Source organism: Thunnus albacares, chromosome 6 (genome assembly GCF_914725855.1).
Source record: "Thunnus albacares chromosome 6, fThuAlb1.1, whole genome shotgun sequence".
NCBI lineage: Eukaryota > Metazoa > Chordata > Actinopteri > Scombriformes > Scombridae > Thunnus > Thunnus albacares.
In genome coordinates this window covers 1,959,948-2,104,126 of record NC_058111.1, presented here as the reverse complement: position 1 = coordinate 2,104,126, position 144,179 = coordinate 1,959,948, and the positions used below count along the sequence as shown (strand labels likewise).

At 39.4% G+C, this 144,179-nt stretch overlaps 5 protein-coding genes across 8 annotated transcripts; 1 reads left to right on the top strand and 4 right to left on the bottom strand.

Annotated features, from left to right (window-relative positions):
• Window positions 1-5,430: 5,430 nt before the first annotated feature.
• On the bottom strand, window positions 5,431-6,833 carry LOC122984176. The gene is made up of 2 exons (XM_044354505.1): window positions 6,794-6,833; window positions 5,431-6,634 (listed from the first exon to the last, which is right to left on the bottom strand). Exons 1-2 carry the CDS (start codon window positions 6,831-6,833, stop codon window positions 5,769-5,771), a joined length of 906 nt encoding a protein of 301 aa, XP_044210440.1. The 3' UTR covers window positions 5,431-5,768.
• Window positions 6,834-9,571: 2,738 nt separating this feature from the next.
• LOC122983709 (interleukin-1 receptor accessory protein-like) lies at window positions 9,572-45,574 on the bottom strand. The gene is made up of 12 exons (XM_044353723.1): window positions 44,824-45,574; window positions 39,488-39,570; window positions 31,255-31,450; window positions 29,180-29,263; window positions 24,663-24,885; window positions 23,417-23,585; window positions 23,261-23,332; window positions 22,314-22,440; window positions 19,071-19,219; window positions 15,301-15,444; window positions 13,844-13,987; window positions 9,572-11,743 (listed from the first exon to the last, which is right to left on the bottom strand). Coding segments are annotated over exons 1-12 (1,839 nt in total). The 5' UTR covers window positions 44,826-45,574; the 3' UTR covers window positions 9,572-11,297.
• A 16,329-nt stretch (window positions 45,575-61,903) lies between these two features.
• Window positions 61,904-113,347, bottom strand: LOC122984388 (fibroblast growth factor 12-like). 4 transcript variants are annotated; one of them, XM_044354794.1, is made up of 5 exons: window positions 112,770-113,347; window positions 74,969-75,079; window positions 72,844-72,947; window positions 67,189-67,387; window positions 61,904-63,308 (listed from the first exon to the last, which is right to left on the bottom strand). In XM_044354794.1, exons 1-5 carry the CDS (start codon window positions 112,798-112,800, stop codon window positions 63,157-63,159), a joined length of 597 nt encoding a protein of 198 aa, XP_044210729.1. In that variant the 5' UTR covers window positions 112,801-113,347; the 3' UTR covers window positions 61,904-63,156. The 4 variants fall into 4 exon arrangements, with proteins under 4 accessions (XP_044210729.1, XP_044210728.1, XP_044210727.1 ...); XM_044354793.1 differs by lacking the exon at window positions 112,770-113,347 and adding an exon at window positions 97,162-98,506; XM_044354792.1 differs by lacking the exon at window positions 112,770-113,347 and adding an exon at window positions 78,261-81,611.
• A 6,182-nt stretch (window positions 113,348-119,529) lies between these two features.
• Window positions 119,530-130,600, bottom strand: LOC122983964 (protein MB21D2). Its single transcript, XM_044354179.1, has 2 exons — window positions 129,657-130,600; window positions 119,530-124,116 (listed from the first exon to the last, which is right to left on the bottom strand). Exons 1-2 carry the CDS (start codon window positions 129,922-129,924, stop codon window positions 122,852-122,854), a joined length of 1,533 nt encoding a protein of 510 aa, XP_044210114.1. The 5' UTR covers window positions 129,925-130,600; the 3' UTR covers window positions 119,530-122,851.
• A 2,423-nt stretch (window positions 130,601-133,023) lies between these two features.
• LOC122984508 (presenilins-associated rhomboid-like protein, mitochondrial) lies at window positions 133,024-143,908 on the top strand. The gene is made up of 10 exons (XM_044354999.1): window positions 133,024-133,367; window positions 134,860-135,064; window positions 135,153-135,293; window positions 136,601-136,649; window positions 137,255-137,350; window positions 139,593-139,742; window positions 139,825-139,895; window positions 140,354-140,455; window positions 140,989-141,086; window positions 142,552-143,908. The coding sequence occupies exons 1-10, from the start codon at window positions 133,039-133,041 to the stop codon at window positions 142,679-142,681; spliced, it is 1,371 nt and encodes a 456-aa protein (XP_044210934.1). The 5' UTR covers window positions 133,024-133,038; the 3' UTR covers window positions 142,682-143,908.
• The last annotated feature ends 271 nt before the right edge of the window (window positions 143,909-144,179 follow it).

Below are 144,179 nucleotides of genomic sequence, written 5' to 3'. Positions count from 1 at the left end.
TAAAGACATTAAACTACCTGTAAAACAACATCTAACAGCCTTTAATGCCACACAGTATCTTGTATAATTTGTGTCTGTTTAATGAGCAGCTGCAGAGAATAAATCATTACAGAAACAGTTTTATATCAGTTTGATTTCTGGATGATAACAACAGACATACTGACATAACTCATTTTAAATGAGAGAGGCATGAAATAGGAAGCAGAGTGACGATGAGGAGGAGAGGAAGGTCAGGAGTGTGTCGGATTTGTGTCAGATTACAGCTCAGCTTCAGGACTGAAACCTCATCCAGCAGAGAGGAAACGCTTTGGTTTCTATGGTTTGTGTTGGAGGGAAAATAACTACGAGATTAACAGGACCGTCACAGACATGTTGGCCCAATGAATAAGTGAATACATGAATTCACACTACATGTCTGTTGGGTCGTCTCATTGATCAGCAGGCTGCTGCAGTAACAATCAGAACAAATCCTGCAGTTTTTAACTAGATCTAAAGAGGAGGGGAGAGATATCCAGATATGGTTGCGTAGACTATTAACCATGTAATGTTTATTTATTTGTTTCAGTTTCCTGTCAAAGTAACTCAGATGCAGTTGTTGGGCATTACAACATGCTTTAATCAAGAGTCGATACCATGAGCCAAATTTAAGAACTAAGATATAAAATTTTAAAAAGAAATAGACAAAAATGCATAAAGGCCACTAATGTAGTCAGAGGTCAAAGGGCAGGTGCTTGAGGGGTCTGTCTGTGCTTGAACAGGTTCATTCAGACCTGCAGACACATCATCACATCACCAGCAGAGTCTTTTCTCTCTTTTTTCTCTCTGGTCTCTAAGTATATTTATTATTATTATTACTTGAACTAAATGCTAACATCTACATGCTAATATGCTGGTGTTTACCGTGCTAACATTTGCTAATTAGCACTAAACACAAAGTACAGCTGGAGACTGGCGGGAATGTCATTAGTTTTTCAGGAGTTTGGGACAAACTGAAATTTTGACCACATGATGTAACACAAATGTCTGAAGCTAATTTCATAACAAACAATCTGATAGTTGTTGAGATATTTGAGTTAAGTGGTGGACAGAGACCTGCTGCTCGTCTTCATGCTGCCTGCATAACTAAAACTAATTAATCACCATTAATGATATTTTACATACTAACATAAAACTTAATCAAATTGTTGAGATGGAACATGATAAGGAAAGAGGAGCAGGACGGATGTCAGGCAGTGAAACAAGCGTTGTGTGAACTCTGTCTCTGCATGGCTCTGCTGTCAGACTCGGAGGTTAAACTGCTGTCAGTTGACATAATCTCTCCCTCAATGAAACCAAACGATCACACACAAAGCTGCACTTTTCAGGGATTAGCAGCAGGATTAAGGAAGAAGAAAACCGGCTAAGAGTTTCTTAGCGACACATTATAAAGAGTTTTAAATGGACAGAAAAGGACGGTACAGACAGGATCTGACCACGTTCCAGAGTTTATTCCTCTGGTTTTACAGTGCAGGTAATTCCTTCATTTACAGAGATTAGTTTCATTTTCTGTAGATATCTAAGAGACTTTTGAGTCGACTAAAATCAGACTCACACATGACTGAAACAATATAAAACTCATTATTCATCACTACAAACTGTGCACTCCATGCCTGTCTAGGATTTTCCAGATCCACCACTAGTTCTTAGATACAAACAGGCTTTTATTTTTTAATGTTTAACTGAAACCATCATCTGTCTGTCATCTCAACCAGCAGCTGACTGACTTGACTGACATGATGCTGTTATTAGTCTTTGGAGCCGTTTCTAAACAAACTAACATGACCAAACTCTTCATGATGAAGGAACATGTGACCCACTGCAGCGATGTGACTCACTGACGTGTTTTTAATAAGATATATCAGGCTGTAGATACACACACAATACGTATACTGTAGATCAGTTCATTGTTGGTTTGGATCCAAACATGTTTCAAGATTCAACTCTCAAACAATGTATGCTGAGAGTCTGAATATTCATCCATCCATCCATCCAGTCATCCATCCATCCATAAATCCATCCATCCATCCATCCATCCATCCATCCATCCATCCAGTCATCCATCCATCCATCCATCCATCCATCCATCCATAAATCCAGTCATCCATAAATCCAGTCATCCATAAATCCATCCAGTCATCCATCCATCCAGTCATCCATCCATCCATAAATCCAGTCATCCATCCATCCATCCATCCATCCATCTATCCATCCATCCATCCATCCATCCATCCATCCATCCATCCATCCACTCTTCCTCTATAGGGTCTTGGTGGAGTCAATCTCAGCTGACGTTGGTTGAGAGGCGGGTCAACCGTGGACTGGTCTCCAGTCAGTCACAGTTCAGTCTGATTATCTAAACTCAAGTAAAATCAATGAACTTGTGTATTCACATTAAATTAATGGCAAAAGATTAATTGATTCCATTAAATTCCTGTATGATGTTTCACATGTATGAACAAATGAAATGATGCGATGCAACAGGTGCAGAAGATCAGCTGAACGTTACAACTAAACATCCAACAACAACGATCCACAAACCATAGAAACAACACGCTAACATGTCTGCATGTGACAGGAGAAGACAAAATGTTCACTCTCAGAGTAAAAAAACTCAAACGGGTCCTCAGAGAGTCAGAAGAAGAGCAGACAAACACACACACTCAGAGTTGAGCAGGTTGAGTGGTCAAACAGTGACACCTGGTGAGTCATTTGAACATGAATCTTCACTGTCAGGAGAGAAATCTGTTGCTTTGTCTGTTTAGTGTCTGTTTTACTGTTTTGGGTGAGAAGAAATGACATTTATTGTGGATAATTTTGATCAATCAAACATTTTCTGATCCCATCATCTAACAGAGCTGCGGTCAAAACCTGTTTACGTCACATAAAATATACACAAAGTTAATAAACAGAACCAGAAATGTGACAGACTGAACATTTGTTCAGTGTTACAGGGTGTTAAATAAAAGTTCTGCTCTTGTTCTCACAGTTAAACAACTCAGCAGCAGCTGTCAATCAGCTCATTGACCTCAGCTGTGTTTGTGCAGAAATACGCTGCAAAAACAGCCAAAACTAGTTATTTTTTCCCTTGAAATCCTGCAGCAGTATGAGATGATTCCTCTTCTTCATGCTGCAGTTTCTGTTACTGAAGAATTTTCTAGAAGTTCAAACTTAAATTGTAGGAAATCCAGTTTTATGTTAAGTAAAGTTTCATCCTGATTCTCCCAAAATAACGAATGAAGAAAAAGACAACCAGAAATACAAAATACAGAACATTCATTTCATACCAGAGTGGATCATTTTATATTTTACATCTGTCCAGATGAACCAACTCGGTCTATTTCACCCTCACTTTGTCATCTTCTGAATCCTTTTTCAAGGCAAAGTTTTTTCCAAACACGACAACGCTGATAGAAAACATCAGGAAGTTCAAGAACAATATGAGAGAGAATCACAGCACTTCTTTAAATACAAATCTTTATTTATCAAAAAACTGAGGCCTAACATCATCCAGCAGATCCATCTCAGCACAGAACACACAGCATGCAAGTGTTTATTTTCCAATAAAGTTAATTAAAACTCTAATTTGATCAAATAAAATTGTGTTTTTCTCATCTGCTCAGCTTTTGTTAAAATGTTACAGTCATTTTTGAGGATTCAGTCTGAAGCAGCTTTAGGTCACTTGTACAGTAACTGGTTTAAAATCATCAGAGATGATGAGATGTAAGGTTGAGAAATGACTTATTCACTGCAAGATGGACAAAATGGAGAATATATTTGTTGGAATAAAGAATGTAGTTGGTGGTTTATCCCTCTCATATGCCTTAAAATCTAATTTACCTTCTGTTTGCTTTTCCAATATGAAGAGTTTGGGCTCGTTAGTTTGTTTAGAAACGGCTCCAAAGACTAATAACAGCATCATGTTTTCAGTCTCCAGAGAGTAGTTCTGTGTACGGCAGACGCCACCGAGCATGTGCAGGAACACGGTTCTGTTTACAGCAAAGTTGTACTGAAGTTTTTTACAATGTACAGTGTAGTGTAAAGTCAAGAGGTTGTGATATGAAGCACAACAAGTTAGTGAAGAACCGTGTTCCTGCACATGCTCAGTAGCGTCTGCCTTACACAGAACTACTCTCCAGAGACTGAAAACATGATGCTGTTATTAGTCTTTGGAGACCAAACTCTTCATGATGAAGGAACATGTGACCCAGTGCAGCGGAATGGCTCATTGACGTGTTTTTAATAAGATATATCAGGCTTTAATATACACACACAATACTTGTTAGTAGATCAGTTCATTGTTGATTTGGATCCAAACATGAGATTTGTTGACAAGAAGAAAAATATAGAAAATTTCCAGACATATCCTTTAATCTTCAGAGAGAAACACTACAGGATCAGACCTGATTAAACTGGATTTCATTTGTTCCAGGTCTGACTCAAGTCCTGGTTTTAGGAACCAACTGGACCTGTAAAGACCTCAATGACTGAACAGCTGGAGCTTCTGCCGTGTAAAAAATATTATAATATAAATGAATGTGACTCGTTAAAGAAGAGATTTTGTGTTAGAAAACACAACAGATTTATGAGTCAGATATATAAAATGAAGCATTTTCCAGTTATTTTACAATTAGAGGTGAATTATTTTCAATTAAAAAGCATCTTCTTGTCAGTGTTTCATTCTGTTTTTACTTGTGATATTTTCTCACCTGCTAATGAAGGAGCCAAATGCTGCGTTCAGGTGTTGTGGATAAAGATGGAAAAAGGAGGTGCTGAATTCAGACACATTCTGGTGAGATTGAGTCTGTCCAACACTTTGATCCAGAGACATTTTAACAAGTACTGACCATGAAAACAGACATTCACGGTATTCCTGCTCCTCAGGGGATGAACCCCAATATGGTTAACATTTCCTCTTGTACACAGGAAAATATTTTAATAATAAATCTAATGTTTATCAGTTTGTTTTTTTCCAAAATGTTACTTACTGTGGCTGCAATGAACACTGCTGCCTCTAGGGGACGATAGAAGGACATACAGCATGTTGTTTGTTTAGTTTTTATGGATTTACTTGTAATGATCAAACGTTATATTTTATCTTAGAAAAACAACATCCATCAAGTGACAGCGCCCTCTAGTGGCCACAGAAATTATGACTCTTTTCTGTCTGGAGCAACAGAGGAAGTAGTGTGACGTTATTCTGTACTGTTTGCGTCCTGTTTTGTAAAAGTGAAAACTGGTATTTTTGTAGTCATCCTGCTGATCAGATTATAAAACATTTAAAGGTACAGTATGTAGAATTTAGTGGCATCTAGCAGAACAGACTTTGCAGATGTGGAATATAATATTCATAAGTATGTTTTAATTAGTGTTTAATCACCTGAAAATAAGAATCGTTGTTTTCGTTACCTAAGAATGAGCCCTTTATATCTACAGAGGGAGCTGGTCGTCTTCCATGGAAGGCGGCCATGTTTCTACAGTAGCCCAGAACAGACAAACCAGTTTGTCAGTTTGTTGCAATCTGCAACTTCACCACTAGATGCCACTAAATCCTACACACTGGTCCTTTAACTGTGTCGTCCTCAAGGCCAGTTACAAAACAATCATTTTGTCATTTAATTCGGAGGACTTGTTCTAATTTCAAAATCAGTCAAGAAGTAAAAAGTTTGTTTCAAATGCTGAGTTTGGTTTTGGGGGGGGGGGGGGGGGTTAGTGTCAGGGGAGCGTCCCCATCACCTGGAACCAATCATCTGCTGTTGTTTGTGTTTTCCTCCGTCCAGCTGACAGGTAGGGAGGGCGGAGTCACAGTCCACATCAGGAGCCAGGTCAGGTACAGGGGCGGGGTCAGGAGTACAGTGAGCATCATGGGTGGAGTCAGGAATCGGGGCAGGGTCTGTTTCCGGGACAGGGTCAGACCTGATCTCAGTCCTGTCAGGTGACACCTGCTGTATCTCTACTGTAAGCTCCACCCCCGTGTCCTCCACCTGACTGACAAAGTCAGCGCCCCCTGAGCAGCTGTGCTGTGGCTCCTTGTCTCTGCCATTTGACCCCGCCTCCCTGCATGCCCCCTCCCTCTTCACCTTACCCCTCCCTCTGGGTGGGGCATGTCTGTCTCTGCGGCTCTGGTTGGCTGATGCCCGCCTGTTTCTACGGCACTGATTGGCTCCTGCTCTGTCTCTCTGCTTCTGGCTGTGGATGGTTTGCGCCCTCTGCAGCGCCAGCATGGCGAGGTCAGACTGAGACGACGTGCTGTCTATCAGCCTCCTGCCGAGAGCCAGCGGCCGCAGCGGCAACGCCAGCCTCAGCCGCAGCCAGAAGCGTGACCGCCGCGACTCGGATCGACTCCCTCGCCACGTCACTGTGGTGGCGGCGGCCTGCCGGAGCTGAGCCACCTCCACACAGGGAAGTTTACTGACTGAGCGGTAAGTGACAGCGACAATGGAGGCATGGTGGCCGTGTTGGACGTACAGACCCAGGCGACACTCCAGCAGGCTGAAGCTCTTTTCTGCCAGGAAGTTGGGGCTGAGGACGAAGAGTAGGCGGCGGCTTCGCTGCATCGAGTGCACGATGGCCTCCGACAGATCTGACAACACAACAACTTTACATCAGTACAAGAAGAAGACAGCTGAGATGGTGTTTGAATGCAGATTGTGTTCACTGTGTTAACTGTCTGAAAAAATGTATGAAAAAAGTGTTTGGTTTGGTAAATGTACATCTGGTTAACTTCCTCACTTTAAACAAAGCAGCACACAGTCACTTCCCTGAAGTTTTCCGTAGGAAGCCTCCTGACTTTTCATCTAGTGCCACTAACAGGTCAAAACATGCTGCTGTTAGAATACTAAATGTATGCATGTTAATGTTGTTTGAAGGGAGGGCTAACTCTGATGACGGCCATAAGCCGAAACACATTGGTTATTCTTATTAAAGTTATTCTTTATACTACAGATGCCCTTTTAGTATGTTCCTGTTAGCATGAAGCTCAAATCAGAGCTGATCAAGCCTAAATTCAGCTGATGTTGATAAAGAACACCTGGCTTGGCCCTAAACACCTTAGAAACGCATTATCTAATGATAAAGCTACTCTGGATGGCATTACCCTGGCCTCCAGCACCACCGTAAGGAATCTGGGAGTTATCTTTGATCAGGATATGTCCTTTAACTCCCACATAAATCAAATTTCAAGGACTGCCCTTTTTCACTTACGTAATATCGCAAAAAATCAGGCACATCCAGTCTCAAAAAGGTGCAGAAAAACTAGGTCACGCATTTGTTACTTCTAGGCTGGATTATTGCAATTCCTTATTATCAGGCTGCTCTAACAAGTCTCTAAAGACTCTCCAGCTGGTCCAGAATGCAGCTGCACGTGTTCTTACTAAAACTAGAAAAAGAGACCACATTTCTCCCATTTTAGCTTCACTACATTGGCTTCCTGTAAAATCTAGAATAGAATTTAAAATCCTTCTCCTAACTTACAAAGCCCTTAATGGTCAGACACCATCATATCTTGAAGAGCTCATAATACCGTATTATCCCACTAGAACACTGCGCTCCCAGTATGCAGGCTTACTGGTGGTCCCTACAGTCTTTAAAAGTAGAATGGGAGGCAGAGCCTTCAGCTATCAGGCTCCTCTTCTATGGAACCATCTACCGGATTCAGTCCGGGCTGCAGACACCCTCTCTATGTTTAAGAGTAGGCTTAAAACTTTCCTTTTTGATAAAGCTTATAGTTAGGGCCGACCAGGCTCGCCTTGGATCAGCCCTTAGTTATGCTGCTATAGGCCTAGACTGCTGGGGGACTTCCCATGATGCATTGAGCTCCTCTCTCCTCCTCCTCCTCTCCATCTGTATGTATTCATGTAACATCAATGCATGTCACTAACTTTGCTTCTTCCCCGGAGTTTTTTGTGCTTTCTCATCTCACAGGAAACTCTGGGTTGCAGGCCGAGCCTTCGCGGTCCTTCACAGTCCTGTTGGCATCCTTCCCAGGCTGTTGCTACTGCTGTTGCTGCTGTTATGATTGTTGTTATTCTGTCCCCCTCCCCCTTTCCCTCTTTCTTTCTCTCTCTCAACCCAACCGGTCAAAGCAGATGGCCGCCCACCAAGAGCCGGGTTCTGCTTGAGGTTTCTACCCGTTAAAGGGGAGTTTTTCCTTACCGCTGCCGCCAAGTGCCTGTGATTTAGCACTATATAAATAAAAATTGATTGATTTTAATTATGTACCAGTGCTGCTAGTGTGGCTATAAACTGTTAGCATTGCTATAATTCCTGCCTCCCACTCAGCTGCTGGTTTCATTTCATTGAAAAATAAACAAAACCAACATGCACAAACTCAAAACCTGCTGCAGACTGATAATTCAGCATTGTGTCAAGTTAATTCATGAAGAATGTTTTGGTAAACTTTATTAATGCTAATAAGTGCAGATTGATTTAAACTCTGCACTGTTTATGTAAAAATGAAATTTAAATGTTAATGCACATAAGTATATAATAGACATAAGTGTTGTACAAGTGTAGAATCTGTGATTTCACATTTAACTACTGGAGCCAAAATAATAATTGCAAGAATTATATTTGTTACTATGTGTGAATTATGATCCTAACTACATACTGTATATGTGTGTATTTAAGGAAGTGAAAGACATGAAATGAAGCACGTTGAAATGAATAATGATGGCAACATAATACCAGATGAAAAATTCATTTATTAAAAAAAAAAAGAAATATTGTAGACTGCTAAAATAGGAAATTTAGAGCATGACAAAGTGCAGGATTGATGTGCATTCTCCCATAACAATTCTGTTTTTTAAAGTGTTAAAAATGAATAGCACAGTACATTCTTAAAAGAAAGTAACTATAGTAGATTTACTGTTGATATAGTGAATGTAGAAAAATAAAAATAGCGACAAAAACATCAACAAAACACAGAAAGTGCACAGTAAGAGTAACATTTGAAGGTAAAGGTTAGGTAGGATTTACTTTGTTTATACATTTTCTGTGACTAATATTTAAAACATTGCAGTACATGGATCCCTCCTGTCTGTGTTTCCTATAACATTTTATAGCTGTGTTGCTATAAAACGAATCTATTGCATGTGATCTTGCGCATCTATTTCTACGCAGATGACACTCAACTCTATTTCAGTGTTTTTACCACAGCAGTGTTTAAGTGTATCAAAATGCAAAACCCCCCCCGACTTATTGCTAGAGATACAAATACAGTTTTCACCCCAGGAATCTAGGATTTTACTTCAATTTTGTACTGTTTTTCCTGATTTTCTTTCATTTTTATAATATTTAACTTCATTACAAATAAGAAGTCAATACATGTTAGCCACTCTAGTGGTGCAGCTTTAGGGATGGAAATGTTGTTCAGTCCACCACTTTGGTCCAAATTGAAATATCTCAACAACTACTGAGAAGATTGTAATGAACCTTTGTACAGATATTCATGGGGCTCAGAGGATTACACCTGCTGACTTTAGTGATCTTCTGATTTTTCCTCTAGCACCACCATGAGATCAAATGTACAATGTTCCCAAAAACTTTAGTTAATCATAGGATACCTGTGAAACTAATGACTCCTTTCAGCCTCAGCTGTCCAAACACTGCGTGCTAACATGCTAATGCTAGCATGCTAAACATTAAATATTCACATGCTAATGTTAGCATTAAGCTCAAAGCACAGGTTGACATAAAGGCTGTCCTAAAATGCTGGTTTTATTGCAACAAGTGCAGTTTATATCACTTTTTCTATTGTGTCTCCTGGCACATTTTTGATATGTTTTGCCTTGATTGACGAGTGTCTCGTCGTATCAGCTGCTGTGATTGATTGCTTCTGCTCTTTTTGCACAAGCAGTAAGATGTAAAACAAAATCCCAGGCCTCAAAATGCACACATGCAGTAGTAGTTCATTTCATGTAAAATACTGCATCCATACGATGATCTGTGATCTGGAAAGACACTCTGGCTTCATACAATATACAGTGATAATGAACAGATAGTGTGAGATGAAAAGTGAGGTATGATAATGAGAGAACTAATACTGAAGCCAGGAAACAAAAAGGTATTAATCTGAGAAGTATCGCGCATTTTTTTACTGTTTTACTTGTTCTGTTGCTCTTTGGATGCTGTTGACTGAGTGTTTTGTCTCTCTTCTGTATTCTTTTTAAATAACTTTTCCTCTCCAGGATGACTTCAGGACAGAAATATCCACCAACTCTTTGGTTTCTCAGCACCTGCTGTACGATACTTTCTGATCATATTCTTGCTCTCCTCATTTTAGCTCTTCAACTGGTAAGACTAATGATAGTTAAATCAACAGGATGATGCTGTGGCTGCAATGAACACTGCGGCCTATAGGGGGCAGTAGGAGTTAGCTAATATTAGCTCTCTTGCTAGCAAGTGCTAAATAATTAGCAACAAAGATTGAACTGAAATGGCTTTGAACCACCCAAATATAATTTGCTCATGACAGTTGATTAGTTACTGCAAATAGAGCTGCAACAATTGGTTGATTAATCGAAAATTAATTGGTAACTTTTTTAAAACTGATTAATCTTTTTCAAGCAAAAATGCCAAACGTTCTTTGGTTCCTGATTGTCAAATGTGATGATTTGCTGTTTTTCTTTGTCATATATGACAGAAAATTGAATACTGAAACAGCCACAGTGAAAACATAATCATGAGCCCTGAGAAACTGTGAATGATATGTCTTTTACTATTTTTAACATTTAATTGACGAGAGAGAATAAGAACTGGCAAATTAATCGATGGTGAAAATTGTTAGTTGCAGCTGTAATTACCCAGTTTACATCTTGATGATGACTGTTTGTGTCACCAGAACGTATTATTACATACTGATGTATTCAAGAAGTTTAGCTAAATTTGTTAAATGAAAAGAAAAGTTTTGAGTTTTGGAGAAATGTTGAAAATTCATAAGGCACTAAAAAGTGTAACTGAACCTCAAGGCCTGTACTGAAACTGGTTTTAAATGTGTGATGTTCTACTGAGCCTGAGGTACAAATTGAACGGAGAAGAACTGCAGAGCCAGAACTCTCATTTAGAGCACGAAAACATCTTGTAGAATAAAGATGAAAATGCGACTTCCTGTTCAAGCTGTCCCACAGATCTGTTGACTGTTGCACCTCCAGGTCTCAGTCATAATGACGTAATACTGTTTATCATGTCTCTAACATGTCTGTGCTGGTTTTGTTGACGCATCAAAGTTCAGATCATGTGACTGTTGCAGACCTCCGTCACATCTACGCTGCAGAGCTGAAGACTTTATGCGGCTCTTTGACCATGTTGGTGATGAGGCCTGTCTGGGAGTTGGTGCTGTTCTGACTGTGCAGCCTCATCAAGGCCACTTCCTTACTGTTGTCCTCCTCCCCGCTGCTAACCGTCCTCACAGGTAACTCCACCCTCAGCCTCTTCCAGAAGCGGGACGTCAGCTCCCTGGACTTTTCTCCCTTCCATCGGACCAGCGCCAGGGCCACCCGGGTCCTCCTCAGCTCCCTGACCCAGCCCTGCCACCGGATTGGCTTGTACTGGACCAGGATCACCCGCAGGTGTCCGCCCAGCGCCATGCCGTCAATACCGGCCTTCAGCTCCAGCAGAGCCTGGGAGCCCTGGGAGGCGTAGCCTGGGCTAACGACCACCAGGAGGCGCCGGCTACGAGCCACGAAACTCAGAGTCTCGTCTGTGATGGCTGCAGGGAGAGAGGGAGGGTTAACGATGGGTTAATGGAGGGTTAATGGCGGGAGGATGGAGGGATGAAGTGTGTTCCTGTCTGTGTGTGTTGTTTGGTTCATCCATTCAACTTAGCAGTAGTAGCAGAAGTACTAACAGGAGTACTACAAGTATTACTTATAGCAATACGAGCAGTAACGGTTACAGCAGCAGCAGCAGCAGGAGGAGGAGGAGGAGGAAAAGTATCAGAAATATTGTTGAAGTAGTGGCAGTAAAAGTCGTAGTAGTTGTAATAGCAGTCAAAGTAGCATTAGGAGGAGTCGTAACAAGAATACTAGGAGTACTACTAGTAGCTTAGGAGTACTACTAGTAGCTTTAGTAGTAGCAGCAGTAGGAGGACGAAAACTACAAGAAGGAGAGATAGAGGGTGCAACAATAGTACCAGTAGCTGAAGTAGTGGTAGTAGTAGTAGTAGTAGTAAGAGGAACAGTAGTAGTAGAAGAAGGAAGAGGATGATGAGGAGTACAACAGTAGTACGAAGAATACTAGCACTATTATTTAGTAGAGCAGTAGTAGGAAGAAAAGTTGTAGGAGGAGGACAAATACTACAAAGGGTAGAAGTAGTAGTTGCAAGTGTAATAGTAGAAATAGCAAGAATATTGGCAGTAGTACTAGTTGCTGAAGTAATGGCAGTAAAAGTAGTAATTGTAACAGTAGTAGAAGTAGCATTAGATGGAGTAGCAACAGTAGTAGTAGAAGTAACAGGAGTACTAGCAGTACTATTAGGAGCTCATGTAGTAGTAGAGTAAGAAGAGGAGTAGGAAGAGTAGTAGAGGCAGCAGTGTAGGTGTAGCAGTATCAGTAGTAGTAGTAGTAGTAGTAGTAGTAGTTATTATAGTAGTAGGAGGAGAAGTACTGTGGCAACAGTAGTAGTAGAAGGAGCAACAATACTAGCAGAAATACTAGTAGCTTAAGTAGTGCTAGGAAGAGTAGTAGTACTAACACGTCTAGTAGCAACTGTACTAGCAGAAGTAGTATTAATACCAGAAATACTAGCAGTAGTTCTAGTAGCTGAAGTAGCAGCAGGTGTAGTTAAAGTTGTAGTACTCTTATCTTTTACTATTTGTACCAGTGTACTGTAGAGGTACTATAGTTATCTGTAGTAGTATATTGTACTACAGTGGTTTACTTTACTGTACTGTCAGAATGTGTAGTGTACCAGTGTATGTGTGTGTACTGCAGTACTACATGTGTGTATTCCCTCCCTGTGTGTACTGCAGTACTACATGTGTGTATTCCCTCCCTGTGTGTACTGCAGTACTACATGTGTGTATTCCCTCCCCGTGTGTACTGCAGTACTACATGTGTGTATTCCCTCCCTGTGTATACTGCAGTACTACATGTGTGTATTCCCTCCCCGTGTGTACTGCAGTACTACGTGTGTGTACTCACTCCCTCCTGGCAGACTGTCAGAGTGTGTACTGTGGTACGTGTGTGTACTGCAATACTACGTGTGTACTGTAGTATGTTTGTGTACTGCAGTACTACATGTGTGTACTGTAGTATATGTGTGTACTGCAGTACTATGTGTGTACTGTAGTATATGTTTGTGTACTGCAGTACTGCATGTGTGTACTGTAGTATATGTGTGTACTGCAGTACTATGTGTGTACTGTAGTATGTTTGTGTACTGCAGTACTGCATGTGTGTACTGTAGTATATGTGTGTACTGCAGTACTACGTGTGTACTGTAGTATATGTTTGTGTACTGCAGTACTACGTGTGTACTGTAGTATATATGTGTGTACTGCAGTACTACATGTGTGTACTGTAGTATATGTCTGTGTACTGCAGTACTACCTGTTTGTACTGTAGTATATGCGTGTACTGCAGTACTACATGTGTGTACTGTAACATATATGTGTGTACTGCAGTACTATATGTGTGTACTGCAGTACTGCATGTGTGTACTGCAGTACTACATGTGTGTAATGTAGTATATGTTTGTGTACTGCAGTACTACATGTGTGTACTGTAGTATATGTTTGTGTACTGCAGTACTACATGTGTGTACTGTAGTATATATGTGTGTACTGCAGTACTACATGTGTGTACTCACTCCCTCCCGGCAGACTGTCTCTGTCAAAGATACACACTGAGTATCCGAGCTCGTTCTCCAGAACTCTGCGGAGCGTCGTCAGAACAAATTGTTCCTCTTCACCGTTCCTCGCATACGAGATGTACACATCATACTCCTTATCATCTGCACACACACACACACACACACACACACATATACACACACACACACACACACACACACACACACAGTATTGATTAGAACAGATAAGAGCAGATTCCATGGTAACACATACGTAAATGTTTCTGAACAGGAAATTAAGTCGTGACTTAAGCGTCAACATGTTCGTTTGAGAGATAAGACGTAAAGTCACAGGAAACATTTTTAATGAGCAAAAAACTCCCTGATCTAATCATCATGAGTGGAAACATTTCAGTCAGCATTAAACATGTTCATATAAGGACTATACTGCTGGTTTTTCATGTTTTAGACACACATATCTGATAAACTTCACATGCTTGCTGATCAGTTTTTAATAATTTTGATCATAATATAATTATTATCATTTAGATTTAGATTGATATCCTTCCTTCCAGGCAGCAGCTGGTTTCTCTTCATTTCTGTGGAAATCAACTCACACAGAGATAATCATCACAGTCGATGTTTAGTCAACTTCACTTTGTCATCACTTACATAAATAAAGACATTTAAAACATTTGGACTCCGTATATGAATCTCCTGAAAATGAGTCGAGTACTTTTCTACTTTTGCTTTGTTTTTCTCTCTTTTTTTTGGATTATTTTGTTCTGTATGTTTAACGCAGGAAACACATAATGAGATTTTTAGTCCCTCTCTGTAACTGTACATCGCTCTCAAGTTAAATTTCACTGAGAAAGACGTCACAGTAACGCAGGTGAAGACTCTCTTACGTCTGCTTCACTGGAACTCACAGCTGTTGTCAGACGACACTTCCTGCAGATGTTTCACATTAGTAGTAAACGAGCACATCACACACATTTTAGTGTCTTTACACTGGATCCTGTCTCTTTTAGAACTGATTTAATGTGCATTTCTCCCTCAAAAGATACACAGAAGTAGTAGTAGATGAAGTACATTTATTTTCATAAGTATTATTATTATTATTATTTTATGTTTTTGTAAAGCACCAAGAGTTTGGACAAAGAAGTCTGGACCAAACTGTGAAACAGCCAAATCAAAGACTTCACTTTTTAATCTTTCCTTAAAGTTGTTGCTTTGCTTATTGTGTTGAGACATTTTGTCTGTTTAAATGTTTTTATTGCAATTTTGCGTGAAACACTTTGAGCTGCATACAGCTACTATAAAAATAAACTTTCTTATTATTATTAAAAACCTTACAGCAGCTCAAAGAGTATAAATCCTGACTTTCCTGGTAGCCTTTTAATAATTATGACACTATATTGGATTGATCATGACTGTTTTTGGAGGGTAAATGGAAGATGAACCTGTTTGCATACCTGTGTGTCGCTCGTCAGTGCCGAACCAGGAGCGATAGAGCAGCAGCAGCTCCAACCAGAAGACGTGATAAACCACGAAGAGAAGCAGCATGAGGACCAGAGTCACACCGAGACCACAACCCAGCTCCACCGACGGCAGCGACACTGACAACAACAACGAAACACAACATCATCCAGCTGTTTTAAAGGCGGTCTGACATTTATACGTGTTCTCATCCACAAGAAGCAGAGAAGAAGATGGAAAACTGACTCAGTTCTGAATTGCTTCCTGCAGAGATTTCACATTAAAAGCCTTCCAGCAGTTCAAACCGTCTTTTCGTGACAGGGTTTTAATGTGAAACAGGAAGTGTACAATCTGAACACACAGACATGCAACACATCTTGTTAGATGTGATCTTTGTTTCCCCCTTCTGGCAGTGAGAGTAATTACAAAAACACTGGTGACACATGCGTACGTCATAGCAGCCCACTCCGTCGCTACTGCTGCCGCTATAAAACGGTGGATAAATTGTTTTAAACGTCCCTCAACCTCTGTGAAATGACTCGTTTCAATATCAGGATTTGATCCATTCGGTCCGATAACATTTAGAAAGTCTAGCAGAGCCGCACGATTAAATTATTTTATCCCCATTCAAGTTAGCAGAAAGCTAACCAGAAGTTAGCCGCCGTTAGCTAGCGGAAGTCTCTAGTGAGCATGCATCAAATTTACATCTTAATGTTTTTCTCTTTTAATGTTTGAATTCATTATTTAAAGCACGTTGAATTGCTCTTGAGTATGAAATGAAAAGCAAATAACTTACCTTGCCTGTGGCTGTAATTACCTCCAAGTCACTTAAATAAAAAATAAAATGCTTCTCATCACTGCAGATGTTTCCTTCTAATCATCAGTTTTCTTCAGCTTAGCTCTTCATTGGACTGTTTTCTTAATCCCGACACATTCTGAACATTCACCCCCGCATGGAAAACACGTTATTTAGTGGTATTGATAAAGAGATGCATGTCTGTCAGTGATATGGTGGCGTAAATATGTTCTAGTGCATGGGGCAAAATGACTGTATTTGTATTTATTTATTTTATTCATTATGTTAGAACGTGTTGCAGGCTGTGGTTGGAGGACGGAGCAGGTTGTCAGATTTGTGCCTCTTGTAGATCAATACTTTTGCACATCTGTCGCAACTAACAAAGTCCAGTTTGTTTCCATCTTCTTCAGTAACAACTGGGGAATTTGTCCAAATGTCAGACTTGCCTTGCTTTGCTTTTGTGTTGTAATGAGTTAATCTACTTTTATTCATTAATTACCTCGTAATAACCAGGGAGCCACCTCCTAAAAGGAAATCTTTAATGTCTTTGTCAGTTGATCAGTCTCATAACTGTAAGTTCTTTTGAAAACAGTGACCTCCATCTGCTCAAAGAAACCATGACGACGACTTCTTAAGATAAATGACATTTATTAATAGCTAAACGTCTTCAGGATACACTCATAAGAAAGCAATTAAAAATTTAAACAATTTGAAATAGTGGCTGAAAGTGTGTGACTCGAGGCTAACGTATAGCAACGGGGAATGCTACGGAAAGCTAACGTACTTCTCTAAAGAAATTATCTTCTTATTTTAACATTATTCAACATCGACCCTTGATCACAAAAATCCATTTTCTGCCTACTGGATTGAAGATTTATAGCTGCAGAGATGTCGGCCGGTCTGGTGTTGTGTTGGTTGAGCTGGAGTTCGCTGCAGTGTCGAGTCACCACGCTGTGGATGAGTCTTGTTTTAGACTGAGCCGTTAAAGAGTTTTTGTTGACGGCTGAGCTACCAGGCGACGGCGTGAAGAAGTGAGTCTCCGGGTTTAAGCGCCTGGCGGAGGGTTGTTTGTCCGTGTGACCGCCTCGCTTTGACAGCGGACAACCAGGGTCCAGTTGGGGGCCGCGCTGCCATCAGTAAGCTGGTATCTGGTTGAAGTGTCGCTGGCTTCTTCAGAGCAACGTGCCATTTTGAGTTTGAGGATTCAGGCTTTTTCTGGCTTCTTGTGATCTTAGTTTAACGCTGAACAAAGTTCAATCTGACTACACTCAATGTTCATTCAGGATCGGGTAAGATTTCATGTGGCGTAACTTCAAAAGTAAAATACTGTGCATGAAAACAAATACAACAAAAACAAACTGAACTTGTGTTAATAAAAAATTAAAATATGCATATACTTGGTCTGTCTGACGTGGCTATCTGGCCGAGCTGACTTCACAACACTTACTCTCATCTCCCGCATGAGAAAACAATGCAGTGAACTTTTCTTTGCTTTTAGCTAGAATGAGAATTCAAATTAGCCTGATGTGGTTTGAAAGTTACTGTGTTAAGCTAACTAGCAGACTTGGCTACATCATCCAAATCTGTATTAATCACTGAGTGGATAAGTAGCTCAAAAGTGTAGCATAGCAATGCTAATGCTAACCGTTTCATGTAAGTGAATGAAAGATACTAAAACACTTAGCTTCGTAGTCTGGGAGGTATAGTTCAATAAAAACAGATATGTGTGGTCTACTCTAGTCTGCTAGTTAGCCGATTAGTCAAGATAACTAGTAGACCACTGGGGTAATTGATAATAAGCTCAAAGGTTTTGAATAGAAAAGCTAAAGCTAACCGTTTCATGTAAGTGAATGGAAGATGCTAAAACGATTAGCATCATACTCCAGGAGGTATAGTTCAATAAAAACACAGATTTGGGTGGTTCAACCTGTTTTGCTAGTTAGTGGATTAGTCAAGCTTTCTAACCAAGTAGGGTCCATTTGATAGATTTGGTATTTTATTTAATATCAGCAAAACGTTTTAGTGAATGAATAGAAAATAAAACGGAACTTGAGCTGAAAGTGAGCTGTCAATAAAAAATTAAAATATGCATATACTTGGTCTGTCTGTGCTGGATGGGATATGTATAGCCTGATTCTACTGAGTCTCTCCCAGGTGGCCCTGATTGGATGATTGAGGGGAGGGCCTATGAAGAGGGTTGGTCTCTCTCTTTTCCAGCAGCAGTTTGGTTCTTGTGTTAGTTCTGTTATGTTTTAGTTTTGCCTTTGTTAGTTTCTTGGTTTGGTTGGTGAGTCCGGTAGTCCTCTTTTCGTGGCTTTATTTCTGTCAGGTTTAGTTGTTATGTGGATTTAGGGTTAGAGGGGAGAGCTCAGATCCTACAGCCCTTTGTGGGCTGGTCTGGGTGTCTCCTCTTCTTTTTGGACGGCTCACTGGCTTTTGTTGTTTGATTGTTGTTTTTCATTACTAAAGTTGCTTAATCATTGTGAAATCCTGACTCTTAATTATGTTGTGGGCGAGGGTCGTAACATGGTCGAAAAAGGAAAGAAAAGAGACGTCTGAATAGGAGGAATGTCTTGTTTGTACTTGTTTGGACAAGAAACGCAGAGTTTTGGGTTCTTTTACACATTTTGTGCCAAAACTTTGATAAATACTTATTTTCTTTGTTTGGGACTCTAAAGATGCGGCTGATACTCTGACCTGCAATTTGGAAACTAGCGCCCTAGTTTTTAAGTTTATGCACATAATCACACTTCAGAGTCACTATCTCTGAATACTCTGAATATTGCAAACTATTCAGAAAAACAGTTCAGCTTCCTATCAACATTGTCAGTGGCAGTATACTGTCAAACCATTCACCTGGAAGTTTTCTTTAAGGACTTTCTGGTGTGCAAAACGGAGTGGATGTTAAAATGAGTTTGACGTTGCGGTACAGAGATTAATAAACAGATTTATCGAGTTATTGTCTCTCACCCTCCTCCTGCAGCTTAGCTGCACGAGTGTCGAAGCCTCTGGCGTTCCTCACGGAGCAATTGTACTCTCTGTTCAAATCTTCAGACTGGAAGTCCTTGATCACCAGCTCGCTCACCTCAATCCGGTCCCCATAGTCATAACTCACATGCCTGCAACCAGATACACAAACAACCATTTATTAAAAAGGTCAAACATAGACCGACTGAATAAATCCTGTATGTTTGACCCTGAATTTCCCCTGCAGAGACGTGCTGAGCTCTGTTTGATTTAAAGATGTTGTGGTGTATTTTCATTAAATGTCATTGGTGTGCTTAAAGACAATATTAAGCTATGCAGATTGATTTTATAAGTTTATAAGCAATAAGGGCTAGTGTGATACAATTTGTATTGGTGTAGTTATAATCTCATGAACCATATTTAATCACACTGTACGTATAGAGGCACGGTAGAAGAATCATAATCATACACTGGAGAAATTTGAGTGTGTTTGTATTACATGTCACTTTGCTTGGGTCTGCTAAAGTCTTCACCTTTCAAAAAATACTCTCTGGAGGAGATCAAGAAATAAGGGTGTAAAATGACTAGAAAACAACTTGGCAATAATGGTGTAAAATGATTCCCAATACTTATATATAAAAATTGGATATAATCAGGTAGAATTGAATATGCCAGTACATATCCTCAAACACCTCAAAACCTGTTTTGAAGAGTTTTGACCAACAACGAGTGACGGAGATAAAAGTAACATAATAATTGGTCAAAAATCAGGGAGGGTGGATGATAAGGTGTGACCTAAGCCGACCCAAGGGCATAAAAACAATGCCCCAAAGAAAAAACCTTCGGAGCAATTTGGTTCTTTGTAAAAGTGCTACTTGCTCCCCTTTTTTGCCGGCAATAAAAGAACACTTTGCTGCTTGGACCTCTGACTCCCTTTTTATTTTCAAGAGAGAGTTTTTTGCTCTGGTACCTTTTTCTGCTACAATTTGATACAAAAATGTATCCTGCCTGACAATCATACAGTTCACTGAGATGTTTGGGATTCAGTCATTTGCTCGAAGGCACTTCAGCAGCAGAAAGTTAAAGTCAAAAAGTCAGAGGTTCAATTTATTCATCCATTAAAACATGGAAATGACAGGAAATAAATACCCACAAAATGAAAACAAGTCAGAGGAAAACATTCATCTGCCAAGAAACAGATCTCATTTCTAACAGTTTTCTGTTTGTCTGATGTTTCCTCTGAAGACAAACAGTATTAACACTATTGATCAGAGCCTTGTTTTCCTATAACAGTCAATTAAAAGTTCAGAGTGTTTCTTCGAACTGAAGAGCGAGTGCGTGCAAGCTATTCACCTGTCTGTAAAAATACATCACAGAGTGTAAATGTTGTGAACAACACAAAATAAAATGTTTTATACTTATATATTATTATATATATTTCAGTATGAAAACAAAGCTTCATGTGCAGTAAACAGTGTACAATCTATAATTCACGTTCCTGGGTGGAAGCCAGTTTAAGAAAGTAAACTTTGATTGATCCGCTGCAGATTCACAATAAAATGAACCAATGAAGCCTCGTATAAGTTTCATGAACGTGCATCATTCTGTCATCATTGCTGTGTTAAACCTGCTGTATGTGAGCATGAGACAAACAACAAAAACACACCATAAAAGTTTTCATCATCACACATTTTACATCAAACATCACTTCATAAAGAACGAAGCTGTTAAATAAAGTAGAGACTTAAAAATGAACAAAAACAATGAAAACTTCAATAAAACGTGTAGTTCTTGGTTCCTCCTGCTAATGTGTTTAGTCACTCGTTCATCTACATCATTTCCTCATGGAGCCTCTTTCAGTTCTGATGCTTTTGGGAAACATCTCTTAAAGCTCCTGGAAAGGCAAATCCATAATGTGCATATAGTAAACACCTAAAAAGTATGAGAACAGCCTTTGACATAGTTTATGTAATTCTTTAGAAAGTTTCTCTCCCTTCTCTTGTTACTGGGTTACAGTTAGGCGGGGCTAAACTAGGGAATTTATTACGTAATAAATACCTGCCCAATCATATTTAAGAGAAAGATGATTGACGTGGCTATCTGGCCGAGCTGACTTCACAACACTTACTCTCATCTCCCGCATGAGAAAACAATGCAGTGCACTTTTCTTTGCTTTTAGCTAGAATGAGAATTCAAATTAGCCTGATGTGGTTTGAAAGTTACTGTGTTAAGCTAACTAGCAGACTTGGGTACATCATCCAAATCTGTATTAATCACTGAGTGGATAAGTAGCTCAAAAGTGTAGCATAGCAATGCTAATGCTAACCGTTTCATGTAAGTGAATGAAAGATGCTAAAACACTTAGCTTCGTAGTCTGGGAGGTGCAGTTCAATAAAAACAGATATGTGTGGTCTACTCTAGTCTGCTAGTTAGCCGATTAGTCAAGATAACTAGTAGACCACTGGGGTAATTGATAATAAGCTCAAAAGTTTTGAATAGAAAAGCTAAAGCTAACCGTTTGATGTAAGTGAATGGAAGATGCTAAAACGATTAGCATCATACTCCAGGAGGTATAGTTCAATAAAAACACAGATTTGGCTGGTTTAACCTGTTTTGCTAGTTAGTGGATTAGTCAAGCTTTCTAACCAAGTAGGGTCCATTTGATAGATTTGGTATTTTATTTTATATCAGCAAAACATTTTAGTGAATGAATAGAAAATAAAACGGAACTTGAGCTGAAAGTGAGCTGTCAATCAAACGTGATCTGGACACGCCCACACAGTCCTGAGAAATGGTTTGAGCAGCCAAATGAGCTGTTTTTGAACTCAGTTTTCTAATAGTTGTGAATGTTTATTTTCATTCAGATTCTTGTGGATGCTTAATGAGACACTCAACTTTGATATCATATATGCATTTTTATGATTTCAAGCCACATTTCCAAAGGCTTTAAGATTAAGAGGGTTTGTAAAAATGGATTTTATGATCATCTTGGCCTTAAGATGTTTTTGGGAAATGCAAAGCGCTCCGGGCTCCGGGTGCCATTCAGCTCATACTTGCAGCCTTGTAGTCAGTCAGGTGGAGGTGGGATCACGATCCACCGCAAACGAACCGAGACCACTTCCTCTTAAAGAGACACGATGCTGAAACTTTCTGTCCATACTGTCAGATTAACTTGTATCTTCTGTATCTAAACTACATCACCGTAATGTTTCAAACTGGAAACAAACAAACATGTTTTCTTTTCACCTGCTGGTATTGGAGAATCGACTGTCACCCAGTTGATCCACCGTCTTCCCATCGACCGTCCACCAGATGTCCCACGGTGAGACCAGGTGGGGGAACATCCCTCGGCACACCAGACGCGCCTCCATGTCTGAGGGAGAAAATAATAATAAAATCATGTGAGGTTTTTTTTGTCCTGCTCTTCTCCTGGTACAGAAACGATACGTTTAACAGCTATTTTTTTATCTTCCTTAAAAAAAAAAGTGTTCATATTTAAGTCTTAAATCAAGTTTATTGAACTTGTCTCCGTTAAAAATAAGAATAAACGCATCAAACAGTGAACGGGAGTGAAACATTAATCAGACTGGATGCAGGCTGGCGGCTGTAATCCTGCTGTTCACTGACTCTCCAGTAGCATCATACAGCTTGTATGTGCATATATGTATCAGCGTCCGTTCACGCTGTCAACAGCTTGTTCTGTTTTATGGGACGAGCTCCTGCGGACGCCGCCGCTCATTCTGTTCGCACGATTAACTTTCTGAATGTTGAATCTGGTCCGAGCCGCTCACAGGAAAAAACAAGTTTCAAACAAACAGAAGTTGTTGTTGGTGGAGGAGAAGCTGCATCTCCATCACAGCAGCTTCCTGTCCACAGACAGACAGACAGGCAGACAGACAGACAGGCAGACAGACAGGCAGACAGACAGGCAGACAGACAGGCAGACAGACAGACAGGCAGACAGACAGACAGACAGGCAGACAGACAGACAGACAGGCAGGCAGACAGACAGGCAGACAAGCAGGCAGACAGACAGGCAGACAGACAGGCAGACAGACAGGCAGACAGGCAGGCAGACAGGCAGGCAGACAGGCAGACAGGCAGACAGACAGGCAGGCAGACAGACAGGCAGACAGACAGGCAGACAGGCAGACAGCGTCCTCTAACACAGCACACAGTCAGTGAAGACTCACTCTGTTTGACAGTGTAGATCTGGTCTCTAGTCGGGTTGAGGATGCTCGGCTGTTTGGGTAGAGATGATGGCTCTGACAGAATGAAACAGTGATATTATTAAACTGGATATAACAGTAATATTATTGTTGGTGTTGTCAGTGACGTTGTTGTCTCACGGACGGCGGTGACGTTGATGCTCCTGGTGAAGTTGAGTGTTTGGCCTCTTCGCTGGTAGCTGACTGTGCAGAAGTATAAACCCTGGTAAGAAACGTACATGATATGAACGTGCAGCTTGTCTCCTTTCTGCTGCCGATCGCTGCCCCAGAACGGCGCCTTATTACAGTGCTGAAACACAAACACACATCACACATTACACACACACAGAGGTTTCTCATCAAAGCTTTATTATCATGTGACAGTAAACTGAATATCTTTGGGTTTTAGGCTGCTGATTGGACAAAACAAGCTATTTGAAGACATCTCCTTGGACCCTTTTCATTTTATTCTGATATTTTACAAACCAAACAATTATCAAATTTAAGGGACAGGTGTCTTAAAACAACAGTCAGGTGCCTTGATAGAAACAGAAAGATGTTTTCCTCACTGTAATCATTCACAGAACAAACTGATCAGTGAACTGTTTACTGCTTTAGAACCAGTTTAGTCTATTTATTCAGTTTGACATATGTATTAGAGGATTACAGGATACTGATACGCTTATTAAAATGAAGTGAATCCTACATGAAGGACGGCAGCAAAAGCTGCTTTCACCACAATTCATTCATGAGCCAAGTAAGGTTTAGTTAGACCAAGAACCCGTTGATACTTTGAACGCACATCTATACTGATTCTCACACATCAGCATCTACTGTGAAGCTTCCTGCTGGTTTTCATTTATATTTAGAAGGACAGTAGTTTTATTTCTTTTGTTGTTGGATTATAAACGCCATGAGGAATTTGTTTGTTTGAAGTACAGGGTTAGGGTTATGGTTAGGGTTATGGGTTAGGGTCTGAACGACTTCCTGGTATTCTGCAAATGAACAAACTAAAACTAAACTAAGACACTAAAAACTCCACAAATGTTAAGAACATTTTGACTCTCTTCCTGTTAGAATCTTTACATGTTTCTGATCTGTTTTAAGTGTTAATAGCTGCGAAAGAACCAAAAAATCCTGTAAGATATCTACTTGATTTGACTCATTTGGACGCTGAAGTTTCATATTAGCTTCAGATAAACTTTTAAATACATTTTGTCCTCCATCACTTCCATTGTAAGGTCATTATGAAGGGATCTTCTAATGGTCAGTATGAAGAGGAGGAATGATTACAGCAAGAAAAACAGGTTTCACTGTTCGTTGTAATTTAATCAAAAAAAGAAAAAATAGTAACTGACAATTAATTGATACTGAAAGTAAACGTTACCTTTTCTGTAAAATGGTACCAGGTGACATTTGGCTTGCTTTCGGGCATCTTGGCGGCTTCCTGCAGGTCTGGACAGTCAAGTATCCCCCCTTCCTGTATCGGGATGTTCATCTGACTGGCTGCCACTGCGGCAACAGGTGGCTTACAGTTGGCGCCCTGCAACACCTCGTCAGGCCGAAGCACCTTCAGACGCATGGCGATCTTACTGCAGGATGACTTGTTACTGCGAGACAAAGAGAGACCAGCGAAAACAGTGAAAACTGCAGCAAAGCACTCTGGGACTTGTAGTCAACTTCTCTCTAGAGTATCATGGACACAGTTTGTAATGTTTATGGATGATTCAACCAGAAGAACAGAATAACAGAAAGATCACAATGAAGAGAAAAAGCCTTCAAAAGAAACTCTCCTACAGCGTGTTGGAAAACAGGAGGAAACAGCACATTATGAAAGAGAGCAGAGGAAATTTTAAAAAAAATGAGATAAAAAGAAGAATCTAGGTCAACAAACCACAGACCAACAACAAGAACCCATTCGATGCCTTGTTGGGCTTTTATCTCTGAAATGTCCCAGTTTGTAAGATGGTATATAAAGTGTTTTGCTAAGTTTACCGTAAGTTAGAAATTTAAAAGATGTGCTCATTTCCTGTGTTAAAACAATGAAAAGTTTAGACACAGTTTGGTCCATATTGTGCTTGAAGGTATGAAGAGATTTGAGAAATGTGTGTAAGCAACTGTGAAAACTAAAGATTTTGAGGTCAGAGAACGTTTAAAACTTTATTCACCGAGAACACGAATACAAGGAATCTGTATCGGTGTCAGAACAGCAAAATGAAGACATAAGACGCAAAATAAGATCGAGAGAGATAAAGAAAGAGCTTAACTAAAGGTAGACAACAGGCCCTGATCATGTGACGCTGTTGTTTGTGTGTATGTGTTGTTGAGAGAGGAACCAGGAAGTGACATCTGACCACACAGGAACATCAAACTAGATCACACTGAAGCAGGCGGTTCAGATCCAGCTGCAGCATCGCTGTGGTCAGCAGTGTCGGTGGTACTAACCTCTATAAACAGACAACTGCATATGAATACACAATCTGTGAGCACGAGACGAGGTTTTGAGACCGGAAGCGTTCTGGTTTCCATTTCCGTTCAGCGTTTTTCTACATGAACATGCTTTGGTCGCATGGTGGTCGTAGACATCGTCTCTCAACTCCGACTTCATTCTCACATCTCAAGTTGCTAATCAGATTGTAAACGATGACCGGCGCACAGAAGAGGAAGTCTCGGCCCGGATATCCGTTATTGGAGGTTGCCCGCAGAGGCTAAACCATCGTCAGACGCTAGCTGATGGGTTGCAGTGGTAGTTAACAGTACTGCTGTACTGACGGTAAGCTGAAGTACATATGTACCAATATCCAGTTTTCATGCTACAATCATTGTGGCCAAAAATATCACAGTAAACAGTTTTATCATGATAAAAAATCAAACTTTCCTGAAATACTATGATACTGTAAAATTACTTAATAAACCATGATCACCTTGGATCAAACCGAACAGTGAATTGTATGTTGCAAAACCCTGAAAATTAACTGACTAAAACTAAACTAAAAACGCTAAAAACAGCACAAACAGAAGCAGGTTTAAAGTTTTAATACAGTTTCACCTTCTTTCTTGTAGAATCTCAAACTGTAACTGATCAGCTGGACTCATTTAACCGTAAACTAGCTGCAGTTCAGTAGGAGGACGAGGTGACGCTCCTGTAGCAACAGTAGACAGACTGGTCAGACTGGTTCTCTGGTCCTGCTGTGTCTCTGTTTGACTCATAGAAAGGTTTCTTCTAGTGGTTTATCAAACTGCTAATACAGACAAACGAGCTGCTCTGTGTTCTTCTGTCTACTGTGTAGTAAACTGTGTAGCAGCCAGTAACACCAGTCTCTGTTTTATATCGCTGTAAAGTGATTATTTTGGAGTTTAATCGGATGAAACAAGACGTCAGCTTGGACTTTTGTTGATTCTACTCTTTTATACGTTTTTCTCTACTTTCTGACTTTCGGGAGAAAATGATCAATCAGCTGAGAGAACAACCGGCAGATTAATTGATAGTGAAAATCATTAGCTGGCGTTGAAGTGGGACTTTGCTGATACAACTCAGACTGTCGGTGAAACTGTTGTGAAACCAGTTGTTCTCATCGACAACTCAAAAGAAAAGTGAAAACACGCTTGTGCACATGCAGCCAGATCAACAGCGGTTAAGATTAATACAACTAATTTGATAAAAACACTGTGTCTGCATATTTCAGTCTTCAGTTATGAGTCTACAGAGCAGTGATGAGACTGAACCTGCAGACCTGCAGACCTTCACTCAGGAAATGAACTGATCTTGTTTGCGGAGAGTCAAATGCAGGTTTGGAGCGTCGCCAGCTGACTGCTCATATCTGAACTCCCAAATCTCCATTTGTCTAATCCTCAGAGCAGCAGCAGCAGATCTTTAAGACGCTCTCAGAGACACTTTAGCTGATTAATTGTCAAGCAGCCAAGACGGAGGATCGAACCTGAGAGCAGCAACTGATTTTATCTGAAGAATCTTCACGTCTGATCTCTGAGCTGCAGGATGGACTGTGAGTGTGATCAATGAGTGTGATCGGTGTAAACTTTAACATCAGGATCCTCTTTTTTTTAAAGCACTTCTTTATCACAAGTGAACAAGAATCTGTCTGATTCTCTTGGACGACACTGCTGATCCTGGTCTCCTCTGATGGGAAACTCTGGAGTTTAAAAGTCTAAACTTGTCTAAAATTACTTTGTTTTGTCTACATTAGACACCTAAAACTATAATTTTTCATAGATTAATGAACACTTACACATAGAAACTGTTGTAGTTTGCTTATTTGAAAACCTACTTTGACACACACTGTTGAATTTATAATGTTACAGCAGTTAACTGAGCCTTCATAGTTTGAATTCTTGCTTGTTTTAGGGCTGCTGTTAGGGGAAAAAAGAGGAGATTCTGAGAATAAAGTTAAAATATTTTAAGAAAAAGGTTGTAATTTCAAGAGTAAAGTCAAGAGTGAACCTTCCTCATTCAGACCGACACACTGAACCAGTTTGGGTCAGACGGTTCGAAGGCTTCCCAGTGAGAAACCAGCAGCTGTGAGCTTTTCTCTCAGCATCACATGGAAATACTCAAGTAAAGTACAAGTACCTCAATACGGTACTCAAGTACAGTGCTTGAGTAAACGTACTCAGTTACTTTCCACCACTGTGGATCAAACATTCCCAAATTGGTAAATAAGGAGGAACTGGAGGTGACGGAGCCTGTATACTGGTCAGAGGAAAGTGACATCACACAAACATGTCTTTTGCACATAGACTGTATAAAAATATGGACGTAGTTACCGTGACGTCACCCGTTGGTTTCTGAAGAGCGGTTTTGAGGCTCAAAGCGAGCCGCTCTGGCCGTCGCCATCTTGGCAGTGCGTGACGCTGCCTAACTCCCAGCCAATCAAAAATGGGCAAAGAGGCGGGCCGAACGGCTGAAACAAGCCACCTAGCGGCTGGCGGACCTGTCACTCAAAGCAGCCATGTCCTTCATTATGCAGAACTTTACGACTTAATAAAACCGTGTAGTAGATATTGTAGGAACTTTATTCTCATAATATAATGACTTTTTTTCTGAAAAAATATTTCAACTTTATTATCAAAATCTTTGATTTTTTTAATACTCATAGTTGTCATATCTGCTAGATTAATATAAATCTACAATCTGTTTTGTCATCATGTCACAAACAAACCTACACTGGTGCGTTAACCAGAATGGTTTAGTTATGGAGCCTTAAAAGGAAAGGTTCACTCTTCCAAGTCTGAAAACAATGAGTCAGATGAAAGACAACACACACACACCACCTGTTTGTCTCTTGTGTTGCAGGGAATAAATTCCCCCCCAGATCCGATTCCAAAGAAAGAAGTAAATTCCTGCACAGACATATCACCTCCCCACCGATTTAATAAAAAGAGTTTCAGTCAGAAGGACATGACTCACTGCTCAAAGCTTTAGTAGTATTGTATGTTTGACGGTTCAGGGAATCTTGAATGAACAAGCTGCTCTATGTGATCATAGGCAAACCTCCAACACAGCTGTGGACTATCATGCAATTATGTGTTTAAGTCCTGTGGTGAGGGTTATGGGGTGATATATATGTGTGTGTGCGTAATTGACTGATGTGTCACTTCTCTACAGATTAACCAAGTGGTTTTCTTCCAAAGTTCCTGTTTTTAAGTGAAATTTCCCCCTTTGTGTTAATATCTGACCACTGAAGAGAAGCAAGGAGAGAAGGGATCTATTGATGCTCAGTATGAAGAGGATGAACACAACACATGAACAAAACATGACATTAAATATTAATGCAACTAGTTAAATATGAACATAATTCACAGGAGGTGAATTTCCAGTGAATAAAAGTTGATAAAACAGTCGATGTAGAAGACTGTCTGGGACTGTCTGTGAGCCCTGCGTCTTACCGTAGCATACAGATGTACTGTCCGGTGTCGGCGGCGGTGGCCGGCTGCAGCCACAGTCTGTCTCTGTCTTTGCTGATCCGCGAGCTGCAGAGAGGATCACCAACATAAATCAGATACGATTCAATTACAACGACATTAGAACAAACTCTAATGATGCTAATCGAGCCGCTCGTCTCCAAAACCTAATACATCCAGTCTGGAGGGGAAATCGTTAGCGTGCACTTCATCAGTCTGATGACCCCCCAAACCCCGCCTCCACCCCCCCCCCCCCCCCGTCCCCTGTCAATCATTAGAGGTTCAACATTAACATCTCCTCGTCTACAGCTGAGTATAAATCACTAAATTATCCAGTAAGATGGAAAACATCTGTCCCACAATGCACCACTCTCACAGCACTAAGAGTCTACAGTCATATAAATCATAAATATCCCCCTTATTTATCATTTATAACCAATATATACAGTTAATAAATGGTTTATTACACTAGATAATGTAGTTATAAGCAGATATAAGTGTTTATTAATGTTCAGTATTTGTCATGACGACATATTTTATATTATTACAGCAGCAAACACAGGCGTTATTGATTAATACATTAACACATAAACACATATCTGCTGACAGCTACATTTTCATGAGTTATAAACTATTTATTAACTCTTTATATTCTGATAATTCAAAATAAAAACGGAGACTTAAAGTAAAGTGTAACCACAAATATATTACAATATTTTCAGCATCTTTAATCTTTTATCACTCGTGGTTTTAGTTTCGTTTTCTTTTCTTTTACCTTCTTCCTGTGGGCATCATTATATTTTCTTTTAACGCTTTAATTTAAATATGTATTGATTATTCATGTGTGTTTTTGTTGTGTTTTGTTTATAAATGTGTAGACAATGTTCTTAAAAAGTGCTACATAAATAAAGGTATTATTTATTATTTAATAAATCAAACCAAAAGCTAAATGTAAATTCAGCATGCTAACATGCTAACAATGCTAACATTGCCTGATATCACTCAGTACTCCCTGTTCAATAATTTACTCAATAGTGAGAAGTAATAATTCTCACTAATCATCAATATTTTGTGTTGTCACTGTCAGCTGTAGAACTTTAATCAGTGGAAATAATTTACACGCTCAGATTCAGTAACTATTCATACATGATGGAGGTTAAATATGGTGAACTATAGACTAGAGGTCTACATGGGTCCACTTGGATCTGAGGAACCGAGACCTGGCCCGGGACCTGAGTCGGACATGTCCGACAGCTGAGTGGTCACAATCGCCGAGTGTTTGGAGATGAGAGCAGAACATAAAATGTGAAGTAAAGAGAAAATTCTCTGTGTTCTTTGTTTTCATGAGGAACAAGTTAAAGGAAAAAAGAGAAGAAGGAGGTGAAACCAGCTGACAGATCAACTGTTTAATCCTGTTATATTCAAATAGTCGACAAATATGAGAAAAAAGTTCTGACATGCTGTTAAGTGAACTTTGGATATTTTAAATTGGATTCACAGATATGAAATTTATTTAATTTATATATATATATATATATATATGTACATGTTCAACATCTTAGTGTAGTGTATCAGCATGCTAACACTTGCTAATTAGCACTAAACACAAAGTACAGCTGAGGCTGATGGGAATCTTATTCATTTTGCAGTTATTGCTCATAAACCAAAGTACTGGACCTGATGATGGTGCTGCATGAAAAGTCAGAATATCACCAAAGTTATTACGATTCATTCTGAGAGGAACATGAATTTCATGGCAATCTATCAAACTTTTATGAGATATTTCAATCTGGACAAAGAGGTTGTTGGACTCGGCTAATAAAAACTGTGAACTCACATCTTCATACAGAATTAATCTTCTAACAGTCATTGAACAGTTTTACTGCAAAAGTGGTTTTATGATCCTTTAAAAAGCAAAATGAGAAGAGCAGCAGTTTGAAGTTAGTCAGTAAGAAGGTCATAAAGGTATCTGAGTATGTGGACAGCTGAACGTTAGTGAAACACGTTCATTAATCTGCTGCAGGGATTAGTGAGGTCACACATCAGCTGTACAGGACTACCTGGATGTGATTGGCTGCTCCAGGTCATGGCCGTCGGGGAGGCGGTACCAGAAGAGGTTGTGTCCGGCGCTCTGGGTGGAGGAGTAGTTGTAGACGGAGGGATGAGAGAACAGAGGACAGGAGAGCCAACCGGCCTCCCCATCCAGGATGGAGACCGCCCCCTCACTGGACTCCCCCCAGTCATAACACATGGGCTCTGAGACGGAGAGACGTTAAAGGAAAAGTTCAACAACAGAGCCGCCATCTGTCCGAACCTCGAGACAAGTCCACTTTATGCTAATCACAACCAGAAGCAGTATAAATGTTACTTTAACGTATTCTAGCTTTGAGGATAAAACGTCTAATATTACAATAGTTTTGGTTTGGTTTTATTTTTTCATAAATAAACCTAAACATGACACATTTTTCCACATGTTCACCTGGAAAACTAACAAACAACCCAATGAAGTGTCTCAAAAAACTTCAGGTTGTAAATGCAGGGAATGAGCTTCCAGAGGATGTGGGGGGATAAATTCTGGTCGACAAAATTATAAATTGTTATTTTAAATAAGTATATAGTTGCATTGTTTTGTTTGTACCAGAAAACTGTTTGTTTTTTCAATGAATTTCAATAAATACTGTAAATAAAAACACACAAACATGGACATGCAGAAACACAAAACAAACAAACAAAACTGTAAACAGCACATAAAATAAAGTTTTTTACATAAAATTGAAGCAAGAAACAGGATAAAAACACTAAAAGTTTTCGTGTTATTCTCTGTAACTGAAACACAGCTTCACAATCTTTCTGGACTTTTTTTAGAAGCAGTATAAATGTGTTATTTTTATCTATTCTAAAAATGGTGTATTTGAATATTTCTGCATGCTGGGGTCCCTGAACAGTCTTGGAATTGCATAAATTGGGTGTGACTGGAAAGCTGAGACTCTTGTGGATTCAATAAGCCAAATTATATTCATCTGTGATGATGTTAGTCCTCGAAGGGGCCATTTTCTTGTGTGTGTGTGTGTGTGTGTGTGTGCGCATGTCTTTCTATCTTCGAGGGAACCAATTTCAGTTGAAAACCAGGATTGTGAGGACGTTTTTAGCCTCATCACAACTTAAAAGGGCAGTTTGAGGGTTAAGACTTGGCTTTATGGTTAAAGTTAGATTTGGGTTTAGGTTCAGTTTAGGGTAAGGGGCTGGAAATGCATGATGTCAATGAGTGTCCTCACAAGGATATAAAGACAAACGTGTGTTTGGGTGGGTGCGCGCATGTCTTTCTATCTTCGAGGGAACCAATTTCAGTTGAAAACCAGCGTTGTGAGGACGTTTCCGTGTTGCGAGGACGTTTCCGTGTTGTGAGGACGTTTCCGTGTTGCGAGGACGTTTCCGTGTTGCGAGGACGTTTCCGTGTTGTGAGGACGTTTCCGTGTTGTGAGGACGTTTCCGTGTTACGAGGACGTTTCCGTGTTGTGAGGACTTGGCTTTCAGGTTTAAGTTAGATTTGGGTTTAGGTTCAGTTTAGGGTAAGGGGCTGGAAATGCATGATGTCAATGAGTGTCCTCACAAGGATATAAAGACAAACGTGTGTGTGTGCGTGTGTGTGTGTGTGTCTCGAGGTGACTGGGGTCCATATAAGGTCTTACACTGGGACTGATGATAACTAACTGACACCAAACACAAACAGTTCTGATTCAGTATCAACAGACATCCATTAAATACACATTAAAGGATCTGGATCAGGATCAGGATCATCCTGATCTGGACCTCTTTCATTTCTTGGACACAATAAATTATATTTTGGTATTTGGTATACTTGGAGAAACTAAGAACTAGTGGTTGCTGTTTATATATTCTGAATGTTAAGAAATTCTTTCATATCTTCATAATTATAAAATGACAGAGTGAAGTGAAAGAGCAGCAGAGGGACATTTTGGCCCTCAGGTTGTTGATCTGAGTCTTGTCTCAGAGTGATGTTGTTGGTCTCTTTTATTTTCAGAGAGGAGCTGAATATAAGAGCGGAAGAAGAAGAGGGGGGTAGGTGGTATTTATAGGACTGCTGAAAGTAGCGTGGTTGAGGTGTTGTTGACATATATCGTATCTGAGTGATAGAGAATAACATTGATGGTTAAACAGTTAAATACTATGTTAACTGAAAATTCTCTCTCTCTCTCTCTCTCTCTCTCTCTCTCTCTCTCAGTGGACGTCATCTTTAACTGAACGACATTATGACACTTTCATCTCGTTAAAGGGTGACAGCACAGAGGGCAGCTGCTGCATTAAAACACTTGAGACTCATCTGAGCTGCGCACGAAACACTTTTACATCAGTGAGAGACGGACGACTCAGTTTCATCTGAGGTTAAAATAGATCTTAATTATTCAATCTGGTATACAAAACCGGACATATTTGACATAAAAAAATAAGAAAAGAGGGTTTAAAATAGAATAAGATGTAAACTGGCTGCTGATGTTTTTGGACTGAAGCCACAGACTTTGACTCTGACCTTGACACTGAACATATCCCAGCACTCAGAGATATTTTTATCAGGCTGGGAAAACTTCTGACACAGAATTTAGGGGAACACTGATATCTGATTGAACTCTTCTGTGACTTGTGTTTGATAATGATGAATATAGATTTTGAATTATTTTTAACATATTCTGCACATCTCCAGCTCTATATTTATATTCTGGGGCTCTACTGGAATATCTTTGCATGATTTCCAGTTAAAAACTCCTTATTGATCTTCTACTGGTCCTTTATGCAGCCCCTCAGTTCAGCCTCTGTCTGAAACAGGCCGTTTTAGCTCCTGTCTCTTTAAGGCCCCGCCTCCTGATGAGCCCACTCTGTTCTGATTGGTCAGCTTTCAGGAAGCTTCCTCCGACTCCGGAGGCTACGTAAACAAACTATAGTAGCAGGATTTCACTTCTTTTTCTCCTTCTTTACTCCAAATGTCAACTTCTTAAATCCATCCGTCCATGTTGGAGCTGAATCACATCTGTAGAGCGCTTCCTTTGATCTCTAACATTAGACTTTTAGTTTAGATCTTCCCCTTATTTAAGAGTTAGTGACAGCGAGCTTCAGGCTGCTGACAGCCGGTCGACCTCCATGTACAGCCGGGCTGCGGCACACAGTCATGGGGACAAGCCGGAGGATGACGGCCACTTAGAACCAGAACAAGAGCAACCCGCCTGCCGTCCAGAGAGAGACTCACAGAGAGCAGGAGAGTTTCTGTTGAAAACAAGCAGCTGCTCGCTAACAGCTACGTGTTTACAGCGGAGAGCGGGAGGGAGGACAGAGGTCACGCTCCGCTACACGGTGGTGGTTCACACATTTGTAAGCTGAGGCCACAAATGGGAACAATATCATCCTGATGATTGTGGAATTGGATCAGAAAATACAATATGGGTTGTTTTGGACAATGACAAACCACATAATTGGTTTAGTTTGGAGGATTTGTTAGTTAGTCCCAGAGAGCATTGCTGTTCAAAAACTAAAATAAAATCCAAAAAACTGGATAAACACACTGGATAAACTCAAAAATGTTTACAGCAGCTGTGGTTTTGTGTTTGTTGATTTTACATCTCTGGATGGAGTCTTCTGCACAGCAATGGCTCATGGGTATTGTGGTATTTAGAGCCATTTCACATGCAAACTGATGTTGAAACATTTCTCAACTGCAAACCCTCATATAAGAGAAGCTCCGACCGACGTGTTTGAGTTTTTTGCTGGAAAATAAGACTGAAACGACTAATTGATCGTCAAAATTAGTGAGGACTTATCTTCTGCTAATTGTTTTTATTGACAAAAGGTTTAAGTACTGAGTCAAGTATTCAGTCTTCAGCCAATCAATCAATCGAAGTGCACACACACACACACACACACACACACACACACACACACACACACACACACACACACACACACACACAGTCCTTCAGGTCTTCAGAAGCCTCGTTTATAATGGATGAGTTAATTATATGGAGGATAAAAGACGATGACTGTTCAATACATGATAATAACAGTGATGACTAATGAGTCTCAACACCACAGACTCTCTAATACACTTAAATTAGACCTCAGACCATCAGCTCATCAGACTGGTGATTTAGTAGAAGTGTCTAATAGTGATCAGAGAACCACTGGAACCATCTAAAAGACCACCAACACCATGTCCACCATAACAAGAACTAACTCTTTACACTCTTTGAACCCCTTTAAAGAAGCCCGACACCCCCTGAAACCTCTAGGACACCAGACAACCTCACTATAAAGATCCCTAAAGCACAAAAACAACCCCTTTTAAGAACTGGAACTCCCAGTAGGACCACTGGCATCCCTTCAGGCACCAACAAAACCCCTTTGTTTTCCTCCACAACCCCCTAATCAGTTCAGTTCAATCCAGTTTCATAATCATAAAAGAAAGACAACTCAAAACTCCGCTCTGGGTTTTCACCGCAGATCCCCACAAAACAAAACAAAACAAGGACGCTAACAAAGCACCACAGTACATAAAATAAAGCCAGCAGAAACTGGTTGGATTGGTGGTGGTTGGACCATCGTGTGTAACTATACATCTTTAAATGTTACAGTTACGGCTGAAAATGACAACAGAGAAAAACGAGTTTGCCAAGTTCTCTTCAAATCAACCACCAGTCATCTACCCGGAAGTGATTGTTGCTGTTTAGCACGACGTCACGGTCTTCAGTTCTGAAGAATGATGGAGTAATATTTTTATGATTGAGTACGTATTAAATGTCTAGTTGACCAATCACATTGCTTGGTGGAAACTACCTGTTGTATAATTTAGGCTTGTGACAGTGTAACTTGTGTAATTTCTCTCTCTCTCTCTCTCTCTCTCTCTCTGAGTCACTCACTCTCACTCTCTCTTCCTCTGTATATGTGAACGAGACCTGCTAGAAGCCACTTTGTCGTTAAACGTGTTTCGTGGAGCCATGAATGGACCCATAACATGTTAAAAAAAAAAAATAACACATCAGTAACCAGAGTAAGTACTGTAGTTTTCCTGGAATGGAGCCTATCTATTGAAGTAGTTGGTGACCTGCCAGTTTTTTACATATAAAAACTCCACTGCCTACAGTGTATGTCACTGAATTACTCATATCCTCACACAGGAACTTGTGGGTAGGTCTCGTGTCACACTATTCCACCAACCTCGACTGTAGAACAACCTGTCCGATGAACTCAGACTGATGGAATCACTATCTTCTTCTAAATAACACATTTCTAACAAAAAGGCTTTTGATTCATCTCTTTTAAATGTTATTAAATTTAGTTTTTATTAATATTATTATTACTTTGCTTCTCAAAATGTATTTTTACCTCATACTGTACCTTCAATTTTGGATTTTTTTTCATTTTGTCCTTAGAAAGCACTTTGTAATCCCTGCGTTAATCATTTCTATATAAATAAACATTATTACTATTATTATTATTATTATTATTATTATTATTATTATTATAACTATAAAGTGAAAGTTGTGGAATTCACTGGTTTCTTTGTAGCAGCAGCTGCAGAATAACTGGACTCTGCTGATAAAACAACGGCCAGTTTTGGGTCGGGAGCCTCAGTTTGAGACCCCAGAGTGCAGGATAGTTTCAGTCCTGCAGGTTCTCGGGATCCTGAACGCTGGATTAATGGGGGCTCTCTACACCTCATGTACAGTGTGTGTGTGTGTGTGTGTGTGTGTGTGTGTGTGTGTGTGTGTGTGTGTGCGCGCCTGCGTGCGTGTGTGTGTGTGTGTGTGTGTTGGTAATTGACCTGTCAGGTTTTCCCTGCTGAAGTATTAGTCTTTCTATTAAAATCCTCTCCAGCATCCATCCACCTCCTTCTCCTCCTCGCTCACTTTCCGTCCATCCATCTACACTAATACCTTCAACCTCATCCCTCCCTCCTCTCTACCTCCACTACACACACACACACACACACACACACACACACACACACACACTATCCATCCATCTGTGACATGCTGCTGTAAGTCTTGTGTGCAGGTCTTGGTTTTAATCTCGGCTGCTCCGCGTACAGTCTGCTGTATTTCACCGTGTTGTGCTTGTAAGTACTGAAACTAACCCTGATAATAAATAAATCATCTCTACCTGCACGACTCACAGTCATAGAAGAAGAAGAAGATTTTATTCCCTAATATTTCTGTTTTGTTTTAGTTGATACTATTCTGTAAACATTAATCTCATATGTTTTGTATGTATCATGCTAATGTGAAGCATTTTGTAACGTGTTTTGTAACGTGTTATAATTATAAATATATCTTTACTTACTAACTAAAACTACGACCTGAACCTCAGTCTGTCAAACATTCTCTGCTTTTCTCTCTTTGTAAACTGAATATTTTTGGGTTTTTCAGACTGTTTGGACTCAATATTTAACATAATAAACAATTTGTTGATTAATGAAGAAAACGTCTGTTAGTTGCAGCCTCACAGAGATGTAAGAACAAGAATTATTATTATTGACAAAGAAAAAGGGAACAAACCCAATAGAATATAAAAGATCCAATTTATACACATACAGCTAATATTATAAATATCATCATGTGTGTCCTTGAGGTCTAACAAACGTGCTGAATGAACAGCATGAATGTCTTCAAATCTCCTAAATTATATTTAAATATTATTCATTGTTTAACAGTTGGTGGAAAAGAAAAGACACACGTAGCAACTTTCCAGATTCGTTAATCAACAACATTTCCTCGTTATCTTGATAGTAATGCAGCATGTAATGAAATCCAGCTGACGTTATGTTTCAGTCGTATTTAAACGTCATTTCTAGACACAGAGATTCTTCTTCTCTGCATTTGTTGGTTTTTTGATGTGCTGCTCCTGAAACATCATCTTTTTTTATTCCTCACGTTCTTCTTTCCAATCAAAACCTGGCGCCTACATTACCCACAATGCACCTGGAGATTGTGGTATGTTATGCTAGTAGCGGCTAATGTAGCCTGGAGCTGCTAGCCTCTAGCAGAGCATCTTTCTAACTTCACGCCCACAGATTTCTTTTTTTAAAAACTTTTCCTGCTTGACGTCTTCAGCCCCAACAGACGCTGACTCTAGTGACATCATTATCGTCATCATTATCATCATCATCATTATCATCATCATTATCATCATCATCATCATCAGTAGTTTTAAATAACTTTTTACACAAAGAACATCTGGAAACACTCACTGAGGTGGAAAAAACCAGCAGAGTTCATCTTAACTGTTACGCAACATTTTTCTGCAGAAAACCACGAGTTGAACGGAGGCCGTCAGCGGGCGATGAAAACATTTCCCTCTTAAATTTAACCTCACCTGCTCCCACAGTAGCTCATTGAGAGAAAATCTACTTCATGAAGACGTGAAGGTTCAATAAACATGATCTACATGTCATAACGAGCGCATTCTGTCCTGTAATCGACTCTTTGGATGCAGGATCGTGTCAGTTTGTCTCAGTTTGACTGCAAAACAAAGATTTGCATTTTTTTAAATTTGCAAAACTTTTCTCAGAACCCAGAAAAGCTATTTTAATGTGCATGATGTCATTTTACTGTAAGGTTTATGGAACGTTACACATGTTTGTATAAATTGAAGCAGTTTGCTGATGTCATCAGTTTCCCCCCCGAATAATTAATTCAAGTTTCATCTCATTTCATTCACTCAAATCCCATCAAGTCCATCTCTCTCTCTCCCTCCTCCACCATCCATCCTCCTGCACAGTGACCCCCCCCCCCTCCACTGCCCGCCCCCCTCCTCCTGCCCTCCAACACTCAGACAGTGTTACAAATGACCCTCTTCTCTCTGGAAGCATCCGTTCCTCCTCCCGCGGGGGCGAGCGTCTCTGTTTTTAATTAACCCCACTTCTGCAGAGTTGCAACATATGAACAAGAAAGATTCGGAGGGAAAATAGAGCTGAGAGGTTTTTACAACGTGGAGCACATTAAATAAAAAAGCTGCAGGATCATATTTTACAGTTTTCATTCTCTTTCTACCTGAGAAATGAATCCTTTTCACTGAAGGATCTTTGCAACTCTGACGACGTTTTACACAGATTTTCTTCTCTGATTATATTTTTGTGCATTTCTACAGTTCTGATAATTCATTGTGGACGTTTAACTTTTTTAAAAACAATCCAAAAACACAGCGAACATGTTTAACGTGACCTGAAAACACTGTCAAATGTTTCAGCGCTGGTGGGAAATATAAACTGGACTTTGTGGCGTCACCTACCTGACGGGTCACTGGACTGACTGACAGCCGGCGTTGCCGTGGCGACCACGACAAGGAGGAAGAAGGTGGAGATGAAGGACGCCCTGCGGAGAGAGAGAGAGAGAGAGAGAGAGAGACTGTTAATGTGCCGTTCATTCATCTTTTATCACATCAGAACAAGAAAATCTGACCACTTCCTGTCAGATCGGCTGTGGTATTATTATTATTATTATTATTATTATTATTATTATTATTATTATTATTACATGCTCCATGTTTTCCTTTTCTTCTTCTTCTCTGTTCATTGTAACTCTGCCTTTCTCTCTTTTTGTCATTTGCTTTGAATAAACTTTATTGGAAATGTATCTTTACAAAACTGTCAATAGTTTCTGCACAGATGAAGGTTTCAGTGTAAATCTGACGTGTGTGTGTTGAATAAATGCATTAAATGAGAAAGTGAAGCTCATCTCCTGGTAGAAGGTCTCTCTCTCTCTCTCTCTCTCCTGTCTGTGTGTATCAAGGTCTCTCGCCCCCTCCCTGCAGCAGCAGCAGCAGCAGCAGTTAAATCAGAGGAGGCGGGATTAATCGGCTCGTTACGGGAGACGAGACGAGATGGATGGATGATAACGACCTTCACCTCTAATGAATTCACTTCATTTATCTGCTCAACATCGACTCAGATGTGAAAGTCAGAGAGGAGACGTTTTATTTTCTGTGTGAGAAGAAGTGACAGTTTAAACTGTTGTTGATTGAACTCACATTTGAAAAGATAAACTTTTATAAACAGTTTAAAATGTTTCACAGGCTGAAACTAACTACTAACTGTTGTTTGCATTCTTTTCTGCATTAATCATTTTGTCTATAAAATGTTTAAAAAAAAGTTGTTTATGCAATTAAACTTTCTCAAGTTTTTAAGTGCTTTCATTGTGTGTGATGAAAGTGATGAAACAGTAGAAACATTGTGAAATGCAGAACAAACTAACAGACTTATATCCACTACTGCCCCAGTGCATGCTGGGAGGCTTCCCAGTAGGTACTGAACTCAACTAAACCAGGATAAAACTGAGGACTTTAGTAAAACCACAGTAAAGACTGCAGGTTACGTCTGATTTAACATTTGATAAATAAATAAACTGCTGTCAGCATCTTCTTCAAACTAAAATCCTTTCTGTCTGTTCAGGATTCGGAGACGAGAGAAGATGTTTTTATCGACTGTTGACGCCTCACTGGCGCCGAGCAGAGAGAGCCGATCCCTCCCGTACTGGTTTCTCTTCACTGGTTAGCAGATAATAAAAAGCACTGGGCGTACTGGCTCCAGTTTATCTTTCTGAACTCCTCCTCAGATCTGCTGACTAATCACTGCTTGTTCATCTGGAGGTGTGGAACAGTTTGCTGCTCTTTATTTCAGCCTTTAATAATCATCCTGATGATCAAACTTGTTTTTTTTCCTCTCTGTTAATGATTTGTTCTCTTTGTAATGCAGTTGTGTTTTATGGGATGTGTATCTGTCTGCAGTGAATCTCTCAGACTACTGGACACATCAGCCTGATATGTTTTCTGCACGTTTATGACACTGAAGGATTGTGGGTATTGAGCATAGTTTCATTGATTCTTGCAAATCTGACACCAACAAGGCGGGAAACTCCTGCACGTTTACAGTGATGTCTAATAATGTTCAGCCAACGTTTGCACTGGTGCAGACAGCAGGACGGTCTGAGGCGCCTACGAGCCTCTTCTGCTGTTGCAGCATCTCTCACTAGCATAAACAGAAACAGCTGGATGAGCCCCAACTGAAGCTAAACATCTACTGGCTCTCTGTCAAATGATGAAGGACGTACTTATGCATGTCATCTTTCTCTTAAGAGAAGATCTGGACTCTTTCACAACCAGTCCAACCAGCGGTTAAAGTTACCAAAGAGGCCCTGAGAGGAACAATAGACCACGCTGACCCTGCAGAGGAGGAGGAGGAGCTCTTCAGCTCTCGTCATGGTAACGAGTTTAAAGGCGACTCAAAAACCTCTGATGACATGAAGAGCAGGTATGAAGGATCCTCGATACATGAGACACGACGGATATTCACTCATTGTTCACTATTTTGGAACTGAGAAAAGTCATCGCGGCAAAACAGTCCTGAGAGTTTCTCTCTCTAGAGAAACTAGAAAACCTGCAAACACACTTCTCATGTGCTGTGAGTGCAGAGGAGGCTCGCGCAGAGTTTGTGATGCTGAAGCGAGTCGTTAAGATCACTATGATCACACTAATTACAAGTGTGTCAAAAACAGGATCAGTAATATAAACCTCATCGATCTGATGCTCATTTCAGAGCAGTTTGATGTTAACAGAGCTGAGATGAAGCAGAGGAGACAGTGTAGAACAGAGGATGAAGACTCAGTTGGAGGAAAGCGACAAACTGCAGTCTGAGGTGAGAACAGGACGAGTTAAGACCTGCAGTTTAGCTCTCAAGCAGTAAGTTAATACCGTACCTGATATGTTATGTATGATAAGAGATGAAAACACTGACTTGACTTTTGTTCTGAAATATCAAAACAGTTTCAGCTGTTAGTCTCACAGTGTCTCCACAGAGAGAGAGACGGAGGCCGAGGTGAGGGAGTGAGGGGACGATGAAAAGGTGGAAGAGGAAGATGAAGAGAGAGGCAGCAGCAGACAGACGGAGAGACGATGTGTCACAGTGGATGATCAGGCTAGAGCTAGTGGATCCCTGGAGGGACATACAGGAGCACAGCTGCCTCAATAACACCATGCATCACACACACACACACACACACACACACACACACACACACACACACACTAGTCTGATCTTATCTAAGCGTGTGTTTTATCTTAAGTGTAGTTGATCAGTCATTCTCAGTTACTCTGCGGTTTCCTCTCTTCTGAGGAACATCTGCTGTGGTCATCGACACTCTTAAGTGTATAAATAAACATTATTTTCACTTGTAGCGCTGACACGTCCTAATAAAGGCAACGCCGGTGTGTGAAGACGTCTTCACCGTGTTTGTTCAGTCGGAGACAAAAAGTTGACGATGGTGAGATGAAATGTGGTGTCAAAACGGCGTCACAGCAGCTCTCACTACCACCGACGACAGATTGAGACAAAACTCTCACAATGTGTCCGAACCAACCAATCAGAACACGACATGAAGTGATGCAGGACACACTGGCCGGTGTGACGTTTCACAAGCGACAAGTTACACACATAAAAACTAAAACGACGGAGATGAAACGAAAAAGAAGTCAGTGTGACTTCAGAGACGTTGATCTGACAGTCTGACAGGTTTTATTACAACATGACCTGTAATAAACTTACAGAGAGTGAAGTTATTTCAATTACTGAAAAGTCACGACAGCACGACTGTTTCCATCTATTAGAGGTAAACGCCGACTGAAGTCCGGTCGCTAAGCAACTCCTGAAATCCTCCGAGAGAAACAAGAGACACGTCTGATTGATGAGTTTAGAAGGTTTCTGCTGTTTTTTCTGGAAAAGAGACGAACAGGAAGTTGAACTTTCATTCAGCTGCTGAACCAACAAGCAACAGACTGTAAACCAGAATCAATGAGCTGCTGAGCTGCAGGAGAAACCTGACAGACGGATCAATAACAGCAGGAGGACTCATCTGGATTCACATCTGGAGTCAGTTCATCACAGCTGCAATGATTGATCGATCGATCGATCGGCGACAGGAAATTAATCCGCAACTGTTTTCTTTTTCAAGCAAAAACATCTTCTGGTTTCCAGATTCTCAGATGTGACACTAAATGAACTCTGAGAAGCATTTCATAGACGATTAATTGATAATAAAATGATTAGTTGTTAAGATACGATCACCTTTATTGATCCCGAGGGGAGAAACTCAGGTGTTACAGAAAACAGACTAACATCTACATCAGGACAGAAACTAAAATAGAACAGAGAATAATAAAAATAACAATAAGAATTAAACAACATCATGAGCACAAACACGAGCAGAACAAACAACGACAACATCAAACTTAATGATCTGTTGAACAGAAACTGATCGATCTAAACGACCCAAACCCACGAAGAACCAGAAACAGTTAGAAACGTGCTGCAGTCTGATCAGACGTCCTGAAGTTTAAGACTTTAATAGTTTTAGTTTCTGTGTTTTATCAAACTGAGACACAGATCGTATTATTACATCATAGCAGGACTGTTATTATTGTTGTTATTAATCATTCGTTGATTGATCAGTGTATAAAATGATCAACAGTCACAAACACAAACATGTTGAGTTCAGGTGTTAATTGTCTCTAATATGATGGATTTCATGTGTTTTACATCATTATTATTATTATTATTACTGTTGTTATAAGTTGTGTGTATGTTGGTTTTGTCAACTTGGGTGAACAAATAAACAAACAAATAAATAAATAAATAAACTTTTTAGTTAAATGTTCTTCATGTCTGCTGATTCCTCCTGATGTAAAAACAAACAAACAAAACTTTGTTTGTTTTAGTAGAATTTGGAAGAAAGTTCTTCGTTTGACATTTAATGATTTATGTAAGAAGTTATTTTTGTGTCATAAGTTTTAATGAAACGTTGACGTTTGATGACTATGATGATGACGATGATGATGAAGGTGGAGTGCAGTGTGTCAGCTGTGTTCCTGCTGATCACTGCAGAGTCTCCAGATCTGATCTGTTTCAGGATAATCTGATTATGAGAGCGGATCGATGAGAGACTCTGCAGGCGGAAACTCTCCTCACTCACTTTTACAAAAGTCAAATTCTCTTCATCATCTGAAAACTTTTTTTTTTTTTTTTTTTTACAAATTACAAGATATTTTAAAATCTTTACGGTCTTATAGTTAATGTGACATATAAATAATCAAGCGAGCATCGAAATATGAACTTTTAAGAGACTCTTTCGCTGCATTTCTGTCCATCGCGCTGAATTAGAGATGAAGAGAATAACAAACATTGTAATTCTGTGGATTAATCGCAGGTTGTTGAGCTGCATGTTCACCGAACTGAACCTCACATTCAGCTGACTAAACACAACTTGTATTTGTGTTCTTACCGTTTATGTGACACTAACAATAATCGAGCGAACAATAAATTGCAAGATTTTTAAATGAAATTCCGGCCGCAGGACTCTGACCGGAGGCTGACCGGTGAACCGGGTCCAGTGCGGAGGAAACACGTTGTAGGTTTACGGTTAACCCGCTGATTCTCTCAGTCAAGGTGACTTTTAGTGAATGAACCGATAAATATAAGATATAAAAGTTAATCTGACTACAGCAGCAGCAGAGACAGTACCAGAGTACAAAGAGAAAAGCATGAAAACAAAGAATAAAACAGCCGGAGCTTCACTTACATTGACAGCCGGTCGGGACGCTCTGCTGCTCGGTGTCTGTCCGGTCTGGATGCGAGTCCCTCTCGGTGGAGCAGGACGGGCGGGGGTGGAGCCGTGTTTGTTTTTACTGTGTGTGTGTGTGTGCGTGTGTGTGTGTGTCTGTGCTGACTCACACACACACACACTCACCCTCCCGTTACCACCGCAGCAGCAGCAGCAGCAGCGGGACCCTGGTGATTAACGGCCCCGTGTCAGGGCTCGACCGCGGCTGTTAATCTCCGGGAGTTACGGCGGCGCACCGGGGGAAGCTGCGCGAGGAGCCCGCGGAGTAACTAACGAGACCTGATTGACGTCACGTGCTAATCAACTAATTAATTGATCGAACTGGTGCATTTATACGCTACAGAAAACCAAAACAGAGACGAAGAAGAGACGGTCAGACAGCTGCTGACAGCTGGACTGAAGTTCAGACAGTGAGGAAGACGCAGAGACGTGTCACGGTTTAAAACTGCGTCAAATGCGCAAAAAGCGATGAAAGGATAAGATAAAACGTGTTAGTGTGTGTGTGTGTGTGTGTGTGTGTGTGTGTGTGTATGGGTGTGTGTATGTGTGTTTGTTTGTGTGTGTGTGTGTGTGTGTGTGTGTATGTATGGGTGTGTGTGTATGTAGGAAGTAAGTTGAGCGTATTCCGGTTGACGCTCCTCCTCCTCCTCGTCCTCCTCACTGACTCCGTTGCGACATCGATCAGTGTGATTTCCCAACAGCACGAGGCCTCCCAATAGTCTGATCACTAGGATAACAACAGGTCACACACACACACACACACACACACACACAGATCGATCAGTTTTTGTTTTACTCTGAAATGAAAGAAAATCATCTTCTGTCTCTGTAACCTGCTGCAGCTTTGAAGTACTTTTACTTTATTTGAGTATTTTATGTTACTTTATATTTCTACTCCACGTGTACTTTTTACTCCACAAGTCAAAGTGTACTTGTTTAAATCCCAAGATAATAAAGAAATAAAAAAAATAGATAAATAATGCAATAATATATTTTCAAACCGCAAATTAATCAATGACTATTTTGATAATCGAGTAATCGTTTCGGTCATTTAAATATTTAATGTTTCCACATCCTCAAATGTAAGAATTTGCGTTTTTGCTTTTCCATCACAGTAAAATGAAAAAAAAAATGTTTATAATATACTAAACCACTTGTATTAAATGATTCAATACTTTAGTTTTTATCATAAATATATTATTTAAATAATAAATAAATATGTTTCTGTCTGATCTCTTATTAAAACATCCTCTTTCTTTTTGTCTTTCCTCACATATATTATACAGTATATCGGTGTGTATCTGTATGTAAATGTACTATTATTATGTATCTGTATGTATTTTTGTTATTGTTAACCAACTTATGGATGTTTGAGATATAAGATGTTTTGTCATCTGCTTTTCCAGCAGCTTCTTCCATCACATCTTGTTTGTTCTGTTAAACTAATGTTGTGTCTTATTTCATATAAACACACTTGAAAAGTCTTCTAGTGTTTAGTTTTATCTTCCTGAAGTTTGTTGACCTTAAACAAGATCATAACAAGCAAACATCTCAAGATTATTATAAAAAAAACAAACAAACAAACAAACAAACAAACACACACATCAGTCAGCTGTTTCAGCCTGATGGAGATAAATGATCTAAAGTTGTAATCTGATCACAAATTACAGGATTATTTACTCACAGATGTGTTCAATTACATTTACAGCTGTTGCTCCTCTCACCCCATCCTTAATAAAATGTCTCCCCCTTGTGACGTCATTGTGTAATTACAGGTGAAGGACACATCAGATTCACCTGCTGGCTGATGTCATGTACTGCACCTGTTTCTATTTTCAGTCCTATTCAGTCTGTCTATATATATATATATATATATATATATATATATATATATATATATATATATGTCTATATTTATCATGACAGAAGTTAAACACCTTTTATACACACTATATGGCCAAAAATATGTGGACACAGCTGACTTCATCAAACAGCTGAGCTGCGTTCAGGTCAACTTCTTCTCTCAAAGTCTCAACGTTCACAGTTCGTCAGCTGCAGGAAACGTTGAGTCTGCCAACAGGTTCATTTCAAAATAAAACAGGATATTATATTAATCTATTATTTGACCAGTGACCTTTCTGACCCCTCAAACCAGTGTTCACAGTAAAAGTCTTCCTATTATGTCCAACGCTGCTGCATCTCTTGTGTTTGCAAGATGACTCCACTGTCTCCTGATCCTGAGAGGGTTATCTCTGCAGACCAGAGCTCCCAGTGGGCTTCATAAGTCCAAGATGTCTGTGGTAGTTCTAAGCAGTGGTGGAAGAAGTATTCAAATCCTTTACAGCAGTAAAAGTACCACTACAGCAATGTTAAAATACTCCATTACAGGTAGAAGTCTTGCATGAAAAATCCTACTACAGTAAAAGTACATAAGTATTATGAGCTTGATGTAGTTAAAGTATTGCAGTAATAGTACATATGTGTCTGCAGATAACTGATACCTCTGCCAGTGTGGATGAGGAACCAGCAGACGGTTGTCTTCCTTGTTTAGGGAACCAGAGTTCAGCCTGGCGTCTATAATCACCAGCTGGCGTTGAACTGCTCTAAACGGGCCTGTTTAGTCAGGAATGCCTGACAGCCGGGTCACAACCAAGTGTATCAGTGCAAATAGGTGATGGTCTTCTAACAGGTCACCACTGGAGGGCACTCACCGGGTTTTATAGGGCGGCTTTGATGCACTGACTCTAACAGTTTAGCCAATTAAACACCTATAATAAACCTTTCAACCTGATTCTGTGCTGAAGTTATATCTCTATCACATGTGCAGCAGGTTGATCTCCAATCATCAAATCTAAACCTTTACAGTTCTGTTCATACATAAACATTGTTAGTTTATCCTTAGCAAAAATTCATTATAAATTTGTAATGTAAATACATTTAAATCTCATGTCAGCCATATCGCAGGAGGGGCGTCTTCTTACCTGGAGATACTAGAAGACCTCAGAGATGAGCGTGTATAAAAATACAAACTGGTTTTCAAAACTGAGTATGAATGCAAAAGTTAAAGATGCAAAAAGACAAACTGGAAAAAGTGACGACCCAAAAAGGAAGGAAGCTCAAAGAGAGTCTGTCCGTCTCTCTTTGCTTTTCTTTTTATATCAACACATCTTCACCCATATATGGTCTTCCACCAGGACATCCACCAGCTACGTGCTGATGTTATATGACTTTGCACAAAACAGTGACATTTCTTTCAATGTCACTTACGACACATTGTGGGGAACTTCTTCTTTTTTACGTTTGAGGTTAAACTTTAAGGATGTCTAAACTGCAGCTTCTCCTTTGGTGTCAGGTTCTCTACCGGTCGTCAGTGTCCGAGGTGACTGTTTGTTTTTGTTTGTGTTTGTTTAATCATGCGTTGCTTTTGTTTAACGATCTGTGATGTTGTAAAGGGTTAAAAAAAAATCTATATTATTTTGTCAGCCCGTAGCTGCTAGCTTAGCTCAATTAGCTAGCCACTTGCTCGTTACCCGTTACAACATCACAGATCGTTAAACAAAAGTAATCTACGTGCACCAGTTCAAACATAACGTTCTTGCTGTTACTGAGACAGACGTTATGTGTAAACGTAGCTGTGCTTCTCTTGTTTACTGACATGGATGTTGCCAATAGAGACGCAGGTCCCGCCCACAAAGTTCAGATCAACAGCAAACAAAAACTTCTGGATTCACAAACAAACGTTTTTTTTGCATTTTGATCACAAATTTATTTTACTTGCAATAATTTTTTGATTGCAAACTTATTCTGTTTGATTGCATAATAAAGACACAAAAGTAGCTCCGTACAGGTGATGCTGCTGTCGGAGCTGTTCTCCTCCAGCCGTTGAGCATCCTGTGTGATATAACTCTAAAAGGTTTGACGTTACTCCGCCACTGGATCATTTTGTTGTGTATTTCTCTTCCAGTCAGTCACTTGTAGTTTAAACAGATCTTCTTGTTTCTCTCAGCAGGATGAAAAACTCAAACCGCCGTCTAATGAGATGGAGCTTCTTTCTTCCTCATGTTCGTCCCTCACACTGAATCTTTGTACATCACGAGTAAAGATGCAACACTAGGGATGTGCAGAGAGTCCAGTATCTGTATTTGTATCTGTATTTGTTGAGGCAGCAAAATTATTTGTATTTGTATTTGAATAAAAGTAGAAAGATGCTTAAAAATCCTGTTTTTGTTTTTATTATGCTTTTGATTTTAGAAAATAAATTAAAGTGTTACAAGAAGTGTTCATGAATAAACTACCTTATGAAGGAGGTCCCCACACCGGGTTTCAAACCGGAGTCTCCCAGATCATAGACGACCTGCAGACAGACCTCTACCTATTTATACACCCATAACACAGAGACAGCACAGTCTGTAACGTGTAGGGAAGAACTTCAAAGGTGATTCTTGCTTTGCACTTTTCATTTATTGCCTAATTTTTTACATCCTAACTTTGTGGAAAGGAGAAGAGGAACAACAGGTTATGGAGAGTCTGTGTCAGTAGTTCAGCTTTATCTCTGGGGAACACCCCCAACTCTGATGTCCAAATATGGAAATGTGCGTCATGTAGCAGGTGGATGTGACTCCCCTCGTTGAGACCTGCTGATAGACGTCACAGCGGAGCAGAGGAGAGACGCTGAGATAGTGATGTAACCGACCTGCACGCTGGTATTTGACATGGTTTTTTCTTCCTGAAAACAAATAATTTAAAAATATTTGTATGAAACAAATATTGGTAAAAAAAAACACTATTTGTGCTTTGCGGAATAACGTATTTGTATTCGGGTACACCCCTAGTGTAAGGATGCAACACTTAGTTGATTGACAGATTATTAATGACCAACTATTTTGATCACTTTGACTCATTTTTTAAAGAAAAAAAAGTCAAAATTCTCTGATTCCAGCTTCTTAAATCTGATTATTTTCTGGTTTCTTTAGTCTCTGTGACAGTAAATTGAACATCTTTGTGTTGTGGACAAAACAAGACATTTGAGGACGTCATCTTGGACTTTAGAAACACTGATCGACAATTTTCACCCTTTATGGACATTTTATGGACCAAACAACTAATCAATAAACAGAAAAATAATCAACTGCTGCTGATTGTTTTCTCTTTCTTTCTTAGAGTGAAAGTTTTTATTGTGTATGTTAAATGTTGTGCACATGCTGCAAACCAGTTTCCCTCTGCAATAAAGTATGAAAATATGACATCAGTTAAAGATAGATAGATAGATAGATAGATAGATAGATAGACAGATAGATAGATAGATAGATAGATAGATAGATAGAGTGTGATGTAGCTCCGTGTTGTTCGGCAGCAGCAGAGTTGTGTTTTTGTGTCTTCTCATAAAAACTGGATGAGGCCGCGCAGCTCTTAAGACATCAGAACATTAGACGGACTCGTCTGTTGAGTGGAAACCAGCTGCTGAGTGTATTTATACTCCGGCAGAGTGGAGAGACGCTCTGCAAGCTTTTAGTCCGTCACTGTGTTTCAGGAATAACAGCCAGCTTTTAAACTATACACACACACACACACACACTTCAGACCACAAACTCTTAACTTCTTCTGTCAGTGAGTTTAACACGAGATCATGATGAGCATCGTCTAAAATATTTAACATATCAGTGTTTCATACGTATCCGGGCCTGAGTAGTAGAGGGTATTTTTAAAGTTCACATCTGAAATTCATACTGACAGTAAACTAAAAATAGAGGACAACAACTTTCATTCTTTTCTGCTTTGTTGTTGCACACAGGGAAGTGAAGACGGGGTGACCTGTAGTGCAACTCCACCAACATGAAAACACATCAACACAACTCTTCTCCAGTCCGGCTCTCTGCTTCATCCACCAAACGTTTTCTCGCCTTTGTCAGTGTGGCGAGTAAAAAAATGCGCTAAAGAACTAAAGACAGTGATTCAGCCTCATAATCTGAGCCTTTAAACATCTTGACTTACTTAACTGGATGAAACAATTAAAAAATCAGCAAAGTCATTCATAATTCCCACTTCTAGAGGGGTGAGTGAATGCATCTTTAAAGGTGCAGTGTGTAGAATTCAGTGACGTCTAGCGAAACGAACTATAGTATAATATTCATAAGTGTGTTTTAATTAGTGTATAATGACCTGAAAATAAGAACCGTTGTGTTTTCGTTACTCTAGAATGATGATTATATCTAAGTCTGCCATATTGCACCGCCATGTTTCTACAGTAGCCCAGAGCGGACAAAGCTAACACTGGCTAACCCAATTTATGTTTTAGCTCTAAAGAAAAGATAGCCCTGTTGAACATCACTTTGTCGCTTTCATTACATATTTTACCTGTTTCAGGTTTATAGTGCCTTATTTCCTGTTTTGATGAAAAGGGCTTTTATTTTGAAGGCAGCATTCTGGTACTCACCCAGTTCCTGCTGCACGCAACAGTGAAGATAAACAGTAAGATGAAAGAACTAAGAGGGAAAAATGCAACGTTTTAGCACCCCCCCCCCGATGAGGCACAAGGTTAGTATTTGGTGTAATATTAAGTTAGCTTTAGCTTAATGCGAGCTAATGTTAAGCTATGGTAAGGTGGCTAATATATTGTTTTGTGACATTGGTTTTGGGATTGTCATTAAACCTAAAATCATCAGTTCAAGTGTCAGACCATATTTCGGATGGGGTATGCTACACATTGTTTTCACGTTTTTTGCCGCCACCGTAGGTTCTCCTACATCAGAGGTCACTAACTGGCGGACGGCGGTCCGGGTCCGAACCCAGAAGCTGTCCCATAAGGACCCGAACCTACAGCCAAGACAGAAGGTTATGATTTAAAACCTGACGGGGCGCTTCTATTTTAACTGGAGCAGCTTTTGTAGTCTTTACGGTAGCGGTTTAGTGGATGAGATTCTTTGTGTGTTTTGAAAGTTTCTCTGAACTCACCTCAAATCTCAGTTTAACACCTGGACGTACCTGCAGGATTTGTGACATCACAGCTAGTTTGGAGCCAATCGTGGTCCAGTATGGAACTTATCGTTCATAGATTCTGGATATTTACATGACGGAGAAGCAGGAGATGATGCTTTCAGGATTTTAACTTGTTAACTGAAGTTTTTCTGTGGACAAAACATATAATAAGCAGTATTTTTTATATATTTTACAACATGTCTGGAGGGGGATCTTTAAGTTTCTGTGAGCTCACAGTAATGAGTAATGATGTTGGCAGCTGCAGAGTCAGAGGAAAGGTTTTAGAGCAGAGTCACAAGTCACAGAACTTCCATCATATCAGAGGTGCAGTGAGGCTGCGTTACATGATGCGATTTATGTACAAAAACTGCACTGAACTCTTTAAATGAGCAGCGTTTCTGTATTAAGGAGAGACGTGACTCCCTTGTTGTGTAACTGAGACCTTAAACTTGAGAAAAGGTGTGACGCCAGTGACGCTGCTCTAAGTCGTCATTACATTTATTCTGTTGGAGGTTTGACATCACGACTTCAGCTGCTTCACGTCTTCTTCCTGTTTTTGGGCGTGTTTGGTGGCGTTTTATGTTCTCACTCTTCATTACTGACAGTTTCACTGCAAAATCAAGCATCAAGGAAAATGAACACGCATTTCTCAGTCTGCTCATCCTTTAAATGCATGTTTTTCACTGTCAACCTTTCTTTTTTTTTGTATTGGATAGTTTTGAAAAAGACATTTTACTTTTTCAACCGGAGCTCCAACATCTGACAACAACCTTAATACCTGTGGCGGCTGAATGATGTCAGGTGAGCTGACGGGTCACTCAAAAGGGTCAGATTGTGGGTAAATTTAGCTCCTGGTACGAGTTAAATTGTTACACAATCCAGATTAGTGTCTTTGTTTTGTTTTTATTCATTGTCTTTTTATTTATTATATATATTTCTATTTATATTTAGAGAGATTTAAGTAGGAAAATCAACCTGAAAGCCGTCAGACTGGATAGTTTAAAGCACACTGAGCTGCCTTTATCACATCATGACTGTTTCGTGCTTTGTTGGTCTTTCAATAAGCTTTTAAACCAGGAAATAAAATCTTGTATGTCACAGCCAAACGCAGCTGATTAATTTTTAATTGCAAAGTAAGTAAAGTTACGTTAGTGATTTGGTCTGAACACTCAGCTTTTTAAAGATTCAGCAGTGAAGTTTCTGACAGAAAAATAAAAAAACCTTCCAGGCAGAAAAAAAGCAGGAATCAAAACAAACACGACAGACACAAAATCTTTTATATTGTTCTTTTTTTTAATTTTTCAATAATCATTTTCATCCTGCTGCGTATTTGCGATGATTTTTTTTTTTTTTTCTAATATATGATGCGTTTATATGAAGGTGTCTCAGAAAAAGGTGCAAACATCAGCAAACACAAAGAAAGATTTCAGGCTTCAAAGACAAAGACGTTTCAACATGGCGACAGTTCGTCGTCCTCCTGCCGACCAAACCGCCAGAGGGCTTCTGTCGCTTGGTTATGACATCATCGTTTTGCGCCGGTGGACGTCGGCAGTGCCGCGACGTTCCCTCATGCGACAGCGACAGCGCTCCCTACAGGCCGAGTCTCTTAGGTTTTGGATAAAGTTACGATAAAGAGTTCAGCTGGTCAACACGGAGGCGTCAAGAGGAGACTCACGAGTTTTTATGATTCTAATGGAAAATATTTGGAAATACTGTCAGGACGTTATTGAGTATTTACAGAAACTTATCAGGATTTGTGAGAAATATTTGAAGCCTTTTGACGCCTTTAAGTCAACCAGCTGTTCCCTTTAAAAATCACAGACATTAACTGGAGAGTGTCCTTTCTACGTTTTCTACTTCTGAGTTTATATACTGATGCTGCCTTCAGGCGACACTGGATTTACCGTAAATACAAGTAACACACACAAAAGAAAAAAAAAACACATTCAGGAGTTTTAGTTTGTGCTGTAATTTATATTTTCAATCTTTCCAATCAGGATGTTTTATCCTACAGGATGTGAACGCAGCTTCAGGTGAGCTGGATTGTGATGTTCTACGGGGTCAAATAAGGGTCAATAAGATTTCAAGCTTGAAGTGGTGTTACTGCAACCTTGTGGAAAAACTCTGCATGACAAGTTTGTGTGGAAAAGATGTGTAGTTCTCGATAAAAAAAAATGAGAATGTTAAACATTTGTGCTCAAAATATATGAAGAGTGAGGTTTCACAAAGACAAACAGAGAAATTAGGTGCTTTTGTGTACAGAAAGAATTCTCAAATTTTTCCTACAACAATAAATCTTTTCTACACTTTTACATATTTACAGAGGCTCATATAAAAACACTGGATGTGTGGCGTGTGGTGTCACGCCAAAGTGTGTAATACACCCGACGGCCCACCGTGTCAGTGTCATGTTTTACCTCGACTAGGCCTGAAAAGTTCACACATGTACGTTGGGAGCGTTTTCTAATCTGGTGCCTCTAATCAGCTGGACGACATCACTGTTAAACAATAATGATGTTTGATGATGTGACGACGCCGTAGTTCAGGTCTGGTTCGGTTTAGGCACAAAAAACACTTGGTGAGGTTTTGGGAAAGATCATAGTTTGGGTTAAAATGATCACTTGAAACATGCCACCTTCGCCGTCATGACAACAGTGACCTCCACAACAATCGTAGTTATGGTTTTTAAATAACTGTCCCAACTCGCGGTTGGAAACGGAAAGGGAACAGCGGTCTCCTGCAGTTACGTCCACTTTTTTGTCCATCCAACCAGTCTCCTCTGAAGATGGAAATTTGTCGCCTTATATTGACGTCATCTGACCTGCGTCACTTCTACGGGTCATAATTACTACGGCCACTAGATGGAGTTGTTGGCATTGTGTATAAATGCATTTTCAGGCCTGGGCGAGTGAAAACGTGACACTGACACGGTGGATCGGCGGCTGCATTAAGCTGCATTCACAGGCGGTGCGGCGAAAACGCCAGTCGTCCCATTCATTTGAACGGGGGGGGTAGCGCGGCTTGGCTGCAGCTGTTTTAGCCGCTGTGGTGCTGCACCGGACTGTAGCCAGTCAAGCGAGTTAGAGAGTGAATGAAGAGAGGGAGCGCTGGTAGCGAGAAAGCCTGTGAATCAGATCAATAAAACGTTATTTTCTGATTGTTTCACAGCAGTTACATTGTAGAGCACAAATAAACACGCTCACACCCCCCCAGCACACCTCCGCTCGACCCTGCTGCTGAGCGCCGCACCGCCTGATTTGGTGTGAATGCAGCCTTACACGGTTTGGCGTGATACTGGTTGTCCTTTCACAAGTTCAAAATCTGATATTTGAGCCCATATATTGCTAATATATATATTTATGTTTTTGACAAAAAAGGATTTAAATTTATCACATCATGTAAATATTGCTTTATTTATTAATGTGTGCTAGCAGGTTTGTGATTGACAGTCATCTGAGATTCATTTTTAAAATTTGATTTTCAAAATACTTTTTTTTTTTTACAAAGCTTAAATTTTTAACTCCACATGTTTTAATAGTTTATTTCATAAAATTGTTCAATTAAAGTCGTGCTTTCTGATTTGATTATTCTGCTCATTGTTTAAAACTCAACACAGTTTACAGTTGAGTTTCTTCATTTTATTGTATTTAATTTATTGCTTATTTTATTCTTACTGTCTGTAGGGATTCACGAAAAAAATCTATTTTCAAACATAGCTGCAGGGATAAAACAAAAGAAAAAAGATGCATTAAAATACAAAAAATAGAAATAAAAGTGAATAAATGGTTAAAGTCGCAGGATGCCTAAACTTCATGAGCCTGAGAAATAGTTGCAATAAGAGGATGACAACTTTCTTTTATAAATCACAAATTACTTTATGATCACAGACAAATTCACTGGGAAGGAATTTGAGGATTTAAAGTCCAAAACTGGGACTTTATTTTTTATTTTTTTGGCACTAACAGTTCCAACATATGAAGCATTTCTGTTTTTGCAGTGATTTGTAGATACTGATAAAACAGCTCTAGAAGTAGATGTGATAGAAAGGACTCTCGTGTTACAACATTCCTGTCGAGTGTTTTGGTTGTGTTGAAGGTAACAGAAACATAAACAGAAGAGCATTCGCTCTTCGTCACAAACATTCAACGTCCATTTGGACCAGAAGAAGAAAACAGTAAAACAGTGTTTCTGTTCTGTCTCTACAATCCTCGTGATACGACCCAAAAACCTCAACTGGAAGACTTTCTCCGAGGCAGTACGGTGTGGATTGTGATTGGTTTGTTCATTTCCCTCCATCAGTCCATCCATCCATCAGTCCACATTTAACCAAAACTATTAAATCTAAAAAAAAAATGTGTTAAAAATACCTGGGCCGTGTCAGCCAATAATCTCTATGACCCCGTCCCCTCTCACCTCGTCATTTCCTCACTTCTAACTGAGCGTTAAATGGCAGCATGTGCAGAGAGCATGCATCATAATTCAGCTGTCAGGAGAAATAATGATCTTTATTTTTTCTTCACATGCAAATATTTTTTTTTACGTTCTGCGTCTGTGTGATGTCACCGAACAAAAAAAAAACCCCACAAGCTTCCTGTGTCAGCTGACAGAGGCTGACGGGAGGTGACCGAGTTTCCCTCCAAAAATCCTCTTTTCATTAATTTAATCTCTTCTGCTGTCAAAACACCAAACTCATCATCTGTCTGCAGTTTCTGCTCATTTTTGCTCATTAAAACATCTGGACGTTAATTAGCAACTAAAACCTGTTTTTATCTCTAATGAACGGTGAGAATCCAGCAATGAAAAGTTCATTCTTGACCTTGGAAATAACGTTTGACAAAATTATCTTAATCTTGAGCTGAGTTCCTGCCAAAAAGCTATAATGTCGAATTACTATATATTTTATATTTTATTTTAATTTGTGCACAATTTTGCTTCTGATTGGTTTACAGGTTCAACGAGTGAGATCGTTTGAAAACTCAGAAACATTCATAAGAATGTCAAAAATACAGCGAGGAAACCAAAACATTCTGCACACTCGGACACTTGTACTGTATTTATTTTACTACTGTAAGTTATTTGTGGTGTCAGACCTTCATCATGTAAAATTCATGAATATACTGGAAGTTTTTTTTATGTATAAAATTCATAAGTTTTACTTGACAAAGATCTGAGGACCAAACGTTGCCAATAAAGTGAGTAAAAGTGATCGACAGTGTGCAGGATTTTTTGGTTCTTTCACAGTTAGAGTTTATGATATAACTCACTTTCTCAAGTGTTAAAAAAATTGTAGACTGAAAGAAACTTTGTCACACTTTTTACGTGTCAAAAATGCTAAAATCACATTATAGCTGCATAAAAGTTCTGCTTTTGCTCAGACTACAGACTGATGAGATATTCACTGTGAAAACTAACAGCATCGAGGAACCTTCAGAGATTTGAAAAACTTGCAGAGATTGAAAAGTAAAAATTGTGGCACCAATGACTCTCCGTACATCCCTGCTTCTCTTGCACAACATGAGCTCTATTAACAGTTTTAAACACATTATTTTCTCCTGTTGAGAGAAATGAAGGCAGTGATAGAACTAGTAGACGAGGACAGAAGGGTTATTACCATTTTGAAGTATAAAATGTGTCTGATGAAACACAGGAAGTGGGGAATGTGTAAAAAAAATGGTATTTTTTTGGGAAATTTCGGTCAGTAACGTCTGAGAGGAATAAAGGGTTTTGAGTAAGACAAGAAGAAGATTACTAAAGTTTGGACCGGGCAGTGATGTTCGTCTAAACGAGGCAGGGCAGTGTTCAACATGTCACCGAATCCTCCCATCAGCCCCACATCCAAACACGCTGCTGAACAGGAGCATTGTGGGTAAATGACACCAAAGAGACCAGGAGCTGTGACGAGGAGAGGACAGTGATGTCACACTTTTAAACTAGTGAGTCAATCTAAAAGTATTGATTCTCCTACATGTACGAAGGTTGAAGTTGCACGTTGGCGCCCCCATAAAGCAGCTTAAGACTTCATTACCCACAAATCCTGCGCAGTGACACAAGATTGTAATAATTCTGTCTCTGAAAACAAGAAATAAACTGACTTGTTTCGTAGTTGCAGAATATTTACATTTATTTACAAACAGTGTTGTTGTTAATAAGCAGCGTCGGGCAGTAACGCAATACTTTTATAATATGTTACAGTGATATTATTAACGTTAGCTACAGGTAAACCTACATTCAGGAGTCACCTGACGCTGGTTTAGTTCAGCTGTAGTCGGGACTTCTGCAGTGCTGCGTGCATCACTGACGCTACGCTAACGTTAGCTGTTGGATGGTCAGTAAATCCTTCTGAATTGTTTCCTGTCCGCTTGTTAAACTACAAGCGTCTCATTTTCTGTTTCTACATGTGACTGTGGAGGATTCTGACGGAGCTGACAGCTGAGTAAGGGGCCGTTCAGATGTTGTGTGATGTTGCTTTCATCCTTTTTATCCGGCTGCAACCAAAACTGGACTCTTTTTGTTTTTTAGCGGCAGTTGGCAACCAGCATTGGCTGACCTCCTCAAACAGATGTTCTTGGACAGAAAGGGTGGAGCAAATCCTGTGGAGCTGATTGGTTAATTCTTGTCACATGAACCTGCAGTGTGTTTGCTCCTCGTCCGAAAAAACAGGTGCGTAGTATCGCCGGCTTCACTTTTGAATTTACGTGCGCAAAAGATGCAACATCTGGACGACCGCTAACGAAAGTAAAGTAACGAGTTTACTTTTGCTGCTGAATAACGAGTTTAATATTTTTAAGTAAGTTGCTCGACGCTGTTTAATAAGCTTTCATAAACTTCCTGCAGCTGCTTCGTCTCATGTTAGAAGGAGAAAATGATCACGGAAAAATCTGACGCCTGTTTCACCGAATCTGCAACAAGCTGCAATTTGCAACAAGCGTTCTGACGTTTCCTGATGTTTTACGCCTGTAAATGTGTTCAAGAAATCTGTAAACATCTACTATTGTCTCAGTAATTGATCTAAATGTGTTATTATTATTAGTTGATTATGATTCCCTTTTTGTTTATTCATTCACACATTTTAAACTGTTATTGTATAATTTTGATACACAAGCTGCTTGGTTGGTCTTTAAGGTATGAGAATAACATTTGCGAAGCCTCTATTAGATTTTTTTTACTCACTGATGTTCAACAAAACAACATTTTCTGTTGTGTTGATTTCCTGTTTTCATCATGACATCACCGTCCTCTCTGGCTGCAGTTTAGAGGCTGAGAACGTCCGGATTCCCAGGTTTCTTTAATGCAACACGATTAGGTAAGTCTGGAGCCTTCAAACAGCACGTCTACAGTTATATATATGCAACATTCAACCTGTCTGTCATCACCACAGCAACAGGAGATACATGTTGTTGTTTTGTCTTATTAATACATTATACAGATATGATGGTTAAAAGAGTTAAATATCTGTTTTTGGCATGACGGCTGATAATCAATAATCAAATACTACAATCAAAGATCATTCTCATCATTCTCATAACAGCCCAAGCAGGGAAAAAAAACATATTATTGGATTTATATTGAGATTAAAATCAATAACTGATAATCAGCTGTAGTGTTCAGTCAAACCATTAAATCCCCCAAATAGTCAATAATCAGTCGTTAATAAAAACGAACCAATCATGAAGCTGGAGAGACTGCTGTAATACTGATTGGGGTCGCCAGCTGATGACATCATCATTAAACCCCGCCTCTTTCACATGATTGGCCCGTGAACTGGAGGGCGTGTCGTTTTCCAACATTATTAAGTATGTTTTTTTTAAACACGCTGTTAACATGTTGTTCTAAAAGATCAATGTTCATGTTCAAAAGTGACACCCCCCCCCCCCCCCCCCCCCCTCCCCCTTTTTTTTTTTAAAAAAAAAGTGCACCAATCAGAACGCAGTGTGCCCGACCACATTATAAGACAAAAAGAAAACATACAATCGTGTTTGGATAAAAGGACAAATCGTGTGAATGTTATGCTCTAGAAAACATGCGGTGCCATTTTTCAACACATTTATATGTTCTGTCGTCTCAGATCAGACACCAGATCATATCTTAAAGAGGTTTTAACGTGAGCATGCCGGCAGGTAACAAGAGTCGACTCATCCGCTCAGTCCTGTTCAGACCGGATCAGAGTTACACAACAGAGCTGTTAGTGTCTCAATAAATCATTTAAATCCCCCCAAAAACGGCCGCGGCGGGGGCGTCACAACGCTTTTGGGAAAAATACATCATGCAATATTTCAGCCTGCAACTCCTCAGCAAAAACTTGTTCATCTGATCAGACCCTGAACGCAGCACGAAGGCAGAGACAGGAGGACGGTTCTTCGTTCTGTTTCATATCGAGCGTTTTTTTAAATCCTGCAGCTTCACATCTTCACCGATCAGTTTATAAACCCTCCGTCAGGTTCACTTCATCTCTATGAAAACTGACTTGAACAGTCTTTGTTTAGTCTACTTGATTATTTTTGTTAATTATGATGCAGTAACTACGGTAATTCATCCTCATCCTCATCATAACGTCCATGTATCTCATGGTCATCATTCTGGGGCTTGTTATTTCTGGGACTATGATTTTACTTATTTATTATGTATCTATTTATTCATTTATTGACATGTCTGTGAGTACCTGTGTACTGACTGTCTCTGGCACACATCTGTCTGTTATTTGTTTGTTTGTTTGTTGTTTTCTTATGCATGGTCCGTGTACACTGCCAGACTGAACTGCTCTTTCAGGATAAATAAAGTTGTCTGAATCTGAATCGTTTGTCTTCTCTGCTGCATCACTGCATGAAGACAACAACTGACACATTTGTTTTACAGATTGTGATGGATTCATGTGTACAGTTTTCACTTTTTTTTTTTTTAGATATTTGATCACCATTACCTCCCAGAGCTTCTGTACTTTCTTCTTCTGTCAGTAACACATTTGATCTTTTATTAGCAACTTCTTTTCTTTTATTAGATGCATCAAAACTACTTTAAATCTGAGTGTCAAAGTTAATTCTTGACCTTAGAGATAATATTTGACAGAGTCATCTTTCTCATGAGCTTTTAAGTCAAACTACTATAATCTTATATTTTATTTTGTGCACATTTTGCTTCTGATTGGTTTACAGGTTCAACGACTGATTCTTTACATGTCAGAAACACTGAAGAAACCAAACAGTTCTGCAGAGTCAGATGCTGTTTTTATCCCCCTTTAAATCTGAGCGTGAAAGTTCATCCCTCACCTTGGAAACAGTGTTTGAAGTTTCCCACCTGAAACTCTACATCTGATGTGTGTCAAGTGATGAGTCTAAAGTTACGTAACACAGCTGCTGTGTTTACTCCCCGCGCAGCTGCTTCAATCCAGATGAGAGAAGCTCTGAGCTGATAAAAATATCAGTTATCATGTGCTCACAGAAACAAGATTTATAAGCAGCAGTGCTTATTAAGTGCTTTGCAGATATTTTATGCCCTTTTTTTTTTTTGCCCTGGGTTTTGCCTCTCAGGCTCTCAGGCTGCCAGAACTGTCTGAGAAGACGACGTGCAGACACCAGCTGAAGCCTTTTAGACTCTGATGAAGACACAGTAGTGTTTCAGCGTTGACCAGTGTGCTCTGGTCTTTTCTCATCTGAAACCTGCAGACGCTGCTCAGGGCTGAAAAAGTCTTTGTATGTTATTCGGGTTAAAAAAAAAAACACGTCAGCTGTGTCTCAAATCACATACTTCTGTTAGTACACTGTGTACACTATGTAATTACTGGCATGAATTTTGACAGGCTAGTGTCGTCTCAAATCAAACACGGCCGTTGTGCACTTACCGGAAACAACGATCGCAAATTAGCATTAGCTAGAGTTAGCATTCGCATTATCGTTCGCGCTACCAAATCATTACAGACTGCTAATGGCTTATATCCGACAACAGTATAGTGGTGCTTAGTGCTAAAAAACACATGTATAACTTACATTTGTGTAATGTGGTGATGTTCACCGTAGTTACAACGTACCCGGCCGCCATTTCCTGTTTGAAAAGTGGTCCCTCCCCTTCCGCTACGTAGCCAAGATGGCGACCATTGAGGGCGAGAAGTGTCCATAGTTCCACACTCAACTTTTTGCCCGTTTTGAGTGCATCATCCGGGTTCTCACAGTGCATTTTCCCCATACTTCTCAGTGTGAACGCACTTATGCACTCAAAATGTTAAGTGTAAGTACAGAAGTGAAGCGATTTGAGACGCAGCACTGGACTCTTCTGTTGGATTAACCTCGCCTTTCTGCAGCAGTGTTTAAGTTTCTGCAGGTTAATTTTCATATAAATGAAGTGAAACCAAGGAAGTCAATCTAACATCTGAGCATTTAGACGACGATCAGCAGAGATGTGAAGCTCATGTGATTTGTAGTAAACAGACAGAAACATAAAAACACCACAATGCTCCTGTGGCGACCTCACAGAGTGTCAGTAATCCGCAATAATCTGAGTTTTTCTACAAACCGTCCGGCTGTCAGACTGTTGAGATCACAAACATAAAGCAGATTACCTGACGGACCTCCTCCGGGGGGGGGGGAACAGTCCGGTTCAGACAGAGCAGGAAGTCTTTCACATTTCATTCCCCTCTGAACCTTTTATCGGCAGTGTCCGCAAACAAAACCCGCAGGAAGTCCCCAGCCCGAGAACAAAAACAAAGAAAAACAAGGACATGTGGCAGCTGAACAGAAAACTCTTCTCTCTGATTGGACAGAACAATACGAAGAAGAAGAAGAAGAAGAAGAAGAAGCGCGGCGTGTCGAAAGTGCGAAAGTTTTTGCATTCGTTAAGAAATGAAAGGAAGTGAAGTTTCTACATGGCTTAAAGCTTCGGAGTTCTCAGCGCTCGCTCGACTCGGAAAACATTTTGTCATCTTTGTGACAGTAATGATGATGATGATGATGATTACGATGTGGCGATGAAGAGTAGATGTGCTAGCCTCCCGGCGCCGTTTCAGCAGGGCTTTTTGCATAAAATGTAAATCATCATCGTCAACGTCCTGAATTTTTTTTCATTTTCAAATAAGCCCCTCTCCCCTCGCCCTCCCCCGATAGATTTAAAATATTTCATCACGAGCAAGAACATTTTTTCCCCTTTTTTTTTTTTTTTTTTTTTAGCTTCTTTTTTTCTTTGTTTTCGTTGTTGTCGCCGTCGTCGTCATGGCGGTTGTTGTCGTTGGTGTGGTTGTAGTTGCTGTTGTTGCTGAACAGAGGGAGTGTTAAAACGGGAGTTCGCCTCCTGCTCCTCCTCCTGTGTGTGGGGGGGGGGGGTCGCTGCAGGCTATGACCCATCCTGCTCTGTGGAGTCCTCCGGCTGCTGCTCCGCTCGCTCCAGACTCCTCGCTCGCTCCTCGCTGTTCATCGTCGGGCTCCGCGAGGACTTCAGCAGCTTCTCCTCGAGCTCGTGCAGCGACGGCTCCTTATACATACAGACTGCAGGGGGGGAGAGCAGGGGGGGGGGGGGGGAGGGGGGGGGATAGACAGGGGGAGGGAAACGGTCTCGTTAAAAGAATCATAAAACAAACAGCATGAGGATCATCACAGATATCCATCAAATAAACACAAGTATTAACCAACTCAAACCATCAAGTAGAAACTTTACTAGTCTGGTAAAATGCTGGATATTTGTAGCAGAAACTGTATGTTGATGTATCAGTATGGAAAGATGCTTCATTAAAACTATACACAGTATGCATTTACAGGTATGAAATGCATTAATATGTGTTTATAAGTATGTAATATTACATTTATAGGTATTTACATGTATGTTATATGCAAATATGTATGTAGAGGTAGGTGTCAAATATAGATATGTATTTACAAGTATATAATACATAAATACGTACATGTATGTGCAGGTATGCTGGGGTCCAAAGTCTGAGACCACTTTCAAATAGTATATAAATATGTATTTACAGGTATGTAATATATAAATATGTATTTACAGTTATGTAATTTATAAATATGTATTTACAGGTATGTAATATATAAATATGTATTTACAGTTATGTAATTTATAAATATGTATTTACAGGTATGTAATATATAAATATGTATTTACAGTTATGTAATTTATAAATATGTATTTACAGGTATGTAATATATAAATATGTATTTACAGTTATGTAATATATAAATATGTATTTACAGTTATGTAATTTATAAATATGTATTTACAGGTATGTAATATATAAATATGTATTTACAGGTATGTAATTTATAAATATACATTTACAGTTATGTAATTTAGAAATATGTATTTACAGGTATGTAATATATAAATATGTATTTACAGGTATGTAATATATAAATATGTATTTACAGTTATGTAATTTATAAATATGTATTTACAGGTATGTAATATATAAATATGTATTTACAGGTATGTAATTTATAAATATGTATTTACAGGTATGTAATATATAAATATGTATTTACAGGTATGTAATATATAAATATGTATTTACAGGTATGTAATTTATAAATATACATTTACAGTTATGTAATTTATAAATATGTATTTACAGGTATGTAATATATAAATATGTATTTACAGGTATGTAATTTATAAATATACATTTACAGTTATGTAATTTATAAATATGTATTTACAGGTATGTAATATATAAATATGTATTTACAGGTATCTAATATATAAATATGTATTTACAGTTATGTAATTTATAAATATGTATTTACAGGTATGTAATATATAAATATGTATTTACAGTTATGTAATTTATAAATATGTATTTACAGGTATGTAATATATAAATATGTATTTACAGGTATGTAATATATAAATATGTATTTACAGGTATGTAATATATAAATATGTATTTACAGGTATGTAATTTATAAATATACATTTACAGTTATGTAATTTATAAATATGTATTTACAGGTATGTAATATATAAATATGTATTTACAGGTATGTAATTTATAAATATACATTTACAGTTATGTAATTTATAAATATGTATTTACAGGTATGTAATATATAAATATGTATTTACAGTTATGTAATTTATAAATATGTATTTACAGGTATGTAATTTATAAATATGCATTTACAGGTATGTAATATATAAATATGTATTTACAGTTATGTAATTTATAAATATGTATTTACAGGTATGTAATTTATAAATATGTATTTACAGGTATGTAATATATAAATATGTATTTACAGGTATGTAATTTATAAATATGCATTTACAGGTATGTTATATATAAATATGTATTTACAGGTATGTAATTTATAAATATGCATTTACAGGTATGTTATATATAAATATGTATTTACAGGTATGTAATATATAAATATGTATTTACAGGTATGTAATATATAAATATGCATTTACAGGTATGTTATATATAAATATGTATTTACAGGTATGTAATATATAAATATGTATTTACAGGTATGTAATATATAAATATGCATTTACAGGTATGTTATATATAAATATGTATTTACAGGTATGTAATATATAAATATGTATTTACAGGTATGTAATTTATAAATATGTATTTACAGGTATGTTATATATAAATGTATATGAAGGTATTTAATATACTGTATGTAATACACAGGAAGAAGAAGGAAGGGAGGGAGGGAGGTGACAGGGAGGGAGAACATATGGAACAGGTGAGGATGGGGGTCGGGGGGGTCGGGGCAGGAAGGAGGAGTGAGGTGTGAAGGAGAAGGACGAGGGATGAGGGACAGGGAGGAAGAGGAGAAGATGGACTGAGGGAAAGGAGGAGAGGAAGGTGACAGTTGACAGTTGATATTTTTAAATGGTGATGGGGGAGGAGGGGGGAGGAAGGGGGGGTTGAGGGGGGAGACAGAGCAGCTGAAAGCAGAGAAGGAGCTTCATGTTTCCTGTTAAACCTCCATCTGTGATATTAGAGCTTCAGTTTGTCCTCAGACTCAGAGGAAGCTCCTGCAGGACGACCTCTGCTCCCTGCTGATTGGTTCCCCTCTGAGCTCCGAACCCTTCAGACTCTTTGAAAACATCTGATTCACATGCAGGACGTTAAACTGGTCACCCTGCTGTAAGGCTGCTGGTCAACAAACTGCCCCTTTAACTGCTGACTTCACAGTTGACACTCTGACAAAATGTCAAAATAAGACAAATCTAATCTCAGATTGTTTCTTTAGCTCTCTGATCTGAAACTATCAAGATCAAAGGTAAGATTGATGAGCCTCTCTATTCTACAAGCTACATATTTTATCCCTTTTAAATGGAATTTGTTAAATTAAATGACTGAAAGCCTTTTAAATTTCCTGGCCTTAGAGAAGCAAATGCACTCTCATATATTCTGAGACATATAGAGATATTTGCATGACTTGGAAACTAAATTATTAAAGAAATTCTGAGCTCTTTCAGATACTAATAATCATGAGTTTCCAAAAGTTGCACAAATTTTAAACCAAATTTCCAGGAAATCAGTTTGTTTCCATCCGCTGCTGTCGTGTGAATATTAGCAGATAAACAGCTGGTGGCGCTAATTCTCCAGTCGGTGCCGTTAAACCGTTGCAGAAGAAGAGGACGCAATGAGATGACGTCATTAAAAGAGCAAAAGCTCAAACGATGGAAAACATGGTGGAAGTATGACATTTCTGTTAGTTACACTCTCCTCCTCATCGCTCCACACAGATCTAATTTCTAGCGGTTCCACTCAAGTTTTTATGTGCAAAGTTAAAATATTCATCAAAAAGACGGATAGAAACACTGTTTTTATTGTGTTCAGCTGACTGAACTCAGAGCTCAACAGAAACTTCCTTCTAGCAAGCACATTTCCATCCATCTATTTTTATGCACATTTTCCATTTACGCATTCAAAAACCTGAGTGACAACACAGGAAATAAAAATTAAAAGTATCTTAAGCGAGTGTTTCCTCTCGGCTGAGGTGTAAATGTTGTGTCATCTTGTCGTGTGTCTTCTTCTGCAACGGTTTAAAGCTTTAATTCACATTTTGTTTTGCAGATTTTCTGGAAATTAAGATAAAATTTGTGCTACGTTTGGATGGAAACCTATCTTCAGACACACTCCCACATACGCCTCCTGTGCACTGGTTTATAACTCAGCTCTACTGCTGTACATGTGAATTATGCACAAATTCACTCTGCTTTCTGTCTGAACACTCCTTCAGAGTTGTTGGAAGGTGAATCTTTTTTCTCTTTAGATGAAGTTGGGTTAGTAGTTTCCCCCCTGGACATCCTGGACGTCTCTCTGCACTGGAGATGAAACTGATATCCATCTGAAACATCTGACTCTGACAGAAACTGGTGTTGGTGTTTCACCTTCGATGGGTCTGGGGACAAAGTGTGAGCAGGGTTTGGTTTTCTTCACTCGGTTTCCCTTCATGACGACTCCGTCCTTGTTGAGGCCCAGGAACCAGGCTCGGCCCGACTCGTGCTGCCGGTACAGCGTGGACGAGTAGATGACGTAGTAGTTCTCAAACACCGACTCCTTAAACTTACACTCTGCTGTGAAGACATCCTGACACACACACACACACACACACACAGAAAGAAAACACGTCTCAATTAACTTTTTTTTTTTTTTAAATATTATTTTTGTGGGATTTAATGCCTCTATTATAGGGACGGTGGAGAGATGACAGGAAGTGAAGGAAGAGAGTGATGACATGCATCAAAGGTCTGCAGCCAGATTCGAAACCCGCAGACGTTGCAGTTATATGACATGCATGTCAACCGGTACAGCTACCAGGACGCACCAGCATTAACATTTCAAATGCTCGCCTTTTAGTAGAAGTTAAAAACATTGTCTTCAACCAAAAGACACGGGGGGGGGGGGGGGGGGCTGGGGGGGTGTATCAGAGTCCAAAAGCACAAGGAGAGGTTCATACATACAAATCAATCCTTTACATTTCATTTAACTTGTCCAATACAAGCACAAAGGAAACATGCTCTGCCTTCTTCAGTGTGTTACAGTTTATATATCTAATATATCTGATCGATGTGGGGGGTTAAACTTCTCTTTGTCACATCACTAGACGTGTTTTCAGGTGACTGTGCTGATGATATTAATGAGCTGATGTCTCATGTACCTACATGTGTTTCTTTGCTACTTGAGGTACTTGTACTTACTGTGTTTACATTTTATTCTACTTCCACTGCAACACATTTCAGGGGAGAATATTGTACTGTTTACTCCACAAAATGTGTTTCACAGCATTTTTTATATTTGTAATGAATTTATGATGATCTGTTTTAACTTATTTCTGTTGTTCAGTGTAAAATAGATTAATTAAATGTCCTTTGATTCATTGTTGTAAAACAATAAAACATAAAAACTGGGTGAATACTTTTTACACTCACTATATATCTGTATATAGATATAATAAATAATACACTTAATGGAGCCATTTTGCATGATGACTACTTTTAATTTTGATACTTTAAGTACATTTTGCGACTGTACTTTTACTGATTACTAAGATTCTGAATGCAAACATCTTAATACGTCTTTTCATCTTTTCATTTCTATGCAGATGATACACAATTATATCTTCCTGTCGATATTAGTATTTGGTTTTCTGAAGGTTTGCTTTGACTAACCTTCAGGACAACTGTCACCACCACCTTAGCGAGGGAAAGATAATTACACTGATTGCCTTTGAGGAGAAAAAGTTCACAGTCCCACTTCTATTCATCACAGAGCATTCAGACATATTTGGAACCATTTTTGGAGTTTTTAATTATAGAACCGTCTTTTAAGACTACAGAGTGTTTGAAACATTAAGTTTTCTGCTGTGAATCTGAAACATCCCAACTAGGATGCAGCTGGATAAAGTGGTGAATATATAGTATAATACTTCTTCCACCACTGGTTGATACTTTCACACCAACAAAACAAGAATCTGGACGACGATATGCTGTGAAAATGCCCTTTAAAGATCAGATGCGCTGCAGATTTTATTTTATCACACATTTTTCGGCCATATTTAGTTTAACACAGGTGTCAGAAACGTAGTAACAACAAGCTGAAGGTACAATCAGTCATGTTTGACTAACTGGGGACAAACTGGGCTGAAACTGGGATCCATGTTGTTAAGTCTGGACTGTTATAGCCAAACAAAATCCAAATTTAGCACTTTGTAGTTCCCTCCAGATATAACAGGTGTGTGTGTGTGTGTGTGTGTGTGTGTGTGTGTGTGTGTGTGCCCTCTGGATATAACAGGTGGTCAAGGAGGAGAATGGACCAATCAGAGCAGAACAAACACACACAATGCAGAAAGCTGTTCTAATATTAAACACTCACATACAGTTTCTACTGCATCTACACTGTTCAGCACCTTTGTGTTGTATTTTCAAAGTTTTGTTATGAAAGGTGTTTATTTTCACGTCTCTGTTCTTAACTTTAAAATTTCCTTTAAAGGCTTTCTGTTCTTTTCATTTGTATTTTAATGTTTTGGTGCAGTTTTTTTAAAAAACGTTTTTAGTGCATTATATAAAAGCATCAAATCATGATCATATCAAAACTAATGAAAAATATATAAATAAACTCGCCTTGCCTGCTGATATGTTGATTTAAAAAAAAATCGGTTTAATCTATAAAATAGTGATAAATATCCTTCCTATTATCCAAGAATCCAAGTCTCATCTTCAAATGTCTTGTTTTGTCTGATCAACAGTCCAAAACCCAAAAAATATTCATTGATAATATTTTAAAAACTTGATAAATCACTAAATACTCAAATCTAAAGTGTTGGCAATGCTAATGATTGACGAATCGATCGATCAACTAATTGTTTAATCGTGTGGTGATGCAGTGACTGCTTTGAAAACTCAACATGTGAAATTAAAAAAGTTAGCTGCTGACAAAAAACCTTTTTTTTAATGCAAGAAAACATACAGTCTATGTTTCATTAAGTTCACTAAACATAAACTCGTTTTCTTTCCTTAATCAACATTTATTTGTTCTGCTAATTAAAAACAGACCTACAGAAAACGTATTTTAAATTATTTTGCTGAATCAGAAAGTGACAAAACATTCTTGATATATTTTGGTAATTGGAGCATCAAGCAGTGTGATCATACTGTATGTGGAGGGTTTGTAATTCAACAGATATTAGTTCTGCAGACAGGATCAGCTAAACATGAGAACTACTGATGACGACAAAAAGCAGGAAAGGAGGAGGAAGAGGGAAAAGGGGGGTGTGGGGGGGTTGAGGAAACAGAGGGAATACATGATGAAAACAGTTTCTTCTACCCAGCAGGCACTCCGCATCACATATCAAGACATGTGATCATTCAAATAAACAGTGTTTAGATGTCAGGGCCTCCCAGCACACAGCACAACTTCACTTTCAACTGTCTCTGTGAGGAAAACATGCTGTAACATTTTTACTTTACTGCGCAGAGGAAGAGAAGAAGAAAATGTTACACGCTTTATGTTTATCTTTACTTAAGGCTCCAAAGTGCAGTGATACAACCTAAGAAAGTGATCATATAAGAGCAACGTAAGACAACCCAGATTATTTTTCCTACAGCTGCTTTAGTAAACAGACTTTTTGAAGATAAACCCATTTGGACGCTCGTCCTGTTGAGAAAGTTTCCCTGAGATACTATTAATCCAAGCAGAAGAGGGTCTTCATCCTCCCGTTAAAGCAGAAGGTAAATCCCACATTAGTGTATCACACTCTCACTGTCTGCCGTCACTGATCATTGTGTCTGTCTGAGCTCCTCATCCTCAGTGACAGCAGCGATTCTTCCTCTGCTGTTTGACAGCTGGTTCAGTCCTCGCTGTGTTTCTGCAGTTTCACTCCTCATCAATTTAAAAACGCATCACACGAGCCTTCAGAAACTCCTGCAGGTTAAACTGAGCTAACAAACACTTTTAGTGCTGATCGACTCTTAACAGACTCACTATAAACACACTGGAAGAAACTTGCTAGCCTAGCAACATTAATGCTACAAACAACGCAGTAAGAACACTGTACTCTCTCCATCCAAAAACAACATCTGATGTTCAGTGACTCCACTTTTACAAATGTAATTTCCAGAATAAATCATGGTCTTATATTTGGGCTGATATTGTAACAGCTTGTTGAAAGAGTGGTGGTGTTTTCCAGAGTAAATCTAACGATCAAATGTGGAAAATGAGGAGTATTGCTCTGTAACTTCTATACCTACAGTGTGCTGCAGTTTGTGTCATTAATATAATTCCAGATAAGCCTGCGTAACATGAAAGGATCTTAAATAATCCTATAAAAATAATGATGAGATATACTATTAGCAGGATGGTTGTTTGTGGTTTTGACACATAAATCAACATATCATCTGCATATAAAGATATTTTGTTATTAAAATTTTATAGGTTTATAGGTTTATCGGTTCATTAAAATCAACTTGCCTTTAAAATAGACTTAAACCGGCAACAAGGGCTGCCAGGACTAATGCCAAGTCCATGTTCATATCATGCAGACCATAAATACGAGCTTCTAGTTGTAATTAAACAGTCTGAGATCCGACTAACCGACAAATCTTTAACAGCTATGATTTCTTACATATAGTGACAAGAACAACAAAAGTGTAAAACAGTAAGTGCCAAAAATTCTACAAAAGTTACATGTAAATAAAATCAAGTATTTGTAGTATTTATATCTTTGTTGAAATGACACTGTGGTTGCATTTTACTGCCTTTAAACAGACTTCAACATCTTACAGAGAAAATCTGCCTGAGGAGGCTTCCTGCAGTGAAAACATGTCTACTTTATATCTCTAACATCTCTATCGTCTCTCTCTTCCTCCATCACGCCATCTCGTTTCTTATGCTGTGCACCAGCAACTGAAGAATAGCATTTTAAAGTTTTATAGAAGGAGCAGACATGAATAATGGATGCTGAATGAACTCACTGAGGCGAAGCAGCAATACAACAGCGAGTAGCTGCACTCTGTCTGCACTGCAGACTGATCAGGTCTGTCCTGTTCTTATTAATATTATTAACTATTGTGTTACTATTATTGTGTCTCAATATGAGTCAAAACCAAAACGCAGGACCTTCCTCAAATGTGAGGAACTTGATCTGTCAGATAATGTGACATTTTGACAGAAATATCTTGAAATAAGAGTAACTCTATCTTGTGGTCAGGATATTTTCTGTTAATCTGTTTAACAGTTTCCATGCCTAAGTGTCCTTTAGCAACAGTAACGATTCCTGTGAGCTCCAGATTCAGACAAAATGAAAACAAACTTTTCCTTTAGAGCTCAAGCTGCAGCCTCAAGATCAGTTTAGGTTGTTTGTCCTCAGGTCCGATTTTTCTACAGAACAGCAAATGTTGTTCAGCAGACAATTTTACTTTCTCAACATCACCTGAACGCAGCACAGTAACTGCAAAGTGACAATAAATAGTCTGATAATTGTCAAAATCAATACCTGATCATCTGATCCCTTCAAATCTGCAAAAAAAGTAGCAGAGTGTTTGGAAAAAAATGATAAATTATTATTTTTTTAAAAAAGTAGTGGACTTCAGCTGCTTCGCAGTAAAATCCCTCCAACTCAAAGCCAAGCAATGAGTCATCCGTGTGAAAGAGACACACATGCTAGTGTCTGAGACAGAGATAAATGTTGATTTTTTACAGTATTCTGGGTTCCTTTTTATCATCAAGTTAGCAGGTAAATACTGGATGCATATCGCATATACAGCATGCAAATATTCTTATCTGGTGTTGAATAAAGTTGAAAAATACTTCACATTTAATACGAAAGAGATTATCCAGGGATTTTCAGGGGTCTGGACTTGCAGCCTGTACACTGAGGCACACAGTTAAATCTTATTTTTATCCCATGTTATATCTCCATCACAATATCCTAATGTGTCATATATTATTTATTAAGCTGAATCAACTCGCTCACAAATGTTTAATGCAAACTCAGAAACATTAAAAAAAAAAGCTGTCCGGACAGATGGTTGAATGGATGTTCTTACTGATGTGTAGAGGAATCCCTCAGCGTTCATGGCCACATAGAGTCCAGCCTTCACTCCCTGGATGGCCACAACCCTCAAACCTACTGGGATCAGGTTAAACAGAGCTGGAGAGAGAGGGGGGGCGAGAGACACAGAGAGACAAAGAGAAAGAAAGAGAGAGAGAGAGAGAGAGTTGATTACTGAAGAGGTAGAGACAGGTCAAATGTTCCTCTGAAGGTGTTTTTCTACAAATTAATTGAACAAAAAGGCATATTTGTTAAGCAGCAGCCTGTACTCAGACATGTTCTGTACCTGCTCACTCAACAACATGTGACACTGCGTTACTGTACAGTGTCGTAGGTTTTTTTTTACTTAACGGTGGTTAAAATAATGTAGCAGCTGGATGTGACGCTTCCAGCTGATAAAACCAGAGAAAAAGACACTGAATAACAGAGAGATTGTGGGGGGGGAGTGGAGAGAGAGAGGGGGGGGGGTGAAGTGATGAGAGGTGATTTAATCCTCGGGGACAGAGAGCTGCAGTGTGGGTGAGGATGAGGAGGAGGAGGTGGAGGAGGAAGAGGCCTGTGGCGATGGCTGCTGTTAATCCTCCTTTATTTAACTCAGAGACAGAGATGATCTGAGAGAGAGAGAGAGAGAGAGAGAGAGAGAGAGGGAAATTCAAAACATCTCCTCCTCCTCCTCCTCTCTTGTCCTCTTTTTTGCTTCTCTTTTCCAAACCAAAGGATTTAAAGGAAGCAGCAGGATCTGTAATCCTGAGCTCATCCAGCTGGTCCACAAGAGAAGGGACAGAAAAACACACATCTACAGCCGGGAGTCGAACCTCAGGACTAAACGGTGCTGGTCTTCACTTAAAGGACGGATTCACAAACATCCAGGTGTCCATAGTAACAGTGAAAGAGGTTTTAATCATTCCTCCTGTTCATACTGGATATTAAAAGATCCTTCAAACGTGCTTTCAATGGAAGTGATGGAGGCCAAAATGCATTTAAAAGTCTCTGTGAAGCTTCTATTCAGCTGGTAAGTATAGTAACAAAAAGAGGAACTTTGGCACTAAAAAGACTGTAACGTTGAAAGATATCTACTTGATTTGACTCATTTGGACGCTGAAGCTTCATATTAGCTTCAGATCAACTTTTAAATACATTTTTTTTGTACAGAAGGAGGACTGTGGATTTTGTCCTCCATCATTTACATTGTAAGGTCATTATGACGGGATCTTCTAATGGTCAGTATGAACAGGAGGAATGATTACAGCAAGAAAAACAGGTTTAAGACACACTTGAAAAACTGTGAACTCGTCCTTTAATGTCAGCAGTTCAGAGTAAAAGATGGATGACACTGTTTCCAAATTGTACAAATCACCAAAGTGTTTAGGGATTGTGTCCTCGCTCTGTTTCAGCCGTCCGTCCACACTAAAAAGAGTTTTTCCACAACGGTCCCAAGAGTGTAAATCTAGAAATCAAAAGTGAAACCTTTGCAGAATGATATCTAAGTTAAGCTCAGCGTGGCAGCGAAGTTAAGAACGACTTTATGTCTCCTTTAAGTTTCTCTGACATCATTTAAATGTAGTAAAACTGTGGTGAGACGACGTTGTAATTACAGAATAATAATTTTACCAGCAGCGCAGCATGATGATGGTTTCTGGTTAACAGAGTTTATGAGCTGAAATGAAAACACTATTTCATACTCGTTCCGCTGTCTGATAACGGAAACAGAAAAATAAATAAATGAGAACGACTACATCATGAATTCAGCTGCGTTAAAACACATTAATGATGAGAAAGACTGAACACTACTGTCGTTAACCTGTGTTTATGTTAATTTAGTCACATGTGACATTTGCAATAATTAAAAATGTTTTGGTTCAGGTGTCGGCTGTCAGGCAGTTTTGTTGTTTGCCTGTTGAAAAGACTGAAAACGTGATGAACATGATGAAGGAACATGTCACCCAGATGTGTTTTTAGATCAGAAAACTATAGAAAATCACCAGAATGATCCTTTAAGAAGGTTCATGAAATGGACTTTGTGACGCCGTCAGATGCTTTTTTGGGGAAACAGGTGAGTTTTGGTGGGCGGAGCTTGAGAACAGGTGGGAGTTAAAACCTGCAGCAGGCAAGAGACTCACTGTTGTCGCTGTTCTCGTCCTTGTTTCCACTGATGGTTCCATCAGGCTGCATCTGCAGGAAGAAACCCTGCTCGCTGAAGAGACGCGTGACGATGCCCTTCAGCTGCGGCTCTGAAAACACAACAGCACACAAACACACCACGCTCAGAGAGAGAGACACTCGCAGAGACAGAGTTTGGACAATTTCCTCTGCAGGTAGTTTGGGATCAGTGTGTTACTGAGTGCTACATCTGCACCCATCTGTCCACTCTAAACACTCTCACCACATGTATAATTCAAGTGCAGGATGATATTTGATGTTACAGCGGCTACATATGCTGCTGCGCTGTCTGCGGACACTTTACCTCTTCACGTCTCTCTCTCTCTTCTGTTTCACTGCTCTTCTCTGTTCTTACGTCAGTTCAGCTCCTCTTTCATATGACAGAAAACTTTCTGCTCCTGTTTTTTTTGACGGGTTTTTAATATTTTCGCTCGACTAAAATGTTTTGTATCGCATCTCTTTTATCGTCTCTTCTAAACATATCTTATTTTATCTCCTCTCATTGACTCATCTTGTCTCTGGTTTTATCTCATGTCGTATCACCTCATCTCACTTCATCGTCTGTCATTTCTTTGTTTCCTCGTGGAGGCGATTCACGTCCTCTGAACTGCAGCCGCTCCTGCAAAATGAAACCACTGAGTCCTTCACAGAGCAAATTGTATTGCATGCTTAATTAATAAGGCTGTTGTTCAGTTTGTTGCCTAATAAAACATCACACACACACACACACACATTCACACACACACACGTCGGCCACACAGCGAACGTCCCTTGAGCAAGAAGAAGCCTGCGTGATGGATTCAGCTGAGGATGTAAATGAAAGCTGAGGAGACGAGGTGATGCTCCAGATGACAATGTGGGCCAGAAGGACTCATCACTGGCAGAAATAGACCAAAATACGGTGAAGCTAATGTGGAGCAGGCTGCTGTGCTACTTAACGTTCAGACAGACAGACAGAAGAGTCTCAACCACAACAACAAGAGACACGTTTACAACTGAATCAAAACCGTCACATCGTTTTTTTTTTTCCTCTCTCTTCACCTGTTCATCATCCACGCTCAGGAGGAAGCTGCTCCTTTAAAAGGAAAAGAAAGGAGCTAACAGTTTCCCTCTGCTCCCAGTCTTTGTGCTAAGCTACGCTAACCTGTCTCTCTACTGGACACACAGAACCCGACTCTGCAAATGAAGAGATGTCAGCATCCTGTCTCTTAGCAACAGTAACCAAGATCATCATCGTTTCCAAACCAAGTCATTTTTCCTTAAAACCTTAAAACTGACAGAATATCATGACAGACATCTTGTCTCTCCTCAAACACCTTCGACCGAGACAAACCTTTCTTTGCTGCACTTATCGATGAACAAAAAGATAAAAAATGCAAGAAAATAAAACACTTAAAATCATGAATAACTGCTGTGCATCACTGCTCTTCCCTGCAGTCGCTCTGTGGATGAACTAAACACTAGTTTGCAGAGAACAAACCATCTATCAGATACAACATATGGTTTTTACACATCTAATATTTTGGCATTTAATACTTTAAATTGATGACTGCAGTAAATAAATAACCAGAGAATCGTTTTCTGGACACGTTTGGGCAGATTTGCACATTTATTTCATATTTCATGGAGCTTTTCTTGTGTCTTATGAGCTAAAAGTCATATTGAAAACATTATTGACCAATAATCAGGGTGAAAACTAGTTTTTTTCTTGTTGCTATGATAGTAAATGATTTTTAAATTACTTTAAATGTCCTTTGATTCACACATAATAAAAATAACAGAACAACAGAAGCAGTTAAAAACTCCTAATTTCACGTATTTGTCGTGAGAACCACAGCTGTATGAAACAATCCATAGTTCTGGTTGATGAGCAACTTGTTTTTTTTTGGTTAAACCTATTAAATACCAGAATACTGATGAAGAAACTCTTTTAAATATCATGAATCATCATGACTTCATGTTTGAGAGCGATGATGTTCACCGTGACTCACTGGACAAACATCTGTGAGTTCATCACTAATCCAGAGGAATTTCTCCTGCACTAAACTATATTTAAAAGTGTTTTTATGAGGAGCTGTGAGTTTTAACACATCGATGAGTCTGATGAGGAGGAAAGAAACACCTCATCACATGCTGCTTCCTGAAGCAGAGACGTGAGGAAAATGACACATCCTGTAAAAACCAACTCTCTGGTTTAAAACACAAAATCTGTCTTTTTCTGGAAGCTTTTACACCACTCACTCACTGTTTGGTTATAAATATTTAATACACTTGCTAACATTGAATTTATAAATGAAAAATATAAATGTTACAGAAGAAATATGTGCTGAACTCATAAAAAAAAAAAAAACAACTTTTTGCAGCATCACACTGAGAATTCGGAGGATTAATTTGTTGTTCGTAAGAAATGTGATCAAAAAACATCAAAGGACGACAAAGTGCTGATGTGGAACTAATCTCAGCCGGTGACTCAGCGATTACTTCAGCAGCTGCGGAGATCTCGAGCCGCCTCTGTTCTTCTCTTCTTACAAACCTGAGCAAGTTTTTGGAAGAAGAAGTTTAAGAGTTTCTGGACTGTAAAAACTCTGAAGGAGCTGATCAAGCAGAAGCGTCGTATATAATAGCTCCTTTAACAAGCTGTTTGTTGTATTGCCAAGAAAAACATGAAGCTTGGTCCCAAGCAGCAGGGAGGCGGCTAATGAGACTCGCAGCTCATAAATGTATAAATGCTGAAACGCGTCCAGCGGTCCGACTCTCCGCGTCTCACTTCAGGTCTCCTTAATACACGTCCTCTTTATTCTCTTATATGCCTGCTGACATCATCAATAACCAAACTCATCTCATGTTTTTTAATAACGGCGTTAAATATTTAAACTCATGGATGAAAATAAAACAGATGTTTAAGATACTGTGAGAACAAAAACTGGCTGCAGTTTCAGCTTCTGCAGATACGAAACAAACTGATGATCCTGAAGCTGCTGGTTGGAAGATTTTGGTGAATTAAACGTTAGGAAATAATGTGGAGAGTTTATATGAATACAGCAGCTCAAATATACCAACAAGAGCAGCAAAAACATTAAAGATCCAACCGTCACTGTGTTTTAGGTGTGTAATCAACACCTTCTCATCTCAGGTCATCAAATAAAGACGCCCGAGGTACCAAAGATGCCAGACTGTCACCTGAAGAACACTTAACGAGGTCACATCAATAATCACCTGTCAGGACTCGTTTGTCAACCGTCTGGAACTCACCTGGTTTCCGTCTGACGGGTCTTTTCTTGCCGCTACAGAAGCGAACTTTGCTGAAGACGCTGAAGATGTGTCTCTCACACAGAGACCGCGGGTCTTTGCTGGGACTCGAGCGCCTCTTGTTGGTGGCGACCTTGTCGCTGTTGGACTCGCGGGCTTGCCGCTTCTGTCGGATCAGGGAGCTGGCGATGGCCGCCGCCATCTCCCCCGAGAGGTGGCCGGAGCCACCGAGGACAAAATATCTGCTCCGACTCCGAGTCTTGACAGTGAGGATGAAGCTTCTTAGTCCGAAACGGACGTCATGTCTGATTGGTGGAATCCACCGAGAGTCTAAAAATGTGTTTTTTTTGATCAAGGTGTTCTTGTTTATTGTTGCTCCATGATATCAAACCACTTCAAAACACTTCAGATCCACTTTGAGAAGCAGCTGCTTGATGTTTGCTTCCAGAATCCTTCAACTAAATGTTTAAGAAGTTAAATTACATCCAACATGTTCGTCTGGTTTCATCACAGACGTCCTCTAGAACTGATGATGATGATGATGAGACATTCTTCTTCTCACAGCTTTAAATGAACAACAACGTGTATATTCAACATGTCAGTAAACATTTACATCCTGCAGGTCTCCTTCCCTCCACAAGGAGGCGACGTCGCTGCCGTCATGACGACTAATCTCAAGAAACTTCGTCTCCGTAAAACATCTTCAGCCGACAAACAATAAACGTGAAAAGTGATGTTTCTACGTCATGCTGGTTTCATGATGATCATCAGTGAAGTTTAACGACGACTGTGTGACGACGGTCGAAAGCTCGGACGAACAAACGCGTAAGTCGACCTTAAGTTGAGATCGTTCACACCTCGCTGAAGCTCTGAGATACACACCCAGCCAGCGAAACATTTATTTATGAATGAAGATGGATCTGTTTTGTTTGACGATCCGAACAGCAGCGATCTTCCATTTTAAAGACGACAAAACGATGCATGCTGGGTAATTCATCCGTTGGTTTTCAGGCTTTTTCAGACCCTCCGACGGCTGCAGGAGCTGCTGCGAGTCGCTGGAGTTTAATGCACCAACGATTCATCCACAGCTGCCAGAACCAACGTCTGGATGTTTTCTTCTCGCTCACGACTGCATCTTCAACATCGCTCCGTCAACAACTTTCAGACGTCTTTTTTTATAAAGTCTTCAGAGAATCATCATCATCATCATCAGCAGCAGCAGCAGCAGCAGCAGAGAAAGACAGAAATCACAGACAGAGCTGAAGGAAGAGGAAGACGACGGCGATCCAACAAACCAAGTTCAAAATAATCCCAAAGTGTCGGCGAGAGAGAGAGAGAATCCTGCAGATTACACATCGCCCTCATCCTCGACTCTCTGCTGCTCTATTTTACTTTCCTCCTCCTCCTCTTCTTCCTCCTCGTCCTCCTCACAGAGCTGAGAGCTGCTGAATGTGATGAGAGGCTGAGAGAGAGAGAGAGAGAGCAGCGCTCAGCCAGAGAGAGAGAGAGAGGGAGAGAGAGAGAGAGAGAGAGAGGGAGAGAGGGAGTGATGGAGAGACGGGAGGTGGAGGTGTGGAAGAAGCTCCTAAAAATATTCCGCCTGATGTTTCATGTTGCTCCCACATCAGACCTTCACTTCATCGTCCTCGTCCACAAAAAAACACAATGGATCCGGTTCACGCTGATTAAAAATATCCGTTCAGCTTTAAAAGAGTCGTCATCTCGCTCCGCTAACGTCCTCAGACTCATGATGACAGGTTGTTTTAACAACAACAACAAAAAAAAAAGGGTGAAAATTGATGCAGCAGAAACAGAGATATCGTCTTTTTTTTTTTTTATTCCACACGTTCTTCTTTCTTGGTGCCTACATTACCCATAATGCAACTCGGCGGCCGCTGCACAGTTCACTCAGAGATTCAGGTGTATCTTTATGACCACAGGATGTGACTGCAGCTGTTTCTAAGGCTCAAAAATACTCAATTTACTTCAATAAGACGAGAAGAAGCAGCAAATTCTCTCGTTTAAGAAGCTTAAACCGTTAAATATTTGACATTTTTGCTTGAAAATGATGAATCAATTATCAGAATAGTTGAGGATTAATGTTGTTGATCGACTGACAATCGTCGCAGCTGTTTCAGAGCTTCTGTTCTTCATAACATAGAGATTTATTTCAAATTCATCATTACAGCATTTTGAACAAAACTCGTTTAGATGCTTCGTAGCTGCACTTAAATATGACGACTTTGTGTCCAAGGATACAAATTACAAACACGAATCATCATTTCTCATTTCACTTATAAAGTTTGTCGTTGTTTGTAGTTGTTAGTCTGTAAACTGGAGGAATTTGGTGCGTTCAAAGACACTTCTAACATCTTCATTCTGTGAAACAGTTGATCCCAAAGTTAATGTGAGTTCATATAATCAAGCTCTTACAGTTACAGTGTTTTCATGCTCAGCTGTGATGGCGTCGTGGTAACAGGACGCTCATTTATTGATCCTGTTTAAAAACACTTTGGAGGAAGAAGAAGAAGTTGGATTCTTAGGTGCAATCTCCTCTCATGTTTCCGTATAACAACTGTGTTAAAGCTCTGCTGCACAGACACTGAGGACGACGCCTGCAGCGTTACATAAAACCATCTTCATGCCTGCTGCATCTTTAACGCTGCAGCGGAGCCTCATGAACATCTCATCACATCTGCCCGGAGTGATGCAGCCTGCAGGTATCAACACTGAAGCACATTCTGAAGCATCACATTAGAAAAAGGTTGATGGAAACAACGACTTTTTGTTTTTACACTTGCTTGAACTGGTTTGTGCCTTTTTCTAAAAAGAGTAAATGTGCTGAACGGGAGATGAAACATCTTTGCTGAATAAGTTCTGACGTAGCAAACATTTAACTGACTGATCAGCTGTTTCTGCTGTCGGATGTTCTCATAATGCACAAAAACATGGCTGCTGGTAGCAACAACAGGTACGTAACTCGGCCAATAGAAACAACTTCCTGGAGACTTCTCTTCATTGTTCTCTCGTAGAGGCCGAGGCGAACTTCTTCTTCTTCTCCTGGTTTATTACAGTCATGTGTAACGTAGTCTTCTGATGAAACGACGCTTTGTTTGGTCCAGTTTATTCGCTCCAAACCAGTTTGATGGAAATGCACCTTGTTAGTATGACTTTTATCTGACCCTATGTATGTCACTGATTTTGGATGTTGGACATGGGACCTAAATATCCCATAATTTGCATGTCACCTTAAGTAACATGGTATAGCCCTTCGGGGGGACCTTAGAAATACAAACAATGGATCCATGGTCAAGTTTGGAACTGTTCCAGATGTGGTTTGTTGTGACACATAATATGTTGTGAGGCAGCTGTCAATTACATGATGGATGGCTCCCAACTGACCTAGTGCCCATGGAAAACCTATGTTATTCATGTGATAAGATACAGATGTGTAACCCCATATAAGCTATGCACCGACAGTGGTACGGTGCCCAGACCATCTTTGTAAATGGAATGGACCCGATGGCCATCGTCTAATAAACGTCTACAAAATAAGAACTTCGTCAGCTCTTCCTTTGAACGACATCATCACACATCCTTCCTTTCACACCTAACTTGCATTTTCTTTTTTTCTCCTTTTTTTGCAACATTTCAAAATTTTGCTTAAAATTCTCTCGACATTAGACGTGAAACACGTCTGCTGTCTGTTCTCTCTGCTGCTGCTTCACTGTGAACAAAATCTGATCCACAGCTGGAGACACGACTGAGGACAAACTCGACTGCAGTTATAACAGTTAAACTGTCTAAACATGAATATAACGATTCTCCTCATGATCAATTCATCTGCTGATTATTTTAATTATTCATTTGGTTCACGGCAGAAAAGACGTTTAAAAACAGTTCAAGACATTTTTAAATGTTTTGTTTCGTCCAACCGAAGATGATTTGATCTGTAAACGCACTCAGAAGGTGATCAGATCAATCAGACTCACATTGTGACATATTTGATAAGCTCCGCCCACCTCATTTGCATAATGAGATCTGATCACGATGTGGGAACAACTGAGGAAACAAGAACTTATTTTAACAGCAGGTGTAAAATGCAACGACCCACCGATCAGATGTCATCATCCAGATACACATCACATGCAGATGCAAAGACGAGTATTTGATCAATTAATAAATTTGTTTGTTTGTTCTATAACGTGTCAGTTCAAAGTGATTTCTTCAACCTGTCAGAACAACAATCAGAAACCGACAGATGTTGAGTTTACTGATATCAAACAGACACAGACTGAATCTCGTCTGACTAAGACGATCAGAAACTAAAACTCTGGACGTGTTTGGTGTGTTTTGAGGTCGTCAGGGTTTGTGTGACTGACTGTGACAGTAAATGTAAATCTGACATGAACGTCAGCTGGATCGAAGGTTGAATCACATCCAAGAGATCAATGGATCCATAAAAATAATGCAGTTTTCTTTCAGTCTTCTCTGATCAAATGTGGTCACTCAAATCTCTCTTCATCACTCTGCATGAGGATGATGATGAGGATGATGATGATGAATCCAAGTTTGTTGTGTGTGACTCATGGTTTCTCCTGCTGATAATTGGATTGTGTAACGAGCTCTTCACAGCTAATTGGTCGTCCACTCGTAGAGGCTCGTCTGCTTCTCAGAGGTGAAAACTCTGCAAACCTGACAGTTTGAAATCCTTTAAAACCAAAGTAAAGATGTTTAACTGAATGAATTAAGACTTTAAAAAACGTAACGCTGCCACATCTTCATCGTTTTAAAAAGTCTACATTTAATTAATATGAGAAATCAGTTAAATATTGTCATCGTGGAAGGTGAACGGATGCATTTATATATCACTTTTATTCAAAGTGCTGCTCATTCACACAGCTGGTCTGACGTCAGTGTTGCTAAAAGACTCTTTGACATGTGACAACCTGCGATTAGAATTAATTAATTAATTAATATGAATTACATTGAATGAACATTCCTGGTAAAACTGAGATTTGACGCCATAAATAAAGTCTGACTTTAAACAGATTTCTGGATAATTATTTATACTCGTTAAGTTTATTAACCGACAACGACATTCTCCTCCTGTTTTGACGTAGAAAAAGAATAAACCAGTCAAAGCAAATGCTTCGACTGGTTTGTCCTTTTGTTTGTCATTTTTAATGTGAGTTATTCTACAGGAGCTTCTTTATGAATCTGACCTGAGCTCATTAAAGCTGCAGTTACAGGTGAGTTAGTTTATGTTGTTTGGATCCGTGTTGGTCGGATCAAGACACCGGTTGAACTCCGTCTTCTTAATACTTGGACCACAATCACACAAGACAGTGGGATTCAGAGCTGCAACACTTAATTGATCAATCAATTAAGAGTGAGTTAGTGAGTTCAGCTTTACTGGAAAGTTCAGGCAAACAAAAGGCATCAGGTGAAAACATCTGGCAAACAGCAGCTTAAGATTGAACTCTGATTGCAGAGATTCCACTGAAATGGATCAATTTTACCTCAAAATGTTTGTGTTTTAAATCCTGGAGTGACTGTTAAACACTTAAAGTTATTATAAGTGAGGTAAGGTATATAATCATTTCTCTGTATTAAACTTTTAATAGCCAAACGTCCTTCATGTTAATAAGGTTTGAAGTTCGGATGTGACGGCCCCCCCCCTCAGATGCTCTCTGTTCATTGGCTGGCTTCCACGGCAGGAGCCAATCAGCTCGTTTGAGTCGTTAATTGATATATTGGCTCGTTTAGTTTGGCTGCTTGTTCTCTCTGCTGTGTTGCTTTATATTTGTGTCTTTATTGTAAATATAATATTATTTTAATAAGTGTAACTTCATCACCTGCTGGACTGGATGGTAATATATGATTGAACAGACTGTCAGGTTCATTTAACTGCTGTTTCTCATATTTGGAACATGTTAGTTTGATTGTAATTGTACATTAATATACATGTTGTGTCTTATTGTTTATTCCCAGCATGAAAATCTGCTGTAGTTGCAGAACTGATAAGTTAAAACTCTCTGAGCTGTATGTTGGCAGTCCAATGATTCTCTTTGAGATTAATTATATCAGTATGTTGTATTGATCCACTGTGGATAAAGTTTATAGGCCCTCTTTGTTCTTGTGTAAACGTGAACAGAAGCACATTTACCAGTGATTCTCACCGTCCCAACTACAACAACACACTTTATAATCCAATAATATGTCAGAAATAAGGTTTTTCTGTCCCGGTTTTACATTTTGGACTCCAAAGTCTCCGTTTCTAAAACCAACTCATCCTGTTTAAGGGGAAACACAGTGTTAACAGTGAGAAGCTCCACCATCACTAACGTTTCCTGCGTCACTGTGACCTGATGAAAAGCCTGAAACATTATCAGTTCTGTGAATATTTTAGCTTTGGTGTCATGTGCTGCGTGTGCTGCGCAGCAAACACTTTGATGCTATTAAAAACTAATCCTCCACATCTAATCAGTTTGTTTCCGGGCCCGAGGCCGACGTGTCCGGCAGGTTTTCATGGATCCCGCTGACAGACTGAACTGATCTGAGAACAGACTGTCGGTATGTAGGCCTACGCTCCCCATCACCCGCAAACTAGGTCAGCGTCTTTAATTACCGTCGTGTATTTGCGTCCTCCGTACCTGCACACTGGGACTGAGAGCTGAGAGACGGCGAGGAGGAGGAGGACGGACATCTTCGTCTTCGTCACCTTCATCCTTCACTCATTCATTCAGTCTGATCAGCACAAACGTGAGAACGTCCAGAATGACCCTGAGGATGATCCAGATTATTTTAGTTTCTGTCTGCAGGTTTAATATTTAAAGACAAGACGGTTCTACAGAGTTGTGATGGAATAAATAAAGCAAATAAGTTTTATTTAACTGGAAGAGGTTTGACAGGAGAGTCTGTGTTGTAAATTTTAGGGCTCAAAATATATCAAACTGTAATTTTTCTGACCAATATTACAAAAAAGCAATTTATATTGTGATTATTTTAACAAATTCAACTACAAGCCTGTTAAATCAAACAAGATATCAACAATTTATCTTGTTTCTACATGAATAGATTCACAAAAAAATAATAAAGTTATTGTTGCTGAGTATAAAAAAGAAACTTTTAAGTAAACTTGACATTCAAAAGTTGTTATTGCTTATTGATTTGGCTACTTATGATAATAACGACAAACTTTTTTTGTTGTTCTTTTGTTCCATGAACGTTGTCATTTTAGCCAAAATCAACAGTCTCTGGATTAAATTTTCCTCTAATAATCAAACACTGTTAATGATGGAAGTTATAATCAGAATCACTGCACTTGTGATTAAAAACAGTCCTTTAACTTGTGATTTTATATAAAAAGACTGAATTCTTCCATCTTAACAAGACATAAATCTGAATGAATCTGCAAAGATTCATTGATTAGTCAATCAACAAAATTAATCAGCAACTATTTTGATAATTAGTCGGCGCCATCTTGTCCTTTTAGAGTCAGGAGCTTCCAGATAAGGAGTGCTGGGTGTTGATGTTCCTGCTCTGGAAACACCAAGCTAACGTTAGCTTACTGTGAACACTGAGAGCTGCACACTCGGGCTAACGTTAGCTACTTTAGCTACATTGTGCTAACAGGGCAGGTATCATAATCAAATAACATTAAACTGAGTGAAATATTGAGACAATAGTTTGACTCAACAATCACACAGTATGGATCTATTTATGGAGCAGGTGCTAACAGGCTAAGCTAACTGTATCAGTGGTTTTTGCACTAGCAGCAGCAGATGGAGAAGCTGCTAACCAGCCTGAGGAAACTACTACTGTGGGTCCTTGTAACACTTATCACTTCAATTTTTCATATAAAAAATGAAGTTCAAGCGACCATCTCGCCTTCTCACACGGGCGTAACCATAGAAACGTTTATGATGAAGGTGACATCGTTTTCTCCTCCAGCACACCAACAGGCGGGCGCTGTGCCATGCGGCTACTATAATACTGTATGCAGCTACTAGTAAAAATCACAGGTGCTGGTGTATAAATGAACCTCCCTTTTATTCCAAAAGTCATAAATAAAGCAAGGGAAGTACATTTTATAGAGTGGATGAACCCAGTTAAAGAGTACCCGCCCCTACAGGACGCTCTAAGAAGTAAAGCAAACAAGGCAGGGATCGTTTCATTGGTCGACACTAAACCTGGCCTTCTATTGGTTGGGGGATTTGGGTTGTTGCACAAAAAATCCAAGAGCAGAGGAGAAATCTGGGAGCAGAAGTTGCACAAGTGTGCAGAAGCAGCCTGAGTGCGAGAGGAAGAGCTGAAGCTGTAGCAGCAAATCTGTGCAAGCAACATTATATTTGAGTGCAAGAACACAGTTTGAGCAGAAACAGAGCAAATCTAAGCAAAAGCAGAGGCTGTTTGAGTGCGAGGGTAGAGTTTTGAGGGACAAGTTACAAAATTTGATCGTGAAATCAATAAATTATGCTCTCAAATTGATATACCACGCTCTTGAATAAAGACAGGGGAAAAGCTCCATTTACAGCAGACATTAAAGCTATTGTAAGTCTTAAAATCTTATTAACGGAGCAATAATTTCCAAAATGACCACCAGCACACTTATTAGAGGGTCTGAATTTAGAGATTGAGACCAGAATGACTCATTGAAAACAATGATTGACTCAGTATTTCTGGAGATAAGTTGAAGCTCTTCGAATGGGAGTCAGTTGGAGCAGCTGGCGGCCGTCGGAGGAACTTTAAGGAACTTCAGCCTCAAGACGAGGTGGCTGCTGATTGGATGGGATCGAAATTTTGTTCTAAATTAACTGTAACTTTGGCTGATTTCCACTTTATTTGTGTAACTGAGACTGTTGAAGCCTCAGATTAGCTTCTCTGGTTGATCTGAACATCTGTATGACATCACTGACCCATCCAGGTGTGATCGTCCCACAGTGCAGTCTTTATCTGCTGAATAATGACACACACACACACACACACACACCTGCTGGGTGTTAATGAGCTGTGGGATCGATCCCAGTGCTGCCACAGAGGATTTCCTGTCCTTCAGTCCCAGTGTGTGTGTGTGTGTGTGTGTGTGTATGTCGTGCAGGTATGTTTCCTGATCAATAGACAAACTGCCTCATCAGAGGGCAGCAGAATGTCAGTGGGACACTTAAACCACCAGAGACGAAGAACTCAGTAAACTCAGAGTACACACAGTACACATTATACTGGTGGTACTGGTCGCCTCAGAAACAGTGAAGGTGAAGAAACCTCTTTTTAAAAAATGATCTTGTAATCGAAACACAGACTCTGTTCATCATGTACGGAGGTGAATTGTTATGTGACTGATTCCCTCATCTATCTATTCAGCCTCTATAAACCCCCCCACACACACACACACACACACACACACACACATTCACACATTCACACGCTGCAGCTAAACCCAAAAAAAGAAGAAAAAAGGAACAAACAGCAGTGTAGGCGGCAGAGAGGACAGCAGCTGGATGTTCAAACCAAACAAAGACACTCGCTGCATGTTAACGGCAGCGCGAGCTGGAAGAACTCTGCATTGTTCCACTTTCTATTGTTGTACCACAAACATATGTCCAAAATACATTTTCATAGCAAAAAATCCTTCAGTTTTTCTCCTGATGACTCATCTCATGTAAGAAATATATAAATTCTGTCCCTAAATCTGTAAGCCTGCAGCTCCCCCCCGTTAAAGGAACAATCCAACATTTTCTACGAGAAGATGGAGATCAGTTTCACAAAGCTTTAGCTTAGCACAAAGACTGTTAGCTTAGCATTAAAAAAGAGAAAAAAAAACACATTTCTGACAACCATTAGTCTGTTTGATTTAGGCTGAACTTCACTCTTTACACACTTAACTCCGTCCCAAATGCTGATTATGATCTGATTGATGCAGCAGGTCAGTCAAACCATCTATTAACATGAAGAATGTACCACTGAACAACATGGAAACAGTTAAATCTCTTCTTCTTCCTGCTCTTTCTATCGTTAAACAACCAAACAGGTTAACGGAGACAGAAAGTTGTGTTCTTAAGGGACGGGTTTACAATTTTACTGGTGTATCTTAAACCAACAGTCAGGAGCTCAAATGAACATTAAAGCTGTTTTTTCTTGCTGTAATCATTCCTCCTGTTCATACTGACCATTAGAAGATCCCTTCATAATGACCTTACAATGGAAGTGATGGAGGACAAAATCCACAGTCCTCCTTCTGTGCAAAAAAAAAATGTATTTAAAGGTTTATCTGAAGCCAAGTGAGTCAAATCAAGTAGATATCTTTCAACGTTACAGTCTTTTTAGTGCCAAAGTTCCTCTTTTTGTTACTATACTTCCACCTGCAGCTCAACAGGGAAACACTGTCCGAGGAAACACAAAGAGCTTTTTTGGGGATGAGTTTCTGAGAACAGTGTAGTTGTTGAGTCGGTGACACAGTCGACTGCTGTTTCTTTACACTGTCAGTGTGTTTTCCTGAGAGTGACGAATAAAGTTTAAAATGAGTGCTGGGAGCCAATCAGCTGCAGCTTCTTATTAGACTCACAGAACAGTCAGAGTGAGCAGCTCAGTGTCTGATCAGAGTCAAGACCGGAGACACGTCGCCATCTGCTGGACAGCAGGAAAACTGCAGGCCAGGAACTGCAAATACTACTAGTAGTACTACTACTAGTACTACTCACTTATCACAAAGTGCTGCTAAAAGCAAACCAGAGCTGCACCCATTCTAGCTAATTGTACTCTAAGATTTTTATTATGTGTATTTTATTGTTCTTCTATATCTGTAATGTGGCTTTATAATAATGAAAGCTGCATGTTTTAATCACACAGTACATGTAAAACACAACCAGGGACAAGAGTTGAAAATTAGTATCATCTATAATCAATTTCAGTTTCAAACACTGCGTTCTGTTCCTGTGATTTCTGCTTTTCAGTTTGGTCTTCTTCATCGTCTTTGTGTCTTTGTGACATTATTACAAAGAGCTCATTAATAATGAGGAAGCATTAACAAAATCAACATCAGCGAATGTCTGAATGATTTGGACCGCAGGCGATGATTGGCATGTTTTATAATCATAATGACACACACACACACGCACGCACGCACGCACGCACACACACACACACACACACACACACACACAGAGTACAGCAGCAGGCGTGTGTGTGTGTGTTAAATGTTTGATGATGAATCACTACTTCAGGAGAATCTGCTGCTGCAAAATTCATGATTCTGGAAAAACAACGAGCAGCTTTTAAAAGGAGTTTAAACAGGTTCAGACTGAATGTGATCACACACACACACACACACACACACACACACACACACACACACACACACACACCACTGTGTGAAAATGCTATACAGATAAATACGCCTAAATTTAAATAGTAAAATTATAAAAATACATGTAAATTACAAATGATGATGCAAAACATGAATAAAAGTGCAGAGTATGGTTATTGTTTTATAAATTATAAGCAATTAAATCATTTTAAAAAGCTGATAAAATGTAATATGCTGTTTATTTTATACTTTTATTATGTTTGTTTTTATCCAGTTGTACATTGTGAACACAAATATAATGACAATAAAGTTAAACTGGAGTTAATTTCAATTGTAAAACTCTTTTTTAAAACAACTTAGTGATTTATGAATTTAAGATACTTAAATAAAACTGACTTGATGTGACAATATGTTGATGTGAATAATGGATAATGATGATTTTGACATAAAGATTGATGATATTTATTAATACAATTTTCTTTTTCTTGTCACTTAAACACACGTAGTAGATTTACAGTCTGCATTTAATATATAATCTGTGTAGATACAGATGTTATTTTTAATGTTAACTGTACATATTCTGTATATCCTGTTAATACACACACATAGTTTATTTACACTCAAATTTATATTTATATTCTGCTTCTTTGCACACACACGGTTCTATCATGTTAATCATGTTATTTTTAATGTTCATGTTTAATGTGCTTTCTATTGACACACTGAGTTCCTTTTATTTGCTTCTTGGTAAATAAATGTGATTCTGATGGAGGAGAGATGCTGACTGTGACCAGCAGAGGGAGACAGAGAGACTTTACAAGGTGTGTCAACAACATTATTTTTTAGTTTTTTATGTGGTTATTTGGGCAAATAAACTATCAAAATGCTTTGTGTTGTGTGCAGGTTGTTTTATGACCAGTTCCCCACATATTACATTATTATATATACTTATAAACAGAAGCACACAGATTCAAACCATGAACATAAAACATGAACATGCAGAAACACAAAATAAAATCAGTTCTACAACATTAAAAGCAACCAGCAGGTCAAAGGTCAAAGCGCTACCATCACATTTTATACATTCTGGTAGTTGTGGGACACCAGAAAGAGAATCACGATGACCTGAAGGTTCAGATCAGTGAGTTCAGCTCCACATTCCTACATTCCTGCAACTGAAATTCATTTTCTTTATCAGTTTATTTTCACTCTTGATTGACTGATTAATTGCTTGTTTTCTAAATGATCAGAAAATAGTTAAATATATATATATATATGTTAGCATCTTTTGAGCTTTTTGAATTTTGTTGAGCTGAAAGTTCAAAACCCAAAGTGATTTCTATCATAGTAGAAGGAATAAAAACAGAAAATATTTCCATTGAAGAAGCTGGAACCAGAGAATTGTTGATTGGTTTAATATATTCAAAAAAATCTAACTTGTTGCTGGTTAATTTTCTGTTTATCAATTAATCAATTGATTGTTTCAGCTCTACATAACATATCTGATACCAGCTCCAAGTCAGCACATTTGACTCAGGAACAATCTTGTTTTCAGCCTCTAGGTTTAAATTTATCTACATGACGACAACTTTAATCCCACATGCTGAAAATAGACCGGATGGACTGATATTAAAACATGAGTATGACTTATTATTTATATGATTTACAGTTTGTTTCTGCTCAGAGATGCTTGACTCTTACCGTCCTCCTAATTTCATGTATACAGAAGTTGCAGAAATATGAGGTGCTGAAAGACTGTAGGAAACACACAGCTGGTCAGACAGAAATACACGATACTGTAAATATAACTGAGACATCACTGTCAAGGTCACACACACACACTCACACACAGTCATGTTTCCATCACTATGAGGTAACCGTAACCACTACTTGCCTCACCCCAACCTTACGTTAACCAAATAAAATCACATTTAATCATCCCAAACAATCTCAACATGTTTTTTTAAATGTATTGTTAATAGTTTTGTATCATTGGAATGAATATAATAGTATATAAAAATAATATAGTGTTGACAGCAGCTGTCTGTGTTTGATTGACAGCAGCTGAAGGGGCGTGTCGGTGTCTGTGTTTGATTGACAGCAGCTGGGGGGCGTGTCGGTGTCTGTGTTTGATTGACAGCAACTGGGAGACATGTCGGTGTCTGTGTTTGATTGACAGCAGCTGAAGGGGCGTGTCGGTGTCTGTGTTTCATTGACAGCAGCTGGAGGGGCGTGTCGGTGTCTGTGTTTCATTGATAGCAGCTGGGAGACATGTCAGTGTCTGTGTTTGATTGAGAGTAGCTGGGGGGGCGTGTCGGTGTCTGTGTTTGATTGACAGCAGCTGGAAGACATGTCGGTGTCTGTGTTTGATTGACAGCAGCCGGGGGGCATGTTGGTGTATGTGTTTGATTGACAGCAGCTGAAGGGGCATGTCAGTGTCTGTGTTTGATGGAGAGTAGCTGGGGGGCGTGTCGGTGTCTGTGTTTGATTGAGAGTAGCTGGGGGGCGTGTCGGTGTCTGTGTTTGATTGACAGCAGCTGGAAGACATGTCGGTGTCTGTGTTTGATTGACAGCAGCCGGGGGGCATGTCAGTGTCTGTGTTTGATTGAGAGTAGCTGGGGGGCGTGTCGGTGTCTGTGTTTCATTGATAGCAGCTGGGAGACATGTCAGTGTCTGTGTTTGATTGAGAGTAGCTGGGGGGCGTGTCGGTGTCTGTGTTTGATTGACAGCAGCTGGAAGACATGTTGGTGTCTGTGTTTGATTGACAGCAGCCGGGGGGCATGTTGGTGTATGTGTTTGATTGACAGCAGCTGAAGGGGCATGTCAGTGTCTGTGTTTGATTGAGAGTAGCTGGGGGGCGTGTCGGTGTCTGTGTTTGATTGAGAGTAGCTGGGGGGCGTGTCGGTGTCTGTGTTTGATTGACAGCAGCTGGAAGACATGTCGGTGTCTGTGTTTGATTGACAGCAGCCGGGGGGCATGTCAGTGTCTGTGTTTGATTGAGAGTAGCTGGGGGGCGTGTCGGTGTCTGTGTTTGATTGACAGCAGGTGGGAGACATGTCGGTGTCTGTGTTTGATTGACAGCAGCTGGGAGGCTGCCAGTGTTACACCGTATGAATGGAAACAAAATAAAATAACTGCTGTAGCTACAAGTCATGGATTGATGTGACATGCAGCTGAGCAGCTAATTAGCGATCTAGCTGCTAACTGACGTGTTTGGTGGCTTGTTCAACAAGCTAAGGTGCAGTACAAGATGTGTAGAGCTTCAATGATTAGTTGATTAATAGATTAGTTGATGGACAGAAAATTAACTGGCAACTATTTTGATAATCAAATAATTGTTTTTGTCATATTTGTTAAGCAAAAATGCCAAATATTTGCTGGTTCCAGCTTCTCAAATGTGAGGATTTCAAGCTTTTCTGTGTCATACGTGTCAGTAAACTGAATATCTTTGGATTTAAATGTTGATCAGACAAAACAAAACATTTGAAGATGTCACCATGGCATCTTAGAAATTATAAAGGGCATTTTTCACTATTTTCTGACATTTTATATTCTAAATGAATAATCGATTCAGACAATAGTTTTAAGATTAATCAATGATGAAAATTACTGTTAGTTGCAGCCCTAAAGACGTGTGTTCATGTCTGTAAGTTAGATAAGACTTTAGCAGGAAAGCTAATATGTGATGTTGTTCAGAGTCTGTGGCTCTTGTGTTGTGTAGCAGGATGCAATCAGGCTCAGTGTGACCGTCTGTTCTGCCGAAGATACAACGACATGTTAACGCTTTATAAAAAGATTTGATTTGCTGTATGGAAATACGGCAATGAGGAAATAAGACTCCAACTACATAAGCAGATGACAGAACGGTATTTAATCAAAATAATGTAAAACTAGGGAGCGCCATCATGAAATCAAAGAATTGGTTTCTGTTTTTTTTTTCTCAAAGGAGAACACATGAATTGATTTACGAAGCAAATATGTTGCTGTTGCAGACCAAAAAAAGGCAGTTTCATTTCAGTTGGACTTCAAATCAAGTCTCCACCATAAAATGTAACGATTTACATTATGGGGACCTGCTTTTTAAGGCAAGTCCCCACAGTGTGACTGTGAAAATATGTGTCCCCACAACACACACACACACACACACACACACACACACACACACACACACAAAAGAGGGTATTTTTAGTCTTGCTTCCTCCGTGTTCTGCTTCTGTCACAGGTTACAAAGCTAAAAATGTTGTTCTGTTTAATTGTGTCGTCAATAGCAGAGCTCCATGGAAAACTCTGGACATATATATATATATATATATATATATATATATATATATATATATATATATATATATATTTATGTTCTGCTGTTTTTCCATTGCCTACTGTATGCATTGCACTGAGTGAATACAATACATTAATAACTGTTTCCATAAGTACCTCCTTAAACTCTCATTAAAAATACTTTAATTGCATCATTATAAATAAATAAACAAAAAGTGTAAATTAATGGAATTTTAAGGTAAAATATGAAGGGGTTCAGTTTTATTTTTACTTCTTTATAAGTTGATAATAAGTCAGATGTTGTGTCTGTTAGCTTGTTTTCTGCCTCCTGGTACACAAAGAAAATCAATGTCTGCAGTTTTAAGTGGTAAGTTCGCATCAAACAACATAAACTACTGTGATCACTGCTTTGTTGCCTTCCTGTTTGCTGTCAGAGGTCACTGCAGTAATAAGAATATAAATAGTTTCCTTGTGAGATCTGAAGTCCGAACTGAACCAGTCCCCAGTTGTCAGGCAGATGGTTGGTAGTTTAAATAAATAAAAGGACATCAGTGTCGTCTGTTTATATTTTATAGACCAACTGTACATGCGTTTATATATGTGTTTATGTGTGTGTGTATATATATAAAGGTATATTTGTGAGGTGAGAAGCAGTCGACTGTGAACAGATGAAGGTGTGAGACATTGAGCTGATCAGAGATGTTAACACTGATATTTATAATCTACTACTCACATCTGATACAACAGGAAGAGGAGGAGGAGGAGGAGGAGGAGGAGCAGTTTTTATTATATAATTTTCATGATTATAATGGCTGTCATATTCAAAAACTACTTAAGAACTAACAGTCTATATATACCCACAAATACAAAGCATCGCCTGTGTATACCTTTATACGCAGCAGTAGATAATATGTTTATGCCTTTATTCTCTGTATGTGTATATCACTCATTAGTCTGTATATACATTTATATACCTTTTCCTTTTCTGTATATACCTGCATTTACTGTATCACTCTAGTCTGTATATACCTTTATAGACATTTGATAGTCTGTATATACCTTTATGGACATTTGATTGTCTGTATATACATTTATATACATTTGATTGTCTGTATATACCTTTATATACATTTGATAGTCTGTATATACCTTTATATACATTTGATAGTCTGTATATACCTTTATAGACATTTGATAGTCTGTATATACCTTTATATACATTTGATAGTCTGTATATACCTTTATAGACATTTGATAGTCTGTATATACCTTTATATGCATTTGATAGTCTGTATATACCTTTATATACATTTGATTGTCTGTATATACCTTACCCCCTATACATGTAAATATTTTACTACATATTGTACAGTCTGGGTACATGTTGACCTGCGTCTCTATTGTCTGTATATACCCGTACATATACCTTATATAATATACTCTATCTACATCTTCACTGTATTGTTTGTATGTACCTTTGTGCAACTCTGTAGTAATGTCTGCAATGTTTACCTCTGTGTACACCCACAGTATGTATATACTGTATACTTAACACTCTAACTTTATATATATATATATATAAATCTCTGTGTGTACACCTATACCGATCCTGTCTGTATGTACATATATACCTCTCACTTATCTGTATACCTGCATTTATATTCATCTGACAGTCCGTATATACCTTTATAGACATTTGCTAGTCTGTATATACATTTATTGACATTAGATGGTCTGTATTTACCTTCATATACATGTGATAGTCTGTATAGACCTGTATGTGATATTCAGTAGTATAGTACATCTATATACATGTGCATATTTTACAACGTATTGTGTTTATATCCCTACATATAAATACTTTCAGGTACCACTGTATTGTCAGTATTTTATGTACCATTCAGTAGCTTCACATACACTCTCTTGTCTGTATAAACCTTTGTTTATCACTTGTTACTTTTCATTCCTACCTTCTGTATGTGTATATATATCTGTACAACACTTTGTGTATACGATAACACTCCATAGTACAAACTGTAAGTTAGTATTTAAGTAGCTACGGTATTTTAATAAATACAACTTAATAGTGCCTTTATACAACTCTTCATACACCGATTGTTTATATACACACTAACCTATACTTTAAACATACATTTATACTCTGCATAGCCATATATACTATTATACAGTCAATGTAACTTTATATACCATTCTGTTGTCTCTGTATAGATCACTTCACTCTGTATGTAACTTTATTTACAACTGCAGAGCTGTTCAGCTCATTTATACATCACTGTCGCCTGTATGTTCCTATTTCACATCATTCTTCATAAGTCTGCATGTTATTACTGAACATTTATATCAACTGAAACACTGCTTACATTCACCACACACACACACACACACACATCACTCAAACTATTCATGTGTATTTGCATGTTGCTGGATGTTATTTGCATGTTCCTTGATCTCGTGTTACAGCACAGAAACATCCAGACTACAAATCTGTACGTCCAGTTTTATGTAGAGATTTATCCTGTAAATACTGTGTTTGATACTTTCATACATGTTATATAATATTTATATACTTTTTTTTTTAGCTTTACCTTCATTGTGTTTGTCTTTGACATGAGATACAGTTCATACAATCTAAATAAAATACTCTAACATGCTAAAACTCATCATGCGTGTTAACATACAACCTGCAGCCGTCATCATCCTCAAACATAACTTTGTTGTCTTTGCTTAGTTGTATCTTGCAAAAAAAAAAACATTTTAAAAGCAAAATCTGTAAATTCCTTTAAGAACCTTTTAACCACAGTATTATTTCATGTAAAACACTTTAATGTATGAAAGCTGCTATAAAAACTCAACTGGAGTCATATTTCCTTCTGTGTCGACAGATTTATCCAAATAAATCTGATTCTGATTCTCTAAAAACTTTCATTTTATAAGTGCAGAGAAAAAATAATCACTTTACATCGTTATGATCCCTGTAGAGATTTATTTTGCTCCACACACAACAACAATAAAATACACAACCAGACTGCAAACTGCCCTCAAACGAGATCCTTTCACTCTCCTCGGAGGTTTTAAAACATTATCACGACTCTTTAACTGTTTTTATTCATTCTCTGTTGAAGAGAAACTACCTGATTAAATGGAGTTTAGGACACAACCAATCAGGACGTGGTGTACCTGAGTCCACCTGAGTTCTCCAGTGATCAGAGACACAGCAGGCTGCTGTCTGCAGGTCCTCTGCGAGAGACAACTGACACAAAAGTAATTGAAGGAGTGTATTTTTGAGAGAGGACTCACCCTGCTGGCTGCTCTCTTTGCGAACGCTGCTCTCTTCCTCGTCTGCCTCCTCGCCTTTACTCTCACCGGACAGCAGACGACGGAACAGGCTGCAGTAACGGGTCATCGCACAAAAAACCTCCTGATTCAGCTGCACAACAACACCGGAGCTCACAGGAAGGGAGTCAATCAGCGAGAGTCAGTCAATCAGTCCGGACATCAATCAATGAGTCTTCAGCTTTAAACACACTCAGAGGATCTCAGGACTCATTACAGTCTACTGAGGTGATCCAGTCTGTTACTCTGTCCAGTGTTTTCTTGTTCACATACCTCTGACAGCTCACGCCTCCACGTGACGACACACACACACACACACACACACACACAGTGCTCAGCTTTTGTTACACCGACTCGCTGGTGTTTCCTCTCTTGAGTGCAGCTGTCTTCAAAAAACATACAAATCTAAAATCTGTCACATGAAGTCTTAATGTCTCACTGTAATAAATCAAATACCGAGCTCCTTCCTGTCCCCCCCGCCGTGTTAAAATTAACTTCTTTTCATTAAGGAGTCAGTTTGTCTTTTGTCGCAGCAGCAAAATTTGATCCACACTTGGCCGAGAGCATCCTGTCATTACCACGGATGATATCCCAGATATTATTGTATGTCCTACTTCTTCTCCAGGCTGATATAAATCATAGGAGGCCGATGTGAGTCATGCTGATAATGTCAGTGTGTTTTCCTGCTCGGTTTGCTCAGTTTGCTGGTTTGTTTTAGAGCTTTCTGTTATGTAAAAAAAAAAAAAACACACAGAGAAGAAGCAAATAAAGAGATGTTAAGCCTTTAGGTTTCCATCTGAATATGGTGCAAATTTTAACTGAATTTACAGAAAATAATTAAAAGAAAATGTGAATTTTTGTTTCCATCGACTCCCAGCAGACAATCAGCTGATTCAGTCAAAGCTTCAAACATGATGGAAAACATGATGGAAATATGACGTTTCTGTTAGTTTCATGTATTGATGTGAGGAAGGTTACAGTCTCCTCATCATCATCGCTCCACACAGCTGCTGTTACACCTCAGACAGGAAAGAGGTTTAATGGATATTTCCTCACATTTTCAAATGGAAACACACCTGCTAAAAACAGGGTAGGGGCTGTAATGTAAAAAAATAACTGTAAATAACTATTTAATATAAATATTTGTCCCAGGTGGTATAAATGCCAATCAGGTGACTGCTGTGTTTTATCCTAAAGAAGGCAGAAAACTTGTTTATTTACATTTTAAAAATCTCATATTGGTCCAAATATGAGACGGTATTTTAAACTGGAGATCACAGGAAACAGGTTTAACAGATATTTCCTCATATTTTCAGTGTTTCCACTCACAGGGTTTTAAAGCTCCAGTTGAAAAAGAAAATAAAGACAGTTTGATGGAAACACACCTGCTAAAAATACTGACAGATAAAACATTAAAGGTATCAGCTGAAGGGATTATTATTGATCTAAAATGTAAAAAAAATAACTCTGATGCATTAATTTCAGCAGATGAAGATGAGTGACTGCTGTATTTTATCCTAAAGAAGACAGTAAACATGTTTATTTACATTATTGGCCCAAATATGATATTTAAACTGGAAATTACATTTATAAAAGTTAAGTTTGTCTTATATTTGAGGACGAGACAATTATGTGATCTTCTATTTGAACGCAGAGAGAAGCAGCTCCTACAGAGACTGTTGCATTCTGGGTTGTTTGTAGCATTAATGTTGCTAGGCTAGCTACTTTCTTCCAGTGCTAAAAGTGTTTGTCGGCTCAGTTTAACCTGCAGCAGCTTCTGAAGGCTCCTGTGATGCGTTTTTTAAATTGACGAGGAGTGAAAACGACATTTTTTTTACTGCAGAAACACGGCGAGGACTGAATCAGCTGTCAAACAGCAGAAGAAGAATCACTGCTGTCAGTGAGGATGAGGAGCTCAGACACAAACAATGATCAGTGACGTCAGACGGAGCTTTGATGGGAACATGAGGACTCTTCACTGCTCGGATCAAAAGTGTCTCAACAGGACGAGTGTCAAAGTGTGTTTATCTTTAACGAGCTGCTGGAAAAGGTTCATCAGGTTAATTAATACAGTATATTTTTATATCGTTAAATAATCTCCTCACAGGGTTCGTGATGTGTTCAAACACACTGGGAAAACTCACTGACCCCTGATGCTGTTTTTGCACATTTATGAGCTGCGTTCATTCTTTCTGAAAACATTTAGACTGAAGTGATGAATCAACATTAGAGCTGCAGCGATCAGTCAATTAATCAATCGACAGAAAATTAATCCTCAACTATTTTGATAATTGATTTATTGTTTTGAATCATTTTTTAAGAAAAAAAATGTAAATTATTCTGGTATCTTCTGGTTTCTTTAGTCTCTTTGACAGTAAACTGAATATCTTTGTGGACAAAACGAGACATTAGAAGACGTCATGTTGGACCTTAAGAAACACTGACTGACATTTTTCAACCAAATTTTATGAACCAAATGACTAATCAATTAATTGAGAAAATGAACAGATGACAGATTAATTGATAATGGAAATAAATAAAGTGACTTGCAGCCCTAATAAACATTGTGATGTTAATGCAGTCGATGCAACAAACAAGACCATTAAACTAAGTGGTCGGACATGGAGGAAGATGTTTGGATCAGTGGAGGCACGAAGGACACATGACTGATGACATCACACACTCAATATCTAAAACATTCACTTATATTTACTCCATAATGCAGCATATTTCCACAGTCTGTATATGAATGCAGGTGATGAAGATGAGGTGACGCACAGTCATGTTCACTACAGTGATTTTATTATGACTGTAGTCAACTAAAGTAAATCTTGGTTGACTGAAATCGTATATAATGTTCAACTAATTGATTAATCGGGGGGGGACAGAGTGAACTCTGTTTAGCATCTTCAGGCTAGGCTAACCTATTGTTGCTAACTTTGGAGCTAACCTCCTTCACTTTTCCAGCATTTGGGGAAACAACAGACGTGACTTTTTAGCATTTATTAACTGACACACTGTAGTCTGTGCTGTACATTTACTGCCAGACTGACAACTTACTACTAACCTTTTCCTCTGCTCCGCCCGCATCCACCGTCACCTCTCTGCTCCTCGCTCTTTCCCGCTCGCTACGCAAACATATTACGCAATGACGTATTCTTTAACGGAGTTACGCTACCAATAGTTTCCATGGCAACGACACAGAGGTTGACTCATACCGGAGCAGCGCTGCACAGAGACTCCCGAACGCTACTGATTTACGAATTAATGGATATTTGGTGTTATTTTTTGCAATAAAAAATAATTTTTTTTGGCCTGGCGGGAGTTCTCGTTGTTCTAATTAAAGGAGAAACACTGATTCAGTAAACGTTGAGTACAGTTAGACCCAGCAGGCTCCATCAGGTTGGGCAAGTTCAAAGTTGTGAAAACAACCGGGGTGTTTTGAATACACCGCAGGAAATAATGGATTAATCCCGAGCAGAAACCTCCGGGGCTGAAAAATGAAGCCAAAAACTGCAGTTCCTTGAACGGCCACTTGAGGCTCCAAGCGAGTCAATCCCCATAGACCTCCATGTTAAAATGCCCAACTTTACAGCAGAAATAAACATGTTTACAGTCTGGTACAAACAACGGTTTTGGTCTCTGTAGCTAATTTCCTCTTTCATGACAACTGTACGGGGGGTGAATTTTTTTATAACTCACCCGTTTACGTTTTATTAAGCCGTAAAGTTCTGCATAATGAAGGACATGGCTGCTTTGAGTGACAGGTCCGCCAGCCGCTAGGTGGCTTGTTTCAGTCATTCGGCCCGCCTCTTTGCCTATTTTTGATTGGCTGGGAGTTAGGCAGCGTCACGCACTGCCAAGATGGCGACGACAGGAGCGGCTCGCTTTGAGCTTCAAAACCGCTCTTCAGAAACCAACGAGTGACGTCACGGTAACTACGTCCATATTTATATACAGTCTATGGTGAAATAACGGGTGGGAGGGGGCAAAAACAGGAGGGGCTGCTGCATTCATGTATGCATGCATGTTACACACAACAAAACTACATGAAAACTAAAACCATACTTGGTGATATATGCACAGTATTAAAATCTATTATCACTGTTCTGCATCATCATGACATCATTATGACATCATGCTGACATCATGCTGACAACATCATGACATCATCCTGGTATTTCAGCAGCTGTGCTCCACTGACCAGCAGTGTGAGCAGCGTACAGCCTGGTGTCCTCTGGGCTCTGGGGGGTTTGGGAACGTGATGGTGAGACAGCACATTGTGCTCAATATTTCATTAATAGTTCAATAATAAATCACAGATGTAACATGTTAAGATATCTTTATATCTTTTAAAACTGCGAGATGCTCAGTAGCACGAATAACACTGCTGGTTGATTAACGTCTGATATAAAGTGATATTAAATGTCTGAGAGGAATCATTATACAATCCTCCTCACCGTCTGCGTCGCCAGTTTCTCGTCTCTGAAACGTTCGTACACACTTGTGTGTTTATAGATCTCGACTGTTTCAACAGGAAGTGACGTTCGACTCTTTCAGCTCCCGTTTTGTGCGACGGTTATAAACGAGGCCCCACGACGACGTCGTCTCTGAGAGCGAATGTGATCCTGCAGTAAGAGGAGAGGAGTTATTCTGAGACCGGAGGGGTTGAACACAACTATTTATACCAGAGCTGCTGTCCAACAAACTGAAAACACTTGACACGCGCTCTCATCCCTGCAGCTCCACTTGTAAGATGTTTGTCTTAAAGCAAGAGTCCAACATCTGTGACTTCTCTGACTGATACCGCTGCGTCACGTTCAAGAGCTTCAAAAGTGCCTCTAACGGCTCTAATGGAAGGAAAGTGATGATGAATATTTCAGAGACTTCCAGCAGTTATTCCACTACAGGCTTTAGAGACAAATATTCCAGATTTTTCTTAATTTTCTGGGATTTTTTTACATCTTAATGATGAAGCAGACAGTAGAGGAATGACAGGAGGAGGTTTACACGGTCGACACTTTAACCTCTGGCTCAGCACAAACACACGTAGTCCACATTCAGGATGTTTTACTGCCTGCAGCTTCAGGCTCAGGGTGAAGCTGTTAATCATTAGAAGATCCTGATCCAGAGGAACAGTGAGGGGGGGGGGGGGGGCATGCAGAAACCAGCAGACACTTAAACACCTGCAGGCACCACAGACCAGCTAGCAAAACACATATTTATTATTATATTTGAGATGTCAGGCAGCTCCAACTGTGGTTTATCTGTGTTTAACTCTAGTTTATAATGAAACTGTATATTTGTGTTTAAGTGTTTTTAAGGAACCAGGAAGGAGGAAAGTATTAAGAGACACATTTAAGGCTGCAGCTAACGATTATGTTTTCATTATTGATTAATGGATCAGCTGTTTTTTTGTGTGAGTAACAGTTATTTATTAGTTGATCAGCTGATAATGACGTCAGACTGTGAAAAAGCTGCAAATCATCACAGCCAATAAATAAATAAATAAATACATATTGACTGATTAATATTTAGTTGATTGACAAATCCTCTAATTATGTCTGGAGCTAAAAGCTTTGTGACGCTGAACTCGAAAAATATATATATATTTATATAAAAGTCAAGTTTTTGGTCTATAAAATGTCAGAAAATGGTGGAAAATGTTGATCAGTGTCCTTAAATGTCAAAGATCTTCAGTTTACTGTCAGAGAAACCAGAAAATATTCACATTTAAGAAGCTGGAATCAGAGAATTTGGGCATTTTATCCTAAAAAATGATAAATTAATGTTGATGAACCGATAAACGCTTGCAGCTCTGAAGGTGTTGTTGGTTTGAGACTTCCTGTCATGTAGAAACGGAGCCGAAGCTGCAGGTGAAGCAGAGGCTGATGGGAGATTTAATGCAGATCCTGTTCATCTGCTGCAGCTGCACCGACCGACACACCAGACTGTTCATCAACCCTCTGAGTGTGTGTGTGTGTCAGTGTGTGTGTGTGAGTGTCAGTGTGTGTGTGTCAGTGTGTGTGAGTGTGTGTGTGTGTGTATCAGTGTGTGTGTGTGTGTGTCAGTGTGTGTGTGTGTGTGTGTGTGTCAGTGTGTGTGAGTGTGTGTGTGTGTGTATCAGTGTGTGTGTGTCAGTGTGTGTGTGTGTGTATCAGTGTGTGTGTGTGTGTCAGTGTGTGTGAGTGTGTGTGTGTGTGTGTGTGTGTGTGAGTGTCAGTGTGTGTGTATGTGTGTCAGCATGTGTGTGTGTGTGTGTGTGTATCAGTGTGTGTGTGTGTGTGTGTGTATCAGTGTGTGTGTGTGTGTGTGTGTGTGTGTGTGTGTATCAGTGTGTGTGTGTGTGTGTGTGTGTGTTGCAGAGAGCATTTGATGAAGAACCTCATAAAGAATTGAAAGCTCTGACTCTCTCTCTACATGACGATACACTTTAAGGTTATACTCCCCCCACCCTCTCTCTCTCTCTCTCTGTCTCATTCGCTGTCTCTCGCCCCTCCACACTGTCTCCATGGCGATACTCTTAAAGGAATACACCACCCCTTTTCTTTTTGGATCGTCCCATTTGTCAACACAGAGGTGATGCTCTACATACTAACAAGTACTGAAATGATTAAAGATCAGATTTACTTTATTTTAGAGCTACAATCGTTAATCCATTAATTAATCAACAGTAAATTAATCTCCACCTCATTTCTTAAACACAAAAAGTCAAAATTCTCTGATTCAGCTTCTTAAATGTGAATATTTTCTGGTTTCTATGACAGTAAACTGAATATTTGATGACGTCATGTTGGACTTTAGGAAACACTGATCAACATTTTCTGACATTTTATGAACCAAACGACTGATCGATTAATCAATAAAGAAGAGTCGATAATGATAATAATCATTAGTTGCTGTTTTTCAGATATTTTGTATCTTTTACTTTTGTATTTTCTTTCTTGAGTTCAGCGTCGCTCCAGACAAACTATAAATATTAATATTAATTGTTTTATATATTTAAATATGAATCAGTTGATTGTTTTGAGTGATCTATCAAATAAAAAGACTGTTTATTTATTTATTTATTTATTTATTGGCTGTGATGATCTGCAGCTGTCGTTATCAGCTGAACTAATCAATAACAGCTGGGTCTCCGAGTACTTGAGTCTATTATCCAAAAAGTAATAAACAGAGTAATCAATAATTAAAATAATAATGAGTTATCACACTTATTGTTCATATGTCTTTACATGTATTGTGACCGGAGCTGCAACAACTAATCAGTTAATCAATCAGATTTCCAATGAAAGTAAATGAATCTGCAACTATTCTGATAATCGATCGATTGATTGATTGATCGTCCTGTTTGAGTCTCAGATGTGACGATTGTTTGTTTTTCTTTGTCAACATGTGATTTTATTTCACAATTTTTGAACATTTCATCGACTAATCGATTAATCGAGAAAATAATCTGCAGATTTATCGATATTGATTATATATATGATGATGAAATAATCAATAGTTGGAACCTTAATTATCACATCACAGTAAAACACGTCAGCTGTGAGTTTTCAATAAATAAATAAATATGAATCTGACGTCGTCTCGTTCTCTGATAGAAACGTCTTTCTGATCAAATTTAATTCTTTAAGACAAAAACAAAAACAAAACAACAACAACTGTAAGTTTAATTTATTTTTATTTTTTCATTTTTATTTTTTATTACTACTTTTATTATTATTGTTAATAAAACTTTGATTTCCTGCTCTCTGAAGCAGCCGCCTCTTTAAGTGATGTCACACGCTATCAGCTGTTTGATGATGTCATCCGAGGGCTGCAGGTCACATGATAAACTGATCACAGATCCATAAAGTGATCAGAAACTGATCCATAAACTCATTATATATGTTGTATGTTGATTTTTTTCCACTGAGGGTTTAAATAAAAAATATAATAATAATAATAATAATAATAATAATAATAATAATAATAATAATAATAATAATGAGGTGAAATAAAATATATGCATATATAATATTTATAAACTAGAGTTTAGAAGGAGGAGCTGCTGGGAAAGATGGAGACAGAGACTGGAAACCAGTAAAGAGAACAAAAGGCCATAAAACAGGGAGGGGCACACACACACACACACACACACACACACACACACACACACACACACACACACACACACACACTCACTCATCAGCCTGTTTGTGCTGAGCTCAGCACCTCCTGCTGGTGATGATGCTGCGGGTGGAGGAGGGGAGTCTGTGTGTGTCATCCGTCAGATGTTTACAGTCAGCTGATGAAGAGGAGGAAGATGAAGCTCATCTGATATGAGTAGAAGGTCTTTCAGTGTTTCATAGTTTATTTAAATGATTATATTTTATTTCTGAGCGTCAGAGACGAAGATTGAAACACTGACTGTGATCAGTGATGCTCCTCGTTCGACGCTGCTGTGGTGAAACAGCATCAGATTTAAAACCAACCAGATGTGTCCTGATGTTCTCTGTATTTACTGCTGCACGGAATGAATGAAATGTCTCTGCCGTTATTTATTTTTATTCTTTAGAGAGTAAACAATTCTCTCATTCACTCCACCGCCACTCCCTCTCCTCTCTCTTCTTCTTCTTCTTCTGCTGCAGTAAACACAGCAGCTCTGCTCTCTGGATCCTCATTTGATGCTCCAAAATCTAAACGAGGGGCCGAGTCGACGCCTCATGACGCTTTTGATGCCCGTTCGGCCATTTAAAACCCACAGCTGTACTTCAAAAACACACATCAGACGCTTCCAGTGTGTTTGAGTCTTGATGTTCAGCTGATGAGACCAACATCTTCATCACCAGATGAAGGTCTGAGAGGAGTTCACACATGGAACTAAAAACATTAAATCTCTCGCTGGGGGGGAAACTTCATGAAACATCTGAATTTTTAGGTCAAAATGTGCAAAACAAGAACAACGGAAGATCTGCATCATCATCATCATCATCATCATCATCATTAGTGCTGCACCAATCTGACTTCCTCTTTTATCTGCAGATATGATCTGAAACCAGTCCAGACTTCTAAAACGCTCGTATGAGTCTTCATCTACTGGTCTCTGTAAATGTTTGTTTAGCATGAAGCTAAAACACGACTAAAGCTACATCAGGTCCTCGTCTATGATGAGTCATATTTGAATAACAATAACTAGAACATGCTTTATGCCAGAACGACGCAAATCACCTCACACCTTCTACATCTTGTCAAGCACACGTGTGTAAAACTCCAGACCTCCAGGACTAACCTTATGAGAGACCACTGGTGTCCCTAAACCTCTCCAAAACCTCGCTGGTCGCTGGTGACCCGGTGGATGTTAAGAGGTTAAAGGTTGTGAGTTGGGATGCACGATATTGGATTTTTTGCCGATATCCGATATTTCCAACTCATTGTGGCCAATACCGATACCGATATATGCACATATTCATTTCCAGCTGGCTGAGGAGACTATTATATATGCAAGCATAGATTGTACTAAGTATGATCAAGAAAGACAATATATGAAGGAAGAACTGAGGAAGACTGGAGTTCAGGAGCTCAGCATTAAAACTGAACCTGCTGAGTGGGAGCAGCAGACAGAAGGATTAATGTGTAGGATTTAATCTCTGGTCCAGACTACAGAGCAGAAGGTGGCGGTAATGCACCTGATACGCTGGTTGCCAACCGCCGTTATAAACCAAAAAGAAGAAGTTTTTTGTTTTTTTTCCAAACAGAGTGGTTTCCTCCAAAGGCTCCACTTCACTCAGTGGCCCATCAGACCCGCTGCTTCTTCCCACTTTAACCTGAATAACAAACCGGGGCTCGGTGTTCCGGTTGGATCCACATAGAGAGCCGGGGCTAACGTTAGCTGGGAGGCTAGCGGAGGCTAGCTGGCTGTGCTTCCCTCCGGTCATGCTAAACCCAACCAGACCTGAACCACAGCGTTATTGTTTAACAGTGATGTGTTTACTGGTTTTATAAAGCACAGACAGATGATGTCATCCTGATGATTACTGCTGATAGAGGCGTCAGATTAGAAAACGCCGCCATGTGTCGTTCTGGAGTCACATGATCAAACCACAGATCTGCAGGTTCATTTGGACGACACGTTAACATGTACAGATGGATTTGAGAAGTTGACATTTGGAGTAAAGACGGAGAAAAAGAGGTGAAATCCTGCTACTATAGTTTGTTTACGTACGTTACGGAGGAAGCTTCCTGAAGCTGACCAATCAGAACAGAGTGGGCTCATCAGGAGGCGGGGCCTTAAAGAGACAGGAGCTAAAACGGCCTGTTTCAGACAGAGGCTGAACTGAGGGGCTGCATAAAGGACCAGTAGAAGATCAATAAGGAGTTTTTAACTGGAAATCATGCAAAGATATTCCAGTAGAGCCCCAGAATATTAATATAGAGCTGGAAATGTGCAGAATATGTGTCCAGATCAGGATCAAGGCTAAAAAACTTGGATTGGAAAATCTTAAATTGTCATAACACAAAACAAAGCTGCAAAAATAGACTTTCTATAGGATGTGTGGGGGAGTCAGGAGACTGTATACAAGGTCTAAAGTTTAACTTCACTCAGACAGTGTTTGGGTGTTTCTCAGCTGATCAGCAGAAACAAACAGAAATCGACAAGAAATACACACCTCCTCTGGGACTGTGTGTGTGTGTGTGTGTGTGTGTGTGTGTGTGTGTGTGTGTGTTCATTCAGTCTCTCAGGTTTCTCTGTTCTGGCCAGCAGGTCACTACAGTCCTGAATCTTGTGGATCTGATCCCAGAATCAATACGACACGCTGGTCTGTCTGCTGTAAACAAACACACGGAAACTGAATCCGACACCTGACTTCACCTGCGCGCACACACACAAACACACACACACACACACACACACACACACACACACACACAGAGCGCTGCTCTCTGTGGTCACATCAGGCCCCGCCTCTCTGGGCGTGTGCCTGAAGACCACATGGAAAATGTTTCTACATACTCAGATAAACCTGCCGTCATTCAGACATGTGGATAACAGCTCTCTCTCCAGGATGCTAGCTGCTTCCCCCCCGTTTCCAGTCTTTATGCTAAGCTAAGCTAACCAGCTGTAGCATCATATTTAGTGTACTGGACAGCTTTAGTGATGTCATAAAAATACTGAAAAAGGTTGATATTTATTATTCTTTGTTCCTTTTCGTACTTCGATTTAAAGATAATCATTCTCTCAGTTTTGGAACAACAGTTCCCATAATGCTTTGGAGGATGTGAACAGGATAGGTTCACTGAGTTACGCCGTGGGCTACATCTTGAGCCCATATTTGTTCATATTTTGGCATATTAACGCCATTAAAATTTATGTGAATCAGCTGTTTGCAGTGTAACATGACGCACAGACAACTATCACTGATCACTGTGATACTGAAGAAAACTTAAAGTTCTGAAAGGTCTCTGATTTCTATGGAGATTATGGAGGTTTATTCATGAGATATATCAGATATGTTGATATCCTCTGGAAGTGCAAGTGCACTGAATATAAGAATATGTTTTTCATGTCTGTATGTTCAGACTTGACAGAGTTATGACTCTGAGAAGGAGGACGAGTTGACACAAATTGTGGCTAATATTAGCTTATTGCTGCTAATATTAGCTTGTTGCAGATAATATTAGCTTATTGCTGCTAATATTAGCTTATTGCTGCTAATATTAACTTATTGCTGGTAATATTAGCTTGTTGCAGATAATATTAGCTTATTGCTGGTAATATTAGCTTGTTGCAGATAATATTAGCTTATTGCTGATAATATTAGCTTAATGCAGATAATATTAGCTTGTTGCAGATAATATTAGCTTATTGCTGATAATATTAGCTTAATGCAGATAATATTAGCTTGTTGCAGATAATATTAGCTTATTGCTGGTAATATTAGCTTGTTGCAGATAATATTAGCTTATTGCTGCTAATATTAGCTTATTGCTGCTAATATTAACTTATTGCTGGTAATATTAGCTTGTTGCAGATAATATTAGCTTATTGCTGGTAATATTAGCTTGTTGCAGATAATATTAGCTTATTGCTGATAATATTAGCTTAATGCAGATAATATTAGCTTGTTGCAGATAATATTAGCTTATTGCTGATAATATTAGCTTAATGCAGATAATATTAGCTTGTTGCAGATAATATTAGCTTATTGCTGATAATATTAGCTTGTTGCAGATAATGTTAGCTTGTTGCAGATAAATCGGTATCAGTGTAAATGTCAGCAGATAAGTAACTAGAAAAGTCAGCACAGAAATACTAGGTTACTAGGTACTAGGTTTGAGATCATGTAGGAACAGTTTCACCCTTATATAGTTTGTCCACCAGAGTATCTTGGTAACAATAAACATATAAGGTATAAAAGGATCTGTGAGGAGCCGTGGAGAAAAAAAACTAATTTGTGCTCTTGATTAAACTCTCAATTTAAGCTTTTAAGAAAGCGATGAAGATGTTTCCCCTGTATGTCAGCTACAGCTGGATCCAAGGCGGAATATAAATATAAGAGAATATAAAGTACATCCACATATCTGAGTTCATGATCAAAATAAAACCTTATTAAATCCAAGTGATCCACAGTGAGGGAGTACGCAGAACGAGAGCACAAAAAGCATTTTTCTCTCCGTGGCCCCTCCCGCGCTCCGTAGATCTGTAGAGCTGATTGTTTGTGTATGTTAAAAAATACAATCAGCTGATTTTTTAATTAAATTTTTTCAAATAACGCCTAGATATCAATACCAGCTTTACATTCCAGTATCAGTCAGGCTGTAAACGGTGTCTGTATCAGAAATAAAGAGAATAAGAGTGTTTCCCAACATGCTGATGTGTTCCTGCAGCAGGCTGCGTGTTGGTGATGATGATATTATAGAGCGTTTATCCTGTTTAGTGTATCATTGCACAGCAGAAAGCTGACTCACTCCAAGCTTTTCACTCCCATCTCTTCAAGTATAAACCTTCACAGACGTTTCACTGACATCAGCACAGTTTTCAGTCTGACAGACGCGAGCCTGCAGACGACGATCCTGTCCAAACACTTCCAGTCCAGCAGCTGTCAGATCTGTTTAAATTTACATGAAATGAAAAACCAACCTGTCACAGTTCCAGTTAGAGCTGCCGTGATTAGTCCAATTCATCGATTAGTCGGCAGCGATGGAAAATAACTCAGTACATTTACCATATAGAGGTACTTGTACTTTACTTGAGTATTTCCATGTGATGCTACTTTCTACATTTCAGAGGGAAATATTGTACTTTCTACTCCACTACATTTATTTGACAGCTTTAGTTACTTTTCAGATGAAGATTTGACACAATGGATAATATAACAAGCTTTTAAAATACAACACATTGTTAAAGATGAAACCAGTGGTTTCCAACCTTTTTGTCTTTTGACGTCTTACAAAAAGCAGTGTGTAGTCGGGGTCACATTTCACATGTCTATGAGTTGTTAACAGCTCCACCAAATAGTGATTTTTCCCTCTAAACTTCTCACATGCTTTCATTTCAATAAATGTTCAAATGATCCAATATTTCAGCAAAAATCAAAGATTAGAGAAAAAGTCCAAAAACTGAAAACAGATTTGTGTATCAGAACTTTGTTTTTTCTTCTTTCCTCTCCCATTAATCATCTCACCACCCCTCAGATTTATCTGCTGACCCTTTGGAGGGGCCCGACCCCTAGGTTGGGAACCACTGGACTAAACTAGCTAACTGTATATAAAGTAGTGTAAACTAGCTCCACCTCCAGCAGCTACAACAGTAACATGCTGCTCTAACACTGATGCTTCACTATTAATAATCTAATGATGTCATATATAATAATATATCAGTCAGAGCGACCAAACCACTACTTTTACTGCAATACTTTAACTACATCAAGCTCATAATACTTATGTACTTTTACTGCAATACTTTAACTACATCAAGCTCATAATACTTATGTACTTTTACTGCAATACTTTAACTACATCAAGCTCATAATACTTATGTACTTTTACTGCAATACTTTAACTACATCAAGCTCATAATACTTATGTACTTTTACTAGTCATGGAGTATTTTTATATTGCTGTACTGATAGTTTTACTGCAGTAAAGTATCTGAATACTTCTTTCATCACTGTTAGTCAGAAATGAATCAGCAGCTATTTTGATCTTCAATGAATCATTTAAGTCGTATTTTTCAAGTTAAAAACACCAAATATTTCATAGTTTTAGGTTCTCATGTTAGAAAGTGCAGCTTTTTGGTCTTAAATTAACTTGAATTGAATGTTTTGGGGTTTTGAACTGATGTGTTGGCATCAGTTTGTGTTTTTCACACAGTTTCCTGATGTTTTATTGACAGTAAATAATCTGCAGATTCGTCGCAGCTTTCTATCAGAAGCTGCTGTCTGTCAACACTGACACAACGAGGCGTTCACTGACCCCGTTTACACAAGCTTACAGTTCATCAGAGGGGTCAGAGGTCAGAGGTCAGATTCTGTAGGTCAGCGCTTCTGCTCGATGGCAGCGATGGATCCGAGCTGCAAACAGCCGTCTGACACTGACTTACAGCTGCTTTCTTCTTCTGTGGTGACTGATACACAAAGAACTGCAGCTCCCAGAATGCATCACTCTATATGGACCTCTGTACAGGACACACACTGTCTTTCTGTCTCTCACTCAGGCCACATATCTGTCTCTCTTCGTCCTTTCTGTCTGTCTCTCTGACTCTCTAACCTCTCACCTGTCTGTCTCTCTGTCCTGTTATCTGTCTCTCTTCGCTCTCTATGTGTCTGTCTCCCCCCTTCCTGCCCCCGTCTGTCTCTCTAGTCTCCTTAAAATATCTGTCTGTCCTCTCACCTGTCTGCCTGCAACATGCTGCCTGTCTGTCTCTCTGTCCTGTTATCCACCCCTTGTCACTCACCGCTGTCTCTTTACTCTCTTACATGTCTGTCTACCCTCCCGTCTCTCTTTCTCTCTCTGCCCTCACATCTGTCTCTCTGCCTTCCTGTCTGCCTCTCAGCCTCTTGACTGTCTCTCTCTCAGTACTCATATCTGTCTCTCTGACTCTCTCTAACCTCTCACCTGTCTCTCTGTCCTGTGTCCTGTCTCTCCGTCCAGGTCAGTTTTTTCTTCTGACATGTCTGTCTGCAACATGCTAGTCTTTCTCTTTCTCGTCCCACCTGTCTGTCTCTCTGTGTTTTGCTGCATCAGGCTTCTCTTGGTTAAAAACACAGCAGAAACACACACACACACACACACACACACACACACGCCCACACACACTCTGCACCCCATCCCATAATAACCACACCTCACAGCTCCAGTGCAGCTGCATTCAGGATGTGAGCGGCGGGCAGGGCGACAGGCAGGGATACCGCAGTACACTTCTACCCAACATGCATCACTCCCCCACATCCATCCCATCCAGCGTCTCCACCCTCCCAACTTCCCTCCATCCCATCATCCCCGAGCCCCTCCACCCAGCATCCACCCCTCCGTCCCCGCAGTCAGCAAAAAACTTCCAGCCTCCCTCCATCCTCCAGCCTCCCTCCTACCTGCCGCCGGTGCCTTCTCTTTGCCCTCCATCTCCCGGTTCGGCTCGGTTCGGCTCGGCTCGGCTCGGCTCGGTTCTGTTCTGTTCGGCTCGGTGAGGTCTCTTCTCGTCACAAATCCACCTGCCTGCGTTCCTCCTTCCTTCCCGAATCAGCTGCAGTCAACAAGCGTCGAGTCAGAGACGATCTGATCAATCAGCCGCTGATAGATCGATACCGGCGGGAGAGAGGAAGAGGAGGAGGACGAGGAGGAAGAAGAGGAGGAAGAGGAGGGAGGCACCGGGATAAAGAACAGAAAACTAAACGTGCTGTTTTTCTCTAAAAGAGCCTCCTCGCGGCGGCGTTTATTTTTTTTTCCTCCTGCGGACGTTGAGGCTCGTGCGTTCACCTGTCCGTGTCCGCGCGCTGCTGCTGCTGCTCTCTCTCTCTCTCTCTCTCTCTCTCTCTCTCTCTCTCTCTCTCTCTCTCTCTGCTCGCGCCGTGTTGCTGCAGCTCGAGCCAGGAAAGCACAGGAGTGACGTCACGCCGGAGGAGTTTTTAAGGTGACATGATGATGGTGATGATGATGATGAAGATGATGATGATGAGGTCAAATAAATTATAATAATTATTATTATTAATATGGATTTTTATTTTTATTTATTCTGATAATCATTTAGCTTATTTAAATTAAACTTTTATTTTATTTATTGAGTTTTTATCCTTTATAAACACTCACATATTATTTTATTGTATTGTTTTGTTATTTGTTGAATAAAGTTTTGTTAAAAAAACATGATGATGATGATGATGATGATGATGAGGTCAAATTAATTATTATCATTAAGATTTTGTTATTGTATTTATTCTTATACTTATTTATTCAAATTCAAATTATTCTGAATATTTTTGTTTCTCATTGCATTGATTTTTATTTTATTTTAAACATATTTATATATTTTTTTTATCACATCATCAGTCTTGTGTTTGTTTTGTTTTGTGTCTGACGTGCTGTGAACTGTTAATCGTTGAATAAAGTTTTGTTTAAACTAAAACATGAAGATGATGATGATGATGATGGTGTGAGGAGAATTTTTCATATCTGGTTTTGTTGGGTAGCAGCAAGGCATCATGGGAGGCTGCGCAGCGGGAATTGAACCCTGAACCTCCTCCTGTCAGTGTTTCATATCAGTATAATAATAATAATAATAATAATTATAATATCAGCATCAGTCTCAGTGATGTGAGGGGCAGAGGAGAGGATATGTCAGATTAATGCTGCAAACCTCACAAAGAAAAGATATAATGATCAAACTTTCTCAAGAATATAATAAGAAGGTCATTTTTTTCCACCATAAAAAAGAAAAACAACTCAAGATGCTTTTTCATGTTAAAATAATTACAATGAGAATAACAAGGAAGTTTTTGTTACTTTCCTTATTACAGAATTCATTATAATGATGTTTTCTTATAATAGTAGAAGCTTCTATTTTGACAAACATGCACTTGTTCTTCTTGTTCTTTCTCTTTTTCCATTTTTAATTTTTTTTTTATTGATAGTGTACAAAAAGAGATTAAGAGAAAAACACACAACACAGGACAACAACAACAGAATCAGACAACAACCCAAACAAAACAACAACAAAATAATACATAAAAATATATATTTTGGCTTATTGTACCGTGTGTGTGTGTGTGTGTGTGTGTGTGTGTGTTGAGTGTGTATGAGTAAAGAGGGGATAGAGGAGACAATAACAACAACAACAACAAAACAAAGCTACACTGTCGTTGGGGGGCATCTCTGTTTGGATCTCAGGAAGTCAGGACAGAATTTTTGTAATTTATTTTTTCTTTTCTTTTTATAATTTATATGCTTGTCTGTCCCCCTCTCCCTCCCTCGCTCTCTTTGTTCTCTCCTGCTTTACGCCCCCCCCGACCCGCCGGAGGTTGCTGGTCAGACGCCCTCTAGAACGGCCCCCCGTCACCACAGGAGGGGTCCGTTCATTTGGTTTCTGAAGAGCAGCTTTCTTGGATCTTTCTCTGATAAAAACACATCCAGTTTAACGGCTGGTGTGTGAAACAACTGCTTGAAACGTATCATTACTATTAAATCCTCCTTCTGGACATGAACTGTCGAGGCGTATAGGATACGTAACCATGGTAACCCATGTGCATCAGCATGTAAGTTACATGGATTTCCCCCCATACAATCACAGAGAGAGAAAACAGCTCTGTGTAATTATCTCCTCTGGAATATTACCATTAAAGCTCTTCTGCTCTTTTTTCTACTTCCTGTTTCTACTCGTCTGTTATTTGTCATAACATGAGCTCCAGCTGCAGTTCATGTCATCATTTCTTAATGAGTTCTTGAGCACATAAAGAGCAGCAAAATGCTGCATAATTTGCACAATATAACAAGTTATTTTATCATTATAATGAGGAAAATAAGACAACAAGAAGCTTTCTTGTTATATTGAGAAACTGAGTAAATATTATTCTGTCCTGGTGGAAGCAACACGCTGCTCTTCTTTATGTTTAACAACAATCATCTTCAGTTTCTTCTTCCTGAAAGTTTCTTCCTTCGCTGTGAAGCTGCTGTCAATGAAAGCAACACTCGTGTGTCACATCGAAGACCTTCCAGGAAATACTGTTCATCCTCTGAGGAGCTGGAAAGCTTTTAAGGATAATATAAACTTTATTGATCCTGCAGCAGGGAAATTCAAACGCATTAGGACACATATAAGGTAAATGGATTACATGAGTGTAAGCAGAGAGGTGTATGACATCACTGTTGTTGGAAATGAACATTATACTGAATTAAACATGTGAGACATTATAATACATGTTTTATGAAAGTGTTTCCTGCCTTTATTAAAGGATAGAGACACAACACAAAAATCCAGACCAGCAGGCTGGAACCTGAGATCTAAATCTGATGAGTTTTAATATTCAGTTTCTTTATTTTTATTCTTGTGATTCAGCCAAAAAAAACCCAGACTATCTGCAGTGTTGCAGGACTAACTGCAGCATATGTTGTGTTTATATTTGGAGGGTGGTGATGATGGATGGGTTCTGGTTGGCACGGCGACCGTGCTGATGACGGCGAGGAAGAGCTGAGAGCGAGCAGAATACCACGGGAGACGGAGAGAGAGGAGAGCAGGTGGAGGACAGGTGCTGAGACAACAGGAAGCTGGAAAAACATAAAAGAGGGAGGAGAGGATATAAGAGAGGAGAGGAGACGAGGGAGTGAAGCATGTCTATTATTTATTAGTTGCATCTGTATTTATTGATACTCTAATTGTGAATTGATTATTTATTAACCCAGAATATGATCAGAGTGTCTTTTGAAGACTGGAAATTATTTATCAGGCTAAATGTTTCAGGGATAATTGAAATTATATAATTCATTTCAAACCTGACGCTCAGTTTTCAGCCTCAAGTGACTGAATGGAAATGACAATAAATTATATATATATATATATATTGTGCCTTTACTGCATAACCCAAACACCAAGACTATTTATCTTACAACTATTTATGTGATCGTACAGATGCAAAACTTTTAAGATTTTAAAAAACTGTTCTTTTGTGACAAGCAGGGTGGTGGTGGTGTCCTGGAACCATAGACTGTATATAAATATGGACGTCATTACCGTGACGACACTCGTTGGTTTCTGAAGAGCGGTTTTGAAGCTCAAAGTGAGCCGCTCCGGCCGTCGCCATCTTGGCAGTGCGTGACGCTGCCTAACTCCCAGCCAATCAAAAATTTGGCAAAGAGGCGGGGCGGAATGACTGAAACAAGCCACCTAGCGGCTGGCGGACCTGTCACTCAAAGCAGCCATGTCCTTCATTACGCAGAACTTTACGGCTTAATAAAATTTAAACGGGTGAGTTATAAAAAAAATTCACCCCGTACAGTTGTCATGAAAGAGGAAATTAGCTACAGAGACCAAAACCGTTGTTTGTACCAGGCTGTAAACATGTTTATTTCTGCTGTAAAGTTGGACATTTTAACATGGGGGTCTATGGGGATTGACTCGCTTTTGGAGCCTCAAGTGGTCGTTCAAGGAACTGCAGTTTTCGCACTTCCTCATTGGCTTCGTTTTTCAGCCCCTCAGGTTGCTGCTTGCTGCTGATTTGAAGACCAGAGTTGCAGCTTCTGGTCGGCGCCGTCTTTTCTGTTTGGAGCCAGGACCTTTCCAGATAAGCGCTACCTCGGACCCAAGCTAACGTTAGCTTACTGGGAACACTTAGCGCTGCAGTTTTTGGCACTTCCGCATTGGCTTCATTTTACAGCCCCTGAGGTTGCCGCTTGGATGGAGCACATTATATTGAAAAGTGTTCCTAATATTTTGCCCTGTTCATGTATGTTAAGAGAGTGGACAAAATATTAGGAACACCATTCAATATAATGCACTCCAGTACACCAGCACCACCCACTATGACCTCAATAATAAACATAAAGCACAATTATCACCTTTCTGACGACAAAAACTGAAAATGTATAAGCTTCATGAATGTAGAATTTATGGCAGAGCTGTTGTATTGGACTGCATTAAATTGCACAGGTGTTCCTAATAAAGTGGCCGTTGACTGTAAATCTGAGCGGAGTTCCTCATGGTTTGATTCTGGGTCCTCTATTGTTCTAACTAGAAATGCTCCTTCTGGGCCAAATCTTGCAAAAATATACGCAGCTATGCAGATGACACCCTGATTTACTTATGTCAGAAAATGACTCTGGTCTCATAGACTCATTGTTTAATGTAAATAACTGGATGCAGTTCAGTTAAATCATCGTATTTGGCCACAAATACAGCTCGACTCAAGATGAGGAACGATCTTAAACTTAACAGACTGACAAGAACAGACTGAGACCTTCTGGTTAAAAGACTTTTATCATGACTCTACTGTACAGTGAAGTAAAGTGGAGAACCTTTACAGACGGGGGAGGAGCTGCCATCTGAAGGGTTAACCCATTGAAGTCAACATTGCATAAAGAAATCCATCATCAAGAAGTTTGATAAAGCAGAGCAGCAAGATACAGAGAAAATAAAAACTCACAGTTCAAAGGTTCTTGAACAAACAAACAAACAGACAGACAGAGAGAGAAGTAAGGTCAAAGGTCATGAAGCTCAGAAGAACAACACGATTGATTACATTTCCACCGAGCAGGAGTGTGTGTGTGGCACTTGGATGGTGTGAAAAACCTCGGAGTGTGTGTGTGTGTGTGTTAGTGTTGGTTTGTGGGTTCAGTGTCCTGTGGTCCGTTTAATTAAATCCGGAGTTTTAGTGTCTTTTAAGTCTCAATGCTACATGACATATATGTATGTGTGTATGTGTGTGTGTGTGTGTGTACATATGTGTACTTGTGTGTATTTTCACTAATTGCACTTGAGGATGAGGATATGGAGATCACATTGCCGGTCAGATTTCTGCAGGTTTTTTTGGCATTATTTCTGGAAATGTTTGGGACTGTTAACAACACAAAAACAAAACAACTGGAAAGGACTCGCGTTCAACAAAACCAGCTCGGAAGTAAAAAAAAATCCAAAGCAGGAATTTAGAGCCGCAACAATTAGTAAATTAATTAATTAGTCTCTTGACAGGGAATTAATCATCAACTATTCTGATAATTGATGAATCATTTTAGTAATTTATTAAGCAAAAATGCCAAATATTCTCTGGTTGCAGCTTCACAAATGTGAGGATTTGAAGATTTTGTGTCATAAATGACAGTAAACTGAAAATCAGCAGATGTTTGACTGTTGAACTGATGTCGCCATGAGCTCTACCAAGTTATTATGGGCATTATTCAGTTTTTTACGACATTTTATAGACAAAACAATCAAGAAAGAAAGAAAAAAAAAAAAATCAACAGAAGAATCAATATCAGCCCTTTGGTACTAAAAAGACTAACTTTGAAATATATGAGCTGAATGAACATTAACGTCAGCTGAACTTTAGATAAGACTTGGAAAAAACGTGAAACTCTCTTTTATACCAACATGGAAAAGAACAAGAACATTATTTACTTTACTTCCGTACCGAACTGACTCTACCTGAGCTACAAACTGAAGTTTAGATGTTTATTATTTGAATATAAGCACCAAAGCTTTAAGCCTCGTTGTGGGACTAAAACTACTGCCTGACATGGATATTCAGTGTGACATTAACTGTAAATAAAAACAAAACGATCTCTTCTTCTCTATTAAGAGCAGAATAACTTTGCCTGAAAAGGAGCAGGCTGCTGATTTTCTATATTTTTCTTCATGTTTGGATCCAAACCAACAATAAACTGTATCTAAAGCTGATATATCTTATTAAAAACACGTCAGTGAGTCACATGGCTGCACTGGGTGACATGTTCCTTCATCAGGAAGAGTTTGGTCACGTTAATTGGTTTAGAAACGGCTCCAGAGGAATGAGATATATCAGACTTTGGATACACACACACACAATATTTGTTAGTAGATCAGTTCATTGTTGGTTTGGATCCAAACATCCTTTGCTCAGTGATGATGATGATGTGAATCTTCCATCTTGAATAAAGCCTTTAAAGCCATACTGACGTTCTTTCACCGACTATCCACACGGCAGTAAAGGTGCTTTATGGAGGGGACGACATCATGTCTAATGCTTAGACCAGTTCAAACTGGGAGACAGGATAACGTTCACATCCTGAGCTGGTTCGTGTTGAAGCGGAGTCGAACCGTCAACACAAATAAAAACACAAATAAAGCAGCTGAACAGAAAAAAAAAAAAACATCAGTCAGGTTAAAAAAAAAACCAAACAAACACATGAGGTCATTCAGATACAGTGAAGCTTATTGAAATGTGCAATCGAAACAAAGAAAATGGAAGAAGGTGAGAGTGATGCCAGTGATATCATGTCTAAAAAGGAATATCGTGTGACACTTTACTCCACGACGGTCGTAATGCGGCGGATTAACCAGCCGAGTGTTAAAACTGTGGAGAAGAGATGAAGTACACAGTGATGCTGACAGAAACGTCTCCTGACGAGCCTGAAGGGAGCAGGAAGTCTCTCCTCACGCAAATCTGTAGCTTCCAGGTGTTGTTGAACGTGTCATTTATAAACTCAGCTCAGTTATTTTCTTATCGCTGTTCTGCTGCTGCCGCTTGTTTCTCCTGCACGTCAAGAGGACGTTACATAAAGCTGAACTCTGTCATCACTCTACATCGTATCGCTGCGTCTTTGGGCTTGATGAACAGTTTGCAGTTTTCCTGACATACAAACTTCGCCGTTGTCGTCTGTCTGGTAGTTTGTACCTGTGCAGGATGCACATGTGGTAGTTTCATATATGAACGCTTCCTCTTCTTGGCACCTTGTGTTTGTTTGTTTGCACTACGTTAAACGTCGCATCCCTACTTGTATCCCTACTGTGTCCTTGTATACGGATGTGTTGACAATAAAGTTGCGAGTCTTGAATGAAAACAGCAGGTGTGCTTGGAGACGAACACAGTCTGTGCAGCCCGCCGCTGTGCGCTGGTCGTGATGCTTCCACCGTTTAAAAAGGGCTGTTTGAGTATTTATTGAGGATAATTTCCCAACGACAGGAACTAGTTTGGCAGATGAGTTCAGCCATCTGGATCCTGATCATTAACTCAGACAGATGACGTCCGTTTGCATTGAGCTCGGGATGATTTTCTCTCGTTGCCACTAAGCAGACGCACGAGGACTTTATTTTCAAAGCGACGTGTTTCTACACATTGTTTTTCTTCTTCTTCTTCAAGTCTCGCTAGCTTGTTAAAGTTTAACGGATAGAACTGGAAATCTGTTGATGTTCTGTTTTCTTCTTCATTTAGTTGAGTGAAGCAGAAAATAACGGAGCTTCTGTTTCAGCTGAGAATCAAAACCAGCTGGTCGGTTGTCGTCTCACACTTGAGTTGAACATTTCTCAGCTTCTTCCGAGCGGCACACGACACCCATCTTATTCTTCCAGCTTCACTTTACAACAAACGGCATCCTCCAATCTTCACACGAATCTTCTGAAAGCTTCTGTGTTTCACGAACTCTCTCTGTGCTCCACCTGGGAATGTTACAACTTCTGTTCACACCGACGTAAAGACACGTAAAGCCGGTGAAGTATTTCTGCAGTATTACTGTGTACTTGCTGCTTTTCCACTGGTTTACACACCAACGTCAGCAGTGCTTTACCACCGTTACTGCAGTAAAGTGTCACCTGTCTACTGATATGATACATCATTTTCAATCAGGACGAACACGACGTCCACAATCAAGAGGAAAAGTGGTGTTTTTTTTTTTTTTTTACATTCTGTGCAAAATTAGACGAAAAGTAGTCCACACATCATCAGTCTCTATTTATCTTCCTGTCTACACACAACTTCTTCTTCTATTTACAGTTAGTTTCTAAGACGTTAGTACCATCATCCCACAGCGGGACTCAAGACATTCCTCAGGAGGGACAATCCACCTTCAAACAGAACTCCGTTATCTTTACTCCTGGGTTTGAGACTTGTGTACGTGCCATTTGGCATCCCCAACTCCTGAATCTGTATACAATCTAATAGAGAAAAGTCTTGTTCAACAATCTTGTTGCTGTTCAGGCCTGCAGTGAAAATGTGAATCAGAGCGTTTGCTGTTGATGATAAAAATGTTTTATAGCTTTAAGTTAAAGTTTCAAAACACAAAAAATAAAAACTAACTAAAATAAACTGCTGCATATGGAAGCTCATTTCTGCCAAATGAAAAAAAAAATTAAATCAATTAAATAAATTGTAATGCGTTTTTTCAATTTTAATCATTTTTAAAAAATTTCTCATAATTATGAGTATCTCTTAATATTCTCATAAAGATGATGTACCACGTCATAAGAATGAGACAGTATCTCATAACTATGATTAACTGATTAACATAACTAAGTATCTCACAATATTAAAAAAATACCAATTTTTCTTTTTTAAGTGTTTGTTTCTCATAATTATATTATTTCATAATTATAATAATTTTGTGAGAATGTTTCTCATTTTTATGACCGAATCCACTGATTCTGATGTCTAAGTCATTATTTTTTTAAATGTGATTTCCATTTCAAATTATTTTCACATAATTCATTTCTGAAAAATGATTTTTTTTAATTATTTTGTCATAAATTCTTTCTCAGTTTTGAGAAACTTCAAAGTATCTCAGTAAGTATTGTGAGACTTTCTCACAATAAATATGAAATATTAATTCATAATTAAGAAACAAACAGCTATGAATGAAAACAACAACATATGTAGTGGATTTTTGTATCTTGTAAACTTTTTCATAACTGTGAGATAGTATCTAATAATTATTTTATTATGTGGTGGAAATCAGCTGGAAAAAATCACATTTTTTGGAACAATTTCTGTTCTCAAAATGTCAAAACAACTTTGCTTAAATGTTTAATAATTCATGCTAAAATATCTTTGTATTGTACAATTTGTATAGACGACAATTTAACATCTGTGATTAATAAAAGGTGTAATGTAAATGTGTTTTTATTAGTGATTATATCACTCCTCAAATGAAGAGCTGATGTAGGACAATGAGTGGTTAAATTGTTACCTTCATGTTTCCTGATTGACATTTATCCAAAACACTCATCATCAAAATCTGATCAGCACGACTAGCACGATTGTGCACGACTCTCTTTGAACAAGCTTCTCTTGATGTTTTCAGGAGTTGTTGCTTTCGTCTCATTTCCAGGATCCCTGATAATTACATTAAACTACCAATAATGTAGGAAGCTGAATTCCATTTTAAAGGTGGATTTTCGCCTCATCCTTCAGTTTTAAAAACAACCTGCTGCTATTCAGCTGTCTATTGAAAAGGCATTCAGCAGGTAAAAAAACACAGGGCACACAGTGAAAGAGGAGGGAAGAGGGGAAGGGAAGTAGAAAAATAATAACAAAAAATAAAAAAATCGTGGCAGACAACTACACGATCACCTCACTTCACTCTGTGGCAGAGAAACATAAAAAAATGTAAAAAATAAAAAAGTTTCAGAGGAGGCGGGGCACCAGGCGCAAGAGAAGGAAGGCAGAGAAAAAGGAGAGGAAGAAGAGGAGGAGGAGGAGGAAGAGGTCTGGGTTTGTCAGTTTCAGAAGAACTTGTCATCGATGCGGAAGTGCGGCCGCGTGACGTCGTCCGGGTTGATGAAGACAGAGATGGATTTCCCAGGATTCTCCGTCACCAGCTGCTGCAGCTTCTTGGCCAGCCGGTCGTCCGGCTGGTTCTCTCCGCCGGCGTCCGACTGCGGTGACGGCAGGTTGTTGGCGCTGCCTCGCCACTGCAGTTCCACGGTCAGCCTGTTGGCGGCCTTGGCGTGCTCGATGGTAGTGCGGAGGTGCTCGGCTGGATCGGAGCGCACAGAGGACAGTTTGCGGGCGTGCAGCATGGCCGTCTCGTCCGACAGGTGCTCGAGCATGTTGCACTGAGGGATGAAGTAATTGGGACACATCTTGTTGACGAGGCAGTGCTGCAAGTCGTCAATCAGACCCAGCAGGAAGTGGGCGGAGTAGTCGTCCTGCGACAGGTAGTTGGCGGGGAGGCGGTCGCAGGCCCACAGCATGATGCTGCGCAGGTGGTATGGGCTGATGGCTTTGGGGCGGGACAGTAGCTTGATGATGATGGCTTTACAGGCCTGGTAGGCCTGCATCAGGCTGGAAGAGATGCACTTCTTCAGCTGCACCTCGCTGCGGGCGAATGACAGGCGCCACTCGTTCTCCTTGCGACCTTTGTAGGAGCATGCAGGGACGAGGTAAAAGCCGCTGATCACCTCCTCCTCAGTGATCTTACCATCCCAGAAGTGGTTCTCCATCAGCCAGCTCTGAGCCACAGCCGGCCAGCCTTTAAACGACACCACGGGGACAATGTCGTACAGCATCCGGCTGCTCCCGACTCCCAGGATGACAGAGATGATTGTCCCGTTCCTCTCCACCTTCTCCACCTTCGGCATCCCTCTCTGTGGCTTCTTCTGCACCTCCAGCAGCACCAGGGAGATGGACTGGTAGAACCAGTCGGCCACCAGCGTCGGCGAGAAGAAGTAGTTGGTGGTCCCGTTGATGTGGTCGACGATGGTGCAGCAGTCCTTCCACTTGTTGATGGTCCCTTCGTCGAAGAGACGAAGACTGAGCCAGGAGTGGCCCAGAGCCGAGTGCCTCATGTCCAGGGTCACCGGCTGGTTGCGGTCATGGAGTTTGAGCGCTGGGACCAGAAGGGTGAAGTCCATGTCGTAGTCTGTACCGCGGGCATAGACACTCAGCTCATCCAGGTCCATATCCACCACACCTTCCCTAACGCCTCCTGACAGGAGGAGGTACTCATTGGCCACCGGGAGCTTCTGGTCCAACTTCTGGACCATTCCTGAGAGACAGAGGAGGACAGACATGACTACGTGAAGAACTAGCTCATATTATACACAAACACAGACACAAGTGAGCAGGCAAAGTTGTGATTTATCATGTAAGTATATCTTGATAAAGCATCAGTCTGTTTAAAATGAAGAGCATGTCCTCGAACAGGGTCTGAATGTCGGAATTGGAAGGACTGCGCCCAAAAGCGATTGCATTACTATGAATGTCTTCCAGGAAAGTCTTACACCTGACTATACACCTATTGTTATTTTGTATAATCCTTTGAACACAGCACTGGTGCAAAAGAGAGCTCATCCTCAACGAGTTTCCCTTTGTAACACAACAATTTCACAGCAAAGTCAATTTGTTTCAGTGGAATCGCCCCGATAAGTGGTTAAGTAAACCTTTTGCAGTCCAACTTTGACCAATAACAAACGGTCTTGATGGAGCTATTTTCGAGAAAATGCGTAGAAGAGTTTTGCCGTGCCAACTTCTGACCGGGCCCTTGAGAGGGGACGGGTACTGAGGATCCTGGGCAAAATATTGGGGCCTTGTCAATTTAGGACACTACCCTTATTCCCAGAGTCAACTTTGCAGAAAAGCAGGAATTTTATGACATTCGTTCCCGGCACTGATGCATCCTGGCTACTGTAACATGACTACTTCTGTCTGTTGACACGTCTGGTGTGTCAGGCCAGGTACCGTTTCCAAATTTTTGCTCTGAGTGCCGTTACATTACCTGACTTTTGATACCGATACCAAAACGAAACTTTTTTCAATACCCTACTTTGAGGAATATAAACATGCTTTTCTAGATAATCCTTTTTAAAATTGAACAAAAGGAGACAAAGTTGTCTAAACACAATCAGCCTTACAAGAACTGAATAAAATACAGTTTATGAACTATCTGATCAATGAATAAGTCAAAAGGATTATGACCAGACATTTGATGCCAATAGTTTTTGATACTCTGTGATACGGACACCTTTCACTCGACCGGTTTGTGGTACAGACACCAAATTACTTGAACCTATGCGATGCAGCCGGTGTGCATTGCCTGTTAGGAACAACAATCTAAAGTAATAAAATAGTAAACACTAAAGTTTATATCCTGAAAAAAAAGTTGGTTTGACTCATGTCTGACACGTTGCAGAGGTAGGATTTACTGCTGCTCGTTATTCGGTGGATCACAATACTGTTTTAAGTGTTTTCTCTCTTTTACAGGCCTGTTCAGATCCAACAGAGTCTGGATCAGGACTGATTATTCTCTGGTCCATCATGGAAAATGTCAAGACTGTCCTCAGGTCCCCTTCACATCGGATCTCTTTTTAACAAAACCTAATTTATGCGAGTCGAGTTTGGGTCAGTTTTGTTAATGTTCGGACTCTCTGACAGATCATTGTGTTGAACAGTCGGACTGGATCGGTCTGCTCTGGTTTTCTGCTCTACTGAGCTTAAGAGTGAAGTGAAAAGACACAAACACTTCCTGGCTGATGACAGCATTCCTGTGCTGTAGTGAGGTGGACAAACACTGTTTGTTTCTCTGTTTGTCAGAAACAGTTTGTCAGAAACAGTTTGTACTGGATGATCATGAACAGACTCCTGTTCAGGCCTTTTCATTCATTTATTCGGGTGTTCGCTCGTCCTCGTTCAGCAGCATCTCAGTTTAACCACGGCACATCAAATATACTTAAATAATATTATTAAAAACAGGCTCACTGCAGATTATAACACATCAAGAGCAGCTTTTTTCCTGTTGCAATTCTGCCTCTTAAACTCTAATTCAAGTTCTTCGCTCTCTGGGAATATTGTGATTATTATTATTATTGTGTAATATGTTACGTCTGCCTGTATGTTGTGCTGTTGACACTGTATTGAGCGACAGCAGCCATGTTGGAAATCTGATCTCAGAACTGCTCAAAACAGCAGACAAAATTTCTGACCTGCCAAAAGTCCAACCAATCGTCCAACAGTCAGATCACCGATCAATCAAGAGATCAATCAGACGCTGTGACCTCAAACATCAACTGAACTGACAGAAACTCTGCCTGCTGCTGTGTAGCTCTTTCTGTCCTTATCTGTAGTAGATTTTCTGTCTTTATCTGGTTTTTGTTGTTGTTGTTTTATAAATTTAATTATTTATCACCTTAAAATGACATGTTCGGCTTTTAGAGTGTGTCTATAAACAGAAGTCAGGTGTCCATATGAGCAGTGAAAGAGGTTTTCCTCGCTGTAATCATTCCTCCTGTTCATACTGGATATTAAAAGATCCTTCAAATGTGCTTTCAATGGAAGTGATGGAGGCCAAAATCCACAGTGTGTCCACACAGTCATTTAAAAGTTGATGTGAAGTTTATATGAGGCTTCAGCAGTCTGAGTTAGTCATATCAAGTGGATATCTGACACATCGGACAGTGTTTCCCTGTTGAGCTGCAGGTAGAAGTATAGTAACAAAAAGAGGGACTTTGGCACTAAAAAGACTGTAACGTTGAAAGATATCTACTTGATTTGACTCATTTGGACGCTGAAGCTTCATATTAGCTTCAGATAAACTTTTAAATACATTTTTTGTACAGAAGGAGGACTGTGGATTTTGTCCTCCATCACTTCCATTGTAAGGTCATTATGAAGGGATCTTCTAATGGTCAGTATGAACAAGAGGAATGATTACAGCAAGAAAAACAGCTTTAATGCTCATTTGGGCTCCTGACTGTTGGTTTAAGACACTTGAAAAACTGTGAACGCTTCCTTTAAGCGTTCAAACCATCAGATCATTTATGAGGCAGCCTGACAGAAATCATTTTTAGCTTTCGAGACGTTCTTTGACAGATTTAATCAGTTTTCCGCAGAAATATTTGCAACATGACTGATGAAGAGGATCAACACAAGCTGTGAAAATATCAGTAAACTTTGTTGTTCCCTGTCTGGACGTTTCGTGGACTGTTTTCTGTTATTTTTGTGTGGTGAGCTGACAGGATGAGACAGATCTGTCCACACAGTGAGGGTGGACTTCCAGCAAAATCTGATTTGCTTTGAAACACGAGGAGCCGTGTTTCTCTGCACAACTGCCAACAAAATGAACATTTAATGACTTAATGTGACAGAACGGTTCAGTCAGAGGCTCTTTCACAGTGTGTGTGTGTGTGTGTGTGTGTGTGTGTCAGTGCTACTATTTTAATCCAGATCTTGGAGGAGCTCCAGCATCATAATGAAACTCTGTTTTCACTCATCAAACCTCACATTCCTTCAGTTCGTCCTCCATGTTTCCTCTCAGACCGTTTTCAGTGACGATGACAGATCAATCAGTGCTTTTAATAAAGTTTTATTAAGGCGGCGGAGCTGACCTCACTCTGTCAGGACACACTTCTCTCAAAACATCATGAACTCTGCAGGAAGTGTTGAGACGAGCTTTTCAAAACCACGCTGACAATCACGTTCAATATAATCAGAGGTGTGTTTGTACAGCTGCGAGTCAGTCAATTCATCAATTAGTTGATCAAAAGAAAATTAATCTGCAACTATTTTGATGATTGAAAATCATTTTAGTCATTTTTAAGTAAAAATAACTATATAATGACTATTTAAGGCTTTTCTTTATTATATATATGACAGTAAAGTGAAAATATTTGGGTTTTGAACTGTTGATCAGATAAAATAAAACATTTAAAAAACGTCACCTTTCACTCTGGGAAATTGTAACAGTGATTTTTCACTATTTTCTCTCATTTTGTAGACAAGACGATTAATCGCTTTGAGAATAATCCATAAGGAAAATAATTATTAGTTGCAGTTCTATAAAATTGACTGTATACCTGCCGAAAAACAGCCGGAAAGATGCTGGACGTATAAAAGTCTGCAGCCAATCACGTCCAACGCAGAAAAGTAAATATTTTTGATAATCGATTAATTATTTTAAGCAAAATTGCCAAAAATTCTGTTTCCAGCTTCTCAAATGTGAAGATAATCATGAGTTACACATACACACCAATCACATTATAATAAATAACATCTGTCTGACTATAATGAGACTGATGACAGTTACGTGTCAGAAGGATAAATATCCAGAAACAGAGACAGACGAGATGTTACAAACATAACATGCAGCAGCTGATTGGACAGAAGAGAAGATTTAACTTTATCAAGGTTACTGTGACATTTCACTTTTTCTCTAATCTTTGATTTTTGCTGAAATATTGGATCATTTGAACATTTATTGAAATGAAAGCATGTGAGAAGTTTAGAGGGAAAAATCACTATTTGGTGAAGCTGTTAACAACTCATAGACATGTGAAATGTGACCCCGACTACACACTGCTTTTTGTAAGACGTCAAAAGACAAAAAGGTTGGAAACCACTGGTTTCATCTTTAACAATGTGTTGTATTTTAAAAGCTTGTTATATTATCCATTGTGTCAAATCTTCATCTGAAAAGTAACTAAAGCTGTCAAATAAATGTAGTGGAGTAGAAAGTACAATATTTCCCTCTGAAATGTAGAAAGTAGCATCACATGGAAACACTCTGCTGCTCTAACAGGAAACATCTGTTTAACCAGGGGACCTTGAACTCATCATGAACTGCACCTGTGTGATGCTGTCGTCAGGTGGAGCCTCACCTGCAGTATTTACAGGTAAAATCAGCCTCCACATCTTCAACACGGGAGGAGAAATAACGATGATTCATTATTCATCATAACTGTTCTATTCTGTAAAAGTAGCCTTTAAAAACGCACCTGAGACTGAACGCACCTGAGACTGAACACACCTGAGACTGAACACACCTGAGACTGAACACACCTGAACGCACCTGAGACTGAACGCACCTGAGACTGAACACACCTGCCGTGTCAGATCAGATAAATCATGTAAAACATTCAGTGAAATAAGGAATATTTACTTTAACAAGCTCAACTCTAATTTCAGATTTCAAAGAGTTTAATGACCTCTCAAAATTAAAAATACTCCTAGAAGAAGAAGACGAAGAAGAAGAGCATTTCCTGCTGCCCAATGTGTATCAACATGCCACACACACACACACACACACACACACACACACAGACATGTTTCAGAGGACATTACTAGAGACTTATCTTAACCTTAATATAGCCCTAAACTAACATTAACATAACCATGAACTAACCTTAAATTTAAACCAAGTCTTCACCCTAAAATCAGTGATTTACATTAAGGGGACTTTTTTGTCCCCATAAAGGAGGCGAGTCCCCAAAACGTGAGGAATACCTGAACCCCACACACACACACACACACACACACACTAATAGGATATACTGTGTATATTAATATGTATCAACCTTAATGTTGTGTTAATGTTCATATTATTGTTATTGTTGATGCTTTAGCAACATTGTTCTTTAAACTTTGATGCCAATAAAGCCCATTAAACTGAGGTGAAGTGAAGTGAATTGATGTGTGTGTGTGTGTGTGTGTGTGTGTATCTGAGCAGGTGGAGTCTGCAGGGTGGCGTCCCTCCTCTAACGGAGAAAAACACCGTGCACGGTGCGCCCCCGCAGCCCGGTGTGTGCGTGCTCTCACCCAGCATAGAGAAGATGAAGTCCTTGGCCGTGTGGATCTCCAGAGCCCGCTGGTCGTCGTACTCCCGCTGGTCGTGCTTGCTGAACTCCTGGATGAGCCGGTTCAGGTCCTCCATGCGGGCCGCCGACCTGAAGTCGAGCTCGGGCCCGTTACCTCCGCCGCCTCCGCCGCCGCCGCCGCCGTGCGGCAGCCTGCCGGCGGCCGCGGTGGGGCTGTTCCCGAGGCTGCCCGCCGAGCCGGCCCGACCGGAGAGAGCAGGGGCCGCCATCAGGGTTACTGCTGCTGCTGCTGCTGGGCTGATCTGAGCCGAGCCGAGCCGAGCCAGACCAAACACAACCACCGGAAACACCTGCTGCACTTCCGCTGCCCTGCGCCTTCAAAGTAAAAGCGCGTCTTCTTCTTATTCGTTGGTTTTTAAAGGCGGTTTGCATCCAAAATGTCGCATTACCGCCTTCTACTGGATTTAAAATAAGACTCAACTCTCTTGTCTGCTAGAGATGTTCATCACTATCATTGATGTAGATGCGATATGTATCTCGATATATTGATAACGATCCGATACATTAAAGACGATACGATTCAACACAATATGATTCAATGCAATACGATTCGATTCAATGTGATGGAAAAGAACGATGCTCTGCAATTTAATGCGGCACAGAGAGTCTGATTTTATTTCTTAAGCATGCAGCAAATCATAAATTAACTAAAAAAAGTGTGATTTTTACTTTACATATTTGTTTCTCTAGCACTGTCACTCAGTAATCATCTCATTTGTGCTGCTTCTTTTTGACCTCTAAAAAAACACTTTCACTAACAGCCTTTTCAAAAGTCCTCTGTGGTGTAATATTCTCTGTCTCCACTTTACATACATATGCTCTGTTACCCAAACAATTACTGTCAAAATAGTTTAATGATCCACCTACATGTGGAACAATAATTCTACAGCACAAGTTCCACTTGGAATGTTTTGGCAGCGCACCACTTAGCTGTAGCATGCTAGCACGCTTGAGAAACAGTTTAGAGAAGAGGAATAAATCTGAATATCCAATTATTGGTCACAAATTATTGGTCACATTTCTAAATAATAGAGCCTCTACTAATAATTAAATATAAATAAATCAGATTTTTACTGATGCACAGATGTTAGAAACGATGCATCACAAGTTCATCTCTAATTGTATCCGCTGCACACTTTTTTTAATCGGGGCAGTGGGGAACATTAATGCTGGTGCACCGATGCAAATCAGTGAATCTTCCCATTCCTACCATCTACCATAAATTATTAGATATAAAATAAAATAAAGTCCTTCTCAACCCCTCATCCCATTCTCTAATATAACTTCTCAGTCTAGACTCTGAGCGGCCCTGAAAGCTTCTCTCAACACTCTCTGCATTTCCTCTCCAGTAATTTCCACGATATCCAAAAACTGTCTCGCTGCATCAACAACTATCTCTATTCTCTCAGACTTCCTTTCTGCCTCAATGCTAAGAACTTAATCTTGGCTCAGCCTTCTCTTGGACCTGATCCTCATGACTTGTCATGCTTCGTGAGTCCCCCCCATACTGATCACACTCGGGTTCATTTTCACAGTTTCTGCCGCTGCACGTCTCATTTCCACATTTACCACATATCCCCCAAATCATGTCAAACGTCTGCACTTGAAAGGGTTTAGGAACAGACGACTTTACTGGGTGACTGGTGTGATCTAAGAATAGTTTGTCAGGCAGATTTCTGATTCAAAATGCAACATAACAGATGTGGTTTCACATATTTCTCATTACTCATTACTCATCCTGATCATCCTGTGACTGTCAATAACTCTGTTACATTCGACCACATACGGTGCTCCATCAACAACACTCTTTACTGGAACTCCTCTGTGAGGTGGGAAATATGACACCTGGTAACCATCTAACTCAGACATTTCCAACACCTTCAGTTGTTTCTGTGACACAATGATCAATGATCAATCAATGATCGATCCACTCCTTTTAACATCATTTAAGTTGACAAGTTTGTCCTCAATCCATCTCGCTGCTTCCTGTTTCTGTCCTCGCTCCCTGTCAGTTTGATTCCAGCAGAGTGGATTTCTCTTCTGTTCTCACGATCATCACTGTAACTTGAAATTTCTTCCTGCTGCTTCTTTCAAACTCATCTCCACCTCCATCTTCCTCCCATCTTCCAACATCAGTTTTTATAAAATATGTGATTTATTTATTTATATAGCAGGAACAGTAGTAAACACTCCTATTTGTCCAAAATACTCTCTTTGACTGTGACTGTTATTTTATCTATATAATATATAGTGGACCTAAAATTAAATCTTAAATTTCTAATTTTATTTAACTTTTATTTGAATTTAAAGATTCCCTCCGCACGTTTTAAGATGTATATAAAACAACCTACTTTAATAATAATGTGTGTCTGATATCCACAAAAAAGTTCAATTAGCTTGTAAAAATCTTTAAAATTACATCTTTTCCTTCTCCCTCATTAAAAATTCCATAGTCTATAAATCTGTAAATATATTTAATTTCAGAAGTTTAACAGCTGGACAGCAGATGTCTCCTCCTTCACGGTTAAGTGAGGCTTCAAGTTTCCACATCACAGTTTTGTCAGTTGCATATTGAACCACGATTGGCTCCAAACTAGTTGTGATGTCACAAATCATACCTGTTGGCCCGCTACTTAAAATCAGATTTTCATGGAGCTCAGAGAAACTTTCCTCCTTCAGCAGATGAAGGTGAAAACAAACTCCGAGAAGAGAACAAACATCCACCTGAAGGAACAAGAAGAAACACAGGTTTTTGAGTAAAGGGACTTTAATTTAGATTCATGGTTGCTGCCTTTTATTAAATCAAATTTGAGGCCTTTGAATAATATGCACTGTAACTTATTCTCCTGTTTTATGTCTTATTCTATTTTAGCTTATTTTTATATTCTATTTAACTCTTTTTAAATGTATTTAAATGTCTCTTTGTAATGTCTTGGGTTTCTATTACATTTAGTCTTGATGCCTTTTATGTTTTATGTAAAGCACTGAAATGAATTGCCTTGTTGTTGAAATGTGGTGTAATAAACCTGCCTTGTTTAGATGCAATACTTGAATAAAATATGTAAAAAAAAATAACTTTAACCTGTATGTGCTTTGAAATAACAAACTTTTCAAACTGAACATGTATTGATTGTAAACTGTGAAGGCTGACACTGATCGATCATTAATAGTGTTTCCTGTTTTATTTTTAGTAACAGTTTCTTCCTAGAATTGATTTGCTCTGATTTTATTTTACTTTGAAGGTCATGGACGGAAGTTGTGTGTGCGGTGTCTGTCTCGTTTCTTCCGGTGTGCTATTTTTTTTTTCCTAGGACGGCGAAGTCATGACCCGGCCTACTCTGCCTCTGATTGGCTCGTACTCGTTACTTTCGTTGTTCGGGTTGGTTAGATTTAGATATGAGGAGTGGGATTGGTGGGTAAGAATATCAGGATCAGCCAATCAGAGGCAGACTAGAGCTGGTCATGACTTCGCCATCCTAGGAAAGAAATATCGCTTCCGGTGTGAGACCTCCGTCGCTCCTCGGAGCTCTGTTGACCCGGTAATGAACGCCGTGCCGGGGTCACTGGGCTCCAACATGGCGTGGAGGAGCTGCTCCGTCCTGCTCAGACTGACCGGAGAAGATGTTTTACGGAGCTCCGTGAGGGGAGGCAGGTCAGTGACCGCAGCCGGAGGGAGGCAGCCTTCTCCGGCCGACGGACAGACTGACGTCCGATGCTGGAGTTAGCTTCGTTAGCTTCAAGGACAGTTAGATTTAACTGAGTGTTAGCTAGCTGGCTAACAGAGCTAACTGCTGTTTGTCTGTAAATGACACAGATCAGATCAGCGGTGAAAGAAGTACTCAGATCCTTTACTTCAGTAAAAGTACTAATACAGCAACGTAAAAATACTCCATTACAAGTAAAAATCCTGCATGAAAAATCCATCTTATTGTATTGTTTTTCTGCATCGTTAGAGTGAATTATTATCTTCTTTTCGTACAGTTTTTGTGTTTAAACAAAACTGCAGTTTACATAAAAATCCTCATTTTCTGGATGTTGTGGTGTTAAAGGGACACTGCTGTGCCCTCAGGACTTAGTCAAGTATCTCCATCTGTGGACCACAGCATCTACACGACACGCCCACTTTATTATATGACACGCCTACTTTACTACAGGACACGCCTACTGGATACGGTTTATGCACGAGGAGGGGAATGGTCGGGATGGGGGGGTATTATAAAGCTCTGTTCAGTAGTCGGGAGAGAGTTTGGGAAACGAATAAATATTAATAACTATTTTGAATCAGCAAAACATTTTAAAAGAAAGAAATGTAATATTTGTATTTTATTGCAGAAAAACTTGTTCTCTGTTCTATGTGTGGTTCATACTGGGAAACTTAGAGCTCCTATCAACCAGAAAGAAAGTCTGGAGTTTACTTTTTTCCGTTGATCTGATTGGTCAGTAGTCTGTCTGGGGCAGCATAGGTTACCATGGTGATCTAACCTAAATATCAGCTGCTAACACAGTAGCCTAGCATCATGATACAAACGGCTGCAACTAACGATTATTCTCATCATCATTTCATCTGGTGATTATTTTCTGGATTAATTGATTAGTTGTTTGGTCCATAAAATCGTGTCAAATGTGGATCAGTGTCCCCTGAAGCCCAACATGACGTCCTCAAATGTCTTATTTTGTCCACAACTCAAAGATATTCAGTTTACTGTCGTAGAGACTAAAGAAACCAGAAAATATTCACCGCAGTATTCATTTAATAGTTGCCAAATAAACGATTAATCAACTAATCATTGCAGCTTTAAATCTGTTGATTATTTTCCTGATTAATCAATTAGTCCTTTGGTCTATACGCATCATTTTCTAAAATAGTTAAAAAGTAGCCTTCACAATTTCTCAGAGTCAACATTGATGTCTTTAATTTGCTTGTTTTTAATGACCAACAATCCAAAACATAAAGATTTTTAATTTATTGACAAAGAAAAACAGAAAATCGTCACATTTGAGAAGCTGAAACCAGAGAAAATCTCACATTTCTGCTTGTAAAATGACAGAAACGATGATCAGATTAACAAAGTAGTTTCCAGTTAATCGACCAGTCATTGATCGGGACTCCAGACCTGCTCAGCTGCTCGTCTCTGTTGCTGCAGGTGGAACCACAGCTTCCAGCAGAGATGTGGTTTCAGGAAGGCCGCCAGGAAACCAGAATCTAAGAAGGTGGAGGAGGATCTGGGACCCGCCCGCTACGACACAGTCCACCAAAAGACCTCCACCCCCCACTATGAGCAGCGGGCTCCTCCCAGCTCGCCCCGGGCGTTCAGCCGGCTCATCCGGCCGCTGGTCTTCACCGTGGGGGTAGGTGCCGCCGCCGCCGCACACACACACACACGCTTCACCTGCCGCAGCGTCCTGAGGTCACAGACAGGTGCTAACTTCATGTCAGTTTACAGGCTGCTCCTTCGGCTCAGCGGCCATCTGGCAGTACGAGTCTCTGAAGTCTCGAGTCCAGAGCTACTTCGACGAGGTCAGAGCCGATTGGCTGGAGAAGCTGCGACCTCAGAAACGAGGAGACTTCCGCAAAGAGGTGAGCGAAGAGACACGAGACTCCGTTTCATCCAGAAATCTGTTGGAAAGTCGGTGTGTCGGGTTCAGGTGTTCAGAAATCCTCCAGAATGTCTGTGAATCTTTATTTATAACCTGTAAGATCTCCACGTTAAACATGGAAGCAGTTTGTTGAAATAACTGCAGTCGATTCGTTGATTCATTTGTTAAATGCATGACGGTTTTAACAGATTTTAAAGGACGGGCTCTTATTTTTTCCAGTGTGTCTTAAAACAACAGTCGGGTGTTTTAAAAGATTCTTCAAATGTGCTTTCAATGGAAGAACAGGAGGAATTATTACAGCAAGAAAAACATGTTTCACTGATCATTTGGGCTCCTGACTGTCGTTTTAAGACACACTTGAGGAATTGTGAACTCGTCCTTTAAAAGGTGATTTCACTTCAAATACATGAAAACGTCCTGGAAAAGTATTTTAACCAAATTAAAGACCTTAAATATTTTTTCGGTCCAGTTTTAAACAGCGTTTAGTTTCAGTGTTCTGACACATCAAACTGCTGCTTCTCAGCGTCTGTGATCAAACTGCTTTTATTTTTCATCAAAAGTGTCAGAAAATAGTTTTTTAATAAACCAGAGTTGATGATGTTAACAGGCACCTTGATGATAACAAATGGAAAAGCATTTACAGAACATATTTCAAGGTATTTCTTACTTTTGTTTTTTTTTTAATTAATTAAAATTAATTTTCAACAACATAATACATTATAAATACCTACAATTAAGACAAGACACGAGAGCAAACACAAATACAGAAAGAAAAAAAAACAAACAAAAATCAGCAGTATTCACAACCTGGTGCATTTATAAAATGCTGTTTGTATGAACTTAAACTGTTATATTGGTTACCTCCATACTTCTAACTCCTGACCAGCGGTGACCAGCGGTGACCAGCGGTGACCAGTCTCTTACAAACCCCTCAAGAGTGTCAGCTGTCATTCAACATGAAACGCTCGACTGCTAAAATCATTTTAGGTTGTGATGTTTCTTCACAACAGTGAAGCTCTTTATTCTGATTTCATGATAGTGAACATGTGTGTTATTTACACCTGACACACACGTACGCTGACCTGAATCAACAGCTCTGTGTGGTAAATAAACTAAACAAACAATACAGACGAATAAACATGTTTCATACAGCTTGTAGTGTCTGAATCCAGATGTTAAAGGTCTCTGTCAGCACGTAAAACTGTGAGAAGATGAACTGAAAGTTTATCACAGCGTCTCCTCCACCTGCAGTCATGCCTGAGCCCTGATTGGCTGTTTGTGTTTCAGATGAACCAATGGTGGAACAGCTTGAGTGAAGGTCAGCGGACGGTCACAGGTGAGACTCCACACTGACTCTCTGCAGGTTTTCAGTCTGTTCAAAACAGTATGCAGACTAAAAAAAAAAAATCAGATTTTTGATGCTGCTGTTGATGGACAGTGTTCTCCCACAATGCATTGCACAAAGGAAGTCGTGGTTGATGGTGAAACAGCTGCAGGAACACAACAGAAAACAAGAAATACATTTTTTAGAAAAACATTTTGTCTGCAGCAGCTTTCTAATGTTCACTTCCTGTTAGTATAAAACGGTTAAGTATGTTTATTTCCTCTATACTAACTGAAAAAAAACCATTAAAGATCAGTATGTTGTTTGTTTTCTGATTATTCTGTGTGATGGACAGCAGCAGCAGCAGCTTCATAACTGTATCAGAATTATAGATTCTGTAGAATATTTTCAACATATCTGACACATTTTACATTTAGATTCATACAAAACACAAAAATGACGCTTCAGTCTGACTCTACGGTCAGCTGGAGCTCTGAAACCAACAGCTGACAAAACTAAACAAACATCTTAACATCTAGAATCCGGAGCAGACCTGCAGTTTCATTCTGATAATCCTGAATGTTCTGTTTCTCTCTGTGTTTTTTTTTTTTTCCCAGGGATCATTGCTGCTAACGCCGTCGTGTTCTGCTGTTGGAGAGTCCCGTCGCTGCAGCGCTTCATGATTAAATACTTCACTGCTAATCCCGCCTCCAGTGAGTCCGTCTGCTGCTGCAGTTACAAACAACACAGGCTGCGAATTCTCTTCAGCTGTTGCTTTGTGATTAAATTAGCCGCATTTTCAGGTTTAAGTTTGGTTTAAAGTTCTGTTTCAAACATCATCACGATGTCTTAAACCTCACTGCTCATTAAACTGCTGCGTCCTGAAGGGCCGCAGTTTAACTGCATCTGTAGTTTAGTTTAAACCAGCTGCTTTGTCTGGTAGAGATCACCTGAACACAACTAGAGGTACCTGTACCTGAGGTTTAACTTAAACCAGGTTTAACTGAGGTTTAACTGAAACCCGGTTTAACTGAGGTTTAACTTAAACCTGGTTTAACTGAGGTTTAACTTAAACCCGGTTTAACTGAGGTTTAACTTAAACCCGGTTTAACTGAGGTTTAACTTAAACCCGGTTTAACTGAGGTTTAACTTAAACCAGGTTTAACTGAGGTTTAACTTAAACCTGTTTTAACTGAGGTTTAACTTAAACCTGTTTTAACTGAGGTTTAACTGAGGTTTAACTTAAACCAGGTTTAACTGAGGTTTAACTTAAACCCGGTTTAACTGAGTTTTAACTTAAACCCGGTTTAACTGAGGTTTAACTTAAACCCGGTTTAACTGAGGTTTAACTTAAACCCGGTTTAACTGAGGTTTAACTTAAACCCGGTTTAACTGAGGTTTAACTTAAACCCGGTTTAACTGAAGTTTAACTTAAACCCGGTTTAACTGAGGTTTAACTTAAACCCGGTTTAACTGAGGTTTAACTGAAACCCGGTCTAACTGAGGTTTAACTTAAACCCGGTTTAACTGAGTTTTAACTTAAACCCGGTTTAACTGAGGTTTAACTGAAACCCGGTTTAACTGAGGTTTAACTTAAACCCGGTTTAACTGAGGTTTAACTGAAACCCGGTTTAACTGAGGTTTAACTGAAACCCGGTTTAACTGAGGTTTAACTTAAACCCGGTTTAACTGAGGTTTAACTTAAACCCGGTTTAACTGAGTTTTAACTTAAACCCGGTTTAACTAAGGTTTAACTTAAACCCGGTTTAACTTAAACCAGGTTTAACTGAGTTTTAACTTAAACCCGGTTTAACTGAGGTTTAACTTAAACCCGGTTTAACTAAGGTTTAACTGAAACCCGGTTTAACTAAGGTTTAACTGAAACCCGGTTTAACTGAGGTTTAACTGAAACCCGGTTTAACTAAGGTTTAACTGAAACCCGGTTTAACTAAGGTTTAACTGAAACCGGGTTTAACTGAGGTTTAACTTAAACCCGGTTTAACTAAGGTTTAACTTAAACCTGGTTTAACTGAGGTTTAACTTAAACTTGGTTTAACTAAAGTTTAACTTAAACCCGGTTTAACTGAGTTTTAACTTAAACCAGGTTTAACTGAGGTTTAACTTAAACCAGGTTTAACTGAGGTTTAACTTAAACCAGGTTTAACTGAGGTTTAACTTAAACCAGGTTTAACTGAGGTTTAACTGAAACCCGGTTTAACTAAGGTTTAACTGAAACCCGGTTTAACTGAGGTTTAACTGAAACCCGGTTTAACTAAGGTTTAACTGAAACCCGGTTTAACTAAGGTTTAACTGAAACCCGGTTTAACTGAGGTTTAACTTAAACCCGGTTTAACTAAGGTTTAACTTAAACCTGGTTTAACTGAGGTTTAACTTAAACTTGGTTTAACTAAAGTTTAACTTAAACCCGGTTTAACTGAGTTTTAACTTAAACCAGGTTTAACTGAGGTTTAACTTAAACCAGGTTTAACTGAGGTTTAACTTAAACCAGGTTTAACTGAGGTTTAACTTAAACCAGGTTTAACTGAGGTTTAACTTAAACCAGGTTTAACTGAGGTTTAACTTAAACCAGGTTTAACTTAAACCCAGTTTTACTGAGGTTTAACTTAAACCCGGTTAGACTGAGGTTTAACTTACACCAGGTTTAACTGAGGTTTAACTTAAACCCAGTTTAACTGAGGTTTAACTTAAACCCGGTTTAACTGAGGTTTAATCGATTTATCGATTAATCGATGATGCAAATAGTTGGTAATTTTCTGGTGATTGGCTAATATTTGAATCAACTAATCATTGCAGTTCTAAAGGAGGCAGAGTTGTGGTTTTGACAGAGAAATCAGGTGTTTTAAAGCCCTGAAAGTTCTGTAAACACTGTACCTGTTGTTGTTTATGTGGTGCTGACGTGTTGTTGTTGTTTTTTTGTCGTCTGCGTTCCTGCAGAGACTCTCTGCTCTCCCATGTTGCTCTCCACCTTCAGTCACTTCTCCTTCTTCCACATGGCGGCCAACATGTACGTCCTCTGGAGCTTCTCCACCAGCGCCGTCTCCATGCTGGGCAGAGAGCAGTTCATGGCCGTCTACCTGTCTGCAGGTACTGGACCTTAAAGCGCCAGCTGACCATCAGCAGCTGATTATATAAAAGCACAAACACTGACGTCGTTCTGTTTGTCCAGGTGTTATTTCTACGTTTGCCAGTTATGTGTGTAAGATGGCCACAGGGAGGTTCGGCCCGTCTCTGGGAGCGGTAAGCAACAACCGTCTTCAGCTTTTATTCTGCAGCTGCAACAACAGAATATGTAGACATGTGCAGCAGTGGTCCTCAACCTCAGGGTCAGGGCCCCTGGGGGGTCACAAGATGATTACTGGGGTCAAAAATAAGAAAAAACAAAATGCTGTTGCAAAAAATTGTATATTTTTACTCATGAAATACTGGATATACAGATGTTATACACTGTTATACATAAATAAACACGTTTGATCGTCTAAATGAGGTTGTTATAGAATAATGAGTCAGATGTTTGGTGTTTTAGACATTTTACAGTGTTAGAATAAACTCTGTGGCTTTAAAATGAGCTCAAACATCGTTTCCTGTTTCTGACCAGCTAACATAAATCGATCAGATACGAGATGACGTCAGTTTTAGCTCAATAAGCACATCTTCTGTGTGTGTGTGTGTGTGTGTGTGTGTGTGTGTGTTTTCAGTCTGGAGCCATCATGACCGTCCTGGCTGCTGTTTGCACCAAAATGCCAGAAGCCAAACTGGCCATTATCTTCCTCCCCATGTTCACCTTCACTGCTGCCAACGTAAGACTCACCTCACCTGGTCCACCTAGTCCACCTGGTCTACCTGTCTGTCTGTCTGTCTGTCTGTGTGTCCACACTAAGCCGGCTAAATCCATAAAGGCATCTTCTTCTCTCCGTTTTGTTCCAGTTCAGGGAAAACGGAGCTTTGTAGAAACGCCGTCATATCGCTGACAGTAACACGGCGTTTCACTGGAAGAGGAAGAAGAAGAAACACATTAATAATGGCGAACGGCTTCATGCGAGTCTTGTCGACTCTGACAGCTTGTTTAGAGTTAAACGTATCGACCACCTTTCTCTGCTCAAACTGTTGGAATCTGCTGCAATAAACTAAATGTCAGGAAACATTATACCGTTTCTTCTTCGCTGGTTTTCTGTGGCTGTCTTGCCCGTCTGTCCTCCATACACGCCCAGTAGGAGGAGAATTACCCGATTTGGTCGGTTTAGCTTGAAAACGACGTTTTAGAATTTAGCCGGCTTAACGTAGACGTCATCCTACTGTGTGACTGATCTTCTGTATCTCCGTCTCTCTCCAGGCTCTGAAGGCCATCGTTGCCATGGATACAGCCGGTCTGGTGCTGGGATGGAAGTTTTTTGATCACGCTGCTCATTTAGGAGGAGCCATGTTTGGAATGTAAGTTATATTTACAGTGAATAACGACAGAAATGTGATTCATTAAAGCTATAATATGTAATTATTCCACATTAAAATGTCTACAAACAACTAGACCTATGTTATATATGTTGTTGAGTTGTGTACTTACATTATCCCAAATGTTTCCAACAATTTTCAAACCCAGAGAAATCTGTAATTTAATCAAAGTAACGGACCGTTTCATTTGGTCGCCTGTCGATGACGTCATACCTCCTCTACCAAAGAGTAAACACGCACCAGATGCATACGGCGGCGCTGTGTTTGTCCACTACAATGGCGTCTACCAAAGAGTAACTTACACACATACAAGATAATACATCGGCGTTGTGGTTGTTCCACACAAACTGTTATAAATGGACTTTTATTCAGTTTTAAGCCACATTTTCATGATAAATTTAGGTGGTTTTTAACTATATCTTTTAGCAGGAAGAAGGATTTTAGTCATTGGACGTCTGGATCTTAAGTTATCAGAGAAATAAACTGGACAAACGTTAGCAGCAGCTCGGCTAACAGCCCCTCCAGGAAGTCCGGTGGTCACCAAACATCGTCGGAGAAATATTGATTTTTTTAGGTGAAACAGCTTTAATTAGTATTTTTAACGATTTTAATCTGCGTGTACGTTTGTTCTGGAGAGGAGGAGACCTCTGCAGGTAAAAACATCCCGAATGATTCACACTGCAGTAATCATATCCCGGTGAAGCTGGTTAATTAACGACAAAAACATGATATCAAACTTCAGAGGATATTAGCACTGAAATTATCAATTGATACAACGGTGAAACAAGCTGTGCCAAATGAGGAATGAACAAATCAATTACATCGATAGATAAATCATACGCAACAATTAGTGAATGAAAGGATTAGTCAATCAAATGAAAATGAATCTAAAACTAAATAATTGTCGGACAAAACAGGACATTTGAAGACTGTAGGACGCTATGAAAGACGTTTTTTTTACTGTTTTCTGATGTTTTATGGATTAAACAATTAATCAGCGACAATAATCAGCAGTTCAGTTGATAATGGAAACAATCATTAGTTGCAGCTCTACTCATCTTTTACATTAAAGATCCTCCAGACATGTTTTCAGACATAAAAATACCAAATATCATCATCATCGTCTCGTCCATCATGTAAAACCCCAGAATATGTAAATATTGTTGGTTTCTAAAGTTTTCCTGCTGGACACCAGATGTTTCCTCCTTCACTGTGAAGTTCATCCTCAGTGTTTGTTCACTGGAGGCTTCAAGTTTCCACATCACACTTGTGTAAACTGAATCCTGGACCACGATTGGCTCCAACTTAGTTGTGATGTCATAAATCCAGCAGGTGTGTCCAGCTGTTAAACTGAGATTTAAGATGAACTCAGAAAAACATGCAAACACATCATATAAATACAGAAACAATGTATAAATATTCGTCCTCTGCTCCGTCTCTGCTGCAGCTGGTACATCCTGTTCGGTCACGAGTTGATCTGGAAGAACCGTGAGCCCTTCGTTAAGTTCTGGCACGACCTGAGGACTCGAGGCGGGCCGGGCGGCGGCGGCGACGACGGCCGAGGAGGTTCCATCTAGGACGCTGAAACCACGGGACTGATGGGGGAAAAAAAAAACGCTCCTAACATGTAAACATGTATAAATGTACAGATGTGCAGAGAACAGGAAGAAGCTGCGGCGTCCCTGCACCATTCGGCTTCCCCAGGACGAGTTTACAGGAAGCAGACGGGAGTCACGACGGTCGATGGTTTCCACACAGACACTTCATGTCTGTATATACGATGCAGATTTGTGTCTTTCTGGTTGTATTTGTTGACATTTTGTTTCCCTGCAGAAACAAATAAACTCAACAGATTGTTTATTTACAGACGCTGAGCACAAAGATACAAACGTGGAAATTATTATTCTAGTGTTTGGATTCATAGTTTTTCTACTATAAAAGGTTTAGTAACACCAAACTGTTGATTTAGTTTATTACAAAAAAAACAAGATTTACAAATATATTAAACTGAGAAACCTGTAAATCATCTTTCTGCAGAAACTCAGTTTGTTTTGTTATTTTGTCATTAATTCATATTTGTGTTTGTTGATGAACTCGGGGACGTTTCATGTCTGAAACCGATCATGTCACTGATGTTCCTTCAGTTTTGGAGAGCTGTGTGCAGATTTATTTGTAAAATATTTAAAATAAAATTAGCACTGGATCTAAAACATAACGTTTCAGTTTATATACTGGTTTAGGACCAGTCAGAATGTAATTTCTAAGGGCCACAGTTACACGGACAGTCCTCTGTGATAGTAAACAGGTCAAACTTATCTTATGAGTGAGAACATTTAAATTAAATAAAATACCTGTTAAATGATTTCTGAGTAAACTGCACTATTATATGTATATATAAATTATAGCTTATTATTTTGTAATATAATGTTTTTATCTAAAGACCAACTATAACCATAGCAGCATAATCAAAATCTAAAAACAATATAATACTATAAATTAGGTATTATATTGGTATTAAAAAAACTTTTTCTTTCAAAATTATGACTTTACTCTTGAAACAATATATTATATAAGAATATGGTGACTTTTTCCCAGCAGTGCTCTCAAACTCAGCAGGAAACTGGAAATATTTCAGTCAAATTAAACATTTCTGCCACAGATCGACTTTTTAAACTAAGAAAAATCAAATGTCAAAGTATTTCAACCTTTATAAACATGACGAGCTCAGTTCTGTTCTTCTCGTCTTTCCTTCTGATTATTTATGTTTGTTGATTTTCTTCCAAAATAAAACTATAAAACTCTGATGGATCAGCTGTTTGTGTGTTTGTTGCAGTCGAAAGCTGTGATTGGCTGAGATCAGACGAGCTGTCAATCATCCTGCAAAAATAAAACCTCGGTTGGACAAACAGAGAGGCGCTCTGCAGTCTGAAGTCCACAAACCGTCACACAGACAAACACACGCAGGTTTAGTCTCTTGTGTGTTCAGTAAATCACCGTCAGTGTGTGTAAATCTCAGTTTGTTGGTTTAATGACTTAAATATCAACACGGACACGTTGAGAGAAGTTAAGACTGGA

Coding starts and splice junctions, on each gene's coding strand:
- LOC122984176 (XM_044354505.1), bottom strand. CDS start 6,833: ATGAAAAGTCAGGAGGCTTCCTACGGAAAACTTCAGGGAA. Junction 6,635..6,793: donor CTACGGAAAACTTCAGGGAA/GTGACTGTGTGC, acceptor ACTGATGTAAAG/TTGTTGTGTTGTCAGATCTG.
- LOC122983709 (XM_044353723.1), bottom strand. Junction 31,451..39,487: donor TCAGTCCAGTGACCCGTCAG/GTAGGTGACGCC, acceptor TCTCCGTCTCAG/AGCCCATGTGTTATGACTGG. Junction 13,988..15,300: donor CACTGACGAGCGACACACAG/GTATGCAAACAG, acceptor GTGTGTGTGCAG/ATGATAAGGAGTATGATGTG.
- LOC122984388 (XM_044354792.1), bottom strand. CDS start 78,459: ATGGCGGCGGCCATCGCCAGCTCCCTGATCCGACAGAAGCGGCAAGCC. Junction 75,080..78,260: donor ACCCGTCAGACGGAAACCAG/GTGAGTTCCAGA, acceptor TTGTGTTTTCAG/AGCCGCAGCTGAAGGGCATC. Junction 67,388..72,843: donor AGGGATTCCTCTACACATCA/GTAAGAACATCC, acceptor TGTGTGTGTCAG/GATGTCTTCACAGCAGAGTG.
- LOC122983964 (XM_044354179.1), bottom strand. CDS start 129,924: ATGGCGGCCCCTGCTCTCTCCGGTCGGGCCGGCTCGGCGGGCAGCCTC. Junction 124,117..129,656: donor CTTCATCTTCTCTATGCTGG/GTGAGAGCACGC, acceptor TCTGTCTCTCAG/GAATGGTCCAGAAGTTGGAC.
- LOC122984508 (XM_044354999.1), top strand. CDS start 133,039: ATGACCCGGCCTACTCTGCCTCTGATTGGCTCGTACTCGTTACTTTCG. Junction 135,294..136,600: donor GAGGAGACTTCCGCAAAGAG/GTGAGCGAAGAG, acceptor TTTGTGTTTCAG/ATGAACCAATGGTGGAACAG. Junction 139,743..139,824: donor GGCCGTCTACCTGTCTGCAG/GTACTGGACCTT, acceptor CTGTTTGTCCAG/GTGTTATTTCTACGTTTGCC.